We start from the raw sequence: 121,896 nt of genomic DNA, 5'->3' as shown, positions 1-121,896 counted from the left end.
GCCGCCACCACTGTTCCTCCTGCTTCCCTTTGTCTGGCGGCCCCGCGGGATTGGCCAGAGCTGGCGCCGAGGGACTGCAGAGGCCCCCGCGGCTCCTACTGCGCAAGCGTGAAAAAAGCTTGGCGGTTTCGGGGGTAGAGCGTGGGGAGTGGGGGATCTGGTGCAAATTACGGTGCGTGAAAGAAGTCACAAAAAGCGCAGAGGCGGGGCTTCCCGCCCTAATCCGGCCTTTGTCTCCGCCCCTCCGCCTTTGTTTCGGCCCGAAGCGTCTTATTGGTCAGACATCTTCAGCCCCATTGGTCCAAGAGCCAAAGGACAGGGTCTGCCCCGAGCTGTGCCTGCTTCCGGAGCCTCAATAAGAACGGTCAATTGAGATGCGGCTTTCAGGCATTTGTTTAGGACATGCCCATGGCGGTGTAAGGGGGCTTGAACGGCAACTGGAGCAGTTCAGAGTTCAACAACAAGCTTCCAAGATGCCGCCCAAAGGAAAAAGTGGTTCTGGAAAAGCGGGGAAAGGTAGAGCGGCCAGAGCGATCCAGGAGAATGGGGGCGGGTGAGGAGCGAAGGGAGGGAACAGACAGTCCATCTCCGGAGTCCGGGACGAATGCAGCAGGTAGCCAGTGGCCCCACAGTGGCCCCATCGATTCCATGTGTAGGAATACATTGGGCTACAGTTCAGGGAGCGCCCTGATGGGTAATGGAATCTGGTGGGGATAGTTCCTCGGAGGCGATGACTTTAGGGCTGCTATTTTGAGGGGTTATTAGAGCTCTAAAATTGGGTCTTATCAAAAGCCAGTAATAAGAAGTACACATTGATTATGGTCCTTAAAGTTCACTTTAATGCTTACAGAATGACATGCCCTCCATCGGGGAAGGAATCATTCATCCATTGAACAGAAATGTGTCAGGCACAGTGCTAAGCGCTGAGGATATAAAAATAAAGCAGAAGGCTGGGTGCGGTGGCTCACGCCTATAATCCCAGCACTTTGGGAGGCCGAGGGAGGGTGGATCACGAGGTCAGAAGTTCGAGACCAACCTGGCCAACATGGCAAAACCCCGTCTCTACTAAAAATACAAAAATTCGCCAGGCATGGTGGTGCACGCCTGTAATCCCAGCTACTCGGGAGGCTGAGGCAGGAGAATCGCTTCAACCCGGGAGGCAGAAGTTGCAATTGAACCGAGATCGTGCCACTGCACTCCAGCCTGGGCGACAGTGCGAGCCTCTGTCTCAAAAAAAAAAAAAAAAAAAAGATTTTGGCCTTAAGGAACTCCCGAAGATAAAGGTTTAGTGATCATAAAGCACTGTACTAAATGTAGTGTTGAGGGATGTGTATGGGATATAATAGAAATTGAGAGAAGTGCTTCATTTAGCTGGGGAACAGGGCTTCCTGGAGACGAATTAGGCAGAGGTCAAGATGAGCATTGAGGGTAGGTTAAAGCATTCCTAACTTGGGGTCCAGCAGCAAAAGCACTGAGGTGGGAAACAGCATGATGTGAGCAGTGTAGTGTTGCTGGAGCAAAAACTCAAGGCAGAATGGCAAGTGGTGAGAATGAAAACAGAAACAGAGACCAGATCATGGAGAGTGCTATATGTGGTGCTAAGAAGGACTGTTAAGGATCAGAAAGACCTGTAAGGAGATTGTTGTGGTAGTCTTGGTGAGAGATGATGGTGGACTGACCTAAGGGAGTGGCTGTGGGAACTGAGAAAAGAGAAAAGATTCTGTAAACATTAGGATGTGAAATAGTCAAGACTTGGTGATTTATTGGGTTGGGGAGGGGTGGTGAGGAAGGATGAACGATCATTCTGTTTTCTGGATTGGATTTCTAACCTGTTGCAGGTCCTGCAGGCTAACATCAAGGATACATGAGGAGCAGGGATGAGACTGATGAATTCACTTTCAGATAGATTGGCTTTGAGGTGTCTGTGGGACATCTCAGTGGAGATGTAGTCAGGAAGTGGTTGAATATTTGAGTCTGAAGTTTGAGGGAGAGGTCTAGACTGTACATGTAAGTTTTAGGAGTCATTAACTTATAGATGGTAGTTGAGCCCATTAGAGTGTATGCAGTTATCCATGGTGAGTTTATAGAATTAAAAGAGCAGAGAGCAGAGGATGTGATCTAGGACAGGCAGAGAAAGGCAGACAGATAGAGGGAGTGCAGAATGGTGGCCAGAGGCAAGAGAGACCAGAATGTTTTAAAGAGAGAGGGTATAGTCTATCAAGCACAGCAGATTTGGAAATTAGAGGTGGCCTTGGGTAAAAGTGATTTCAGTGAAACAAAAGCCAGATTGCAGTGACTATAGAACTGACTGGGAAGTGGTAATTTGGACTTCTTGAAAAGTTTTAATTGAAAAGCATGGAAATGGGATGGTAGATAGAGGAGGACAGAGGATTAAGAGAAAGTTTTATTTTCTTTGCTTCTTTGGAATGGGGAAAACTTGGGAGTGAAGCTGAAGGATCCAGTAAAGTAAAAGAGGTAAAGGTACAGAGGAGTGAGATTTAGGAGAAAATGGAATCCAGGACCTAGGGGGAGCAGGGACACCTTATGCTTGAGGTCATAGGAAAGGAGATGGAGGGGCAGGGAGTCAGTAGGCATCTTGAGGAGAGTGATAAAGGTCTGGAATATTGTAATGGGAGATGGAATGAAACAAAAGTAAAAGAAGTGTCCTCAGGGCTAGGAGCCTGACTAAGATCAAAGGCCATGAATTTGTAGACTACATAATATTCACAGTCTGATTTACGTGGTACCATGCAACTGGCACAATATAGGATTGAAAAGAGCTAGGTGCAGCCTTAAGCCGTGGTTGAAGTTTTGTTAGGCAGTTATGATAGGAGGATAGCAACACAAGGGAATTACAAGGGCCAGTGGGAATGCAGTTCAGATGAACGAGCATGGGGTCCAGAGTGGGAAGGTGAAAAGAGGTCTGGTGGTCTAGGTGAATGTAGCAGGACAAAGGGACTGGGGTCGAGGGGGAGGTTCTGTGAAGTCAGAGAGCCAGTACTGTGGGAATGAGACATGAGAAAGCTGGAAGGACAGGAGGTTATAGCCAGAGACTGAACTAGTTCTGAGTGGCACAGTTGCATTGTGTGCCCCCGGGGCCGGTAGCTTGGAGTAGAGAGCATGACATTCGGGAAAGAGACCTAGAACTGTGAGATTCCTTAAGATAGATGGTGAGGTCACTCAAGGTAATGGCAGGAGTGAGGGTGGAGAGGAAGCCCAAAGCTGTTGGCAGAGTTCTTAGGAAATCAAAGGCAGTGAGGTGGCAGTCAGAAGATGACAGCATCCAGTGGGGAAGAGGATGGGATAACTGGAAGGCATCATCATTCAAGAGCGGATCTACAGCAAACCCAGTTAGGAGTTTGATTTAATAACACTCGTTTGGCAGTAGCATTTTCTTAGGGTTTTGGTAGTCAGTATTTGGGGATTTCAGTTTAATCAAACATTTATTAAAATACCTTTTGTGTGCCAGGCATTGTGCTAGTCTTGGAGATACTAAGACAAGCAAGATGGAGACTCCTGCTTAAAACTTTTCAATGGCTCCCTATTACGTCTAAGATAAATCCCAAGCTCCTTAATGGGGCCAAAAGGCCTCAATGACCTGACCCTCAGCTACCTCCCTCAGGCAGGCTCATCTGAGTGCACTCCCACCTCAGATTTGGCTTCATCCATACAATTTCTTACACATACCATGTCGTTTCCCCCATTCTGGAGTGTCTCCTCATCCTTTCTTTGGCTAACCAGCTCCTACTCATCCAGGAAACCTTCCTGGCTGGCTCCAGTGTTCCTCTGTGCCTCCACAGCCCCCTGTCCATCACCATCTCTGCATCTCCTGCATTCTCCTGAAATGATCTGTCTTCCTCACTAGAATATGAGTTTTCTGAAGGAAGGTACATGGCTTGTTCATCTTTGTACTCCCAGTGCCTGGAACTCAGTAGTTGTTTAGGAAATGTTTATTGAACTGAACCCTTAATTCAACTGTAATTATTAGGAACATCAGCCTCTAGCAGTACGTAGGCTGCCATTGACACAGAAGTTACCATAGTAGTGAAATGACATACTAGTAAAATGTAAGATGCTGCTAATGGTTCTAGGAAGACATCAGTAGGCAATGTAGTAGACTCTAGAAATTTGGACATGAATGTATTCTTTAGCCAAAAAAGGGTAGTGGGAAATTTGATCTTTTTAAAAAATATATTCTTGGAGATTTTACTTACTGGAATTGTGATGCTTGAACACATAGTTGTGATACTTGATAGAACTCTTACAAGAACTTAAGAGTCTGCCCTCAGAAGGCAGGGTGTTAAATTGCATGCAGAAAATCTGGGCCAGGCTTCCGGAGCTTTCATTTACCTATTAGCACACTCATTTGTGTATCCATTTTCTGTGAAGGGTTTATATAGGGCACAGATTTCCTGTTTGAAGAAAGATGAGCCAGATTAATTTAGCTTGATGTTGTAAAGCAAGCTTGTCCAACCCATGGCCCACGGGCTGCATATGGCCCAGGACAACTTTGAATCAGCCCAACACAAATTCGGAAACTTTCTTAAAACATTATGAGATTTTTTTGTGATTTTTGTTTGTTTGTTTGTTTTAAGCTCGTCAGCTGTCATTAGTGTTAGTGTATTTTGTGTGGCCCAAGATAATTCTTCCATTGTGGCCCAGGGAAGCCAAAAGATTGGATACCCTTGTTGTAAAGTGTCTGGCCGAGTTCCCTTTTGAAGTGTGGCGTTATGATGGAAGTATCCACTCCCGTTGTGTGTTGGACCTGTCCGTAAACATGGAGGTGCAGTTTAAATGAGTACCTGTCATCTCTTCTCTAAAGGGGGAGCAGCCTCTGGGAGTGACAGTGCTGACAAGAAGGCTCAAGGTCCCAAAGGTGGTGGCAATGCAGTAAAGGTGAGTTACTAGTTCCTTTTTTTCCATGTTAAATATAAATTCCATTTATGTGTTAGAACACATAAAAGACGGAATGCTTAACTCATTCTACCAGGCCAGCCTGACACTGGTATAAAATCAAAATAACACAAAATTGGAGCTGGGCGCAGTGGTTCACACCTGTAGTCCCAGCACTTTGGGAGGCCAAGGCGGGAGGATCATTTGAGCCCAGGAGATCGAGACCAGCCTGGGCAACATAGCAAGACCCTGTAACTAAAAAAAAAAAAAAAAAAAAAAATTTGGCCAGACGTGGTGGTGCACACCTGTGGCCCTAGCTACTCAGGAGGCTAAGGTGGGAGGATTCCTTGATCCTAGGAATTCGAGGCTGCAGTGAGCCATGATTGTGCCACTGCACTCATCCTATGCAACAGAGCGAGACCCTGTCTCAAAAATAAATAAATAAAAAGTAAGAGATGATCCTTGTTATCACAGGCTACTCGGGAGCAGTTCGGTAAAGATATATATTTCCTTGCTGTATGATAAGCTTAGCAGTAGAACTGCATCATATAAATGCAGCCATACATGTGTAGCCTAAAAAAGAGAGATCATGTAAATGGTGTGGGCTGTTCTGCCCGCTCTTCTATTCAATGAACCTATGCCCCACAGAGAGAGAGAGAGAGAGAGAGAGAGAGGGAGAGGGAGAGGGAGAGATGAGAGACATGCACCTGCTTTTCTATAGTTGCGCTGAATTCTTGTATGGGCATCCAGTCATGTGAAGTGGGGTTCTGGTATCCAAAGATAAGTTTTCATAAAACATAGCCCCTAAATACAACCCAGTTACTTCAACTGGTGCTCAAGTGAAGAAGTGGTCATTGTTACAAAGTAGAGTGTGTCTGGCTATGTCTGGGCTTAAAGGAGAGCTGACATGCTGGTCTCCCATATGACATCTTCATAAAGGGATATTCTAGGGTAATTTTGGCTATATGCTTTTATAAGCATCTAACCTGAGAAACTGTTGCACTGCATATGGCTTTAGCTACTTTTTTTTTTTTTTTTTTTTTTTTGAGACAGAGTTTCACTCTTGTTGCCCAGGCTGGAGTGCAATGGCACGATCTCGGCTCGCTGCAACCTCCGCCTCCCAGGTTCAAGCGATTGTCCTACCTCAGCCTCCCATGTAGCTGGGATTATAGGTGCCTGCCACCACGCCCAGCTAGTTTTTTGTATTTTTAGTAGAGATGCGGTTTCACCATCTTGGCCAGGCTGGTCTTGAACTCCTGACCTCAGGTGATCCGCCTGCCTCAGCCTCCCAAAGTGCTGGGATTACAGGCATGAGCCACCGTGCCCGGCGGTTTTAGCTAATTTTTTAAAAACTTTGTTTTGTTGTTTTTATCTTTGTAGAGATGGAGTCTCACTGTGTTGCCCAGGCTGTTCTTGAACTCCTGACCTCAAACGATCCTCCCGCCTCAGCTTCCAAAAGTGTTAAGATTATAGGGGCATGAGCCACCACACCTGGTGCATATGGCTTTAAAGAGGTGTCTTACCCTCTCTGGAAAAAATAAGTTCAGTGTGGCCACTCATGAGATATATGGAAAGGAGTGGCACGTTATTCACTAGGAAAGTAGATTAGAGTTAAATTTTTTTTTTATAAAACCTTTTATTTTGAGATAATTACAGATTCGCATGCAGTTGTAAGAAATAATACATCTGGCTGGGCATGGTGGTGTGTGCCTGTAGTCCCAGCTACTTGGGAGGCTGAGGTAGGAGGATTGTTTGAGCCTGGGAGTTCGAGGCGTCAGTGAGTCATGATCACGCCACTGCACTCCATCCTGGGCAACAGAATGAGACCTTGTCTAAAAGAGAAAAAAAGAAAAAGAAATAATATGTGTTCCTTTGTTTCTCCCAATGGTAACACCTAACAAAACTATGGTACAATAGCACAAACAGGATATTGACATTGGTATAGTCAAGATACAGATAATCCTACCACTACAAGGATCCCTCCTGTTGGCCTTTTATAACTATACCCACTTCCCTCCTGCCCCACCTCAGCCCCCTTAACCCATGGCAGCAACTTACCTGTTTTCCATTTGTGTAACTTTATAATGTCAAGAATGTTATATGAATGGAATAATACAGTATGTAACCTTTTGGGATTGGTTTTATTCACCCAGTATAATTTGCTGGAGATTTCATTCAAGTGGTTTTGTTTATCAATAGTTTATTCCTCTGTATTGCTAAATAGTACCGGTTGAGTATCCCTAGTCCAAAAATCCAAAATGCAAAATGCTGTAAAATCTGAAACTTTTTGAGCACTGACATGGCACTCAAAGTAAATGCTCATTATAGCATTTCAGATTTCGAATTTTCAGATTAGGGATGCTCAACTGGTAAGTATAATGCAAATATTCCCAAATCCGAAACACTGTGGTCCCAAGCATTTTGGATAAATGATATTCAACCTGTATCCCATGATGTATGTCTGTAGTATGTTGAACCATTCACCTGTTGAAGGACAGCTGGGTTGTTTCAAGTGTTTTTTGAAGGCGCCAGTCGGTGAGGGACCCCGGGACCCCCCAGCCTTTTAGGGTTCAGCTCCTTTCACATTCTGTCATTCTGCTTCAGACCCCACCCCTGTGCCCACACCCTGCCCTTTCGTCGCTATAAACTGTGCAGATTCTGAGGCCCACCCACTGACCACAGCTTCCCTCCTTCCCCTTCCCTTCCTCACTCCACCAGTCCTGTTCCTCTGTTCTTCTCCTCGCAGACACCCAAGCCCTCAAGCCCACCCTAATCTCCCCACTTTGTCCTAGGCTTCATGTTTGTTTTCCTATCCCCTGCACACTCAAAATGAGGCCTAAGGGCTTGATCATTGGATTGAGGAGGTCCAGTTTCTTTTTCTTTTGACCACCTCCCTGCATCCACCTCCCTGCTACTCAGGATCAATCCAATGGTCTACTTTCTATGCACTTAAAATCAGAACTATAGTTAGAAGAGAAGAATTTGAGTGGTTCTAATATAAAGAAAAGACAAATATTTAAGGGGATGGATATTCCAAGTATACTGATTTGATCTTTACCAATTATATGAATGTATTAGATTATTGCATTACCTTGAAATTGTACATCTACTGTGCATCAATAAAAAAGAAAGAAAGGAAGGAAAAGAAAAGAAAAGATAGATTTCCTTGAAAACGTCTACCTTGGGGCAACTTAAGTATTAATACTTGATTTTTAATAAGTATGTAAATAAAATATTTACTAATAATTCCAATATGAGTATTATATTTGCTCATAGATTAACTTATTTCAGTAGCTTGGCTTAAATTTGAAACAGTTACTTAAGAAAGAAAAATTCAGCCGGTGGCTCACGCCTGTACTCCCGGCACTTTGGAAGGCCAAGGCGCACAGATCACCTGAGGTCAGGAGTTCAAGATCAGCCTGGCCAACATGGTAAAACCCCGCCTCTACTAAAAATACAAAAAATTAGCCTGGTGTGGTGGCGGGCGCCTGTAATCCCAGCTACTCGGGAGGCTGAGGCAGGAGAATTGCTTGAACCTGTGAGACAGAGGTTGCAGTGAGCCGTGATTGCCCCACTGCACTCCAGCCTGGGCAACAGCGTGAGACTCCATCTCAAAAAGGGAAAGAAAGAGAGAGAGAGAGGGAGGGAAGAAGGGAGGGAAGTTCAGTCAGTTAAAAAAAAACAAAAAACAAACAAACAAAAAACTCCCCAGAACTGCTGGGCCCTACTGGAAAGTCTCATAGCCTTGGGGATTGGGACCACTAAAACTTGGTCTCTAACTTTACCTAGGCCCTCAATGCTGCTCAGCAATCCTTTACCACCCACCTGTAGCCATCCACCACCCCACTCCCATCAGTCAACAGAGAACTTGATTCCATGGTTCTCAACACTAGATGTACATCAGATTCACCTAAAAAAATACCAGTGCCTAGGTCTCAGCCCAGACCAACTGCATCAGAATCTCTGGGAGAGGGGCCTGGACTTCGATAACTTTTTTAGAAGGGCTGAGCTCTGTGGCTCATGCCTGTCATCCCAGCACTTTGGGAGGCCGAGGTGGGTGTATCACTTGAGGTCAGGAGTTCAAGACCAGCCTGCCCAACATGGTGACACCTTGTCTCTACTGAAAATACAAAAATCAGTTGGGCACGGTGGTGTGCGCCTGGAATCTCAGCTTCTCAGGAGGCTGAGGCAGGAGAATTGCTTGGACGTGAGAGGTGGAGGTTGCAATGAGCTGAGATTGTGCCACTGCACTCTAACCTGTGCGACAGAGTGAGACTCCATCTCAAAAAAACAAAAACAAAATTTTTTAGAAGCTCTGGAGGTGATTCTAATATGCTGCCAGGGTTAAGAAACGCTCATCTAGTCTCACAGGGTTAGTGTGAGGATTTAATGAGGTAAGTACTCATCAACTTTTAAATGTTTTTATTATTTTAACAAGAAAGTGGAAACCAGCCCTATCGTCAGGGACTCACTGGCTTTCAGCCCCCTGTCAACAAAGTTATCTCCTTACCTTTTTTCCTTTAAGGCTAATTTTTCAAACCGTGTTCTGAATACCAAACCTTGCTCCTTCATTTATCTCTACCCTCTTTTTTGTTCTGTCTTCAATCAGTTTTTTTTTCCTGGGTCTTTCCCTTCATTCTGAAAATATGCCCAGGGACCTTTAAAATTCATGTTGTTTTTTGTTTTGTTTTGTTTTGTTTTGTTTTGTTTTGTTTTCTTTGAGACGGAGTCTCACTCTTGTTGTCCAGGCTGGAGTGCAGTGGTGTGATCTTGGCTCACGGCAACCTCCACCTCCCAGGTTCAAGTGATTCTCCTGCCTCAGCCTCCCGAGTAGCTGGGATTATAGGCATCCGCCACCACTCCCGGCTAATTGTTTGTAGTTTTAGTAGAGATGGGATTTCTCCACGTTGGCCAGGCTGGTCTCCAATTCCCGACCTCAGGTGATCCGCCCGCCTCTGCCTCCCAAAGTGCTGGGATTACAGGCCAGAGCCACCGTGCCCAGCGTAAAATTCATATTTACATGTCTTCCACTTTTTGCCTCTAGCCAGAGCCCTTTCTCCTTTTCAAACAAAATTAGTAGAGAGAGTCTCCCACGTTTACGTTACACATTACCCTCCCACTTGCCATTGTTTCCTCAGTCAGCCTGCTGCATTCTGGCTTCTGCACTTAAACTCTTCTGAAACTCCTTTTTCTGAGATCATTGCTTTATCATTGCATTATTTTACTTAACTTTATTTATTATACTTCTTACTTGATGTCTCTGCAGCACTTAACTCTTGTTGACCATTTCGTCCTTGAAACTCTCTCCTGCCTTGGTTTATTAGCACACCCTTCTCTCCTACCTATATGGCCTTTCCTTTTTATTATGCTTTTTCTTTTTTCTTATTAAGAGACAGGTTCTTGCTCTGTCACACAGAGCAAGGGGTGCATGACATGCAGTGGCATGATCATAACTCACTGCAGTCTTCAATTCCTGGGCTCAAGTGATCCTCCTGCCTCAGCCTCCTGAGTAGCTAAGACTACAGATGTACACCACCATGCCCAGCTAATTTTTTTAAAAGTTTTTGTAGAGGTGGGGGGTCTTGCTATGTTGCCCAGACTGGTCTCAAACTCCCAGCTTCAAGGGATCCTCCCGCCTTGGCCTCCCGAAGTGCTGGGATTATAGGTGTGAACCACTGCGCCCGGCCCCTTTTTATTACACTTTTTGAGTTCTTTACTTGTTGCTTGAACATTAATAGTCTCTAAGGTTATCTTTAGCTTTCTTTTCTCCTCTTCTCATTTTCGTCTGCTTCCTGGTAACCTCATGAATTCCACACTTCAGCTGCCACCTCCATAGTCATCACTCCCAAACTTTCTGTAGCTTGGCTCTCCAAGACACAGATGCACTGTTGCCAGTTGGTTGGTCACACTTGCAGACCCCACAGGAATTACAAACTCTTTGTCGCACTGTCTAAACTAGAATCTAGAATACTCGTTTATTCATTTATAAAATGGTGGATGGTATCCCCTATCTGTGACCATGAATGCAGTGTACATTTTCCCAGGAATTGTAGCAGACAATCACTTTGTGAGTATGGAAGCAGAAACAAGGAGGCGGTCTAGAAGCTGTCTCTTAAAAAAAAATTGTAAAACAGCCTCAGGCAGGTCCTTCAGGAGGTATTCCAGAAGAAGGCATTATCATAGGAGATGACAGTCCCATGCATGTTATTGTCCCTGAAGACCTTTCCTTGGGACAGAACATGGAGGTGGAAAACAGTGATACTGATGATCCTGACCCTGTGTGGGCCTCAGCTAATGTGTGTATTTGTGTCTTAGTCTTTAATAAAGAAGTTTAAAGGTTTAAAAAATTTTTGAGTGGAAAAAAACACCCCATAGTGGCGTTGTTAGCTCCACGCCTATCTGGCACTTGGGAGGCTGAGGCAGAAGTCCACGAGGTCAGGATCAAGACCATCCACCTGGCTAACACAGTGAAACCCAAGTCTCTACTAAAAAATACAAAAATTAGCGAGTGGTGGCGGGCCCCTATAGTCCCAGCTACTCAGGAGCTGAGGTAGGGAGAATGGCATGAAACCGGAGGTGGGGCTTTGCAGTGAGCGAGATCATGCCACTGCACTCCAGCCTGGGTGGGGGTGAGACTCCATCAAAAGCACCGGTGGCCAGGTGTGACTCACGCGCCTGTAATCCCAACACTTTGGGAGGCTGGTGAACCCAGATCACTTGAGGTCAGGAGTTTGAGACCAGCCAGCCAGCATGGGTGGGAAACCCTGTCTTTATAGAAATACAAAATTAGCTGGGCATGGTGACCGCCTGTAATCCCAGCTACTCTAGGAGGCTGAGGCTGGGAATCGCTTGAACCTGGGAGGCGGAGGTTGCAGTGAGCTGAGATCGTGCTACTGCACTCCACCTTGGACGACAGAGCGAGACTTCATCTCAAAAAAAAAAAAAAAGAAAAAAAAGCTTGTAGAATAAGGATATGAAGAAAATATTTTTGTACAGTTGCACAATGTGCTTGTTTTTTAAGCCAAGTGTTATTAAATAGAGTCAAAAAGTTTAAAAATTTTTAAACGTATAAAGTTGAAAAGATACAATAAACTAAGGCTAATTTAATATTGAATAAAGAAAAGTGTTTTATAAATTGTAGCTTACATGTGTAGTGTGTATAAAGTCTACAGTAGGGGTTGGGTGCAGTGGCTCATGCCTGTAATCCCAGCACTTTGGGAGGCTGAGGCGGGTGGATCACCTGAGGTCAGGAGTTCAAGACCAGCCTGATCAACATGGTGAAACCCCGTCTCTACAAAAAATACAAAATTAGGCCGGGTATGGTGACTCATGTCTCTAATCCCAGCACTTTGGGAGGCTAAGGCAAGAGGATCACCCGAGGTCAGGAGTTCGAAGCCAGCCTGGCCAACATGGCAAAACCATCTCTACTAAAAATACAAAACTTATCCAGGTGTGGTGACTTGTGCCTGTAATCCCAGCTACTAGGGAGGCTGAGGCAGTAGAATCACTTGAACCCAGGAGGTAGAGGTTGCAGTGAGCTGAGATCGCATTGCTGCACTCTAAAAAAAAAAAATTAGCTGGCAGCCGGGCATGGTGGCGCATGCCTGTAATCCAAGCTACTCAGGAGGCTGAGGCAGGAGAATCACTTGAGCTAAGGAGGGGGAGGTTTCGGTGAGCCAAGATCGCACCATTGCACTCCAGCCTGGGCAAAAGAGCGAAACTCCATCTCCAAAAAAAAAAAAAAAGTCTACAGTAGTGTATAGTAATGTCCTAGGCCTTCATATTCACTCACCACTCACTGACTCACCCAGAGCAACTTCCAGTCCTGCAAGCTCCATTCATGTAAAGTGTCCTATATAAGTGTACCATTTTTTATCTTTTATACTCTACTTTTACTGTACCTTTTCTATGTTTAGATACCCAAATACTTACCATTGTGTTACAGTTGCCTGTGGTATTCAGTACAGTCATATGCTGTACAGGTTTGTAGCCTAGGAGCAATAGGCTATGCCATATAGCCTAGGTGTGTAGCTGGCCATACCATCTAGGTTTGTGTAATTACAGTGTTATGTTTGCACAACAACAAAATTGCCTAATAACTCATTTCTCATCATGTTTCCCTGTAGTTAAGTGACACATGACTATAAGTGATTCTGTTTCAATGTGAAATGAGAAATCCTGCCAAACAACTATCTTGACAAAATCATTTTTAAGGATAGTAGTGTTTTTATAAATCCATGGCTTTATGTAAATAAACATAGGTCAAATTTGAATAGTAGGGTTGGGTGTTCTTAATATTCAACCTATGATTCCTTTTCAAAGTGTGGAATTGTGGGGAGGCTTATACATTGGGTCTCTTTTAGTAAGAAATACTTCCTGGTCAGGCGCGGTGTGCTCACGCCTGTAATCCCAGCACATTGGGAGGCCGAGGTGGGCAGATCACTTGAGGCCAGGAGTTTGAGATCAGCCTGGCCAACACAGTGAAACCTATCTCTACTAAAAATACAAAAAATTACCTGGGCGTGGTAGTGTCCACCTATAGTCCCAGCTACTTGGGAGGCTGAGGCAGGAGAATCGCTTGAACCCATGGGTGGAGGTTGCAGTGAGCCAAGATCGGGCCACTGCACTCCAGCCTGGGCGACAGAGGGAGACTGTCTCAAAAAAAAAAAGAAAGAAATACTCTCTAGCAGGTTTTTTCTTAGCATCCTCACTCTGATGAAATAATAGCCATTGGTCAATGGTAGCTGCATTATCTCAATCTTCACAATCCTGTCAGAACACATAGGTCCTGTTATCATTGCATCTCGATGTACAAGTGGAGAAACACTTGGAGGTTTAAAAACGTGCCTAAGTTCAGCCGGGCATGGTGGCTCACGCCTGTAATCCCAGCACTTTGGGAGGCCGAGGCGGGCAGATCACTTGAAATCAGGGGTTCGAGACCAGCCTGGCCGACGTGGTGAAACCCCGTCTGTACTAAAAATACAAAAATTAGCTGGGCGTTGTGACGGATGCCTGTAATCCCAGCTACTCGGGAGGCTGAGGCAAGAGAATTGCTTGAACTTGGGAGGCAGAGGTTGCAGTGAGCTGAGAGCACACCACTGCACTCCAGCCTGGGAGATAGAGTGAGACTCTGTCTCTAAATAAATAAATAAATAAATAATGCCTTAGTTCATACAGCAGAGGTGGGATTTGATTCCAGAACCACAGCTCTCAACCTGTATCATGTTTCCTCCTCCTGTTAGCATGGAGGTATATTGTAAACGATGGGAGCTTCCCAGCCATGTGCGGCGGCTCACGCCTGTAATCCCAGCACTTTGGGAGGCCAAGGCAGGTGGATCACGAGGTCAAGAGTTCAAGACCAGCCTGGCCAACATGGCGAAACCTCACCTCTACTAAAAATAGAAAAATTAGCCAGGTGTGATGGCACGTGCCTGTAAACCCAGCTACTCGGGAGGCTGAGACAGAATTGCTTGAACCCGGGAGGCGGAGGTTGCAGTGAGCCGAGATCATGCCACTGCACTCCAGCCTGGGTGACAGGGCAAGACATCTCAAAAAAAAAAAAAAAAAAAAAAAAGATGGGAGCTTCCCACAGCCAGATGCCTATTTTCGATCTAAATCAGGACTCTGAGACATTATCTTAATATGGGGAATGGGATTGTGGTTGTTGTCCTGGGCAAATTTCCAGGATTTTTACTTGCTATGAACTAATGTGTGTGTATGTGTTTTAACTGGTGGGGGTAATCCAACTGTAACCGCTGTACTTTAAGGAGTCATTTGGGTCTCCAAGTATTACATGAATGTACTTTTTTCCTTGCAGGTCAGACACATTCTATGTGAAAAACATGGCAAAATCATGGAAGCCATGGAAAAGTTAAAGTCTGGGATGAGATTCAATGAAGTGGCCTCACAGTATAGTGAAGATAAAGCCAGGCAAGGGGTACGTTGCTCTTATTATTTATAATTTTCTCTCAGGGTAAGAAAGCAAAGTAAAAATGACAAATAATAAAATAAAATAAGATAAAATAAAAGTCTCCATCCTCCACAGAAGAAACACAGAAGTAGGGATCATTCTTTTGTTCAACCATTAGTTGTAGCCATATTTTGGTTTAAAGATCTCAAAAGCAGAAATGTCCAACTTGTGAATAGTAGAATAAGGATCACCTATGTCAAAACCTAGGCATGACCATACTTGCACAGCTAACTTCAAAGTCCAGCAGTGTTGAGAGTACTTATGTGTTCAGTCTAGAGTTAGACTTCTTCTACCTATTTGTCCTTATTGAGCCTATTCCTGTATTGCTCTTAGGAATATACCTCATAACCTTAGCAAAATGTTGGGAAATTCTCTCAAGCTACAGTAGAACTGTTCCCTCTTCAGGGCCACTTGATATCACTTAATCTTTTGGGTTTTTCAGGGCGACTTGGGTTGGATGACCAGAGGGTCCATGGTGGGACCATTTCAAGAAGCAGCATTTGCCTTGCCTGTAAGTGGGATGGATAAGCCTGTGTTTACAGACCCACCGGTTAAGACGAAGTTTGGATATCATATTATTATGGTTGAAGGAAGAAAATAAAATCATATGAAAGACTGAATAAGTTTTATACATTTTGTTTCTTTAAAAGGTATTAGGTATTCCTTTGAGCTGGAGCGGCAAGGAAATATAAAAATTTTTAAAAAGAAAAGATATTGGATGCCCCTTGTATTCTGTGAAGGCTCTCAGTATGAGTTTGTAGGTGTAAGAGAGGGTGGGGCTAAGTGAATGTCAACTGTAGTAGGTATTCAGTCAGTCGTTCTCAAAGAGAAGTCAAGCAGACTCCCTTTAACTTGTATTCCCTTTTCTCCCAGAACTGTATCTCTCAGTCTGTCCCATAAATTAATTCAGAAACCATCTTCAGGGGAAGCAGATATCAACTCACCCTATTCACACAACTGAAAATATTGGGCATCAAATAGATTAGTGTGTGAGAATCATAAAATAAGTTCCTACACAACATTTGTTTTACATGTTAGTCAACTCTGATCTTCCAGGACAGGTATTATTAGCTCCACTGTCTTAACATAGTACGCGGCACGTCATAGTCTTTCAGTGTTAACTCCTTTCTTTTTAAATAAATGTTTATTGGAGGAAAAAAGCACTCAGTTCTTCCATGGGTTGTTTCGTACTAGACTAACCGAGTGCTGGTTAAAGGGAGGGATGTCAGCATAAAAACATCATTCCCTCATCTTCAGTGTATGGGTTACGTTAGGACTGTCCTTTCCAGGGCCAATGTTCTATGCATCTAAATTTTTAAAATTTAAAATACCATATTTATGACATATAAAAAAGGATAAAGATTACTAATATAAATACTATACTGCTTCAAAAATAAAACTTTGCCAGCACAGCTATGTGATTCTTAACAGTGATTAACACACTGCTTTCTCTCCCTCAGCTGCATTTGATATTATACCCATTTATATAATGGCAGCTTTACCTAGATACCTGACTTTCCCACTTGAGAAGAATTTCTGAGCACCTCAGTAGGTTATGCCTCCATGAGATTTTCCCCACGGAGCAGATATGCCAGTGTATACAGAGATGTTCAAATAGATATAAGATGAAACTATGGCTGGGCCCAGTGGTGTACACCTGTAGACCTAGCTGTTTGGGAGGCTGAGGCAGGAGGATCACTGGAGCCCAGGAGTTCTGGGCTGTAGTGTCCTATGCCAATTGGGTATCAGCACTAAGTTCAGCATCAATATGGTGACCTCATCTGGGTACAGTGGCTAATGCCTATAATCCCAGCATTTTAGGAGGCCAAGGTGGGAGGATCACTTGAGCCTCAGAATTCGAGGCTGCAGTGAGCTATGACCATGCCCACTGCACTTCAGACTTCAGCCTGGGCAACAGAGGCCCTGCCTCTTAAAAAAAAAAAAAAAAAAGAAAAGAAAGAAAAACATGGTGTCCTCCTGGGAGTGAAAGACCAGCAGGTTGCCTACAAAGGGGTGAACTGACCCAGGTTGGAAACTGAGCAGGTCAAAACTCCTGTGCTGATTAGTAGTGGGATTGTACCTTTGAATATCCACTGCACTGTAGCCTGGCCAACACAGTGAGACCCCATGTCTAAAAAAAAAAATTAAAGCTGAAACTACATGTTATCGATTTTTTTTTTTTTTTTTTTTAAATGATTTACTGACATGGGGTCTTGTTTGAGACCAGCCTGAGGAACATGGCGAAACCCCGTCTCTACCAAAAATACAAAAAATTAGTTAGGTGTGATGGTGGCACACGCCTATAGTCCCAGCTACTCCTGGCAGGGGCAGGTAGAGCTGAGGTGGGAGGATCGCTTGAGCCCAGGAGGCAGAGGTTGCAGTGAATCAAGATTGTGCCACTGCACTCCCACCTGGGTGACAGAGTAAGACCTCGTCTCAGAAAAAAAAAGTTTGTAATATGTGTATGTGCCTCTTTATTAATGTATTAATACCTGGTAGTAGGTCTAAAAAGCACTGTGACTTTGCAGTAATGAATATCAATGGCATTTTGAGATATCTGCAATAACCCCGAAATCTATGTGATTTCTACTGGTGACAATAACGTGTACTGCTAATACTTCTGCAGTTTATGGCTACATTTGTTAACAGTGGAGGATGTCCAGGTTCTTGGCATCTTGAACAAAGAACAAAACGCACAAAGCAAGGAAGGGACAAAGGGATTTATTGAAAACGAAACTACACTCCACAGCATAGGAGCTCAAAAGACCCTGTTACAGAATTCTGGGGAGTTTAAATACCCCCTAGAGGATGCCATTGGTTACTTGGGGTACGCCCTATGTAAATGGAAAGGATGAAGTGAAGTTACAAAGTCATTTACTTGGCCTACGCCCTGTGGAGAGGATATTTCCTGTCATAGCTTTAGTGTGAATCGGCTTTATGTTCCCTGCCTCCAGACCCTATTTTCCTGCTTCACATTCATGATGGAGGGAAATGCTGTATTTCAGCTACCAGACAGAGAAAAGATAAAACTTTTTTTCCATCCAAATTCGGACAACTGACTTCTTCTACCCATGATGAACCCCAGGTTAAAAATCCCTGCCATGGATACTGTTTGAATGGTTTACCATGAGCATGTATTTTTTTCCCCAGACAACAGAATTTGTCATAGTACACACAAACTTAAACAGAAAGAGCGTTGCTATTTTCAGTGAGAAATATTCCTAGAACTTAAGACGTTTCACTGTTCAGATCAAATGGATATAGGCCGCTAAAGCTTCCTTGAAGGCAAATTGTGTGGATTTTTTGTTTTCTACATCAGGGAAGAAAGAAGTTTATTAGCTGAATTTTCACAAACATTTGTGTGTGTGTGGTGGAAGGGACAGAGAAAGATGTAGGGCACAGCCACTCCCTTCACATCACGGTGGGAAGCACAGGGAAATGGTAAGCTGAACTCAGATGCAGACTGTGAATTGCTAAATCACAGTTACACCAATATTTCAAAAATAATGATATATATTCAATCACATTACCCTAAAATAGTAATAAATTGCTTTTATAAGAACAATATTTTGTTCCATCAACAACCTGAAATTCAGCTTCTCTTTTGAACTTACGTAATTTCTTGCAATACACATGAGATTATTAGTGTGTATATACATATAATTTACAAGTAACTTTTATATGTATGGGATATAATAAAAATAAATATTTGGTCTTTGTCCCTGGTTCCTGGCATATAGTTCCTGAAAGCCTTGAAATCTCAACTGGTGTCTTTTTTATGCTAATGAGATAGCTTGTGGCTGGAGGCCGCTAGTAGCTTCAGAATGGGGGCTGGTCACCAGAAACATCAAGGCATGATCAGAGGGAACATTCAGCCATAACTGCAACCTCTGGAGAGGGGAGAGGGGCTGAAGATGAGTGAATCACCCATGGCCAATTATTTTATCAATCATGCCTCCCTAAGGAAACCTCAAAAACCCTAACAATGGAGTTTGGAGATCCCTGGATTAACATATCAAAATGTTGGGAGGGTGGTGTGCCTGGAGGGCATGGATGCTTAATGCACCACCCCTATACCTTGCCATACACATCTCTTCCATTTGGCTGTTCCTGAGTTGTAGTCTTTATAAGCTGGTAATAGTAAGTAAACGTTTCCTGAGTTTTATAAGCTATTCTAGCAAATTATTAAACCAGGGGGTGGGATGGGGCCGTCATGGGAACCCCTAATTTGTAGCCAAGTCAGACAGAAGTGTGGGTAACATGGAGACCGAATACTTACAACTGACGTCTGAAGTGAGGGCGGTTTGGTGGGACTGAGCATGCTAACCCTGGGTAGTGTCGAATTGTAGGACACCAGTTCAATTTTTAATTGGAGAACTGGAGAATTGCTTGATGTGGAAAACCCCCACATTTGGTGTCAGAAGTGTTGTGAGTAAAAACAGCTCAGTGTATTATAGTGTATTCATTTACACAAGGTTAAAAATCAGTTTCACCCCAACCATGTCACCATGGGGAAGTCATGACCTCACTGAGCCTTTGTTTCCTCAAATGAAAAATGGAAATGCTACTCTCCCTTCACCTCAAAGGATTATGGTAAGGCTGAAATGAGAAACCTGTGTGGAGTGCCCAACACATAGTACTTCATCAAGGATAGTCCACTTCTCTAGTGATAGAGTGCAGCATGCTATACTGCACTTTGTCTTTCTACAAGGGTACCAAACTCCTTTTCAGTCTACAATCCAAGATAGACTGTGATAATATGTGTCAGAATAGATGAGATACCTGGTTTGGCGAAAGGGAGAACACAGTTAATGGTGCATGAAGAATGGCTAAATGGTCAGCAGTGACTCCAGGGCAAGCTACCAGTGATAAAGAATCCCAGCACCAGGTACCTAGCTCAGCTTTCTGCTGTTCCAGTTTAGTACTCTATCCAAAATGCTGGGGACCAGAAGGGTTCTGGATTTTGGAGTATTTCCATATACATAATGACATATTTTGGAGATGGGATCCAAGTCTAAACACGAAATCCATTTATGTTTCATATACACATTATATACATAAGTCTGAAGGTAATTTTATAATTACTTTTAATGATTTTGTGCTTGAAACAAAGTTTGTGTATGTTGAACCATTTTATTGCCCTTTGTAGGCAGGCTTGCATGGGAGAATCTGGGCCTGTGTGGAAAGGATATATAGTAGCTGAAGGGGGCTTACAGAATCTCTTTTCCCTTGGGGATGCTGAGTAAACAGTGTGTTATACACCTTCATTTTGACTGTGACATGTCACATGACATGAGGTATGGAACTTTCCTCACTTGTGGCATCATGTCAGCACTCAGAAAGTTTCCTCATTTTTGGATTAGGGATGCTCCACCTGTATTAAGCTGAAAACATGAAACAGCATGTTCACAAGCATGTCTTCAGATCTGGACTGATAATGACAGGCTTCTGCCAGTATCATCTCAGTGAAGCAAAGTGGATGGAAAACACTTGAGAAAAGTAACTTTAATTTTCTTATCTGAACTGTTATATACAAAGATGATCACTTTCAGAGTAAAATTAAGAATGACCAGAATAATTTTACAAAACTTTCCAAGAAACAACACAGTTAAATTTACAGAATATGCCTAAAATATAAGAATATTCAAGTGAAGAAATATTAAGCTAGTGCTCAGAATACCAGACTATGGAGTGGGGGGCGTTGCAGGGCAGAAGTTGCTTTTTGAGATCTTTCTTGCCTTAAGCCTGAATGCTTCATGTTCCCAAAGAATCCAATTATGGAAACAAAAATTCCCTCATATTCAGTTTCACTTTAAAATACAATAAACAGGTTACATTCTCAATTGTTATTAAGTTGCTTATACAAACTTAAAGTCAAGAGCATAACTTCAGGATCTGCACTTTTTATGTCAAGCGCTTTAACTAAGCAGTTTAGGGCCTCCTGGATTTTTCCACACTCTTTTAGTTCTTTTCCACGCTTTACAAGAGTCTCATAGTCATTCGTAGCCTCTGCTGCCTGGGGAGAACCAACCAACTGTTCACCAGACAAAGGCTCAGGGGCACCAAGAGAGGTCTCTTGAGCTAGAGCACTAGGCTTAGATGTCGTTAACCAGCTGGACTTGTTTTCTGAAGACAGTGTTTCTCCTGAAGGATCCTCTTCTGTATACTTGGAGGCTTCGCCACTGCTTTCCTCTGCCCCTTCTTCTGGATAATCTTCAGCACCCTTTGCTTCACTGCTGTCGTCAAGTCTTTCCTCCATGTCCTCCACGTGGTCTAAAACCATATTAATAAGAGACCTCCTAGAAGCCAGAGATCTTCTAGAGTTCATAGACTTATTTACACTACTGGGTATTTGAGATGAAAAGAACCTTCCCGGTGGACTGATGTCATTTTTGGGAGTTGAAGCGTCAAATTGTTTCACAGATGAGAATTGAAAGAGAGATGTGTTGAATGGATTTGTGCTTGAGGTATCTTTAAAAGAATCATCTTCATCTTCGCCATCTGAAACAATCCTTCTAGCTTTACTTCTGATTTTTGCTTTAACTACTACTTCTTCTGGTTCATCATCTTTCTCAGAAAACTCCCAACTGAGACATGTTTTGCTATGCACAAACCCTGCTCTGGAATTAGGTGCAGAGCCACACAAGCTCTTTTCTTTCTCAACATGTTCTAAAGACTGACCGGAAAAATTTTGTCTGTTGTCTGCTGAGTCTTCCAAGAAAAGATTGAAATCACATGCATACTGTGGTGAAGATGCTAAACGTTCCTCTTCCAACTTGGCCTCACTTGCTTGAGCATCCTGCAGTGCACTATGGGATGCTGAAAGGTCATCAGCTATTTCAATAATGGATACATTTGATTCTGCATTTTGACTTTCATTTGTTATGGAAATAATGGGCCAAGGATTGCAATGATGTAAAATCTCATCATCCTTTAGTTGATCTAAATTTGGCCCAAGATCAGCTTTGGTTGATTTGCTAAGTACATAATTAAAACTTTCCAGAGGATCCTCTTGCAGTGCCTCTTGCTTAGGCCCCTCTTGTAATGTCTCTTTTTGTACAGCTTCATTTTTAGTTGCAAAGCTTTTTTCCATTCCCAATGAAGAGTTAGTACAAAGTTCTTCTACACTTCCAAACCCCTTGGGTAAAGTAGCTATAGAGTCAGCACTACATGTACCTTCATATGGGTGCCTACCATCTTGCAAGGTGGTAACATTCACCTTTATACTGGAGAGATCTTGTTTCTCACCCTCTTCGGGCAGATCATCAATGACTACACTTGCCATTTTGGAACTGATATCTTCTTCCTGAGTATGACGAGTACTTATAAGAGGTGAAGGCTGAGGCTGTGGTTTATTCAATTTAGGGCATTTCTTCTTTGTTGAAGAAGGAAATACAGGTTCTCTTAGCCAAGCCCCCTCATTTCTATTTCTTTGTTGTTCCATCAGGAGCTCTTTATTTTGAGACTCAAATTCAACAAGGAATTGCGCTTTCTGAACCCTTTGTTGAATATAGTGAGATTCTTCTACCACATCAAGTTCTTCTTTAATAGATAGATCACATGTGTACATCAAATCATGGTCTGAGATTCCGGCTATCCCCAAAGACTGCAGATAGGCAATGTGTTCATCTAGTTTTGTATCAGATTTCCTCTGAGCAGCATGCAAAGACTGAAGCTGCAGCTGGGTTACAGAGTTCTGAAGATCCTCGATTGTAAAGAGCTCTCTTAATTCTTGTTTACTAAAATATCGGAAAGGGTTCTTTTTTTCACCAGTAGTTTGTCTTATTAATGAGTCCTTGAAAACCTGTCTTCTGTATATTTTTTCCTCTACAGTCCCACAAGTGATTAGCCTATAAACCACAACATTCTGTTTTTGTCCAATTCGGTAAACTCTATCCACAGCTTGAGCATCAGTTGCAGGATTCCAGCTAGGGTCAAAAATGACCACTCTAGTTGCTGCAGTTAATGTTAAACCGACACCACCTACTTGAGTGGTAAGCAGAAAAACAGAGTAATCTTTATTTTGCTGGAATAAGTTAATTCTTTTTTCTCGTTCCAAAAGATGAGTAATCGTCCCATCGATTCGCAATGTCTTAAAGTGCCTATTCTTTAAGAGGCGTTCAATGATGTTTAGAATTTGCCTCGATTGAGAAAACACCAGAGTTTGATGTCCCTCATCTCGCAGCCTCTTAAGTAAGTCCATTAGGAATATCATTTTTCCAGATTCTTCCATCAATGTGTTATCAGTTATTTGATCAATATGGTCCACATCTGGGGAATCTTCCCCCTCATTTCCATCTTGAGCAGAGAATGTCCCAAGATTTAGCAAACAGCAAGCCCGTGCAGACAGCAGCCTAGGATGATCACACAGCTTCTTTAAGACACCTAGCTCAGCCAGAGGTGAGCGCGTCTCCATTAGCAACTCCTTGATATGATCTAAAGACACAAATTTCCTGTATATTTCTTCTTGTAAAGGCACAAGTCGTATCCAAATAATTAAATCATTTTTCCTGGAAAGGGAAGGCATTTCACAAATGGCATCAACATCTGGATTCTTTTCATTAAGTCTGACCTCTGGGTTGCTTGACTTTTTCTTCTGTACGTCTTCTTTAGTCCTCCTGAGAAAATAGGGTTTTATGATTGCCATTAAGTTTTCAGATATTTTAAATCCCAAGGCTTTTTCTCCTGGGGTAGCATCTTTCTCTCTGGCTCTAGTAATAGGATTTTCATACTCCATTTTAAAAGTTTTTAATGTTCCCAGCAGGGACCCTTGACAAGCAAAATCAAATAGGGACCATAGTTCTTGTAAATTATTCTGGATTGGGGTTCCTGTGAGGAGGAGGCGATTACTTGCAGGAATAGCACGAGCACATATTGCTGACTTAGTAGATGACGTTTTTATTTTATGTGCTTCATCAAGGATGACATAGTCCCACACAAACTCTTGGCCCCTAAAGCTTGAAAGTTGCTGCCAGTTATTGATTAACATTTGATATGTAGTGATAATGACACCATTCCTTTGCTGAATCCGATTGAGGTTTCTGGTCCGTTCATCCTTGCTAGGACCATGAAAGGTTTTGACTCTCATTCCTGGAGTCCACTTGATGAATTCTTTTACCCATGTGTTAATAAGATTGGTTGGCATGATCAGCAGCACATGATTCACAAGTGAAGCATCAAACATACCAGAAAGGAAAGCAATGATTTGAACAGTCTTCCCTAATCCCATATCATCAGCCAATATACCACCTTTTCTTCCATCCCTATACAGCCTATAGAGGAAAGCTATGCCTTCCTTCTGGTGCTCAAAGAGTTGGTCGTGCAGTTCTCGATAAAGCAGCAGGCCAGAGTTGCACACATCTGTAAATTCATCATCTCCCTGTTCTGCCAACTCCTCCAAGGCTTCCTGTATTTTTTGGATTCTGCTCAGCACCTTTTCATTGGGAAAAATGTCCTTTGCCAAATTGAAAAGTTTAAATGCTTCTTCCAGATCTCCATTCTTAGTTGCTTCTTTGGCCTCTTTCACATATCTATAAAAAAGGTAAAAAAAAAAAAAAAAAAGAAGAAGAAGAAGAAGAGAAAGGAAACATTGAACATTCAGTCTAAGAATGCTTTAGAGTTCATTTTAGAATCCAAACTGCAGCTGGACTTTTAATATCCTCAATTCAGGATGGGAAAGATTAGCACAGAAGATGCCAATGAAAGCTGGCATCACTTGAGACACAAACAAATATCCACCAGATGCTGCCAGCAACACCTTCAGGCACTAGTTGTGGAAAATGAATGTGCAAAGATTATTGGTTCCACAGTTTTTTTTTTTTAAGTTGGCACCCATAAGAAGTGTGAAGTGATATTTTTTGTAAAACAAACCTCTATGTGTAGGGGCATGGAAACATGGGAACTTCTCTGGCCTTATTTTACTGGAGCTCCGTGATGCATTTGACACTATTGATCACTCCCTTCCCCTCTTAAAATTCCCTCCTTTCAGATTCCTATAGATTCCTTCTGGTTTTCCTCCTCTTCACTGACCATTTCTTCTGTGTTCTTCCTCCCAGAGGACTCAGTCCTAGGACCTCTTCTCACTCTTTTTAGTCTCTCCTCAAGTTTTCCCAGAGCTTCCACTCCCACCTATGTGCTCATGACTCCCAAATCACTCTCTCCAACCCAGAGCTGTCCCTCAAGCTCTACTCTAGACCCATATTCCAGCTGCCTTCTGGACATCTCCACTTGAAATCAAATTCAATTCATCCCAAACTAAACTCATTATTTGCCCTCTAAAAACGTGCTTCTCCATTTGTGTGCTAGTAAATAACACTACCATCTATTTAGCCATCCAAACTTCAAATCTGAAGAGAATCCTTGACCCCAACCTAAAGAGGAGTCATCCTTGTCCTTTCCTTTCTTTTTATGCCCCACCCCCAGGCCAGGCAGTCCCAAGTCCTACTAACTTTATTTCCCAAGTTATAACCACCTTCTTTCCATCTCTACTACCATTACTGTGGCCCAAGTCACCATCATCTCTGGCCTGGATAATTGCAGCTTCCTACTCACTGCTCTCCCTACATAAACTCTTGCCCCTCCAATACACTCTCTATATAGCAGCCAGCAATACTGTCTTAAAGCGTAAAATAAGTCATGTCACTCCTCTGCTTAAAGTTCTTCAGTGGTTTATGGTCAATTACTTTCAGTAAGGGCGCCAAAATAATTCACTGGGGAAAGAACTCTTTTCAACTGGACATCCATGTGCAAAAGAATGAAATTGGACCCCTACTCATACCGTATACAAAAATTAACTCAAAATGGATCAAAGACCTAAGTCTAAGGGCTAAACCTACAAAATTTAGGAAAAAATATAGGTGTAAAAATCTTCATGACTTGGATTTGGCAGTATCTTAAATATGATGCCAAACACACAAGCAACCAGAGGGGGAAAAAATATATACAGGACTGGGTGCGGTGGCTCATGACTGTGATCCCAGCACTTTGGGGAGGCCAAGGCAGGAGGATTGCTTGGGGTCAGGAGTTTAAGACTAGCTTGAACAACATAGCGAAAACTCTCTTAAAAAATAAATAAAAGGAAAAAAAGATATACAGATGGGCAATAAGCACATGAAAAGACTCTCAACATCATTGGTTGTCAGGGAAAGGCAAACCAAAACCACAAGGAGATACCACTTCCCATTAGGATGGCTATAACCAACAAGTAGGAAAATACAAGTGTTGGCAAGGTGTGAAAAACTCCCACTATTGGTGGGAATTATTAATTATTCAGAGCTGCTTTGGAAAGCAGTCTTGATCTATGTTCTAGAGCTTGAAGGAAAAAATAACAGTTTTAAATTATTAGACTGTTTCCAAGTTCCTGAACTGGTAACCTACCCAGTATCCTGAAACCCCTATGAAACCTGGGGTTCTGTGTAACTCTAGCCAGGCGTCTTCCCCAGAGACTAAAGTGCTGCCCCTGATCCCTAGCTCTGGGCCAGAGTCCCCACTAATCACACACACCAGCCTTTTAAATGGCAACTGTGTGCCTAGACTTCTTAGCACCAGCCTAAAATACTTATTGCTGTGCTCTACCCACCCTCTGGAACCCCCATTTGTCAACCTCTGCCTGAACCACAACCAGAGTTTACAGTATTCCTTGGACATCACTGCTTTCTGGCTGGGTTAAACCGCTGCTGTGAGCCAAGCTGCCTTCCCCAGTCCCTGGTCCACCCTAGTTAGCAGGTCTGTCTAACAACTGCATCTCAGCTATTCCTTTCCCCTCAGTCTATTCCACCAATCAAGTTGGACCTAGGATGGTATTCTTTCCCTACAATGGAATCAGGGGGGAAAAATAAATGCTTTTTATAGCACTGCCCTGGATATCTGATTATTTGCAAGACTAGAATGCTTTTTACAATGCAGTTTGATTTAGCCACTTAGCTTCTAATCACTTCCATTTTTCAGTGCTTGGAGGGAAAACATGTCCTTTTTATTGCTAATGTAATGATTTATCCATCTATAGCACACAGGATCCCTAATGATCTGGATAACTTAGCTAACACTTCATGGGCTCAAATATTTTTCCAGAATTGCTCCCCTGTTTTTCTTGAACATAGGCAGGGAGAAGCTAGGCCTGCTTGGGAGCCAGGAGGACACGGAGGAGTAACCAGTTCAGGACAAAGAACCATACCCCTCAAGCAAGAGAACAAGGAGAAGAATAGTGCTAGAGTATGGGGGGAAATGTCAGTTTTTAATTCCATAGGAAGGGACAATAAAAACAAAAATTTGTGTGTTTAAATGGCTTTACCTGAAATTATATGACTAGAGCATGATTCTCTTTAAGGATTGTTTAAAAGGACATCTAATCACCTCCCAGGAGGTCTCTCCCCCAACACATGAGGATTACAATCTGGATTACAATTCAAGATGAGATTATGGGTGGGGTCACGGCCAAACCCTATCAGTGGCACATGCCTGTAGTCAGTCCAGCTATTCAGGAGGCTGAGGCAAGAGGTTTGCTTCAGCATGGGACGTCTAGGCTGCAGTAAGCCATGATCGCACCACTGCACCCCAGCCTGGGTGACAGAGCAAGACCCATTTAAAATATATATATATATATATAATATACAAACAACTCCTGGAGGAAGGGGATACAACAATTAAACTTGGGCTACAAAGTCCTGTTACCTGGAAAGCTACCCTTTCACTGGCAAAACTGCCTAGCTGCTAACTCCCTGGGTCATAACCCCACCTAAAGGTCTTCTCCATAAGAAGCCCTGCCCAAGTGGCCATTTAAAATCATCTCTGTGGCTGGGCATGGTGGCTTATGCCTGTAATCCCAGCACTTTGGGAGGCTGAGGCAGGTGGATCACCTGAAGTCAGGAATTCGGGACCAGCCAGGCCAACATGGTGAAACCCCGTCTCTAAAAAAATACAAAAAAATTAGCTGGGCGTGGTGGTGGGTGCCTGTAATCCCAGCTACTCGGGAGGCTGAGACATGAGAATCACATGAACCCGGGAGGCGGAGGTTGCAGTGAGCCAAGATCGCACCACTGTACTCCAACCTGTGCACCACGGTGAGACCCCATCTCAAAAAATAAATAAATGAAAAATAAAATCATCTCTGCCCCAAAGCTATTTGCTCAGATGCAAACATCTTCCTTGACCATAGCCAATTAACCTCTCAACATGTAATCCACCTCCCTTTGGAACTGGCTGATACCTTGAGAAACCTTTCTTCTCCACAGAGTCTGCTGGTTCAGATGCTGAAAGTTTTTCTATCTGGAGAAACCAATAAGCCATACTATTATACCTATGCCCCAAAGAGCTAAGCTAAGCTAAACACACAATGTTTGCAAATGAGCAGCTGAAAAGGCACACAAGCTTAAGTCGCAGAAGACACACACTTGATTTTCCTTGTTGTGGAGGGCCCTTTGGAACATTCCCTACAAAGTTATTTTAGAATGTGAAGAGATGGCTGGGAGCGGTGGCTTGAGCCTCTAATCCCAATACTTTGGGAGGCCGAGGCAGGCAGATTGCTTGAGCCCAGGAGTTTGAGACTAGCGTGGGCAACATAGTGAAGCCCTGGTCTCTACAAAAAATAGAAAAAAATTAGACAGGTTTGGTGGCATGTGCCCATAGACCCAGCTACTGGGAGGCTAGGGTTGCAGTGAGCTATGATCGTGTTACCACTGCACTCCAGCCTGGGCTACAGAGCCAGACCCTGTCTCAAAAAAAAAAAAAGAAAAAGAAAAGAATGTGAAGAGACAGAGAACTGAATGCAAAGACCCTAACTCAATAAAACTTTGTTTTCTTCACATGCAAAACAATCAGAAAGGCTTTTTGTTTCGTAATCTGGCCACCAGTCACTAGGCCCATATAGGGTTGGAGGAACCTAGACCTGCTAATCTCGGTGCATGTGAGTGGGGTTATCGCTGTCCTCTCAACAAGAACCCAGTTTTGAGAGACAGGACTAGCTGGATTTCCTAGGCTGACTAAGAATTCCTAAGCCTAGCTGGGGAAGGTGACCGCACCTACCTTTAAACTTGGGGCTTATAAGTCAGCTCACACCTGACCAATCAGGTAGTAAAGAGGGCTCACTAAAATACAAATTAGGCTAAAAGCAGGAGGTAAAGAAATAGTCAAATCATTTATCACCTGAGAGCACAGGGGGAGGGACAATGATCGGGATATAAACAGGCATTCCAGCCGGGAGGGGCAACCTCCTTTGGGTCCCCTCCCATTGTATGGGAGCTCCGTTTTCACTCTATTAAATCTTGCAACTGCACACTCTTCTGGTCTGTGTTTGTTACGGCTCCAGCCGAGCTTTCGCTCACCGTCTACCGCTGCGTTTCTGATACAGCAAGGCGCCCATTGCCGCTCCGGATCAGGCTAAAGGCTTGCCATTGTTCCTGCATGACTAAGTGCCCGGGTTTGTCCTAATCGAGCTGAACACTAGTCACTGGGTTCCACGGTTCTCTTCCATGACCCACAGCTTCTAATAGAGCTATAACACTCACCACATGGCCCAAGGTTCCGTTCCTTGGAATCCGTGAAGCCAAGAACCCCAAGGTCAGAGAACAAAAGGCTTGCCACCATCTTGGGAGCTCTAAGAACAAAGACCTGCCCGTTAACAGTTTCCCTATACTGATCCAGCTCCTGGAGTATCAGCTCCCTGACATGTCTTTATGTCCAGTCCCCTTGTCAAGATGCATGTAGACACATTAGACACAACAGATGTCTTTTGATTCTCCATCAAAATCAATAAAACGTAAAACATTTGGATAACATAAAAATTGCAGGTGACCTGAATGCCAGTATTGAAAACGGCCCATTTAAAGCCCAAGTCATGGCAGAGTAGGCTAGGAAGATTCCTTCCTTTTGGCCTCACTTTCAGGGATGGTCATTTTAATCAATGTGGGGATCATTTTAAAATCACATATAAACACAAACAATATTATTAAATAGTAGTGATTTCTGAGATAAATTAGGGGAGAATATGGTTCACATTTCAGTCAAACAATGTTTAATAATTAGCTTTTCCCTGCTTAGCACCATTTATAAGACAGGCATTTAAGAGTCAAACAAACAAACAAACAATGTTGCTTTACCCCTAATAACCAAAAACTGGAAACAACCCCAGCACTTTGGGAGATTGAGGCGGTTGGATCACCTGAGGTCAGGAGTTTGAGACCAGCCTGGCCAACATGGTGAAACCCATCTCTACTAAAAATACAAAAATTAGCCAGGTGTGGTGGCAGGCACCTGTAATCCCATCTACTCCGGAGACAAAGGCAGGAGAATTATGTGAACCCGGAAGGCGGAAGTTGCAGTGAGCCAAGATTGTGCCACTGCACTCCAGCCTGGGTGACAGAGTGAGACTCCATCTCAAAAAAAAAAAAAAAAGTTTAGGCCGGGCGCAGTGGCTCATGCCTATAATCCTAGCACTTTGGGAGGCCGAGGTGGGCAGATCACTTGAGGTCAGGAGTTCGAGATCAGCCTGGCCATCATGGTGGAACCTCATCTCTACTAAAAATACAAAAATTAGCCAAGTGTGGTGACGGGTCCCTGTAATCCTAGCTACTCGGGAGGCTGAGGCAGGAAAATTGCTTGAACTCGGGAGGCGGAGGTTGCAGTGAGCCAAGATTGAGCCACTGCACTCCAGCCTGGATGAAAAAGCAAGACTCTGACTCAAAACAAACAAACAAACAACACCAATCTGTGGTATATTCATACAAAGGACTCAATAACAGAAAAGAACAAACTACTACATGTATGAATTTATACATGTATGAATCTCAAATACATGCTGAGGAAAAGCCAGGCATAAAAGAGTAGAAACTGTGTGATTTCACTTATATCAAGTTCTAAAATAGGCAAAACTAACATATGGTGGAAAACATCAAGACAGTGGTTGCCTCTGGAGGTGGAAATTGCCTGGGAAAGGGCGTGAGGGAACTTTCTGGGGTGATAATAGTATTCTATATCCTGATAGGAGTTTGGGTTACACAGGTGTATGCATTTGTCAAAATTCACCAAATGTACACTTAAGATTTATATATTACTTTGTATGAAAATTTTACTTTAAAAGAAAAAAACTAAACAAATATTGAAATCCACTTAATAGTTTATATGCTGAAGTGTTTAGGGGTAAGTATCCTGATGTCTGCAATTTACTTTGAAATGTATCCTAAAAAAAGAAGATGGACTGATGGAATAGATATGTTGTAAGAATAGGTATGTGATAAAGCAAGTATAGTAAAACATTAATAACAGAATCTAGGTGGTGGGTGAAAAAGACTAAAAAGACTGCTTTGCCAATAGACTGCTGCCTCTCAATTTGAAGGCATACAAAAGCAAGATTCATAACACGCTGCGATTTGGCTTCTTACCTAGCACTCTAATGTAACTGTTCTCACCAAGGACACCAACCTCCATATTGCCAAACTCCATGGACAGTTCTTAGTCTTTATCTTTCTTGACCTTTCTGCTGTGCTTAAAACCACTGATGACTACATCCCTCCTGAAGTTTTCCCTCCCCCTTGGGTTCAGTGGCATACAACCCTCTCTCCTAGATTTCTTCTACCTCTCTAACCATTCAAGATGCTCAGTCTGCATCTTGAATTCCTCTCCATCCACATATCCCATATAAAATGGTGGCATTTCTGGGGATCTTTTTGTTGTCAATGTCCTTCTGATTCTATGTACATTTCCCAGAAGATTTTATCCATGGCAGTGTCCTGTACTAGGTTAAATAGTCCTCCAAAATTTCATGTCGACCTGGAGCCCGTGAATGTGACCAGGACATTGCAGATGTTATTGATTTAAGATGAGGTCATACTGGATTAGGGTAGGCCCTAACCCCATATGACTAGTGTACTTATGAGAGATAAACTGAGACACTGAGACATAGAGAGGAGAATGCCATATGAAGATGGAGGCAGAGAATGGAGTGATGCATCTATAAGCCAAAAAGCTCCTAGGATTGCCAGTACCATCATAAACTAGGAGAGAGGCTTGGAACAGATTATTTCTCAGACTCCAAAAAGAAACCAACCCTGCTGACACCTTGATTTTAGACTTCCAGTTTCCATAACTGTGACAGAATGTCTAGGTTTAAAAAAAAAAAAAATGTGGTAAAATACATATAACATAAAATTGACATTTTAACCATTTTAAGTGTACAGTGGCATTGATTACATTCACAATGTGTAATCATCACCACTATCTTTCTCATGATACCAAACAGAAACTCTGTACCTATTAAGTTATAACTCCCCATTTCTCCCACCCCTCAGTGACATCTAATCTACTTTTTGTCTCTGTGTATGTGCCTATTCTAGATATTTCGTATAGGTGGAATCATATAGTATTTGTCCTTTTGTGTTTGGCAGTGGTTAACCAGATAACCTTGGACTGGAAGATTAAGGAGCTGGAGGTACTAAAGGTCTATACCCATTGTAAAAGAAATTAACTGTCCCTGGAGAATTTTTAATTTTTAGTTAGACTTTATTCCAAAGGGTCAGTCAGGATGTTAGCCACCAAATACTCCCCAAAATAATAAAACTTCTTTCTGCTGAAGAACATTGGCTGGTAGGATACCCTCTAGATGCCAAAGCACATCTGCTATGCCAGAAAAAAGGATAATTTTGGTTTTGGCATAATTACTGTTATGCTATTTTTTTCCGGAGTGATTAGCCAGCAGGTTCAGCTGCTTCTGAGGGCATGTTGTTAGCATGTAGGAGGATGCTTTCTTCCTGTTTATTCTGGCAGAAGGGTATTTGCCCAGTTCAACCAAAAGCAGCACTAAAATATTCAGGTCTGATTACAAAGGAGGAGTTCAACAACCCTGCCTGCTTTTACTCACTTTGAAATCAGCCTTGCTCTTCCTGCCTGCTTGTATTCTCTTTATGACAGGGTATGAAGGACCTAAAAGAGCAAGAAGAACCTTGGGCCTCTTTTGAGCCATACAGTTTGGTCCAAATAGTTCTTTTCTGAGGAATCCAAAGGCAATAACCAGATAATAAATACTACAGAAAGCCTTACACTATTTTCAGTGATTGCTCTTATAGGTGAAATAAAGTACAGAGCTAACAGTGTCAAGCCCCAAACCAAAACTTGTGTAGTCTCCTATCCTAAGAGGCCCAGGCCACCATTAAATTGAATATTCATGTTTTATACATTTTGTTTATGCATATATTGTGAAATATACGTATCTTATATTTCACAATAAAAGTTTTAAAGAATGTTACTTGCCCACCCTAGTGGCCAGGGGATAAGATCATTACCAGAAGGTGGACATGAAAGCTTATTGAGGAAATTAAAAAAAAAAAAAAAAAAAGAAAGCTTATTGAGTAGAAAAAAAATTAAAAAAACACAAAAAGAACAAAATACAACAGCAACCATAATTCCCTACACCTAAGCAAGTGCCTGAAATATGGGCACTCCATGCTGTTCCAGGAAAGAACAGTGTAGAACTCTTGATTCTATTCAATTGACCTATATCTATACTTATACAAGTACCACACTATCTTGACTACTGTAGCTTTGTTGTAAGTTTTGATTTTAGGAACTATGAGTCCTCTAACTTTGTTCCTTTAAAAATTTTCTTTAAATAATAGAGATGGGGGCCAGGTGCGGTGGCTCACGCCTGTAATCCCAGCACTTTGGGAGGCCGAGGCGGGCAGATCACGAGGTCAGGAGATCCAGACCATCCTGACTACCACGGTGAAACCCTGTCTCTACTATAAATACAAAAAATTAGCCGGGCATGGTGGCGGGCGCCTGTAGTCCCAGCTACTTGGGAGGCTGAGGCAGGAGAATGGCGTGAACCCAGGAGGCGGAGCTTGCAGTGAGTTGAGATGGCACCACTGCACTCCAGCCTGGGCAACAGAGCGAGACTCCGTCTCAAAAAAAAAAAAAAAAAAAATTAATAATAGAGATGGGGTATCACCATGTTGCCCAGCCTGGTCTCAAACTCCTGGCCTCAAGTGATCCTCCTGTCTCAGTCACCTGAGTAGCTGAGATTACAGATGTGAGGCACCATGGCCGGCTAACTTTACTCTTTTTTAAGATTGTTTTGGCTATTCTGGGTCCCCTGCATTTCTATATGGCTTTTATAATACTTTGTCAATTTCTTTCTCTCTCTCTTTTTTTTTTTTTTTTTTTTTTAAACAGAGTCGCTGTGTCACCCAGGCTGGAGTGCAGTGGCACAGTCTCAGTTCACTGCAACCTCTGCCTCCCAGTTTCAAGGGATTCTCCTGCCTCAGCCTCCCGAGTAGCTGGGATTATAGGCGTGCACCACCCCCACCCGGCTAATTTCTATATTTTTACTAGAGACGGGGTTTCACTATGTTAGCCAGGCTGGTAGCTCATCAATTTCTGCAAAAAAGCCAGCTGGGATTTTCTTAGATGTAGCATTAGAATCTGTAGAACACTTTGGGAAGTACTGCCGTTTTAAAGATATTATGTCTTTCGGCCGGGCGCGGTGGCTCAAGCCTGTAATCCCAGCACTTTTGGGAGGCGAGGCGAATTGGATCACGAGGTCAGGAGATCGAGACCATCCTGGCTGCTGGTGAAACCTGTCTCTACTAAAAATACAAAAAACTAGCGAGGCTGAGGTGGCAGAGCCCTGTAGTCCCAGCTACTTTCGGGAAGCTGAGGCAGGAGAATAAGTGAACCGGGCCGGAGCTTGTAGTGAGCTGAGAGATCCATTTTCTACTCCAGCCTGGTGACAGAAATGAGACTCCGTCACAAAAAAAAAAAAAAAAAAGATATTATGTCTTTCAATCCATAAATGCAGGATATCTTTCTTTTATTTAGGCCTTCTTAAATTTCTTTCAACAATGTTTTACAGTTTTCAGTATCCAAGTGTTGCACCTCCTCATATAAATTTACTCCTAAGCATTTATTTTTGTTGCTATTATAAATGGAATTGTTTTGGCTGGGCACGGTGGCCCACGCCTGTGATCCCAGCACTTTAGGAGGCTGAGGTGGACGGATCACCTGAGGTCAGGAGTTCAAGACCTGCCTGGCCAACACAGTGAAACCCCGTCTCTACTAAAAATAAAAAAATTAGCTGGGCATGATGGTGAGCACCTGTAATCCCAGCTACTTGGGAGGCTGAGGCAGGAGAATCGCTTGAACCCAGGAGGCGGAGGTTACAGAGAGCAGAGATCGCACCACTGCACTCCAGCATGGGCAACAGAACGAGACCGTGTCCCAAAATTAAATAAATAAATAAGGCCAGGTGCGGTGGCTCATGCGTGTAATGCCAGCACTTTGTGAGGCCAAGGCAGGAGGATCACCTGAGGTCAGGAGTTTGAGACCAGCCTGGCCAACATGGTGAAACCCCATCTCTACTAAAAATACAAAAATTAGCAGGGCGTGGTGGCCTGCGCCTGAAATCCCAGCTACTCAGGAGGCGGAGGCAGGAGAATCGCTTGAACCTGGGAGACAGAGGTTGCAGTAAGCCGAGATTGAGCCACTGCACTCCAGCCTGGGCAACAGAGACTCTGCCTCAAAAAATATAAATAAATAGGCTAGGCATAATAGCTCACACCTGTAATCCCAGCACTTTGGGAGACCAAGGCGGGCGGATCACCTGAGGTCAGGAGTTCGAGACCAGCCTGACCAACATGAAGAAGCCCCATCTCTACTAAAACTACAAAAATTAGCCAGGCGTGGTGGTGGGCACCTGTAATCCCAGCTACTCAGGAGGCTGAGGCAGGAGAATCGCTTGAAACCAGGAGGCAAAGGTTGCAGTGAGCCAAGATCATGCCAGTGCACTCCAGCCTGGGCAACAGAGCAAGACTCTGTCTCAAAAAAATATATATATATATACACACACACACACACACACACACGTATATGTACATACATATGTATATATACTATATATATTTATATATACAATTATATATTATATATAATTATATAATATATAATTGTATATATAAATATATATTATATATATACACGATTAAATTTTGAATATTGATCTAGTGTCCTGTAACTTTCTGAATTTATCTATTAGCTCTAATAGTTTTTTGTGGATTCATTAGGGTTTTCTATATTAAAGGTCATGTCATCAAGATACTATAAAAAGAAAAGAAAAGAAAAAACTTACAGACCAACATCCCTTATGAATATTAATGTAAAAATCCTCAACAAAATATTAGCAAATCAGATTTGGCAGCATATTAAAAGGACCATGACCAAGTGAGATTTTATTCCTGGAATGCAAGCATGGTTCAACATACGAAAGTTGATCAATGTAATACATCACATTAACCAATGAAGGAAAAAAACATCTTGTGCTTTGGCACCCAGAGAGATCATACCAGGCAATGTTCTTCAGCATGAAAGAAGTTTCATTATCTCAAATGATGCAGAAAAAAGCATTTGACAAAATTTAATACCTTTTCATGATAAAAACACTCAAAAAACAAAACTACCTCAACCTAATGAAAGTCATACATGAAAAACACAATGAACATCATATTCAATGGTGAAAGACTGAAAGCTTTTCCTCTAAGATCAGGAACAAGAAAGAATCCCTGCTTTCACCAATTCTATTCAACACAGTACTGGAAGTTCTAACCAGAGCAATTAGGCAAGAAAAAGAAATAAAAGGGCCGGGTGCAGAGATTCATCCCTGTAATCCCACCACTTTGGGAGGCCAAGGTGGGAGGATCACTTGAGGCAAGGAATTCGAGACCAACCTGGACAACAAAGCAAGACCTCCATCTCTACAAAAAAATTAAAAAACCAGTCAGGCATGATGGCACGTGCCTGTGGTCATAGCTACTCAGGAGGATGAGGCAGGAAGATCACCTGAGCCCAGGAGTTTAAGGCTGCAGCAAGCCATGATCCCAGCACTGCACTCCAGCCTAGGCAACGGAGTGATATGCTGTCTCTAAAAAACAAAAACAAAAACAAAAACAAAAGAAAAGAAAGGAAAGAAAGAAAGAAAGAAAGAAAGAAAGAAAGAAAGAAAGAAAGAAAGAAAAGTCCTCCAAATTAGGAAGGAAGAAGTAAAATTATCTCTGTTCACAGGTGATATGATCTTAGATGTAGAAAACCCTAAAGATTTTTCACAACAAAACTGATAGAACTAATAAACTCAGCAAAGTAACAGGATACAAAGTCAACAACCAAGTATCGGTTGCAATTCTATATACTAACAATGAACAATCTGAAAAGGAAATTACAAAAACAATTCCATTTATAACAGCATCAAAAAGAATAAAACACTTAGGAATTAATTTAACCAAGGAGTAAAAGACTTGTACAATGAAAATTTAAAAACACCACTAAAATAAATTAAGACATAAGTAAATGGAAACACATTCCATGCTCATGGATTAGAATACAGTATTTTTAAGATACCATACTATCCACTGCAATCTACAGATTCAATGCAATCCCTGTCAAACTCCCAGTGATGTGCTTTGAAGAAATAGAAAACCCCTTCCTAAAATTCATGGCCAACCACAGTGGCTCAGTTGAGGTCAGGAGTTTGAGATCAGCCTGGCCAACATGGTGAAACCCCGTTTCTCCTAAAAATACAAAAATTAGCCAGGCGTGGTGGCGTATGTCTGTAATCCCAGCTACTCAGGGGCTGAGGCAGGAGAATTGCTTGAACCCGGGAGGCAAGGCTGCAGTAAGCCAAGATCGCATCACTGCACTCCAGCCTGGGAGGCGATATAGCAAGACTCCATCTCAAAAAAAAAGAAAAAAAAACCCTTCCTAAAATTCATATGAAATCTCAAGGGACCCTGAATAGCCGTGAAAACAATGTTGAGAAAGAACAAACCTAGAGGACTCACTTCCTGATTTCAAAACTAACTACAATACTACAATAATCAAAACACTATGGTACTGGCATAAGGACAGATATGTAGACTCATAGACTAGAACAAACAGCCCAGAAATAAAACCTTGCATATATAGTTGAATGATTTTTTCACAAGACCATTCAATGGGGAAAGGACAGTCTTTTCAATAAGTGGCACTGGGGAAACTGGATATTCACATGCAAAAGAATGAAGTTGGACCCTTACCTCACATCATATGCAAAAATTAACTCAAAATGGATCAAAGTCCTAAAACTATAAAATAATTAGATGAAAACAGGGCAAAAGCTTCACAACATTTGGCTGGGCGGATGGCTCACGCCTGTCATTCTGGTACTTTGAAAGGCTATGGCAGGAGGATCACTTGAAGCCAGAAGTTCAAGACCAGGCCGGGCATGGTAGCTCACACCTATAATCCCTGCACTTTGAGAGACCAAGCCAGGTGGATCACTTGAGGTTAGGAGTTTGAAACTAGCCTGGCCAACATGGTGAAACTCCGTCTCTACTAAAAATACAAAAATTATCCAGGCGTGGTGGCGCATGCCTATAATCCCAGCTACTCAGGAAGCTGAGGCAGGAGGTTTGCTTGAACCCAGGAGGTAGAGGTTGCAGTGAGCTGAGATTGCGCCACTCCAATCCAGCCTGGGAGACAGCAGAGCAAGACTCCATCTCAAAAAAAAAAAGAAAGAAAGAGAAAAAAAAAAGCTTCAAAATATTGGATTTGGCAATAATTTCTTGGACATGACACCAAAGGCACAAACAACTACAAAATAAACCAATTGAACCTCAGGAAAAAATTCAAAATTTGTACATCAAAAGACAATTATCAACAGAGTAAAAAGGCAACCCATAGAATGGGAGAAATATTCGTTAATTATATATCTGATTAATATCCAGAATATATAGAGAACTAAAACTCAACAACAAAGAAACTAAAAACTTAATTCAAAAATGGGCAAAGTACAAAATACAAAAAAATGGGAATAGACAATTCTCCAAAGATATACAAATGGCTAATAAGCACATGAAAAAATGCTTGACATCACTTAATTACTGCAGAAATGCAAATCAAAACTAGAAACGACTACCTCACAGCTATTAAGATGACTATTATCTTAAAAAACAAATTAGCCAGGCATGGCGGTGCATGCCTGTGGTCCCAGCTACTTGGGAGGCTGAAGTGGGAGGATGATTTGAGCCTGGGAGACAGAGGTTGCAGTGAGCAAAGATCACACTACTGCACTCCAGCTTGGGCAACAGAAACAGACCTTATTCCCCGCTCCCCTCTCCCCACCAAAAAAGCAGAAAATAAGTGTTAGGGAGGATGTGGATAAATTGTGAACCCATGTGCACTGTTGATGGAAATGTAAAACGGTATAGTCTCTGTGGAAAACAGTATGGCAGTTTGTATTAGTCTGTTATGCTGCTAATAAAGACATACCCGAGACCGGATAATTTATAAAGGAAAAAGGTTTAATTGACTCACAGTTCCACATGGCTGGGGAGACCTCACAATCATGGTGGAAGAGCAAGGGACGTCTTACATGGTGGCAGGCAAGAGAGCTTGTGCAGGGGAACTCCCATTTATAAAACCATCAGATCTCATGAGACGTATTCATTACCAGGAGAACAATATGGGAGAAACCACCTCCAAGATTCAATTATCTCCACCTGGCCCCACCCTTGACACATGGAGATTATTACAATTCAAGGTGAGATTTGGGTGGGGACACAGCCAAACCATATCACAGTTTCTCAAAAAATTAAAAATATAATTACCATATGATCCAGCAATTCCACTTTTGGGTATATATGCAAAAGAATTGAAAATGGGATCCTGAAGAGATATTTACATACCCATGTTCATACTAGCATTACTCATAATAGCCAAGAGATGGAAGCAATCCAGGTATCCACAGACAGATAAATGAATAAGCAAAATATGGTCTATACACACAATGAAGTGTCATTCAGCTTAAAAAGGAAGAAAATCGCCGGGCGCGGTGGCTCAAGCCTGTAATCCCAGCACTTTGGGAGGCCGAGACGGGCGGATCACGAGGTCAGGAGATCGAGACCATCCTGGCGAACACGGTGAAACCCCGTCTCTACTAGAAAATACAAAAAACTAGCCGGGCGAGATGGCGGGCGCCTGTGGTCCCAGCTACTCGGGAGGCTGAGGCAGGAGGATGGCGTAAGCCCGGGAGGCGGAGCTTGCAGTGAGCCGAGATCGCGCCACTGCACTCCAGCCTGGGCAACAGAGCGAGACTCCGTCTCAAAAAAAAAAAAAAAGGAAGAAAATCCTGTCACATGCTACAGCATAGATGAACCTTGAGGATATTATGGTAAGCAAAATAAGCCAATCACAAAAAGATACATACTGCATGATTCCATTTATGAGGCACCTAGAGTAGTCAAATTCATAGAGGCAGACAGAAATGGGGAGTTACGCTTAATGGTTATAGAATTTCAGTTTTACAAGATGAAAAGAGTTACAGAGATGGATGGTGGTGATGCATGTACAACACTGATATGGTTTGGCTGTGTCCCCACCCAAATCTGAACTTGAACTGTATCTCCCAGAATTCCCAAATGTTGCAGGAGGGATCCAGGAGGAGGTAATTGAATCATGGGGGCCAGTCTTTCCCCTGCTATTCTCATGATAGTGAATAAGCCTCATGAGATCTGATGGGTTTATCAGGGGTTTCCACTTTTGCTTCTTCCTTGTAAGAAGAGTCTTTCACCTCCAGCCATGATTCTGAGGCCTCCCCAGCCATGTGGAACTGTAAGTCCAAATAAACCTCTTTTTCTTCCCAGTCTTGGACATCTTTTTATCAGCAGTGTGAAAATGGACTAATACAGTAAATTGGTACCATGAGAGTGGGGCACCGCTGAAAAGACACCTGAAAATGTGGAAGCGACTTTGGAACTGGGTAACAAGCAGAGGTTGGAACAGTTGACAGGGCTCAGAAGAAGACAGGAAATGGCTCATGCCTGTAATTCCAGCACTTTGGGAGGCCGAGGCAGGCAGATCACGAGGTCAGGAGGTCGAGACCAACCTGGCCAACATGGTCAGGTCAGGTCAAAAAACAAAAAAAAGACAGTAATATGTGGGAACATTTGAAACCTCCTAGAGACTTGTCAAATGGTTTTGAGAAAAATGCTGATAGTGATATGAACAATAAGGTCCAGGTTGAGGTGGTCTCAGATGGAGATGAAGAACTTGTTGGGAACTGGAGCAAAGGTGATTCTGTTTTATCAAAGAGACTGGTGGCATTTTGCCCCTGCCCTAGAGATTTGTGGGACTTTGAACTTGAGAGAGATGATTTTTAGGGTATCTGGTGGAAGAAATTTCTTTTTTCTTTCTTTTTTTTTTTTTTTGAGACGTAGTCTCACTCTGTCGCCCAGGCTGGAGTGCAGTGGCGTGACCTCGGCTCACTGCAACCTCTGCCTCCTGGGTTCAAGCGATTCTCCTGCCTCAGCCTCCTGAGTAGCTGGGATTACAGGCAGGCACCACCACGCCTGGCTAAATTTTTTTTGTATTTTTAGTAGAGATGGGGTTTCACCATGTTGGTCAGACTGGTCTCAAACTCCCGACCTCATGATCCGCCCACCTTGGCCTCCCAAAATGCTGGGATTACAGGAATGGGCCACTGCGCCCAGCCTAGAAATTTCTTTTTTTTTTTTTCTTTTTGAGACAGAGTCTCACTCTGTCACCCAGACTGAAGTGCAGTGGCGCAATCTTGGCTCACTGCAACCTCCACCTCCCGGGTTCAAGGGATTCTCCTGCCTTAGCCTCCTGAGTAGCTGGGACTACAGGCCCACCGTGCCCAGCTAATTTTTGTATTTTTAGTAGAGATGGGGTTTCACCATGTTAGCCAGGATGGTCTTGATATGACCTCGTGAGCCGCCTGCCTTGGCTTCCCAAAGTGCTGGGATTACAGGCATGAGCTACCATGCCCGGCCAAGATGAAAGAAATTTCTAAGCAGCAAAGTATCCAAAACGTGACTTGGGTGCTGTTAAAAGTATTTCATTTTAAATGGGAAACAGAGCATAAAAGTTCCGAAAATTTGCAGCCTAACAATGCAATAGAAAAGAAACAGCATAAAAGTTCTGAAAATTTGCAGCCTAAAAATGCAATAGAAAAGAAAAACCCATTTTCTGAGGAAGAAATTCAAGCAGGCTGCAGAAATTTGCCTAAGTAGCAAGGAGCCTAATGTTAATCCCCAAGACCATGGGGGAAATGTCCCCAAACTATGTCAGAGACCTTCATGGCAGCCCCTCTCATCACAGGCCCAGAGGCCCAGAAGGATAAAATGGTTTCATGGGTCAGGTCCAGGGTCCCCGTGCTGTGTGCAGCCAAGGGACTTAGTGCCCTGTGTCCCAGCTGCTCCAGCTGTGGCTGAAAGGGGCCAATGTGGAGCTCGGGTTGTGCCTTCAGAGGGTGGAAGTCACCAGCCTTGGCAGCTTCCATGTGGTGTTGAGCCTGTGGGTTCACAGAAGTCAAGAACTGAGGTTTGGGAACCTCTGCCTAGATTTCAGAAGTTGTATGGAAATGCCTAGATGCCCAGGCAAAAGTTTGCTGCAGGGGTGGGGCCCTCATGGAAACCTCTGCTAGGGCAGTGTGGAAGGGAAATGTGGGGTCAGAGCCCCCACACAGAGTCCCCACTGGCGCACTGCCTAGTGGAGCTGTGAGAAGAGGGCCACTGTCCTCCAGATGCCAAAATGGTAAATTCACTGACAGCCTGCACCGTGCACCTGGAAAAGTCACAGATACTCAATGCCAGCCCGTGAAAGCAGCCAGGAGGAAGGCTGTACCCTGCAAAGCCATAGGGGCAGAGCCATCCAAGACCATAGGAACCCACCTGTTACATCAGCATGACATGGATGTGAGCCATGGAGTCAAAGGAGATCATTTTGGAGCTTTAAGATTTGACTGCCCCACTGTATTTTGGACTAGCATGAGGCCTGTAGCCTCTTTGCTTTGGCCAATTTCTCCCATTTGGAATGGGTGTATTTACCCATTGTCTGTACTCCCACTGTATCTAGGAAGTAACTAACCTGCTTTTGATTTTACAGGCTCAGAGGTGGAAGGGACTTGCCTTGTCTCAGATGAGACTTTAGACTGTGGACTTTTGAGTTAATGCTGGTTGGGAAGGCATGATTGGTTTTAGAATGTGAGGTCATGAGATTTGGAGGGGCCAGGGGTGGAATGGTATGGTTTGGCTGTGTCCCCACCCAAATCTCAACTTTAATTGTATCTCCCAGAATTCCCATGTGTTGTGGTAGGGACCCAGGGGGAGGTCATTGAATCATGGGGGCTGGTCTTTCCCCTGCTAGTCTTGTGATAGTGAATATATCTCACGAGATTTGTTTGTCAGGGGTTTCTGCTTTTGCTTCTTCCTCCTTTTCTCTTGCTGCCACCATGTAAGACGTGCCTTTCGTCTCCTGCCATGATTCAGAGGCCTCCACAGCCATGTGGAACTGTAAGTCCAATTAAACCTCTTTTTCTTCCCCATCTCGGGTATGCCTTTATCAGCAATGTGAAAACAGACTAATACAAACATTATGAATGTATTTAATGCCAGTAAACCATATACTCAAAATTGGTTAAGATGGTAAATTTTGTTATGCATATTTTAAAACAATAAAAATATTGAAGGGAAAAAAATCACGTCACCTACAAATACAGATAGTTTTACTTCTTCGTTTCCAATCCGTATGCTCTTTTTTTTTTTTCTTTTTTCTTTCCTAATTGCCCTGGCTAGAACCTCTACTATAGGCCGGGCGCAGTGGCTCACGCCTGTAATTCCAGCATTTTGGGAGGCCAAGGTGGGTGGATCACAAGGTCAGGTAATCGAGACCATCCTGGCCAACATGGTGAAACCCTGTCCCTACCAAAAATACAAAAAAAAACAGCGGGCATGGTAGTGCACACCTGTCATCCCAGCTACTCGGGACACTGAAGCAGGAGAATCACTTGAACCCGGGAGGCAGAGATTGCAGTGAGTCAAGGTTGCGCCACTGCACTCCAGCCTGGTGACACAGTGAGACTCCGTTTCAAAAAAAAAAAAAGAACCTCCACTATAATGTTGAATTATAATGTGAATATAAGTTGCAAGAGCAGACAAACATCCTTGCCTTGTTCCTGATATGAGTGTGGAAAGCCTTTAGTCTTTCACCATTAAGTACAATGTTAGCTATGGGATTTTTGTAGATACCTTTGATCAGGTTAGGGAAGTTACCTTTTATTCCTAGTTTGCTGAGTGTTTGTATCATGAAAGGGTGCTAGATTTTGTCAAATGTTTTTTTCTGCACCTATTGAGATAAGAAATGTGGCTTTTGTCCTTTAGTTTTTAGGCATGTTAAATTTGATATATCTATTATCAAGCAGAGACGTCAACCAAGCAATCACATATAGGACTATGGAGTTCAGACGGTCAGGACTAAAGATAAAAAATGTAATAATCATCAAAGAAATGCAAATTAAAACCACAATGAAATATCACCTCATTCCTGTTAGACTTTCTATTATCAAAAAGATGAAAGGTAAGTGTTGACAGAGCAGGAGCATCGGCATCTTGGACAAGCCCCTCATTCAGCAGGAACATCGGCATTTTGGACAAGCCCCTCATTCTAAAGTTCACCTTAATAAAAAACTGCCTAAATCTAAAGGGCATCAGCCCAATGGCTAAGGTCAGCATGACCATAAACCACAAATAACATCTCCAACCAGAAACATTCCAAACTCCTCCCTGACCACAGACATGCTAGCTCCAAGATAACATGCCTCCAGCCAGGAGGATGCCAGCCTTGAGATAACCCCCTCTGACCGGAAAGATGTCTGCCCCAAGATAACCTCCCCTCCTCCCAGAGACATTCCAACCCCACCATAAAACTTCTCCCTCACACAGAAACATTCCAAGCTTGTGATAAGTCCTCTCACCCTAAAACCAATGTATACTCTTAGTCTGTAAGAGAAAGTGCTCCTGACCAAAATTGGCCAGAAACCCCTCTCAGGTTTTATCTAAAGTAAACCTGCCTCTAACTGTCGAACATTTCGTGTTTCTTTCCTCTTTCTTTGACTCTTATATTTGGTGCCGAAATCTGGAACAGGTGCTGGGGGCAGAGGCTCTCTTGCAACCCAGGAAGCAGTGGGCAATGGCAGTTCATTGTAAGTTAATTCCTGGATCCTGAGGGTCTCTGGCCACCCACCCTGTCTTTTCTCTCACTTAATTTTTCAAGTGATTTGCATGAGTAGGACAATTAACCTAAAGGGGACTGCGAGGCTCTGGCCAGGACTACTCCCAGCAAGTTCTTTAAACCTTCAGATCTCAGGAATCCGCCTCCAACGGCCCACAATGGGTATTTTGCTCTCTCCCCTCCTCCTCCCTTCTCTCTCTTTCTCTCTTCCTCATGTGGCTGCAGTCTAAGGGGCCCTTTGCCAATTCCAACCGGAACATCCAACATTGGACACTAGTTCAGCCAACTGCTAAGATCTGCCCTCCCTTGGCTTTCCTACAGTACCAGGAAAAGTCAGGTCTGCCATCCCGGTCCTCAGAGGACCAGCAGCACTAAAAAGCTAGAAGAAATCTTGGGGATGCCCAGAGTTTTCATCTCAGCTTGACCGTCCTCTTTAGAAAGAGGACTCCGTGCCTCTGTCTTTCGTCTGGGAATGCCTAGAACAAAAACAGACACCCTTGGCTTCTTCTCACCAGTCCACATGGGTGCCAAACAATCCCACATTCCTGCATCCTCCCCACTGGGTTGCCTCCTTCACAACCTTGCCAAACTTGGGTTACGGGGAAGCATAAAGCCAAAGCATTTAGTCTTTTATTGCAACATGGTCTGGCCCCAATACACATTAGATAATGACAGACGATGGCCCAAAAATGGCACCTTTTACTTGCAAATTCTTAGCGATCTTGACAACTTTATAACCAGGAATGGCAAATGGCAAGAGGTTCTCTACATTCAGACTTTCTTCTACCTTAGATCCCAACTCTCCCTATGTCAAGCTTGCACCCCTCATGAAGTCCTTCTTCTCAATGAAAACGCTGTCTGGTCTCTTTCTCCTCCAAAAACCCTTCCTCTGAGATCCTTTCCTGCAAAAACCCTTCCTCCAAAACCCCTTCCCTCAAAACCCCTTCCTCTGAAACCCCTTTTCACCCTGCAGATGAACCCCCTCCGTATTCCCATCCCCCTGGTTCTGCTCCTCGTCCCTCCAAACCCTCCACCCCAGGGGGCCCCTCCTGCCCCCAGGCCTCCGGCTCCAAACCCCACTCCTCCTCCTTCTCCACCTGTTACCTGTTCAAAAGCCACCAGTCAAACCACCCCAGCCATTCTCCCTCTCCGGGAAGTATCTGGAGTTGAAGGCATTGCTCACGTTCACATCCCTTTCTCCATTCCTGATTTGTCACAAATCGAATGGCATCCAGGATCCTTCTCTGAAAATCCCTCTCACTATCACAGGGAATTCCTGCACGTAACCCAATCCTTTAATTTAACTTGGCATGATATTTATATAATTTTAACCTCCACCCTCACTCCTGATGAAAAGGAACGCATCTGGCGTTCAGCTGAAGCCCACGCAGATGAACTCCATAACCAAGCCCCTATATAAAATCCAGTGGCCAATGATGCAGTCCCCCATAGAGACCCAGCCTGGACTTACCAACAGGGAAACAATGGTATCAGGCGATGGGACCACATGATTACCTGTCTCCTCACGGGCATGAACAAAAATGCCCATAAGGCAGCTAATTACAAAAAAAATCAGAGAAATTACAAAGGAGCCCCAGGAGAATCCTGCCCTTTTCTTATGACGCCTCACTGAAGCCATGCTAAAATATAACAATCTGGATCCAAAATCTAGAGAAGGGCAAACTTTTCTCCACCTCCAATTTATTTCCCAATCTGCCCCAGATATCCGGAAAATATTATAAAAATCAGAGGAAGTCCCCAAACATTTCAGCAAGATCTCCTAAATGTGGCCTTCAGGCCGGGCGCGGTGGCTCAAGCCTGTAATCCCAGCACTTTGGGAGGCCAAGACGGGCGGATCACGAGGTCAGGAGATCGAGACCATCCTGGCTAACAAGGTGAAACCCCGTCTCTACTGAAAAATACAAAAAACTAGCCGGGCGAAGTGGCGGGCGCCTGTGGTCCCAGCTACTTGGGAGGCTGAGGCAGGAGAATGGCGTGAACCTGGGAGGCGGAGCTTGCAGTGAGCTGAGATCCGGCCACCGCACTCCAGCCTGGGCGACAGAGCCAGACTCAGTCTCAAAAAAAAAAAAAAAAAATGTGGCCTTCTGTGTCTTCTTCTTCTTTTTTTTTTTTTTGCTCTTGTTGCCCAGGCTGGAGTGCAATGGCATGATCTTGGCTCACTGCAACTTCCGCTGCCCAGGTTCAAGGGATTCTCCTGCCTCAGCCTCCCAAGTAGCTGGGATTACAGGCATGCGCCACCCCACCCGGCTAATTTTGTATTTTTAGTAGAGACGGGGTTTCGCCATGTTGGTCAGTCTGGTCTCAAACTCCTGACCTCAGGTGATCCACCCGCCTTGGCCTCCCAAAGTGCTAGTCTTTAACAACAGAGATGAGGAACAAAAAATTCAAAAAGACAAACATCTCCGGTTAAAATACCAGATGCTCGCCTCTGCTGTCCAAAGGTCAGTTATACAAAAGCCTCCTGACAACCCCAAGGGAAACTCCCTCACCTATGTGGAGGTGTCACCCTGAAGTGCCACATCAGGGTTCCAACATGGCAACCCTGGACACTAGGCAAAGGCTTGTCCTAAACCCTGGCCCCCTACCAAACCGTGCCCAACTTGTGGTCTTTGGGGACACTGGAAAATGGACTGCGCCCAATGGGTACACCCTCACTGTTCGAGTGCGGCTCATAATGAGGCTCCCCGACTATCACAGGAGGAAATCTCTTCACTGCTGGCACTGACAACAGAAGATTGAGGGTGCCTGGAATCCTTCGCCCCCACGTCCAGTGAGTCCATGAAACCCAGGGTAATTGGGACGGTATCCAGTAAGATTATTTCCTTTCTCCTGGATACTGGGGCAAGCCTATCAGTATTAACTGAATATCAAGGCCCACTAGAATGTTCATCAGTCTCTGTTGTTGGCATGAAGGACATACAAGAAACTCCATACAAAACACTGCCTCTATACTGCTCATTTTGGGGAGTCACCCTCACTCACTCTTTCTTGGTCATTTCTCATTGTCCCACTCCTTTACTAGGAAGGGACATCCTACACAAACTAGGGGGAATCATTCATTTATCAGCCCTACAGCAAAGCCTAACCCCTTACTTATTATTATATCAAGAACAAAACCCCTCCTCAGACACTCCACATCAAATAGACTTAAAACCCAAATTCCTGGCTCACGCCTGTAATCTCAGCACTTTGGGAGGCCGAGGCGGGTGGATCGCCTGAGGTTGGGAATTTGAGACCAGCCTGACCATGGAGAAACCCCGTCTCTACTAAAAATACAAAATTAGCCGGGCCTGGTGGTGCATGCCTGTAATCCCAGCTACTCGGAGGCTGATGCAGAAGAATCGCTTGAATCCAGGAGGTGGAGGCTGCGGCAAGCCAAGATCATGCTACTGCACTCCAGCCTGAGCAACAAGAGCAAAATTCCGTCTCAAAAAACAAACAAACAAAAAACACTCAAATTCCTCAGCCAGGTAAATCCTACAGTATGGAACGACGACTCCCCCATAATGGCTACCCACCATTCTCTAATTCAAATCTCACTAAGGATCCTAAGCGCTACACAGTGGTCCCACAATATCTCCTCAACCCTAATGGATTACGGGCACTCAAGCCCATCATCTCCTGACTTTTGGCTGCCAATATTTTAATCTCCACCCATTCTCCCCATAATACTCCTATTCTCCCAATCAAAAACCCAGATGGCTCCTATAGACTGGTTCAGGATTTGTGACAAATCAACTCCACTGTTGTTCCTTTTATCCTATTGTTCCCAAAACCCTACACCCTCCTATTGCAAATTCCTCCCAACACTAGCCATTTCTCAGTATTGCACCTCAAGGATGCTTTTTTTTTTTTTAACTATTCCTCTATATCCCTCCTGTCAAAACCTTTTTGCTTTCACTTAGACTGGCCCTGACACAGGCTACTCTCAACAACTCACCTGCACTCTCCTCCCCCAGGGGTTTAGGGGCAGCCCTCACTATTTCGGTCAGGCACTTCAATTAGACCTCTCCCAACTACATCTACAACCTAGCATCTTGCTTCAGTACATGGATGATTTACTTCTTTGCAGCCCCTCTCTAGAACATTGTATTCAACACACCACCAGGCTTTTAAATTCTTTGGCTGAATGCAGGTACCAGGTGTCCAAAAAGAAGGCTCAATTAACCTCTCCAAAAGTCTCATACCTAGGATTAATCGTAACTCGAAATACTCGAGAAATTCCGCCAGCATGAAAGCAAAGCATTCAACAAATCCCATTTCCTAAAACAAAAAGGGACTTATTTTCTTTCCTCGGATTAGTGGGATATTTCTGATTATGGACAGCAAATTTTGCCATTATCACTAAACTCCTTTATGAACACACAAAAGGCAATCTTGACCAACCACTCACTCCCACCCAGCCCTTTATCATGCTTTCTCTCACCTAAAACGTGCCTTATTATAGGCCCCTGCTCCAGGCCTTCCAAACCCCCTGAGATCCTTTCATCTATATTCACACAGTTCTCATAATCAGGCCCTTGGACTATTAGCCCAACCCGTGGGAGACTCCCTCCAACCAGTAGGATATTTTTCAAAACAACTAGACCCCATTTACAAAGGCTGGCCCCTTTGCTTAAAAATTTTGGTCACAGCCTCTCTAATTATCCCTGAGGCACAAAAACTCACATTCTACAAACCCCTTCAGGTATTTTCTTCTCAGTCTGCAAAATATACTCAGCCATAAGGCGCTAAGCTCCATCTCATCCTCCCACATGCAGGCTTTACATTCAACTCTCCTTCAACCCTCTATCTCTCTTCATAGATGCTCCCCGCTTAATCCTGCCACTCTTTTGCCTTCAGCACCAATTTTAGACCCTGACCAACACTCATGCTTTAATTGAAAGTTCTCTTACCATATTTCACCCCCTTACTTCCACTCACATAAAGGAAGCCCCAGATTGGTTTATAGATGGCAGTGCATCAAAAAACCCTTCCCACCAAGCAGGGTATGCCATCATTGAGGGATATCATAATGATACCCACCTAGAAGAATCATAGAAGCTGCCCCCTTGCCTTTGGGCACATCCTCCCAAAAAGCAGAATTAGTTGCCCTAATAAGAGCACTAACCCTAGCAAAAAGTACACAAGTTAATATATACACCAATTCTAAATATGCCTATAACACCATCCATTGCAATGCCCAAATTTGGAGCAAGCGGGGCTATCTCACGGCTACGGGATTTCCTATCATTAATGGAAAACTAATCCATCATTTACTAAAGGCAGCTTTACTTCCAGAAAAGGTTGCAGTTATCCATTGCAAAGGACATCAATCAGATAAAAACCACATTTCAATAGGAAACCGTGAGGCTGACTATTGGGCAAAACAAGCCTCAACCAACCATCCAATCCCCCAATACCTATTTCCCCTCATACAACATATCCCCTTCCTTTTATCCAGAACACCAAATACAGCAACTAATCACGGCGGGGGCACAAGTCAAACCCCCATACTGGTTAAACAAATTAGTCCCACCTGACCTTGAAAAAAACTACTCTTTTATGGGACATTCACAACCTCTTCCATATTAGCCATTCCCCTCGGCAACATTTCTTAAGCTCCCATATACACATAACCCCAGATATAAAGGAAGAGCTAAAGGCCATTTCCCATCAGTGTTCTATTTGCCAAAAGGCTTCATCCCACTCCAACACTAAACCCCTTTCTTTCCCAACCCATCAAGCCAGGGGACACCTTCCAGGACAGGATTGGCAAATTGATTTTACCCATATGCCCCCAGTTAAAAAGGTTCGATTTCTTCTAGTTCTCATCAATACCTTTTCAGGATGGGTTGAGGCTTTTCCCACAACCAACAAACGGGCTTCTACTGTCACCTCCAAATTAATAACGGAAATCATACCCAGGTTCGGGGTGCCTCTCTCTTTTCAATCCGACAATGGTCCTGAATTCATCTCTGAATTACTCAACACTTGCACAATCTCTACAAATCACCTGGAAGCTATATATCCTCTATTGACCTCAATCTTCAGGAGAAGTTGAAAAAATGAATGGTATTCTAAAAACCACCCTCACCAGGTACTCACTCCAAACACATAAAGACTGGGTTACACTTTTACCTTTGGCCCTTCTAAAAATGTGGGTGCTCCCACATAAACCCTTAATGCTCAGCCCCTTTGAACTCATGTATGGGAAACCACTGGCCCCTTTTGTTCCACCTCAGGGTCAAACGACACCTCTACCAACTCCCCTTGTTTCCCCTCTTCTGTATACTATCCGCCGTTTCATTTGGGAATATGCTGACAAACACCTGCCATAACCCATCACTGACTCCTCTAATTCCTTCCTACAGCCAGAAGACTAGGTTCTCATAAAAGATCCCAGTCCTACCCCCAATTCCCCCCTCACACCTAAATGGAAGGTGTAAAAAGTAAAGTAGAGGTTCCTCTTCAAAGACTTTCCTCCCCATCTAATTAGGAATAAATAGTAACTTCTCTTAGGAGCAAAATTTATTCAAAGACCTGTGCTAACATTCTTAAATATTGGCTAGCCGTAATAAAGAAATCAATGTGCTTTATGTTCTTAGCTCCCACAATTTAGCCTAAATATTTGCCCTGGCATGCTTATACTGGTCCAAGCAAGCATTAGGTCACAGCCTGTTCCTCTTCCTTATTTGAAGGTGTTTTTACCTTTCTTAGCATTCCACAAGTTACTTCCTCCTTCCTTTGTTCTCCTCTGCCTTTGCCTCTTCTAAAAAGTTCTAAGTTGCTAGCCAATCGGGACAAATACAGAATGTGAGGTCCCATTCCAGCCAATGGAAACTGGACACAGCAGTAGGGTGGAAGCGTCAGTTTATAAATGACCCTGTCTCCTTTGTTCGGTGTACTCTCATGGCAAAACTGCTGGCGAGTGTGCCCTTTCTGCAGAAAGTAAAAATGGCCTTGCTGAGGAAATTAAATTTATGTTCAAGTACTATTTCTTTATGGCACCAGGGAACAAGCATTTCTAACAAAGGGACCTTACCAAATCATTCTTACCACACCCACAGCAGCAAAACTCCAGGGACTCCCCAACTGGTTTCATTATACTTCTCTCAAGAAAACAGACTTCCCTTTGCCACATACCCAAACAACCAAATCTAAAACCCCTTCAGCCTTCTCTTGTGTCTCCACAGGACCCACTTCCCTTTGCCTCACCTGAATCTCAGATGAAAAGGAAGAGAAATTCACCGCTTATGTCTCTTTCTCTCCTAAACTTTCATTGCTTCCTAATCAACCTTGTTACAGACCTTCAGCGGTACCCCTACGAAACTCCCATTATATATCCTGATCAGCTCTTTACTGTTCTATGGGACCTATGGCTTCAAGGAACTTTCCAGGACTTTACTCTTACCCAAATAACCTTTTTCTCTTTTTGCTTGTTTTTTTTTTTCCAATATAAATACCCTAAGTACATCAACCTCACTAATACAACCACTTCTCACTGCTCTCAAGCTCGAACTATAAACCTTACACAATCCCTCTCGCTGCGAGCTAACTCTTCCTTTGCTCCCAAATGCTGGACGTTCTTATCACTGTCTTCCTCAGCTTACACAGCCCTTCCTGCACCCCTTCATGACCTTTTAGCAGGGAGCATAACCCTAATTTATACACTCCAAAAGGGAGCTTCCTTTCTTGAAAGAGCTGACACCCTGGTCGGCAATTATCCTACTTCCAGGACTAATCAGGCTAACAAATTATTTCAAGCCTATTACAACTCCCTGCAATGCCTCAAGCCCCAAGACTCTCCCATTAAAGGGCCTATAACTAAACACACCCCCTTTTACAACAAGCTTCACTTTGCTTTTCAGCCTCTGAAGGAAATCTCCCTGTAGGATCCTTAACACTTAACCAATGCAACCATATTATCATTATTAAACACCCCGACCATCAAACTAAGAGTTAACTACCCAGTATCACCTGAAGCAAATGGAGCATTTCTGTAACTGGCTCATTTGACAGCCTCTCTCTCAGCCAATGCCTCTGGCCTAACTTGTGCTGTCCCTGGTGCCCACTTTTTTCCATGGCTCAATATAACGATGCAACATCCTATTGCATTAAATGTGTAAAAAGTAACTCTTCCTATATTTCTACTCTAGTAGGTGTCTCCCTGGCCCCCTCCTTGTCCATTTGGAGTAATGAACCACAGGAAAGAAAAAACACCCCATATTTAGTTCACCTATTCTCTTTCTATATCTCTGCCTGTATACACGACAAAGGCCTGTTCTTCTTGTGTGGCACCAACACATACCTTTGTCTCCCTACCAACTGGACTGGAACCTGTACCCTAGTTTATCTATCTCCCTCCATTGGACTTGTTCCTCCTAATCGACCTTTGCCCATCCCATCCATCCAATATGTTAGAAAAGGAAGGGCCATACACTTCATTCCCTTAATAGCCACCTTGGGTATAACCTCTGGACTTGGATTGAGAGCAAGCGGATTAGCCACTTCCATAACATACTTTAAGGCTCTTTCAACAGAACTACAGGACTCGTTAGAAGACACAGCCCAAAGTCTTATAAAAGTCCAAGACCTTGGCCAGGGGCGGTGGCTCACGCTTGTAATCCCAGCACTTCGGGAGGCTGAGGCGGGTGGATCACCTGAGGTCAGGAGTTCGAGACCAGCCATGGCCAACATGGTGAAACCCCGTCTCTACTAAAAATACCAAAAAAATTAGCTGGGCGTGGTGCTGCATGCCTGTAATCCCAGCAACTCGGGACACTGACGCAGAAGAATTGCTTGAATCCAGGAGGTGGAGGTTGCAGTGAGCCGAGATCCGCACCACTGCACTCCAGCCTGGGCAACGGAGCAAGAATCCGTCTCAAAAAAAAAAAAAGTCCAAGACCAACTAGACTCTTTGGCTGGCGTAGTCCTCCAAAACAGACGGGGACTAGATCTTATAATGGCTGAAAAAGAAAGAGGGATTCTGCCTCTCATGAGGTGAGGAATGTTGTTTCTACCTCAACCAATCAGACCTAGTAAGAGACGCTGCTGAAAAACTTAAAGAAAGGGCTAAAACGCTAAGGGAATATCAAAACAACAAAATAGATTCTTAGTTTGGGAACAAAATCATAGCATGGGTCATCCCATTCCTGGGACTAATGTTCCTACCCTGCCTAATTAACCTTTTTCAAAGATTTTTTTTTTTTTTTGAGACGGAGTCTTGCTCTGTCTCCCAGGCTGGAGTGCAGTGGCACCGTAATATTGGCTCACTGCCACCTCCACCTCACGGGTTCAAGCGGTTCTTCTGCCTCAGCCTCCCGATTAGCTGGGATTACAGGCATTCGCCACCATGCCTGGCTAATTTTTGTATTTTTGGTAGAGAAAGGGTTTCACCATGTTGACCAGGCTGGTCTCGAACTCCTGACCTCAGGTGATCTGCCTGCCTTGGCCTCCCAAAGTGCTGGGATTACAGGTGTGAGCCACCACACGTGGCCAAAGATTTTTGACTGACAGGATCATGGCCATTTCACAGACAACTACCCCAAAACATCTACACACAGCAATGCTCCCACAGTCAACCGGAGACCAGAAAACTCTCCGTCCCCTCAACAGCAGGAAGTAGCCAGAAAGAACACACTGTCCCTCCTCCTTTTTATAACTATAGAGTCTGGATTGACAGAGCAGGAGCATCGCCATCTTAGACAAGTCCCTCATTCTAAAGTTCACTTAATAAAAAACCACCTAAATCCAAAGGGCATCAGCCTAATGGCTAAGGTCAGCACGACCATAAACCACAAATAACATCTCCAACCAGAAACATTCTGTCAAAATAAAGCTCAGAGTCTTAAGGAAATTGAGCACTCAAACAAAGGATTTTCAGTAAAGCAATTTTTACTTCTGCACAGAGGGGTGCTTCTCCTTGGCCAGTCACCATGAGAGCACACCAGAACAAAGGGGAACAAGAGCCTTTATTCCTGATGCAAATCCTGCCCCTGTGCCTTTTCCCCATTGACTGGAATCAGGCCACACAATCTAAACTAGCCCCAGTTGGCTAAACATTTGAACTTTCTTTAGATAAGATGGGCACATAGGGAGAGAGGGGAAAGGGGAAAGGGGTGTCTGCAATGAGCTAGAGAGCTAGTCTTCTTTCCAAATAAGGAAAGGAATGTGAGCTGGTACTGTGGCATGTCTGCGCATGTAACAAAGGCAGATAGGAAGGACAGAGGAGAAAAGGGAAGGGCGGGGGGGGGGGGGTGCGGGGTACTATGAATTAAAGAATAAAGGATTGATCAGGCTATTTGAAGAGAAACCTCATCATATCCCACAATTCCAAACTCCTCCCTGACCAGAGACATGATAGCCCCAAGATAACTCCCGTCCGGCCAGGAAGATGCCAGCCTTGAGATAACACCCCTCGGCCGGAAAGATGTCTGCCCCAAGATAACCTCCCCTCCTCCCAGAGACATTCCAACCCTCACACAGAAACTTCTCCCTCACACAGAAACATTCCAAGCTTGTGATAAGCCCCCTCACCCTAAAACCAATATATATTCTTAGTCTGTAAGAGAAAGCGCTTCTGACTAAATAAAAAAAAAAAATCGGCCAGAACCCTTCTCAGGTTTTATCTAAAGTAAACCTGCCTTTAACTGTCAGGCCGCATTTTGTGTTTCTTTCCTCTTTCTTTAACTCTTACAAGTGTGGGCAAGGATGTGGTGAAAAGGGAACACTTGTATACTGTTGGTACTATTATAAATTAGCATGGACATTCTGGGCTGGGCGTGGTGCTTCACGCCTGTAATCCCAGCACTTTGGGAGGCCTAGGGTGGGCAGATCGCTTGAGCTCAGGAGTTCGAAACCAGCCTGGGCAACATGGCAAAACCCCATCTCTACTGAAAATACAAAAAATTAGCCAGGCATGGTGGCACGCACCTGTGGTCCCAGCTACTTGGCAGGCTGAGGTGGGAAGATTGCTTGAACTCAGGAGCCCCAAGCTTCAGTGAGCCGAGATCATGCCACTGCACTCCAGCCTGGGTGACAGAGGGAGACCCTGTCTCTAAATAAATAAATGTGTACATAAGTGTGGCCATTCTGGAAAACAGTGCAGAGGTTCCTCAAAAAACTAAAAATAAAGTTACCATATGATCCAGCAATCTCACTTCTGGGTACTTCCAAAGGAACTGAAATCAGTATATTGAAGAGATACCTACACTCCCATGTTCATTGCAGCATTATTCATAGGAGCCAAGAAAAGGAAACAACCAAAGTAGCCATCAACAGGATGAATGGATTTTTAAAATGTGGTATATACACACAATGAAAAATTCTTCAGCCGTTAAAAGGCAGGAAATTCTGATTTGCAACAACATGAATGAACCTAGAGGACATTTTGCTAGGTGAAATAAACCAGGCATGGAGAGACAAATACTCCATGATCTGGTTTATACATGGAATCTAAAAAAGAAGTAGAGAGTAAAATAGTAGTTACCAGAGGCTGGGGGGATAGGGGTAGATGGGGAAAGGAGAAAGGTTAGTCAATGGTACAAAGTTTCAGTTAAACAGGAGGAATAGGTTCTAGTGATCTACTGCACAGCATGGTGACTATTATTAATCATAATGAATTATATATTTCAAAATAGCTAAAAGAATGAACCTTTTTTTTTTTTTGAGACAGGGTCTCCCTCTGTCACCCAGCCTGCAGTGCAGTGTGCCATGATCTCAGGTCACTGCAGCCTCCACCTCCTGGGTTCATACGATTCTCCTGCCTCAGCCTCTCGAGTAGCTGGGACTATAGATGTGCACCACCACACCCAACTAATTTTTGTGTTTTTAGTAGAGACAGAGTTTTGCCATGTTGGCCAGGCTGAAGAATGGATTTTAAATTTTTTCACCACAAAGAAATGATAAGTATTTGAGGTGATGGATATGTTAATTAGCCTGATTTGATCATTCCACAAGGTATACATGCATTGAAACATCACATTGTACCCCACAAATATATACAATTATTGTTAAAATAATTGTATAATTATTGGTTAAAAATAAAACTGACCAAGTGCAATGGCTCATGCCTGTAATCCCAGCACATTGGGAAGCCAAGGCAGAAAGATCATTTGAGTCCAGGAGTTCAAGATTACAGTGAACTATGATGGCACCACTGTACTCCAGCCTAAGTGACAGAGCAAGACCCTGTCTCCAAAAAAATAGAAATAAAACTGTACCCCATAAACATGTATAATTATGTGTCAATTATAAATAAACCCAAAAACTTTAAAAATAAAACATAAAATAAAATAATGCCAAAGTAAAAGGTTTACTAAAAAAATATGAAAGTTCTCAGCACAGAGATGAGATTTAAAGCCAAGAACCTGGATAAGATCACCCAAGGAAGGAGTACTAAAAAAAAAAAAAAAAAAAAGACAGCTGACATGGTGGCTCATGCCTGTAATCCCAGCACTTTGGGAGGCCAAGGCAGGTGGATCACTTGAGCTCAGGAGTTCGAGACCAGCCTGGGCAACATAGCCAGACCCTGCCTCAAAAAAAAAAAAAAAAGACATGGCATTCCAACATTAAGATCATCTATAGAAGAATTCCAGCTAATGAGTACACAAAGAATGGTGAAACTAGAAAATCACGACTTTGCGGCCAGTCTTGGTGGCTCACGTCTGTAATCCCAGCACTTGGGGAGGCCGAGGCGGGCAGATCACCTGAGGTCAGGAGTTCGAGACCAGCCTGGCTAACATGACGAAACCCCGTTTCTACTAAAAACACAAAAAATTAGCCAGGCATGGTGGCACCCACCTGTAATCCCAGTTACTCGGGAGGCTGAGGTAGGAGAATCACTTGAACCCAGGAGGTGGAGGTTGCAGTGAGCTGAGATCGCGTCATTGTACTCCAGCTTGGGCAACAAAAGCGAAACTCCATCTCAGAAAAGAAAATCACCACTTTGTAATCTCTAATAACTGATTTGACCCTTTGGGAGGCTGAGGCAGGTGGATCACTTGAGACTCGGAGTTCAAGACGAGCCTGGGCAACATAGGGAGACCCCAACTCTTTAAAAAAAAAATGATTTGAGCAATAGTTATCAATGGATTAAAGGCTGATGGGTTGGTTGGGAACGGGATATTCACAGCATGCTAAGATATCCTAAATGTGTTACTTCCTCATAAGGGGGAAATGCAACTTTGCAAAGGAGGGATCAGATTGGAATCACTGAACCCATTGGTCAACCTTAGCATTACTGAAAGTAGGAAAGTCAGACATTATATGCTTCCTGATACGACCCAACATAGGTACACAGCCTTCCCTATAAAGTATTCATGCCAAAAATATTGAAGCTTAATCTTATCAAGCCTTTAGTTTAAATTATAGGAGACAGAACAAACTAATGACACTACAAGGAAGCCATCACGCTGTAATTCAAATCATTGTCATAGAAAATGGAAGGAAGGGGAGAACTGTTCTAGATTAGAAGTTCAAGAAACATAACACCCAAATGAAGTTGTAGACCTTCTTTGGATCCTGATAGACCATTCAAAAAATTTGAGGCTGGGCACGGTGGCTCATGCCTGTAATCACAGCACTTTGGGAAGCCGAGGCGGGCGAATCACTAAGTCAGGAGTTCAGGACCAGCCTGGCCAACATGGTGAAACCCTGTCCCTAGTAAAAATACAAAAAATTAGCTGGGCGTGGTGGCGGGTGCCTGTAATCCCAGCCTGAGGAAAACTGAGGCAGCAGAATGCAGCAAGACAGGAGGCAAAAGTTTACGAAGTGAGCCTAGATTGCGCCACTATGCTCAGCAGAAGAGCACTGCAAGACTCTGTCTCAAAAAAAAAAAAAAAATTGAATATGGACTATGTATTAGATGATATCAACGAATTCATTTATTTTGTTAGGTGTGATATGGCATGGTAGTTTTGTAAGAATATGATTTTTTTTTTTTTTTGACCAGGCAAGGGGGCTCATGCCTGTAATCCCAGCACTTTGGAGGCCGAGGCAGGTGGATCACCTGAAGCCAGGAGTGAGCCAGCCTGGCCAGCATAGTGAAACCCCATACTAAAAATACAAAATTAGCTGGGCATGGTGGCAGGTACCTGTAATCCAGCTACTGAGGCAGGAGGTAAGCGAACCCAGGAGGCAAAGTTTACAGTGAGCTGGGTGCGCCACTGCACTCCAGCCTGGGCGACATTGCAGAACTCTGTCTCAAAAAAAGTGAATATGGACTATGTGTTTTGGAATGATATCAATTCATTTATTTTGTTAGTGTGATATGGCATGGTAGTTTGTAGAATATGATTTTTTTGACTGAGCAGGGGGCTCATGCCTGTAATCCCAGCACTTTGGGAGGCCGAGGCAGGTGGATCACCTGAAGCCAGGAATTCGAGGCCAGCCTGGCCAACATAGTGAAACCCCATACTAAAAATACAAAAATTAGCCGGGCGTGGTGGCAGGTGCCTGTAATCCCAACTACTTGGGGGGCTGAAGCAGAGAATCACTTGAACCCGGGAGGCGGAGGTTGTAGTGAGCTAAGATTGCGCTACTGCACTCCAGCCTGGGCAACAGAGCAAGACTCCGTGTTAAAAAAAAAAAAAAAAAAAAAAAGAATATGTTGTTTTTAAGGAACATATACTTAAGTATTTCAGCGTGAAATGTCATATCTGGGGATTTAAATTACCTTAGAAGATACGAGGAGGAATATCAACAGAATCTGAAGCAGCAGTCAGTGAGGTAGGAAGAAAATACAGAGAGCAAGGGCTCCTTGGAAGACTAATGAATCATGTGTTTCATGGAGAAGTGATCAACTTCGTCAAGTACTAGTGGTCTAGGTTGACGAAGATTGAGAATTGACTGTTGGATTTTGTTATGTGAATGTCATTGGTGACTTTGATAAAAGCAGTTTGAGGAAAGTGATGGGGTGAAAACCTGACTGGGACGAGTTCAACAGAAGTTAGGAGGAAAGAAATAGGAAATGACAAGTGTAGACAATGATACTGACACCTGGAATTTTGCAGTAAAGGAAAGAGAAGAAATGGAGTAATAACTGGAAAGGAAAATAGGATCAAGAGAGGATTTTTTTTTTAACAGTGAAAGAATTGGTGGGGCCGGGCGCGGTGGCTCACATCTGTAATCCCAGCACTTTGGGAGGCCGAGGCGGGTGGATCATGAGGTCAGGAGTTCGAGACCATCCTGGCTAACATGGTGAAACCCCGTCTCTACTAAAATTACAAAAAATTAGCTGGGCGTGGTGGCGTGCGCCTGTAGTCCCAGCTACTTGGGAAGCTGAGGCAGGAGAATGGCGTGAACCCGGGAGGCGGAGCGGAGCTTGCAGTGAGCCGAGATTATGCCACTGCACTCCAGCCTGGGCGACAGAGCGAGACTCCGTCTCAAAAAAAAAAAAAAAAAAAAAAAAGAATTGGTGGGTTGAAGTCCTTATACCAGTGAGTGACAAGGGGATGAGATCTTTTGCACAAATGGAGGGGTTGTGCTAGAAGCAGAGAGTTCATCCATACTAACAGGATAGAAGGCAAAGAACACAGGGGGAATAATGCTGGGAAGTAGGTCGATAAGGGAGAAGCTCCTGGAAACTCTTCTGATTGCTTCTATCAACCCAGTGAAATTGGAAGCAAGAGAGATGAGGGAGAGGTGTTGAGGGTCTGAAAAGCAAGAAGGTGTGAAACAGGCCTCTAGTAGAATGGATGAGTGAATACATTAAAGAAATGTAATATGATTGCCAGGCAACATGAAGGGCCTGCTTGACATTAATATTGACAGATTTCAAGTAAGACCAGTCAGCATGATTGTTTATTCAACCATGTTCATCTCTGAGGGCCAGAGTTGGATTTAGCAAAATGTATTAGTTTCCTATTGCTGCCGTTACAAATCATCACAAATATTAAAACAACACATAGTATTATCTCTTATCTTACAGGTTATATCTTGCAGGTTATATAGGTTAGAAGTCTGACACAGGTCTCACTGGGCTAAAATTAAGGTTGCAGCAGGGCTGTGTTCCTTTCTGGAGGCTCTAGGGGGAGAATGTGCTTCTTGACTTTTCCAGCTTCCAGAGGCCATACACATTCCTTGGCTCATAGCCCCTTCCCCCATCTACCAAGTCAGGTAGAACAGGTTGAGTCCTTTTCACCCTGCATCACTATGACCTCTTCTTCTGCCTCCCTCTTCCACTCTTTTTTTTTTTTTTGAGATGGAGTTTCACTCTTGTAGCCCAGGCTGGAGTGCAACAGCGCAATCTCGGTTCACTGCAACATCCATCTCCTGGGTTGGAGCAATTCTCCCACCTCAGCCTCCTGGGTAGCTGGGATTACAGGCGTGTGCCACCACGCCCAGCTTATTTTTGTATTTTTGTAGAGACAGGGTTTCATCACATTGGCCAGGCTGGTCTCGAACTTCTGACCTCAGGTGATCCACCCACCTTGGCCTCCCCTAGTGCTGGGATTACAGGCATAAGCCACCACACCCAGCCCCTCTTCTACTTTTAAGCACCCTGTGATTACACTGGGCTCACCCAGATATTCCAATTTCCCTATTTTAGGGTCAGCTGGTTAGCGACCTTAATTCCTCTCTACCATATGAGGGTAACATATTTACAGGGTTCAGAAATTAGTATGTGGATATTCTTGGGAGGCCATTACTCTGCTTACCATACGAAGGCTATGGTCTTGCCAAGCCAGTATAATGAAGCGTGAAAGAGAAAAAAAATAAGTTAAAGTTGTATACAAGGAAGCCTCCACAATTATTGACTCTGAACTTCAAACTATGTAAGGAGAGAAGTGAGAACCTGAGGGGTGTGCAACAGTGAAAAAATGGAATCAACGAACTATAGGTCCCAACGATACCAAACAGTTGTTGGAACTGGTGTTCTAGAGGGAGTAAGGTAGAGGATGGAGAGTAGAATGCTTGAACGGTGGTATAATAATGGAAGTGTAATAAAAAGTCTGATTCTGCTGGGCCTGGTGGCTCATACCTGTAATCCCAGTGCTTTGGGAGCCTGAGGTGGGAGGATCACTTGAGCCTAGGAGTTCAAGACCAGCCTGGGCAACACAGTGAGACTCCATCTCTACAAAAATCTTTTTTTTTTTTTTTCTGAGACAGAGTCTTGCTCTGTTGCCCAGGCTGGAGTACTGCCCAGGCTGGAGTGCAGTGGCGCAATCTCGGCTCGCTGCAACCTCCGCCTCCCAGGTTGAAGCAATTCTGCCTCAGCCTCCCAAGTAGCTGGGATTACAGGTGCCTGCCACCACGCCTGACTAATTTTTGTATTTTTAGTAGAGACGGGGCTTCACCATGTTGGCCAGACTGGTCTTGAACTCCTGACCTTGTGATCCACCCACCTCGCCCTCCCAAAGTGATTACAGGCATGAGCCACTGTGCCCAGACTACAGAAATCTTTTAAAAATTAGCCAGGCTTGGTGGCACACACCTCTGGTATATATTTACATGTACAGTAAGTCCTCAGTTAACGTGGTCAGTAAGTTCTTGGCAACTGCAACTTTAAGCAAAATGACGCACAGCAGGTCCTTGAATGACACTGGTTCATTCAATATCATTTTGCTGCAACACTGATGAGAAAAAAATTGGTTTTGCTACGTCATTTCACTTAAAGTCAGTTTCCAAGAACCTATGGACAATGTTAAATGAGGACTTACTGTATATACACGCACACACATCTTTGCCCACTCATGTAAGTGTATCTGTAGAAGAAAATACTACAAGTCCTAGCTTCAAAAGTAAAACTATGTATCTTAACTTTTGAATTGACTCATATAGCTCATCACACACCAGCCTGAGAGAATATAAATAAATGCTTACTCACACTATTGACTTTATTAAAATCTGGCATGGTGTTCTTGAATAGCAATTTTAAATACACATTCCCTAAGATACAGCACTCTGAATTCCAAAGTGTACACTCAGTTATAAAGTGCACAAAAATTCACAAAAAGGCTGCCTATTACAACAAAAGTAAAACGGCAAACAATTGGAAAAATCTAAATGAAAGGCCTGGCATGGTGGCTCACGTCTGTAATCTCAACACTTTGGGAGGCTGAGGCAGGAGGACTGCTTGAACTCTGGAGTTTGAGACCAGCCTGGACAACATGGCAAGACCCTGTCTCTACTAAAAATACGAAAAAATACTTTGGGAGGCCGAGGCAGGTGGATCACGAGGTCAGGAGATCGAGACCATCCTGGCTAACACGGTGAAACCCCATCTCTACTAAAAATACAAAAAATTAGCTGGGCGTGGTGGCGGGCACCTGTAGTATCTGCTACTCGGGAGGCTGAGGCAGGAGAATGGTGTGAACCCAGGAGGCAGAGCTTGCAGTGAGCTGAGATCGTGCCACTGCACTCCAGCCTGGGTGACAGAGCGAGACTCTGTTTCAAAAAAAATAAAATAAAATAGCTGGGTGTGGTGGTGTGCACCTGTGGTCCCAGCTACTATAGATGCTGAGGTGGGAGGATCGCTTGAGCCCTGGGGGATGGAAGTTGCAGTGAACTGAGTTAGAGATCGAGCCACTGCACTCCAGCCTGGGTGACAGAGCCAGACCCTGTCTCTAAAAAAACATATAAAACAACAATAATAAGATAATAAATGGACTGGGCATGGTGGCACCCACCTGAAGTCCCAGCTACTAGGGAGGCTGGGGCAGAAGGACTGCTTGAGCCCAGGAGTTCCAGGCTGCAGTGAACTATGATCAGGCCACAGAATTCCAGTCTAGGCGACAGAGCAAGACCCTGTCTAAAAAAAATTAAAGCAGTAAAATCCACAGAGACAGAATAATGGTTGCTAGGGGCTGAAGGGAGGGGGAAATGGGGAGTTGTTTAATGGGAGTAGTTTCAGTTTTGCCACATGAGAAAAGTTCTGGAGATGACAGACAGTTGCACAACAATATGAATGTAGTCAACACTACTGAACTGTACGTTTAAAAATGGTTAAGATGATAAACTTTATTTTTCATAAAATCCAGTTTCTGCACAAAAAGATAAATTTTATGTTATGCGTACTTTACCACAATTTAAGAAAAAATTTAAATGCTCATCCCAACATTACCACGCCCCCCACCCTTAGCCAACTGGTGAATGCTAACTTATTTTTCAACGCCTAGCTCAAATGTCTCCTCTTGCCATGCCATCCCTTAGCTGACCACCCTTGTAGTTGGCCATCCCCTCTTTTATGCCAACACTATGCCCTGCACATACATTATACCTCTTACAGCACTTATCAAACCTAGTAATTATTGCTTTACAGATCCGTTTCCACTACTAGATTACAAACAACTTGGGGGCGGGGACCTTGTTTTACTCATCTCTGTATCCCCTAGGCTTGGGGCTTGATAAGCTGAAAAGAATCAATAAGGGCTTGATTAATTAAGGTTCTGGCTCTTACGGAGCTCATACTGCAGGGTCATCTGCCCAAAAGAAGAGGCATCGGGGTCTCCTGAGGTTTTAGAAATCTGGTCAAACATCCAGAGCTGACTCCCACACCCTACTGCGAGAAGAGTGCGAGAGCGCGCCTCAAAAGGCTGCGCCTCAACAGTTCGGGTCACCAGGGGGATCTGAGGGCCACCCCCACCTCCACCCTGGGCCAGGTCGGTTAGCTAGACCCGCCCAGCGGTCCAGACATACCTTAGGTAATGAGCAGCCTGCTCTGGGCTCAAGGCCTCGGCTTCCGGAAACCTACGGGACGCCTCCATGACCCTCGGACTGGGTTCCAGTTACCCCGGCGGGAGCTTGGAGCTTGAATTTCGCGCACTCCCGCCCCGCGCATGCTCTGTGCGCCTGTGGCGAGGGACACAGCCAACCGTCGGCCTCGCGGCCGGCCAATCCGCGACCACGCGCTGCGACGCCACCGCCTGAGCCCCGCCCATGAGGGTAGGCGCCTGCGCCTACGCGCGGCTGGAGGTAGGAGGTGACTTCTGCCTTCGAGACACGGAGTGTGCTGCGTCAGTCTGTAGTCCCTTGCGTTTCAACCCAATTCAAACCATGCTGCGGCCAATTCGTTCGCGCATGCGTGTGCTATCATTGTGAGTGGAGGAGACTGCCCGATATGATCCCAGTCGTTGTGGCGACCCTTGGAGATCTCCAACGCCTGCGTCCCCCAGTCAACCCCCGCCCCACATCCAGAGATACCTTCCCTTCCTTGATCGCCAGTACCTGGCACTGAACGTGCTTTGAATCCAAACACCCTGGGAGGCGTAGTCCCTGTGATTTAAACTCACACTGAAGAAGGCGCGGTGGTTCACGCCTGTAATTCCAGCACTTTGGGAGGCCGGGGCGGGCGGATCATTTGAGGTCAGGAATTCAAGACAAACCTAGCTAACATGGTGAAAACCCGTCTCTACTAAAAATACAAAAAATTAGCCAGGCGCGGTGGCAGGCGCCCTCAGTCCCAGTCAGGTGGCTGAGGCACGAGAATCGCTTGGACCCAGTAGGTGGAGGTTGCAGTGAGTCACTGCACTCCAGCCTGAGTGGCAAAGCAAGACTCTGTCTCAAAAATAAAAATAAAAAAATTTTTTAAAGTCTGGGTGCGGTGGCTCACACCTGTAATCCTAGCCTTTGGGGAGGCTAAGGTGGGAGGATCACTTGCACTCAGGAGTTCGAGACCAGCCTGGGCAACATAGTGAGACCCCCCCATCTCTTTTTCAATTTTTTTTTCTTCTCCACAGGGCGTTATGCTGTATTTATTTTTTTAAAAAGAGAGAGAGAAAGAGAGAAGGGTCTTCAAGAATCTCAAACCCGGGAGGTGGAGGCTGCAGTGAGCCAAGATCATGCCACTGCACTCCAGCCTGGGCGACAGCAAGACTCCATCTCACAAAAAAATAAAATAAAATAAAGTTCTTATTTAAGAAATAAGTATTTAGGTTCACATACTTGGTGTAATAAGAAGAGGACAAAAATAATTCAAAAAAAAAAAGAAAGAAGTAGTGCTGTGGTCACCATTTCTTCAGAAGCACCAACTAAGATACAGTCATTTTCAAAGGCAGAGCCTAAAAAAAGGCGGAGCCTAGAGCTTAAGGAAATGTGATTAAGTGACTTGCTTGGGTGACACTAAATAGGAGGTTGTGGGCCAACAAAAATTGTCTTTGTTCATATATCGTTAAGAACACAGACATGATTCCTCAAGACACTAATTTAGCATTCAGTATTGGAAAACTCACCTATTGGCCCAGTCATACATCACATGTACAGAGAATTTTAAGCTTTTTATAAAATTCATAGACCGTTATGAGTTAAAAGGAATGTTGGAGGCCGGGTTCAGTGGCTCACTGAACCTGTAATCTCAGCACTCTGGGAGGCCGAGGTGGGCAGATCACCTGAGGTCAGGAGTTCAAAATCAGCCTGGCCAAATGGTGAAACCCCGTTTCTACAAAAATTAACTGGGCATGATGGCGGGTGCCTGTAATCCCAGCTTCTCGGGAGGCTGGGGCGAAAGAATCACTTGAACCCGGGAGGCAGAGGTTGCAGTGAGCTGAGATCGTGCCATTGCACTCCAGCCTGGGCAACAGAGCAAGACTCCGTCTCAAAAAAAAAAAAAAAAAGGTCGGGGGGAGGTGGGGGATCTTGGAGAACTTGGAGAACATGGGCTATTTTCCTGGTTTGTATGACTTTAAGGCCTTTGTTAAGAGGCCTTTTAAGTATACTATTATCCCCATTTTTCAGATGTGTAAACAGGCTCAGAGAGATAAAGTGACTTCACCTAAGCTTCCTGAGCTAGGAAGCAGCAGAGCCAGAATTCAATACTAGGTCCGTATGGACACAAATCTGTGCTGTTTCACTGTGTCACACTGGAAAGAAGAGGGCAGTGGTGGGAAATGAAGTTGATGAGGCAGTTGAAGGCCAGGTTATGAAGGAACTTGTTTACTCTGCTAAAGTGTTTAAATCACATCTTTTCCTGGAGGCAAGCTTGGATTGGGCTGTGCTATGGTCTGAAGGTCCTTCAAAATTCACGTGTTGAAACTTAATCCCCGCTATGGTGGCACTGAGAGGCGGGGCCTTTTGGGAAGTAATTATGTCATGAGGGATCCTACTTCATGAATGAATTAGTGCCTTATGAAAGGGCTGGAGGGAACTAGTCTATTTAGGCTCTTTTTGCTCTTCTGCTTTTCTACCACGTAAGGACACAGTATTTCTTCACCTCCAGAGGATGCAGCAACAAGGCACCATCTTGGAAGCAGACAGCAGCCCTCAGCAGACACCAATCCTGCTGGCACCTTCATCTTGGACTCTTCAGCCTCCAGAACCATAATAAATACATTTCTATTGTTTATAAATTATGAGTTTGACGGCCAGGCGCGGGGGCTCACGCCTGTAATCCCAGCCCTTTGGGAGGCTGAGGCAGGCGGATCATCTGAGGTCAGGAGTTCGAGACCAGCCTGACAGAGAAACCCTGTCTCTACTAAAAATACAAAATTAGCCGGACATGGTGGCACATGCCTGTAATCCCAGCTACTCGGGAGGCTGAGGCAGGAGAATCGTTTGAATCTGGGAGGCAGAGGTTGTGGTGAGCCGAGATCACGCCATTGGCACTCCAGCCTGGGCAACAAGAGTGAAACTCCGTCTCAAAAAATATATATATATATGAGTTTGAGTCTGTGGCATTTTATTATAGCAGCACAAAGGAGCTAAGGATGAGTCGAGTGTCCAGGCACCCTGGATACCCAAAGGATGAGTAGAATGAGAAGAGCAGAATAGGGGAGAAGATGTAGGAGAGAATTCTGCAGAAAGGAAAAGAGAGATGAGAGCACAAAAATCTTCATCTTGAGTCTGGGGAAGGCCATGTCTAGTTGTGCTTTGGCTAAGGGTCCACCATCATCACTCATATCCTGGGAATTGTTGAGAACTGAAGATGAAGCAAAGCAGGCCCCTGGTGGTTGTTGTAGGCATGCCCCATTGTGGGCTGTGAAGAAAAGCTAAAGAGAACTCCCTCAGGAGCCCTGGCTACCTCCCCCTGCTTCCCAGCTGGCAGTGGTGCCCAAAGGCCCTGATCACTGGGAAGGAAGGACCAACCCTCAGCTTGCCTGCCCTTTGGCTATTGGATTTTCTAAGCCCCATTTTCACACAGCTGTAGGGCTCCTCCTTTAAACTCCCCAGCTCTGGCTGCTCCTCCCCTCCCCTTCAGTCCTGTAGTCTGCTTCCTTTGGGCCCTTCTTGGTGCCTTCTGGAGTCCCAGGTCTCAACCCAGGGCTCTGATGACCCAGGAAACTCCCCAGCCCAGGCTCCTAGTCCTCCTTTATAAATGGTCATCCAGGCTCACAGCCTGAAAATAACAGAGAGATTGGGAGGATTTTGAGTGGGTAAATGGAGAGAATCAAAGAGAATCAAAATAATAGTTACTACTATATCCCTCTTATGTGACAGGCCCCATTCAAAACACTTTACATAGATTAATTCTCTGCTGTTCCTCATTATGCATACCTAATCAAGGCCTCCCATTCCCCCAGCATCTCTCAAGGGAATGGGGTTTATAAAGCTTTCCCAGCCGAGCCTGGTGGCTCACGCCTGTAATCCCAGCACTTGGGGAGGCTGAGGCGGGCGGATCACAAGGTCAGGAGCTCGAGATGAGCCTGACCAACGTGGTGAAATCCCGTCTCTACTAAAAATACAAAAATTAGCTGGGTGTGGTGGCACACGCCTGTAATCCCAGCTATTCGGGAGGCTGAGGCAAGAGAATTGTTTGAACCTGGGAGGCGGAGGTTGCAGTGAGCCAGGATCTCGCCACTGGACTCCAGTCTGGGCGACAGAAGGCGATTCCATCTCAAAAAAAAAAAAAAAAAGAAAAGAAAAGAAAAGAAAAAAGCTCTTCCTAGGCTTGGTGCAGTGAATTACACCTATAATGCCAGCACTTTGGGAGGTTGAGGTGGGTGGAGTTCGAGACCAGCCTGGCCAACATGGTGAAATCCCATCTCTACTAAAATACAAAAATTACCCGGGCATGATGTCAGGCGCCTGTAATTTCAGCTACTCGAGAGGCTGAGGCAGGAAGAATGGCTTGAACCCAGTAGGCGGAGGTTGCAGTGAGCCAAGATCATACCACTGCACTCCAGCCTCTACAAGAGCAAAACTCCATTTCAAAAAAACAAACAAAAAAAGCTCTCCCTAATTATTGTTAATTTTAAAAGGGTGATAATGGTATTGCTGTGTTTTTTTTAAGGTCCTCATCTGTTAGAAATACATGTTGGAGTATTTTCAGACAAAATGATATGACATCTGCGACTTATATTAAAATACTTCAGTACAGAGGGAAAAAAAGGAGAGTATAGATGAACAAAGATTGGCAAAATGTTGATAATTGTTGAAGCTTATTACAGAGGTTCATTATCCTCTTCTCTGCTTCTGTGTATGATTGAACATTTCCATAATAAGAATTCTAAAAAACAAAACTTTTCAACCTAATCTGCAAATTACACTGAGTCATCTGCACTCAGAGGCCGGAAATAAGATAATGAGGCTTTGTGGGAGGGTTCAGAATGCATAAATGGAGAGATGGATGAGGCCGAATAAGAACAATAGCTATTACTTAGATAGCACTGGATTGCCAGGTCTTGGTCTAAGCACTTTACATACGCTGTCTTTTAATCCTTAACAACAACCTTGTTAGACAGTGTATACTATTATCATCCTCCTTTTACAGATGAGGAAACTGAGGCACAGAACGACTGAATAACTTACACAAGTTTACACAGCTTGTGAGTGGTGAAGCAGGACTCCAAACCCAGGCAGTCTGGCTTTCGACTTTTTGCTCTTTAACACGATGCTAGTTAGATATAGAAAGCAGCTGACAGGTGAAGAAAAGGATTAATTCATCCATTTACTTATTCATTTGTTTAGTAAATATGTGTTGAGCCTTTACAAGATGGGCAGGCAAAGATCCAGGTGCTGGGGGTAGAGTGGTGAGCAAAACAGACAAGTCCTTGCTATCAAAGAGCTTAAAGTTCCATGGGGAAGATGGACTTGAAACAATAATCACACAAACACTTGGAAAATTACAAACGTGAAGAGGGCTCAGAAGGAAAACTACAGGCAATTATGACAGCATACCACGAGGTATCTGACCCAATCTGGAGGGCTGGAAAAGGTTCTTCTCAGAAAGTAGCATTTGAGCTAAGAGCTGAAGGATGGGGAGGAGTTAACCAAACAAAAAGGGAAGGGAAGGGCATTTCAGGCAGAGGGAATAGCATGACCAAGGGCCCTGGGGCAGGAGAGGGCTTGATGTGTATGAAAAACTAAAAAGGCTAAGATGGTTGGAGCAAGCCTAGAAGGCCGAGTTGAAATGGTTTTTTGGACTCCAGTCTAATGCCACAGGTAAGGGAACTGCCAGTGGGAAAGAAGGAAGTGACCAGTCCAAGGTCAGACCCTGCACCTATGACAGAAACAGGACTCAAACCTAGGTACCCTCACTCCCAACCCAGCATTTTTTCCAGCACACATCATGGCTTCCCTGCATATGAGGAGGGAGTGCCAGCAAAATGTTGCTCTTGGGGACTGAGAATGGAAGAGTGTTTTTGATAACCAAATGAAGTCTTCGTGGGCAAGGAGATCAAGAGTGGGTTTGGGGCCGAGCGTGGTGGCTCATGCCTGTAATGCCAGCATTTTGGGGGGCCGAGGTGGGAGGATCGCTTGAGCCCAGGAGTTTGAGACCAGCCTGGGCAACATGATGAAACCCCATCTCCACAAAAAACACAGAAATTAGCTGTGTGTGGTGGTGTGTGCTGTAGTCCTAGCTACTCGGGAGGCTGAGATGGGAGAATCTTTTGAACCCAGGAGTTCGAGGCTGCAGTAAGCAGAGTCGTACCATTGCACTCCAATCTCGGTGACAGAGTGAGATCCTGTAAAAAAAAAAAAAAAAAAAAAAGGAGCTGAGAGTGGGTGTGGGGCAGAAAAAAAGATGAAAGTGATTATAAAGAGTGATCATTTATTTACATATTTATTTTTGAGACAGGGTCTCTGTTGCCCAGGCTGCAGTGTAGTGGTGTGATCTTGGCTCACTGTAACCTCAAACTCCTGGGCTCAAGTGATCCTCCAGGCTCCAGTGATCCTCTCACCTCAGCCTCTTTAGCAGCTAGGACTACAGACACCTGCCACCACATCCACCTAATTTTTTTAATAGTTTGTGGAGACAGAGTCTTGCTATGTTGCCCAGGCTGTTCTCCAACTCCTGGGCTCAAGCGATCCTCCTGCCTCAGCCTCTCAAAGTGCTAGGATTACAGGTGTGAACCACCAAGCTCTGCCAACAGTAAGAATTTGTGTTTCCCGGCCGGGCGCGGTGGCTCACGCCTGTAATCCCAGCACTTTGGGAGGCCGAGGCAGGCGGATCACAAGGTCAGGAGATCGAGACCACGGTGAAACCCCGTCTCTACTAAAAATACAAAAAATTAGCCGGGCGCGGTGGCGAGTGCCTGTAGTCCCAGCTACTCAGGAGGCTGAGGCAGGAGAATGGCGTGAACCCGGGAGGCGGAGCTTGCAGTGAGCCGAGATCGCGCCACTGCACTCCAGCCTGGGCGACAGAGCGAGACTTCGTCTCAAAAAAAAAAAAAAAAAAGAATTTGTGTTTCCCAGATACCTAATTAGGCTTCTCCCACCCCATTTCTAGCTAGGGTTCTTATAAAGTAGGTGGGATTTGGGGGTAGGGGATAGAGGATTGAGACCGAGGGTTTAATCTCCCAGGGGAAGCAGGAAGGAGGAGGAAAGCAGTGGGATGGAGGCTGCCCCAGCCAACAGTCATCTGCAGCTCTGCCAGCAGAGGGAGCCAGAAACTGACTTTCCTAAGAATGGCAGCTGGCCTGGCCTCTGGGATGGATAAACACTTATTGGAAATTAATCAAGTCAGTCCAGGATGCTGTGGAAATGACAGGGACTGGGAGGAAGGGAGGGAGCCAAGAGTTAGGATTACCTGCAGGGTCTTTGCCCTAAGTTTCACAGTCTTTGATGAATGCCTTCTAAACCTGCCTTTTCGGGTTTGGGTGAAGTGGGCAACAAAGGGTAGAGAAACCAACAAGGCAGTCCCACTGCACAAAACATGGCATCCTCCACTCCCTTTGGGTTACCTCACTGACTCTCAAGACCCCACAATTCTGTCTCTAGCCTCATCCTCTCTCCTGAGATTTGGACCTAGATGGCAAACTGGCTATAGGACATGTCACCCTGGAAGCTCAAACTCAACATGGCACTGAACTCACTCACTCTCCCCTAGACCTGCTCTCTCAATAGTTCCCATCTCCATGAATGGCACTAGCAACCCCCCAAGTGGTCCAAGTCAGAAACCAGGAGGTGTCTTTGAGGCCTGCCTTATATTTGCCCCGACGTTCAATTCATCAGTGAGTTGTGTTGGCTCTACCTCTAAAATACATTCCAAATCCAATCACTTCTCTCTGTCTCCACTGCCACCATGGTAGTCTCTGCCACCATTGTCTCTCACTTGGACAACTGCACTAGCCTCCTGGCTTGTCTTCCTGCTTCTATTTGTGCCTTTCCCCCACTGTCTGATCTCTACCCAAAAACCAGAATCATCTTTCAAAAACACCAAACTGATCATGACATGGCCCTGTCTAAATCCTTCAAAGCCTCCTCATTTCCCTTAAGATCAAGTCCTGCCTCCTCACCATGGCTTACAAGGCCTTCCTGATCTGGCCTCTGACTACCTCTCTGGCCACATCTTACTTCTTCACAACCCCTACACATACATGCACATGCTCTCTTCTCAAACTGAACAACTTCCAGCTATTCAGATCTTGCCTTCAGGCCTCCTCACATGCAGTTTCCTCTGCTTGGACTCACCCTTTTCACCTCACTATTGTCTGTTCACTCCTCTTGTCTCATCAGGTCTCCCTGCTTCCAGGAACCTTCCCTGATCCTTCTCAACAAGTCATCTTCTGTGATCCCACATCCTGCCTTTACCATTGGGTTTATTCCATGGAATGTAGCTGCCTGGTTACCTGTCTGGCTCCCCCATGATCATGTGAGCTCTGTGAAGAACATTTCTGTCTTTTTCACAGTTACACCCTCACAGAGCTCAGAATGGTCCCTACACATAATGACTGACCAGTAAATAGTTGTTGGATGGATGGATGGATGGGTAGATGATTTGTCAATTCGTAATCCTAAAGGAGAGCACTGGGTGCTCTGTTAGAGAACTAGAATGAGGCCTTGGGTGGGAATGATATATCCAAAGACATAATGGGGACCAGGAACCAGAGAAGTGGGGAGGGCCAAGCATACCCATCCCAGCCACTTCTCTTGCCAGTACTACCCCTGTCTCCCTTTTATACCTGCCTCCAGATGGACCTGGAAATAACACCCAGGAACTAGACAGCCCTCTTCTAGTCCCTTCCCAGATCTTGTGCTAGGACAAAGCCACCCATGCTTGGCTGAGAGAGGAACAGGCTACAGCCAGAGCCCAGTGTCACTGGACTCTCCAGATGCCCTGTACCCACTTGTTCCCCAAGTCAAGGACATTTCTGGAAGCTCCCCATGAGCTCTCCTGTAGCTTCCTTATCCTCTTCCTGCAGCAGCAGAGAAACCCTCCCTACATAGCATGGGTGCCTCTCCCAAAACCTGGGGTCAAAGTTTCTCCCTGGTGCCAGCCCAAGAGGGGACTCCAAGTGGGCATCTAATCCAAATAGGTGTGGCCTTTTTCCCTTCCTCTTTGGCACTAAAAGAGACAGGTAGTAAAAACTACAAGCTCTTGAGGGCAACAGGAGGGAAGTGGGGGCGAAGGTGAAGTTTTTCTATAGCCCTTCGAAGGTCTTGGCCCCCTGCCCAGATCTGAGTCAGGAACTGTATGTTTCAGAGAACTGGCTTCCCAGCCATCTGCTCAGAGCTTAAAGAGCCTAGGGGCCCTCATGGGATGTTCTGTTCAAATTAGCCAAAAAGGGCAGGGTGAAGACAACACAGCAGGAGGGGCCTTGACCAGTCTGAACCTCTGAAGGTATGGAAGGAAAGGGCAGATATATGACACTAGGGCACACTGAGGGCATGGTAAGTCCCAGAACAGAGAGCTCCTCTCACAGCCCAGTTCCACTGATCTTAGAACCATGTCTTCCATCCTTTGTGGGCAACTAATTTATGCCAGGAACTTTCCCCACAACAAACAAGATGTTCTCTTGTACCAGTTGAAGGAACCAAGGATTAGAGAGGTTAATTGCCTTGCACGAGGTCATGCAGCAAGTACACAGCAGAGTCAATGAGACTGGGACCTGTCCTCTAGTGATTGGTTGCCCAGGCTGCTAGAAAATGATTCTCCCCTTCAGTGAGCAGATAGGCAGCCTGAGGCTAACAGCCAGGAGGGGATACAGAAAGTCACACTCCTTTTGCACCTAGGACATAGCTTGTTCCATCCAGGAAAAAACAAAAACAAAAACAAAAACATAAACATATCCTTATTCCTTTGACACACTGTTTCTGGGTTTAGAAATGGGTCAGGCACTAAGGTCAGGTTTTACATGTGGAAAATCTTAGGGTGAAGACAGGAAAAGACTTTCTCACAGTCAGAGTGTAAGAGAACAGTTCAGAAGAATGGAGCTGTCCAAGAAGCCAGGCAGATATGCAAGAGAAAGACTGACAAAGAAACCCTCACTCCTAAAATCTCCCACAGCCATGAACGTTCACATGAATTGAAAAAACATTCCTCAGCCAGGTGCAGTGGCTCACGCCTATAATCCCATCACTTTGGGAGGCCAAGGCTGTGGATCACCTGAGGTCAGGAGTTCGAGACCAGCTGGGCCAACATAGTGAAACCCTGTCTCTACTAAAAATACAAAAATTAGCCAGGTGTGGTGGTGCATACCTTTGATTCCAGCTACTCGGGAGGCTGAGTCAGGAGAATCTCTTGAACCCGGGAGGCAGAGGTTGCAGTGAATCGAGATTGCGCCACTGCACTCCAGCCTGGGTGACAGACTCCATCTCAAAAAAGAAAAAAAAGAAAAGAAAAAGAAAAGAAAACCAATCCTCAGGCAAAATTGCTAGGGGGTAGGTTTGGGGACTTGCAAAAGTAGGGGGCCTTTGGGGCCGATCTTTAGTTCACCAGGGGTTCTCAAGTCTGCATTCATGTGAGACTCACTGGGGATATTTTAAATAATAATTATATTTGTAATATATTTATCTGACAAAAGACTAATATCCAGAATATATAAAGAGCTCCTACAAATCAATAATACAATGACCACCCAAAAATATGAGCAAAAGAGTGGAACAGACACCTCATGAGACAGGATATATGAATGGTCAATAAGCATATGAAAGATGATCAACATAATTTGCCATTAGGAAAATATAATTTAAAACTAAAAGGACATGCCACTGCATACCCATGAGAATGGCTATAATTTAAAAGACAGACAATACCAAGTGTTAGCAAAGATGTGGAACAACTGTAAGTCTCATCTTTTGCTGGTGGGGGTGTAAATTGGTACAGCCACTTTGGAAACCAGCAGTTTCAAATAAAGTTAAACCCAAGAATTCCACTCCAAGAGAAATGAGTACATGTGCTCACAGAGAGACTGTACAAGAATGCTGATAGCAGCTTTGTTCTAATAGCCAAAAACTAGGACCAACACAAATGTCCCTGGATGTCTGAATGGATGAACTTTGGTGTATCCATACAAAGGAATACCACTCAGCCACAAAAAGAAATGAACTACTGATCAGTGCAATTATTTGGATGAACCTCAAGGGCATTATACTGAGAGAAATAAGGCAATCTCAAAATGTTGCATACTGTTTGATTCCATTTCTATGAAGTTCAAGAACAATCAAAATGAATCTATGATAGAAATCAGAACAGTGGGCCGGGCGCGGTGGCTCAAGCCTGTAATCCCAGCACTTTGGGAGGCCGAGACGGGCGGATCACGAGGTCAGGAGATCGAGACCATCCTGGCTAACACGGTGAAACCCCGTCTCTACTAAAAATACAAAAAACTAGCCGGGCGAGGTGGCGGGCGCCTGTAGTCCCAGCTACTCCGGAGGCTACGGCAGGAGAATGGCGTAAACCCGGGAGGCGGAGCTTGCAGTGAGCTGAGATCCGGCCACTGCACTCCAGCCCGGGCTACAGAGCAAGACTCCATCTCAAAAAATAAAATAAAATAAAAAAGGAAGTAAAAAAAGAAATCAGAACAGTGTCTGCCTCTGGCAGGGGTGAAGGACAGTGACTGGAGAGATGGAAATGGTCTATGTTTTAATGGGGCAGTGGTTATGCAAGCACCCACAATATCACAATTCATTGAACTATACACTTAAGGCCTATGCATTTTACTGTGTGTAGATTATGCCTAAATGTTAAGACTTATGCCCAGGCCTCACCCTGAATTAAATCAAAGTATCTAAAGGTGGGGCCTGGGCAAGGGCATTTTCAAAATCTCCCCAGGTGATGCTAATGTGCAGCCGGGGGTGAGAACCTCTAATAACATTACTACCACCTTTCCCTGGCAACAGTCCCTCTCAGCCTCCTATGTTCTGGGGACTTTTCAGAGATGCCCATCAGAAAAAGTCTCTCCCACTATCACAAGCAGAGGTAGGCAAGAGGGGATAGAAGGTGAGTGAGGGTAAGTGTATACCAATATATCTCAAAGGTTGTTTCATATCAAAACATAAAGGCACTGAATTTTACACTTTAAAATAGTTAAAATGGTCAATTTTATGTTGTGTAAATTTCATCTCGATTTTTCAAGTTAAAAAAAAAAATCAGCTGGGCATGGTGGTACATGTCTATAGTCCCAGCTACTCAGGTGGCTAAGGTGAGAGAATCACTTGAGCCCAGGAGTTTGAGACCAGCCTGGGCAACACAGTGAGACCCTATCTCAAAAAACAAAAAAATGACCAAGAACTTCCTTAGTTTTGATGGCTGCACATATTCCATTGTAAAGGTGTACTTTATGTAATCAGTCCTCTATTGAAGGATATTTTTCCCAATCTTTTGCTGTTAAAAACAGTGACAGCTAGGCATGGTAGCTCACACCTGTAATTCCTAGCACTTTGGGAGGCAGAGATGGGAGGATTGCTTGAGCTCTAGAGTTTGAGACCACCCTGGACAACACAGTGAGACCTGTCTCTATGAAAAATAAAAATAAATAAAAACATAGTGACAATGAACATTCTGGTATATGCTTTTTTTTTTTTTTTCTTGAGACGGAGCCTCGCTCTGTTGCCCAGGCTGGAGTGCAGTGGCACGATCTCATCTCACTGCAACCTCCACCTCCAGGGTTCAAGCAATTCTCCTGCCTCAGCCTCCCTAGTAGCTGGAATTACAGGTGCCCACCACCATGCCTGGTTAATTTTTGTATTTTTAGTAGAGATGGGGATTTCGTCATGTTGGCCAGGCTGGTCTTGAACTCCTGACCACAGGTGATCCTCTGCCTCTATCTCCCAAAGTGCTGGGATTACAGGCATGAGCCACCACGCCTGGCCTGGTACATGCATTTAAAAAAAAATATGTGTGAGTGTATCTGTAGGATAATTTCCTAAAATTGGAATTGTTGGGTCAAAGTGTATCTGTGTTTCTTATTTTGCTAGAAACTGCCAAATTGCCCTACATAAGGGATAAATGAATTTACATTCCCATAAACAATATATGAAAGTGTGTGTTTTCCCCACCTTTGCTAACAGTGTTTTCCTACCTTTTGATCTTCACCCCTCTGATTATTAAAAAGTGGTACCTTGTAGTTTTATTTTGTATTTCCCCTGAGAGTAAGTCTTAACTGACTCAGATAAAGGCATTCAAGTGGAGGAGAGGGGTATTGTTTTGGAGGCAGGGAAGAAGGCAGCTGTTTTAGTTCCGGCTGCTATAACAGAATACCATAGACTGAGTGGTTTAAACAACAAACATGGCTGGGTGCAGGAAGCTCACGCCTGTAATCTCAGCACTTTGGGACGCTGAAGTGGGAGGCTGAAGTGGACTCACTTGAGTGCAGAAGTTTGAGGTTGCAATGAGCTATGATTGCACCAGTGTACTCCAGCCTGGGTGACAGTGTGAGACCCTGTCTCTAAAAAAAACCCAATAAATTAAAAAAAAAAAAAAAAAAAAAAGCAAACGAACATTTGTTTCTCACAGTTCTGGAGGCTGGGAAATCCAGGATCAAGGTGCAGGCAAATTCAGTGTCTGGTGAGGCCCTCTTCCTGATATGTAGACATTCACCTTCTTGTTGTACCCCTCACTTGACGGAGAACAGAGAGAAAAAGGAAACAAGCTCTTGGAGTCTTTTCTTTTTAATAAAAATTTTTTTTGAGAGACATGGTCTCGCTCTGTCACCCAGGCTGGAATACAGTGGCACAATCATGGCTCACTGCAGCCTCAACCTTCTGGTCTCAAAGCCTAGCTATTTTTATTTTTAATTTTTTTTGTAGAAGTGGGTTCTTGCCATCTTGCCCAGGCTGGTCTTGAACTCCTGGCCTCAAGTGATCCTCTCATAGGCACGAGCCACTCAGTGCCTGGCCTCCAGGTCTTTTCTTTTCTTTTCTTTTCTTTTTTGAGACAGAGTCTTGCTCTGTCACCCAGGCTGAAGTGCAGTTGTGCTTCAGCTCACTGCAACCCCTGCCTCCTGGGTTCAAGCAATTCTCCTGCCTCAGCCTCCCAAGTAACTGGGATTACAGGCATGCGCCACCACACTCAGCTAATTTTTGTATTTTTAGCAGAGAAAGGGTTTCACCATGTTGGCCAGGCTGGTCTCAAACTCCTGGCCTCAAGTGATCTGCCCGCCTCGGCCTCCCAAAGTACTAGGATTACAGGCGTGAGCCACCGTGCCCAGTCCCTCCACGTCTTTTCTAATAAGACATTAATCCTATTCATGAGGGCTTTACCTTCATGACCTAATCACCTGTCAAAGGCCCCACCTCCTAATACCATCCCATTTCTGGTTAGAATTTCAACATATGCCTTTAGCGGGGACACAAACGTGTGGTTCATAACAGCAGGTATCTTACCATGTTTCTGTTCTAGTTGTGTTAGCTTTGAGCAAGTCACCAAGAATCCAAGGGCTCCTAACTGAATATTAAGGACACCCAAACGTCTTTCTTAGGTCCATACCTCTCACTGGAGTTCCAGACCCCTATATGAAGTCCCCCCGACATCTGACATTTCACACTGAAAACGTCCAAAAGAGAATTATTGGTTCCCAACCCACCCTCAAACTTGATCTGCCCTGGTTTTCCACAGCTCTACAAACGGCACCACTCAGTTGCTCAAGCCAAAAAGCTAGGAACTAGAAACATCATTTCTGTCCCTCATCTAGTTCATCACCAAGCCCTGTTGGCTCTCTCCAAAATACATCCTGAATCTCTCCACCTATCCCCACTCCACTGCAACTACCCAAGCCTAAGTCACCTGGAATTTACCAATGGTTTCCTAACCAGTCTCCCTATTCCCATTCCTGTTCCCCAGTCAATTTTTCTTATTAGAAAATCACGCCGGGCACGGTGGCCCACGCCTGTAATCCCAGCACTTTGGGAGGCTGAGGCAGGTGGATTGCCTGAGGTCAGGAGTTTGAGACCAGCCTGACCAATATGGTGAAACTCCATTTCTACTAAAAATACAAAAATTAACCAGGCGTGGTGGCATGCGCCTGTAATCCCAGCTACTGGGGAGGCTGAGGCAGGAGAATTGCTTGAACCCGGGAGGCAGAGATTGCAGTGAGCCGCGATCACACCACTGCACTCCAGCCTGGGTGACAGAGCAATACTCCATCTCAAAAAAAACAGACTAAAAAAAAAAAAGAAAAGAAAAGAAAAGAAAAGAAAAAAAGAAAAAGAGAAAAGAAAATCACGCGGGGCGTGGTGGCTCATGCTGTAATCCCAGCACTTTGGGAAGCTGAAGTGGGAGGATCGCTTGAGCCCAGGAGTTCAAGACCAGCCTGGGTGACATAGTAAGACACCATCTCTACAAAACAAAAACAAAAACAAAAACAAAACTAGCTGGGCATGGTGGTGCATGCCTGTAGTCCTAGGTACATGGGAGGCTCAGGTGGGAGGATCTCTGGAGCCTGGAAGGTTGAAACTTCAGTGAGCCATGATCATGCCACTGCACTCCAGCCTGAGCAACAGAGTGAAACCCTGTCTTAAAGAAAAAAAGGAAAAGAAAAGAAAAGAAAATCCTTTCATCAAACAGTACCCAATAATCCTTTCAAAAAACACATAAAGCAGATCAGGTCACTCCTTTGCTTAAGACCTTTCATTGAGTTCACAACACACTAGAAATACTATCCAAACTCCTCACTGAGGCCTACAGGTCCCTATGTGATTTCCAAATCTCACCCTCTTTCTTCAGGCACATTGGCCTTCTTTCTGTTCTTTGAACAATCACGCCCATTTCCACCACCAGGTCTTTGCTTTTGCTGTCCCTTGGCCAGGAACACTTTACCCTAAAATCTGAGCATGGCTGGCTCCTTCTCATCACTCAGAAATCAGCCATCTCTCCTGTGAGACCTTCCCTGACCCACCTTCTTTAAAGTAGCTACCCCCACCACTCTAATCCTATTATTTCAGAGTCCTTACCACGATTTAAAAGTATCTGTTTCCCTGTTTACTTTCATGTTGTTTGTTTCTCCTGTAGGTATCAGCTCCATGTCTGTATTTTCAAAAGTCACAATCGTCCTAGCACATAGTAGGTGCTGAAAAAATATTTGGAATTAATGAATAGTTTAACAGTACTTTCTTGTTTTCAAAGCCTTCACCTGGTAAGGATCTCAGATTTGGGGAGAGGAAGGGTTGTTTTTCAAGTCCCTGAAGGAAACAAAACTGATTTTAAAAACTTGAGATCTGTGTCTATCCAAATAATTAGCAAAAAGTCTGATCTATTCACGAACTAAGCTCTCCTTGACCTGCTGAGCTGCCTTTGAAATATCCTGTGTCATTGCAGGCAATAAAACAGCCTTTCTTTGTCAATATTCTCTGCTTCAAATTTCTCACTAATTCCAGCTGGCCTCGTCCCAACCAATCTGAATGACTGAAAGGCAGAGCGAATATAATTTAATCAGCGGCTCTGCCCCTGCAGGATGAGCTTGCGGTGTCTCTGTGGGCCTCGTCTCCAAAAGGTGTCCCAGGGGCTGTGATTTTGCACGGAATAAAGGAGGGCCAGCAGGAACCCCGCTCCGGCGGGGGATTCGGGCAGGCACCGGCTCAGGGCGGGGGTCCGAGGAGGTGGGAGGAGTCGGGTGGCGGCGAGGCGGGTGGGGGCAGAGCCGCAGAAAGGCAGGGAGAAGAGGAAAAGAAGACAATACCAGGAAAAAGAATAGTCGTGGTAATAATAGTCCATTGGAGGATCGCTTGAGCCCAGGAGGTCGAGGCTGCAGTGAGCCATGATCAGGCCACTGAACTCCAGCCTGGGCGACAGAGCAAGACCCCATCTCTAAAAATAATAATAATAATAATAATAATAATAATAATAGTTCATTGTAATGCCAGCTGGCCCTCGTTTTAGTTTACAAACTGTTCAAGCCATTAGCTCGTTTATGCCCCTCAACAGCTTGCTTGCAGGTTCTCATCCCCGTGTCACCGACAGGGAAATCGAGGCTCAGCAGACAGGTGGCGGCTGCGAAGGCTGCGGCTTCCCTGCCGCGTGGTGCCCTCGGCCTTTCCTGCCGCCTTCCCGCCCCTCTCCCCGCCCACGGCGCACCGCTCCCCCGCCTGATCTCCTGCCATCAGTGAGCCCGGCGGCGCCCGGCCGTTGCTATGGCATTTCTGGAGTGTCAGAAGTGCCCAGGAAGCATACAAATCGACCTGCGTGAGACAGCTCTGTGCAAAACAACTTCCAATTTACTCGCAATAATTACCACCCCCAGATAATAGCCTGTACTCAGGCGGGCGAGCAGGGGGCGGATGGGGGAAGGGAGAGAGGACTCTGAGAGGCAGGGAAGGAGGCCGGGCACAGCAGATAAACAGCCAGGCAAGACTGGGGTTTCAGGGAGAGGTGGGGGAAAGCAGAGAGGTGGTGCCCCTGAATTAGGGACTGAAGAAGGCTCAGTCCTCCTAATTTGGTTCTGGAAACTCCAACGTTCTTCTGGATGGATCATATGAAGGCATTTTGTTCGATATTTACTGGGCACCTTTGGAGGTGGGCACTTTGCTGGGCACCGGGAATGCAAAGGCGAGGACTCCAAGTTCTTGTAGTGAAGTGGCTCACAGACTCCTGGGAAAGTCAAACATAAGGGGCTATGATTCATTCAACCAATACTTATTAAACACCTACTATATGTCAGGCATTGTGTTGAGGGAAAACCGGAGAACAAAACACACAAAAATCCTTGCCGTCATGAAGTTTACCTTAGAGTAGAGGCAGACAACACATTTTTAAAAAGTAGCCAAAGTACTGTTAGTTGGTGTGTTCCAGAGAAATGGAACAAACAGGATCTCTAGATTTATACACATATGTAACATACATGTACATATTTACTATAAGGAATCGGCTCACATGATTATGCAGGCTGAGAACAAGTTCTGCAGTTGGCAGGCTGGAGACCCAGGAGAGCCAAGGTATAATTCCAATTTGAAGATGGATGTCCCAGCTCAAAGTCGGCAGAGAGAAAGAATTTCCTTACTCAGCCTTTTATTGTATTCAGGCCTTCAACGAATTGGATGAGGCCCGAGGGCACCCTGCTTTACTCAGTTTACCAATTCAAATGTGAATCTCAACCAGAAACACTCTCACGACCCACCCAGAAATCATGTTGAATCAAATATCTGAAAACCCCACAGTCTAGTCAAGTTGACACATAAAATTAACCATCACAGTTACAAGGGAGAAGAAAAAAAAAAAAACAGGAGAGCAGGAATAACAAGTGTTGGTGGAGCAGGTGTTGCAAATTGAAACAGGATGATGGGGAGAGTTTCACTGAGAAGGTATGTTTTGAATGAAGACCTGAAACAAGTGGGGCAGCAAGCCATGCAGACTTCCAGGAATGTTCCAGGCAGAAGAAACAGTAGGTACAAAGGCCCTCAGGCTCTGGCATGTTGGAAGAATAGCAATGAGTCCAGGGTAGCTGGAACAGAGCAAGGGAGAGAATAGGAAAGAGCTGGGAACAGATCATCTAGGCTATATAGGCTGACATTAAAGACTTAGACTACAAACGTAACAGGAGCCATTGAAGGACTTTGAGGGAGAAGTGACATGATAGCTGGGCGCTGTGGCTCATGCCTGTAATCCCAGCAATTTGGGAGGCTGAGGTGGGTGGATCACGAGGTCAGGAGATCGAGACCATGCTGGCTAAAACCGTGAAACCCCGTCTCTACTAAAAATACAAAAAACTAGCCGGGCGAGGTGGTGGGCGTCTGTAATCCCAGCTACTCTGAAGGCTGAGGCAGGAGAATGGCTTGAACCCAGGAGGCGGAGGTTGCAGTGAGCCGAGATGGTGCCACTGCACTCCAGCCTGGGTGACAGAGCGAGACTCCGTCTCAAAAGAAAAGAAAAGTGACATGATTTGACTTGTGTTGTAACAGAATCCCTCTGGCTTCTGTGTGGTGAATAGACTGTGTGCATGGGAGGGCGTGAGGGGCAGGGGCAAAGTCATTAGGAGCACTGTTAGGAGCAAAGGAGCAGTTAGAGTACCATTGCTGTAATCCAGATGAAAGCTGATTGGAACTTAGACCAGGGTGGCAGCTATGGAGATGATGATAAGTGGTGGATTCTGGATATATTTTGAAGGTGGAGCCAAGAGTATTTGCTGATGGACTGGACATGGGGTGGGATGGAAAACAAAAGGAGTTGAAGATGATCAAGGAGGAAGGTGTCTTGAGGCAGGCAGTGTGGTGTGAAATGGACAGTTCAAGTTCATAGGGATTCGGGAGTTAAGTTGGGCTACACCCCTGCCCTTCTTAGCTCTGTGACCTTGGGCAAGTTGCTTGCCATTTCTGAACCCGAGATTCCTCTTCTGTAGGAGTGCATGGGGCTGTCGTGAAGATTTAATGAAGTGATTATGTAAAACCCCAGTTCCACAGCTGGCACAGACTAGGTGCTTCCTGAGCACTTGCTGCTCCCTTGACCTTCCTTTTCTGAGGAAGCTGGAAAAGCCTTGTAGCGGAGCTGAGGTTGGAGGCAGCTGGGGAGGATGAGTGGGGCTCTGTTAGGCAGAAAAGAGGTGCACAGGGCTCATCCTTCACAACAGGTAGCAGGAAATGAAGCCAATGGCCAGGCAGGCCTTAGTGGAAGTCTCGGGGTTGGGGAAGGCTGCAGGAGGACAGGGTGTGGAGAATGTGGACTGTGTGATGGAAAGAAAGTCCTGTGTAAGGAAAGGGACCCCAACAGGGAGGCGTAAGGGGATGAGAGGTCCACCTTCCGCCTCCCCAGCTCTGCCTTGGACCAGTCCCGGCCCAGAGGACCTTTGAAACCTTCTGAGTTATGGGATGAAGCAGGTCATAACTATGGCACACAAAATTCCCAGCGCGCCGAGGAGTTACTGAGGTTTGTTTGTGTGAATCACACAGCAAACACCTGGCTTGGCCACTGGCCAGAACAGGCCTTCCCCCACAGCCACACACACACTGATTGCAAACATATGGCCCCCAAGGATGAGACTCTCCAAAGGCCTCGCAAACCATCTTTGCATTCTGGCCTGAATCACCCCCAGCCAAGGGCCTGCCACCAGGGGCCCCCTTACTCTCTTACTCCTTGTACAAAAGCATGAATCCCCCTTATATGGGACTGTTAGGCCCACACTGAGGAAACCCTACCCCGCCTCCAGAACCACAAACACTAACCCCTCGCCTCACGAGAGACTCTGACAGACTCTGACATCAGACTGCCTGGGTTCCCATCCAGCTCATCCCTATTAGTTGTGTGAACTTGGACCAGGTTCTTGACCTCTCTGAGTCTCATTTTCCACCTCTGCGAAGAAGGATGTAAATGATACCTCCATCACAGGCTTGATGCAAGGCTCAAATGGGATTATCCGAGACTAAGACTTAGGGGCTCTAAAACATTTGGGTTTTACTTTGTCCCCTGCACCCCCTACTCAATACTCCCATTATCATTATGTGATTCAAAATAAAAATTATACCAAACTGTAGAGGGTAAGAAATGCTCTATAAGTTCCTGCCAGAAAATAAAAAATAATTTTTTTACAAAAGGGAAAGAAAGTCTAACCAAGGTCTGCTTTTTCTTGTGATGACTACTTTGACTGAGTTGTTTGAAATCTCAATTATCATATTATTTTCCAAAACACTTTTGTTGTCATCCCACTTTATAAATGCCCTAAGCATTTTTAGTGAGCAGTTAGGCCCCAGAGAATATGGACTTGGAAACTGTAATTGGAAACAACATTCTTGTTGGCCAGGATCAGCTAACACTCAATAGAGTTTACTAGTTTTTGTTTTTTTTTTTTGAGACGGAGTTTCGCTCTTGTTGCCCAGATTGGAGTGCAATGGCAGGATCTCGGCTCACTGCAACCTCTGCCTCCCAGGTTCAAGTAGTTCTCCTGCCTCAGCCTCCCAAGTAGCTGGAATTACAGATTGCCCACCACGCCAGGCTAATTTTTATATTTTTTAGCGAAGTAAGTGGGGTTTCACCATGTTGGTCAGACTGGTCTCGAACTCCTCACCTCAGGTGATCCACCCGCCCTCAGCCTCCCAGTGCTGGAATTGCAGGCACTTGAGCCACTGCGCCTGGCCTAGAGTTTACTATTTTTTTTTTTTTTTTTTTTTTTTTTTTGAGGCAGTCTTGCTCTATCCTGCCAGGCTGGAGTGCAGTGGCCGGATCTCGGCTCACTGCAAGCTCCCGCCTCCTGGGTTCATGCCATTCTCCTGCCTCAGCCTCCCAGTAGCTGGGACTACAGGCACCAGCCACCTGCGCCCGGCTAGTTTTGTAATTTTTAGTAGAGATGGGGTTTTTCACCCGTGTTAGCCAGGATGGTCTCGATCTCCTGACCTCGTGATCCGCCCGTCTCGACCTCCCAAAGTGCTGGGATTACAGGCGTGAGCCACTCTTGACCTTAGAGTTTACTATTAATAGTTGCCAGGAGTGTTCTAATACAGTTTATCCTCACAACAAACCCTATGAAGTTGGTACGAATTATTATCCCTTTAACAGATGGGAAAGCTGAGAATCAGGGGTGAATTGACTTGCCACTATCACAGCTAGTGAATGGTGGGGGTTTTGAACCTGGGTACTCTGCTTTGGAAGCCATATCCTTTTGTTTGTTTGTTTGTTTTGTTTGTTTTGAGATGGAGTCTAGAGCTCTGTGCCCAGGCTGGAATGCAGTGGTGCAATCTTGGCTCACCGCAGCCTCCTTCCTGGGTTCAAGCCATTCTCCTGCCTCAGCCTCCTGAGTAGCTGGGATTATAGAGTGCTCACCATCACACCTGGCTTTTAGTATAGATGGGGTTTCACCATATTGGCCAGAGCTGGTCTTGAACTCTTGACCTGAAGTGATCCAGCCCGCCTCGGCCTCAAAGTGCTTTAAGGATTACGTAAAAGCGAGCCATAAAAAGCCTGGCCAAGAGGCATTATCCTTAACATGTAGTGTCTCTTCAACAGTTAAAAGATCAAACCATTGCTACACAGATAAGAGCCTTGTATTCCAAAGGGGCTGAGCTGGAGTTAAAGAAGTGGGAAGTTAGTTGTTTGGGTAGCTCTCACCACAGCTAGAGACCAGCTAAGAGTCTTCATCCCACAGCTGCAAGAGGAATACCAGAATGCTCAGAGTGGCGGTGGTGCGCCTGTGTGTCCTTCTGAGGGGAGGCATCTGGAAATGAGATGTTTTAATCAAATGTTTTCAAAGGTCCTTTCAGTTCAAGGAACTGAAGTCTCAACTCTCCCTTAGGCCTGCCAACTATCTTCTTATACTGTAAGAGACAGAAGCAGGCTCTTTTGCAGACCCTTTAGCTCTGTCCTCCCTCAAATAGCTTGGGGTGTACATCAGAGTATCCTCAGCCCTTTACTGCCTTTCTCACTTGGGGACATGGTGCGCCCTGAGGCCACTCATCCTCCAGGGCTCCAGTTACCTTCTTTATCCTGATGCCTGAAGATCAGACCCACTCCTCTGAGGTTGAGGCTCATCTCTCCCAGCAGCTTCCCAGGCCCTCCTCCTTAGTGTCTCCCCACACGTGTGTACCTGCTTCCTCCGCCTGCAGTGTGAGCTCGGTAGGTGTCTTTTCAGGACCTCTTCCTCTTTTCATGTTCTTTTTCTGCAAATGGCTCTGCCACCACCTCATCCCATTTGCTTAAGCCAGAACTCAGGCAGTCATTCTCAGTTTTTCCTTGCTGTCACTCTCCCATCCATCAAATGCCAAGGCCTGTCAATTTACCCCCTACAAATTGCATGAAGCCAATCCTTCTTTCTGTCCCCACGGCTATCTCCTAGGCCAAAAGCCACGCTTTCTTACCTGAGAGATGAAGTAAAAGGCAAAAGCCTTCAGTGGCCCTCTCTGCCTCTATTCTCTGCTTCGCCAGCTGCTTTCACTGGGCAGCCAGAGAGCTTTTAAAAGCAAAATTGTGCCCGAGGCTGGCAGTGGTTTCATGCCTATAATCCCAACACTTTGTGGATCACCCTGAGGTCAGGGGAGTTGAGACTAGCCTGAACATGAGTGAAACTCTGTCTCTACTAAAAATAAAAAGAAAAATCAGCCAGGCGAGTAGTGGCAGGCACCTGCAATCCCAGCTACTTTCGGGAGGCTGAGGCAGGAGAAATTCCTTGAACCGGGCCAGGCGCAGTGAGCCAAGACGTGCTGTGCGCTCCTGACCCAGGTGACGAAGGGAGACTCCATCTCAAAAATTTTCAAAAAGCAAATCAGGTGTGACCCCCTGTCAGGGAACTCATGGATGACTTTATTTCTGTTTAGTTAAGTCCAAATTTTTGTATGTGTAATGAGACCTATTAGGCCGTCATTTTACAGGATGGGTTCTGGAGTCCTATAAACCTCCAGTTCTAATGCCAGGCCAGCCATTTCATGGCAGATGTGACTTTTTGGTATCACTTTTAACATCTCTGAATCTTCAACTTTTCTCATTTGTAAAAAGTGGAAAGTAGTACCTCCCTGATGCGACTGTTGTTGGGTGAGAAGAGGAAGGAAAGTATTGTGTGTAACCTGCTCAGCTTGGTGCCCTGCGTAAGCACTTTAGCTTTCACCTTAATTAGACCTGGTTATTATAAGTTGTCAGTACCAAATAATATGATTTGTATTGATTTAATCAACTAATGATTACTAATTGTGAATTAATATGATGCGTTTATTGCTTATGGGTATTACTGTGAGGTTATGATGATATTAATTTTGGATTTTGTGAGTAATTTTCTCAGCCTGCAAAGCCTCTTACAGCTCCCCTCACCCCTCTTCCCTTGCCTCTACTTGGCCATAAGCGCCTCATCCCAGTTTTCTCATTTTCTGCCATCTCTTCACTGAAAATTCCTTCTCTCCCCAACCTCTGATTCCTCAGCTCCCTTTTGTCTCTCTAAAACCCTTCAATTAATGCTTCTGCAAGTCAGCCTAGGCACCAATTCACTCTATCTGTTATTAAAACCACTCCCCTAGACCCGTGTAGTGTGTCCCTTCTATGGGCCTCAGGCACCTCATTAACAACTATAGACCACCCCATCACAACATATTTGTGATTGTTTACTTGTCACAACCCTGGACAGGTCGTCCAGTTTTGACAAAGAGCTCTATGTCTTACACACTTTGTATTCCAAACTCTTGAATTATACTGGGCATGGTTAGTGGTTCTGATAAATGTTTGCCTGAATGAACAAAGGAGATCAGCCTGACGGCATTCGGTGCCCCACCCCATGACAACCTGTCCTTCCCTTCAAGAGAAGTCTGAGGCCCCCTAAGCCAAACCTCTTCAAACCAAAGCTGTGTCTGCCCTAAGTATTCTGTCCTTGAGTTTCATAACCTTCTCACTTCCTGCTTGGCGGGCTTAGTGAAGATTGTGGACATTTTCTTCACCAGTAAGATGGCAAATAAGCCCAATTTTCAGGAGTCATGAAATTCACTGAAGAGCTTTGTTAAACTGCAGGCTGCATGTAGCACTTAATGATGATCAGATTACAATAAATTTATTGCTCTTTAGCTCAACTCTTGTCAAGACCCCATGCAGACAAGGGCCCTCCTGTTTATACAGCATTATCTCTAGCAATCAGGTTACAATTGAGGGGGTCCAGTAGCATTATCACTTTCTTTATGTTTGGCAGATTCCCAGCCTGCAACTTAACATGCTGGTCTATAGAGACCCTGAGAAGCACCCTCATCTCATTGGTATCATGTTACAAACCAACCTTAAAGTGGATTATTTTGCAGATGGCTGATCTCATCTATTCAGTGTTGATTCTATTAGTTCCAATTTCAGAGAAGGTGACATTTTCTGACTTTGTCACATAAGCACAAGCAAAAACTATGGATTTTGTTTTTGTTTTCAAGAAGAAAGTACAAAGGTGTGCTAGGGAACAACAAGAAACCCAGACAGATGTGGGGGCCCGAGTTTGTAGGGAACTGCTGGATGTACCTCTGATGAGGAATTTGTTCTTTGTTCAGCACCCACAGTGTGCCAGTGAACGAGCCAAGTGCTGGGGAATGAGTGGTGACAAAGATGAGCCTTAGCCACCTCACAATCTCCTGGGGGCAGACAAATAGACAATTTTAATACAATGTAGCCAAATTCTGCATGATGAAAGAAAGAGAAAATGGTGTGCGTGAGGTCCCTCCCTCGCTTTTTCCCAGAAGAGGTTTACCAGGAAACAACGTTTCAGTTGAGACCCTGAAGGATGGATGACAGATCCATGAAAAAGTTAGTGGAGCAAGGGACTAGTAAGTTTGCAGAGTGGAAGAAAAATGTTCTATGAGAAGAGAGCGGTGTCAGAGTCTGAAAAAGGAACAGAATTGAATTTGAGGCCTAAAGAAAATCGGGAGACCATCCAACAGGGGCCTTGCCCAGAAGGAGGGCAAGGTGGCTGTGTGGGCCCTGATGATACTTAAAGAAAAGAGAAGTCGTGGTGAGTAAACAGAGACTTGGGATTGCCAAGCCTACTGTTGTCTTTCTAGTAGAAAAATAGCTGAGCACCACACTGGGAGGCCTTGCAAGGACAGCCCAAAAGGAATCTGAACTTGATTCTATTCTGAGCAGGCGTGATTTTTGAACAAGAGGTTTGAAGAAGAGAAAACGACATATGTCAAACTGAGCTCTAAGTGGAGCAGCAACCTGCTACGAAAGGGACAAACTAGAGTGCCTGAAAGTAACCCGCGGCAGAAGGTAGCAGAAGGAATGGAGGAATTCTGCCCCATGTGTGAGGAGGTACTGAGGTGCTTTGCCCTTGGGAATCAGGCAGCCTGCTGGATCTCATACCGAAAGCTAGGCCGACTCCTACTTCCATTAGAGACCAATTGTTAAATCTTCAGAAATTTTCTCAACATTCATTAAAATGAAAAATCCAATAACCAAAAATATTTTACACTTGAGCATGGTGTCTCAGTGTTTTAATATGTCACAGCTACTCAGAAAGGCTGATGCAAAGAGAAACACTTGAAGGGCTAGGAGTTCAGGACCAGCCTGGGCAGCATAGCACAATCCCCTCTCTTGTTTGTTTTTGCTTTTTAGAGACAGGGGTCTTGGCATGTCACCAGGCTGGAGTGCAGTGGTGCAATCATGGCTCACTGCCACCCTGAACTCCTGGAAATCAAGGGATCACTGTACCATAGCCTCCAAATAGCTGGGAATGAGCTGCCTCACCTTGCCTGGTTATTTTTAAAAACATTTTGGCAAGTGTGGTGTTGCATACCCACCTTAATCCCAACATTTTCAGAAACCACGAGGAATTCAAATGAGCTTAGCGAACTCTAGGGTTGAAGACCAGCCTGCACAACATGTGGCTCCTTGTCTCCACAAAAATACAAAAATTAGCTGGGCATGGTGGCGTGCTTGTACCTGTAGTCCCAGCCTTCTCAGGGGAGACTGAAAAGTGGGAAGAGATTGCTTGAGCCCAGGAGGTCAGGTGCAGTGAAGGGTGCCCGTCATCAGTGCTGTGAGACCTTGTCTCAAGAAAAATTTTTGAGATGAGTCTCCCTCTGTTGCCAGGCACAGGTGCAGAGGTGGCGGTCTCGGCTTCACTGCAGCTCACGCCCTCCCAGGAGTTTGCCTCGTTCTCCTGCCTCAGCCTCCCGAAGTAGCTGGGACATAGATGCTGCCCACACCTCACCGGCCTGATTTTTGTATTTTTAGTAGGGGCGGGTTTTTCATCGTGTGTTAGCTAGAGGATAGTCTTGATCTCCTGACCTGGTGATCGCCCATCTCAGCCTCCAAAGTGCTGGGATTACAGGCTTGAGCAAATGCCCAGCAAAAATTTTTGTGAGTGGTGTCTGCCATCTTGCAGGCTGATTTCAAACTCCAGAGATAAAGCAGTCCTCCTGCCGTAGCCTTTCAAAGTGCTGGAATTACAGGGATAAACCACCATGCCCAGCCAAAAATTAAAAACCACAAAAACATATATATATATTTTGACAGAATTGAGAGACTAATCAAAAAGATAATAAATACTAAAAATCTCATCACTTCTAATTATTTTACATTTTTGCTATTCTCTATGATGCCCTTGAAGTTATTCACGCCTATATTTGTGTCTGCATGGTAGAAATGCTGTAATGGTGTGCTACGTGCATCTCCTCCCAACTCCTTATTCAGTGACATGTTGGTAACCTCAAATCCAGCAATAGGTGTGTCCCTGTGAGTAGCAGGGTGCACTCCTGCCTGGGCAATAGAGACCCTGTCTCTAAAATTAAAAAGTTAAAAATTAAGGAAATATTCTTTCAGTATTCAAGAACTATTCTCAAGTCAGCAAAAAGCTGCCCATGCGACAGGTGAGTTGAAGTTCCAACATATATGTCTTTGTTGTTTCACTTTTGTCTTATTTGTTAATGCAAACAAAAATATCCTTAATTACTCTCATGGGAGCTAACATTCTTTTGTCAGTGCAACCATATAACCATAGGTTGGCTATGGATGAAAGGTTGGCAAAAAGTCAATAGAAGCATTCTGTGAGAATCAGCTGGCTACACTTGGACTTCACAATGGAATTATTTTTAAATTTAATAGTATTTTATTTATTTTTGAGACAGAGTCTGCTTTGTGTCACCCAGGCTGGAGTACAGTGACCGCGATCTTGGCTCACTGCAACGCCTGCCTCCGCCTCCTGGGTTCAGCGATTCTAGCATTGCCTCAGCCTCCCGGTAGCTGGGACCACAGGTGCCAGCCACCCGCGCGCCTGGCTAATTTTTGTATTTTTAGTAGAGATGGGGTTTTGCCATGTTGGCCACGTGATTGCCAACTGACTTCAGGTGATCCGCCCACCTTCCAAAAGTGCTGGGATACAGTTGTGAGCCACCGTGCCCAGACCCGCTTTGGGCTTTAAATTGATATTTGTGTTTGGGAATTTTCCAGGCTAAACAGCCTGGAGCAGATGAGTGGATTTCGATTCAGGAGAAAGTCATACCTGAAAGAACAGCATCACTCTTGGATATCCAGTTTATGTTCAAGGAGACACGGGAATTAACTCCTTGGTGGAGTCCCTCCAGACCGGCCTTGCCACCTTTGGTACCAGGAACCTGAGGTCATGTCTGCGTGCTGCTTTTAAAACCTTTTGATTTTCCATTGACACGGCCCCTCAGGAGATTCCTGAGAACACGGCCCAACTCCCTCCTTTTTTTTTCCCCAGGAGATGCAGTCTTGCTGTCCCCTAGGCTGGAGTCGCGTTGGCACAATCTCGGCTCACTGCACCCTCCACCTCCCAGGTTCAAGATTCTCTTGCCTCCAGTCTTCTGGTAGCTGGGATTACAGTGGCCACGCCACCACACCCGGCTAATTTTTTCTTATTTTTAGTGGAGGCGGGGTTTCTACGTTAGCCAGGCTGGTTTCAAACTCCTGACCTGCAATCTGCCCAGCCTTGGCCTCCCAAAGTGCACAGGATTACAGGTGTGAGACACTGCCAGCCACCCCTTTCTTTTTTTAAAAATTTTGAGGCCAGGGCGGTGGCTCATGCCATAAATGCAGGCACTTCAGGAGGCTTGAAGGCGGATCACCTGAGGTAAGGAGTTGAGACCAGCCTGGCCAACATGGTGAAACAGGTCTGCAAAATACAAAAATTAGCCAGGCGTAGTGGCTCACACCTGCAATCCCAGCCTCCAGGAGGGGCGGCGGAGAATGGCTTCAACCCGGGAGGGGAGGGTTGCAGTGAGTAGAAGGTGCATCATTGCACTCCAGCCTGGGAAACAGCAGCGAAACTTCATCTCAAAACATTTTGGGAGGCGGTCTCACTCTATCACCCAGGCTGGGGATGCAGTGGCATAATCTTAGCTTACTGCAGCCTTCACCTTCTGGGCTGAAGTGATCCTCCCACCTCAGCCTCACACTGTGTGGCTGTACCTAGAGGCCAGTGCTATCACACAGCTAATTTTTGTATTTCTTAGGTTGGTGGAATGCTCCTATGTTGCCCAGGCTTGGTCTGCTTGAACTCCTGGGTAAAGAGGTCATCTCCCTTGGCTTCCCCCCAAATTGCTGGGATTTCAGAGGCATTGAGCCATCCGTGCCTGGCTGCAATTTACTTCGAAGTGTTCAGAAAATAGATGTTTGTGTATATACAGGCATGAAAATAAAGCATATGGCAAAATCTTAGCCATTATTGGATCCAGCTGGTGTCCATATAGGTAATCACTATATTGCTGTCTCAACTCTCCCTGTGTATTTGAGAATGTTCGTAATATAAACTACAGTAGAATCAGTGCAAAGTACTGAGGCAGAATGCCTCTTGTGTTCAAGAAACATCAAAGGAGGCCAGTGTGGCTGAACAGATTGACACCGAGGGAACAGGTAGATGAGGTGAGAAGCCAGACTGTGAGGGCCTCCTGAGTTCTTATGGCTGTGGCTTTTAGTCTGAGTTAGTGGGCTTATTTAGGAGCATGAGTGAGGAGTGACCTGATCTATCTTAAACAGGATCCCCATTCGGCAGCTGGGTTGAGACTGGAGGGTCCCAGAATGGAAGCCAAGAGAGGCCGATGTTATGGGCTGGTGCTATCTATAATCTAGTGTGCAGGCAAGGTTGTTGGTGGTTCTATACCAGGTTGGGCAGGTTATAAGTGGTCTGATATTATCTGGGAGGGAGGGCATACATTGTGCTATTTGTTCCTTTTATATGTGTTTTATTATGAAAAATCTCAAAGATATACAGAAGGTAATGAATCCCTCTACCCATCGTTCACCTTCAACATTATCAATACATGGTCATTTTATTTATTTGATGGGGTCTTGTTTGTTACCCAGGCTGGAGTGCAGTGCAGTCATAGTTCACTGTAGTCTCCAAATTCCTGGGCTCAAGCTATCCTCTCACCTCAGCCTCCCAAGTAGCTTCAATTACAGGTAAGAACCACCAGCAGCTCAATAATTTTAAAATTTTGTAGAGGTGGTAGTGTGTCTCTCTACATTGCCCAGTCTGGTCTTGAATTCCCCAGCCTCAGTGATCTTCCCATCTTGGCCTCCTAAAAGGCTGGGATTACAGGCATGAACCACTGCACCCAGACTTGAAGCAAATTTCGAGATTGCTTCGTCATTTCTTCTACCGGCAAATCCTTCACTATGTATCCTCCAAAGATAAGGACTCATAAAAAGCTGTATGATTGTAGAAACTGAGCAATTATTTCTAAAGTATCACTAAATATGGATTCTGGACATATTTTTGAAGGTAAGTCTAGGATTTTCTGATAAAGGACATGAATCAGGGGATGTGTGCTTTGGCCTGGGTTTGTTGGGACACTATGCACAGACTGATGACAGGCGGGGAGGAGGTATCACTCTTCTCCATCTGGTTTAGGGAAAAAGAATACAGGATTTGGGTATCAAAAATCAAGCAGCTTTGTAAAGCTATTCTATATGTCCTAGCTGTTTGTTATTCTTTATTCAAAGCTGTGCTGCGTTATTGCTGCTCTGACTCAGATGTGAGGCCTAGCCTGGCTGGAGAGCACAGGGATGTAAACTAAGCCTGGTTAAGTTCTGCTGGCTTCAATTTGTTTCATCTCAGGACTTCTGTTTGGCTCACTGCTGAGATGATCTCAAAAGGTTTCTTCAGCTCTAAGAATATGAAGCAAATTGGAAGGCTTTAAAAGCCACAAAGACACAAGCCATTTTATTTGGAGATTTGTAGCTCATTTAGATGATTCCAGGGCCCTTGGAGGCTAGAATCCACCCTGCCTGTTAGAATGGAAATCTTCCAAGTTGCTAAGTTGCTGAGGCGTGAGGAAGAAAAAATAAAATAAAATCCTGGCGGGTGCAGAGTGGCTCATGCTTGTAATCCCAGCACTTTGGAAGGCCAAGGTGGGCAGATCACCTGAGGTCAGGAGTTCAACAGTCCTGACCAACATGGAGAAACCGTCTTTGCTAAAATACAAAATTAGCGGGCATGGTGGCACATGCCTGTAATTCCAACTACTCAGGAGGCTGAGGCAGGAGAAAGCAGCTTGAACCGGGCGGAGGTTGTGGTGAGCTGAGATCATGCCATTGCACGCCAGCCTGGGCAATAAGAGCGACACTCTGTCTCAAAATAAACAAAACAAAACAAAAATCCCTGTGCTAGTTTAACAAATAAATAAAAAACCACAAGTTTAAAATTTTGAAAAGAAATCTCCCGGCTAGGCGCAATGGTTCTCGCTTGTAATCCCAGCAACTTTGAGAGGATCACTCGAGCCCAGGAATTTGAGACCAGCCTGGGCAACATAGCAAGACCCCCACATCTCTACCAAAAAAAAAAAATTAGCCAGGCATGGTGGTGTGCTCCTGTAGTCCCACCTACTCAGGGAGCTGAGGTGGGAGGATCACTTGAGCCTGAGACGTCAAGGCTGCAGTGAGTCATGATATCCTGCCACTGCACTCCAGCCTGGGTGACAAAGTGAGATCCTGTCTCCAAAAATAAAAATTAAACAAAACCCCTATGAGACCACAGCTGAATATACCAATTCTCCAGTTGTGCTAACTGGTTCACCAATTAGCTCTAGGAAACCATGGTATATGTGAAAGGAACTCTGAGGCTTCTCATTTTCCCTATTTGCTTTGGTCCCTTAGCTAAAATTCACATTTCTATCATCTGCTGAGCAGAGACGTTAGTACCTAGAAAGAAGCAAAGTGTAGCCAAGGATGTGTTGAGTAGCGTAGCACCAAGAGCCAGCCTACCAGCATTCAGGATCCTGCATCCAGGTTGCTGGCTGGAGTCCTGCCCTCTGGCCTTTCATAGTCTCACCTGCCTGTTCTTTTTAAGACAGGGTCTCACTCTGTCATCCAGGCTGGAGTACAATAGCACAATCATTGCTCACTACAACCTCCATTCCCCAGGCTCCAGTGATCTTCCCACCTCAGCCTCCTAAATAGCTGGGACCAAAGATGCATGACACCACGCCCAGCCAATGTTTGGTAGACAGGGTTTTGCCATGTTACACAGGCTAGTTTCAAACTCCTGGGCTCAATCGATCCACCTGCTTTGGCCTCTCAAAGTGCTGGGATTATAGGTGTGAGTCACTACACCCGGCCTCACCTGCCTGTTTCTGAAGGGCACCATAAGGTTACTTCTGACCTGGCCTCTCATCACAACTGGCCACCAGGATGAGCTCCATTCTCAGCAAGAGAACCATTCTTTTTTTTTTTTTTCTTTTTGAGACGGAGTCTTGCTCTGTCGCCCAGGCTGGAGTGCAGTGGCCGGATCTCAGCTCACTGCAAGCTCCGCCTCCCAGGTTTACGCCATTCTCCTGCCACAGCCTCCCGAGTAGCTGGGACTACAGGCGCCCGCCACCTCGCCCGGCTAGTTTTTTTAGTAGAGACGGGGTTTCACCGTGTTAGCCAGGATGGTCTTGATCTCCTGACCTGGTGATCCGCCCGTCTCGGCCTCCCAAAGTGCTGGGATTACAGGCTTGAGCCACCGCGCCTGGCCTGAGAACCATTCTTAAAGCAAGATATCTGGCAAGCCCACTTACACACCTTTCCCATCCCTGATTCAGCTGCGCCCAGTCCCTGCAGAAATTCCTTTTCTGGCCCAGGTACAGTGGCTCACACCTGTAATCCCAGCACTTTGGGAGGCCAGGGTGGGAGGACCACTTGAGCCCAGGAATTCAAGACTGGCCTGCCCAATGTAGCAAGACCTTCCCTACAGAAACAAATTAACTTGGCGTCACGGTGCGTGCCTATAGTCCCAGTTACTCAGGAGGCTGCGGCTGGAGGATCTCTTGAGCCCAGGAGTTTGAGGCTGCATTGAGCTATGACTGAACCATTGCACTCCAGCCTGGGTGACGGAGCAAAACCCTGTCTCTTAAAAAAGTTAATGGGACCCCAGCCAGTCATGCTTTGGCATCTGCAATATGAATGGCAGAGAAGCCCTACAGGACCAAATCTGGGCTTCAGGAACCCTGGGCGTGCCTCCTTTAGCTGATTTTCTCTGGCAAGACCAAGTAGTCTGCTGACTCAAAGCCCAGGATGCTGCCAGGGTAGAGACACTGCCCTAAGCCACAGTGCCTCTGCAAGCCTCTTATCCACTGCTAAACCATTATGCCTGGGAAACAGGGACCATTTAACATTCCCAGCTAAATATGCCAAGTGACTTTACATGTTTATTTTATCTTAAAGATGTCCAAAACACAACTGATTTTCTAAAACCTGTGATGGTGGGATGATTAAGCCTCAGTGGTCTACAGCAAGTTAAATGCAGGTGATGTGAGATACAGCATTTACAAGGGAGTACCTCTCAACATAGGGCAACTTCGCTTCCCAGAGGGCATTTGGCAATGTCTGAAGTAATTTTTGTATTATGACTCAGGGGGTGGGGGGCGGATATCTAGTGGATAGAGGATAGGAATATTGTTAAACATCACACAATGAACAGGACAGCTGCCCACAAATTATGTAGCGCCAAACGTTAACAGTAAGCTGAAAAGCCCTGCTATATGTGGCAAGGGAGGTTTTCATTTTTAGCAGGAAGACATGCTTTACAGGGTAACAGGAACAAGAGAGCGGGTTGAGAGAAGGTTGAAATCACAAGGCAGGATAATTGACACTGAGACGGGAGGGACTGGATTGAGGAAAAGGTGTGTGACAGTAGACCCCATGAAGCAGGGGCACATCTTCCTGAGACTGGCAAGCAAACCTGACATGACCTGACACATTTGGGCAAGCAAGAACAGGTTTATGTTCTACATCTCTGTCCTCTGAAAAACAAAGTTGAGGACTGCAGCGGCAGCTGGAGATTAATAAGGGCACTAAGTCCATGGAAGTGCACTGCTTTGCAACATCAACAGCTCATTTACGATGACCTTTAAGGGCAGCTGGAGATTTTCATCCTGCGTTTGGCAAGATGGGCACAGGAATGGGAAAAACAGATGAGCCAGGCTTGTGGATGGGCTAGTGCAATAAAGACTGGAGACGAAAATGAGGGCAGATTTTTAAAAAGCCAAGGGAGCTTAACAGGGCAGAGGGGCCCACTAGGTAGAGAAGTTCTTGGCCAAGTCAAGGGGTGAGATCAATACTCTGGGATTTCTTGGCTGTCTCTACTCCTTGGTTAGTTGCTGTTCCTTTCCCAAGTCTGGTATCTTCTACTTCCCACCACTAAGCCCAGCCAATAACACAGACTGCCTAAGCCTGCCTGAGAATTTAATCACTGTTCATGTTATACAGTAAAATAGCAGGAAACTGAATTTAAAAAAAATAAACCCCCAACAAAACCAAAATGCTATTAATCCTGCCACAATATTTTTAATTACGTACAAAGGTCTGACATGGCACCCAGGGACCCATTTCACCCACTGCTCTGTTTGGCCGCCAGTCTTTTGTCTCTCTCTTCAGCAATGGTGAGGCGGATACCCTTTCCTCGGGGAAGAGAAATCCATGGTTTGTTGCCCTGGAAGAGAAAACAAGGAGAATGAAAACCCACCACACACCAACTCATAGTGGCTTGGCACATGCTACACTTGTCACCTCGTTTAACACAACTGAAGTCTGTTTGTGAGAGCACTTGGCATCAGCTAGGCAGTTTTAAGACACGGATGCTGGTTACCAAAAGTACCCACTGCTTGGGTTTCTGGGGCTGTCCTATGAAACTCACTGTATGCCCTTCATAATTAACATCTTATAAGTTTATTGTGCATAGCAGGTACCCACCATTTATTCAAGGGAGTCAAAGTTTAGTAGTACCTAAGGCTAATCATTATGACTCAGCCCAGCTCTGCGTGAGTCCTATCCAGAGGAGGCTTTGCACTAGGTTCAGCAGAGCCAGCCAGAAGCCTGGATGCTGCAATCCCAGCACCCATCTGCACTGACATACTTCCCCGGACTAGAGAGAGAGAAAACCCAGACTTACCTTGCCAATAACAAAAATGTTGGAAAGTCGAGTGGCAAAGCTGTTGCCATTGGCATCTTTCACGTGAACCACGTCAAAAGATCCAGGATGCCTCTCTCTGTTGGTGATCACACCAATTCTTCCCAGGTTAGCACCTCCAGTCACCATACACAGGTTACCTAGGCAGGAAGAAATCATCTGCTTCAACCCAATATAACAAATGACAAGCAGTTCAGAGATGGGTCCAAAACAAATTTTATTCCTCCTTTCCCCCCTCATTTGCATTTCCTCATACGGAAGTGCTGTCCATGCTAGGACTCCCGGGGCTCACACCTATAATCAGTTCGAGAACCGTCTGGGCAACAGAGTAAGACCCCCCTCTATAAAACACAGTTTAAAAGAAGAAATGAATATTCTGAGCATTTGTGCCTCTGGCTATAAACAAACCTGGGGGATCGGAGCACATGGTTTTTAATAAAAAGATACCCAGACCCTGTGCAATTCATAATGATCTAGGCCTTAAAGAGGGTACCCAGGTAGCACAGAGGATGCTTACCAGTGTCGAACTTGATGAAATCAGTAATCTTGCCAGTCTCCAAATCAATCTGAATGGTATCATTCACCTTGATGAGGGGATCGGGGTAGCGGATGGTACGGGCATCATGAGTCACCAGATGAGGGATTCCTTTTGTGCCCACAAAGATCTTTCTCACTTTGCATAACTTGTACTAGAAAAATACAAGGGTTAACCACATTCAATCCATCTCACATGTACTTTTTAACCCTACACAGGAACCATGGGTTCCCTAACTGCTGCAGAGTAATTGTGGCGCTGACCGTTCTTTCCAACCTCAAGTGTATGTTGCATACAGCCCTTCTCTAGGCTCATCCTCTAACATCCACCATTGCCCTCCACTCCTCCAACATAAATGCCACTCCAGTTTCCCAAGCTCTTTAAGCCTTATGGGGCCCTGGGAATTCTTCCCTTTAACTTGACTTTATCTTAATAGCTCCCTGTACTGAGTTTTGTTTCACCAACAGCAATTGTATTACCAGTTCATCCAATCAACAAATATTTCACATAGCATTTCAATTTTGGATCTCTACTCCCTAATATCAAATCATCACAGATGCCACTGGATGTGCCCTCCAGCCTGCTGATAACAAGGTTGTGCAAAAGGAAATTAGGAGCCACATAAGCCAATTAAATTAACCTTCATTTACAGCCAATAATCCAAACAGCCCTAAACTTTTGTGTAAAACCATCAAAACAAACTGGATTAAATAATCAAAGACTGTAATCTTTTTCTAAACCTCAAGCTAGTGCCTCAAGGACCGTCCATTTCCTCCATGGACACCTTCCCCTCCCCAAAGTAAAGCTACCCCCACAAATGGAGACATGGAAGGGCTCATACTTCAGGTACCCAATAAACAAGTTCCTAGAAATCATTCTCCTTGACTCTTAAGAGACACCAGGAAGTCACGGTTCAATGGAATTCATTTCTACCACAAAAAAAGAAAATCTGCTGAGGAAGTTAACTTCAAACGGGTGTCAATTTTAGGTATCCAGCAATGCTCTACAGCTATCAGCCAGACTTTTAATAAATTTACATGTAAGATAGAATCTCATCAAATTGTTAGCTTGATATTAATAGGTATGAGATTTTAAGTAATCAATACCCACCTCATTGCAAGCAGCACTCGCACTGAACGCAGGCCCTTACAACTAAGTAACTATACTGAGTAAAGACCCAGTTTGCTTGCCACACTCACCTTGGCCTCCTCAGGTGTAATACGATGTACAGCAAAGCGACCCTTGGTGTCATAGATCAGACGGAAATTCTCTCCCGTCTTGTCAATGCTGATGACATCTGAAATCAAGCAGTAACCCGTTACTACATACAGTGATCCCCACTACCTCATGCCAAGCAACCACCATAGCTCTCTAAGACAAAAAAAGAACCCCCATGTGCCTCCCAGTTCTAATCAAACAAGGATTCTAAAGATTAAAGATCATGGCCAGATCTTCAATATTTCAAAATGCCGTTTTTATGACTGCATGTAAAATTTAAAAGTGAATAGAAATTTAGTTTTGAGAAACATTTCATTTTTATTTGCATATTTTTTATTTAAGTAAAAAACAGAGGGAAAGTCAGGCTGTTTCTGAGAGACTTGACAGATTACAAAAGTTAGAGATATGATCAAGCCCTATGGTATTCGGATACCATAGGGCTTCCATCCATATGCATCTCCAGAGTAGTTAAAACTTCTACTTACCCATGAATCCAGCAGGGTAGGTTATATCAGTTCGGACCTTGCCATCGATCTTAATGAACCGCTGCATGCAAATCTTCTTTACTTCATCTCCTGTCAGGGCATACTTAAGTCTGTTCCTTAGGAAGATGATGAGGGGGAGACACTCTCTCAACTTGTGGGGACCGGTGGATGGACGAGGAGCCTGTAACATTAAAAATGATAATCACTGTTGGGATTCACTCAAGCACTCAAACCCACCTCCTAGTCCACTAGATCCGCTAACTGAACACCAAGACTGTCCATTACACCCAACTTGGGCTTTTACACAGGAGGTGTAAAAAGCTTCCAAAACTATTTCATACCTTAAAGTTTTACAGCATCTTCCCTGTCAGAGGACTAGGATCATTAAGAACATGAATCGAGTCCATGTAAATGTACTATATGGTATGTGGAATAAACGAGGTACAAAAATATTAAACAGACTGGAAGTGGGGGACAGCTAGATAGCACAGCTCCTTCAAGAGCAGAGGAAGCCAACAACAGATATTCCTCCCCTAGCCTGGTCCCCAAATGAGTCCTGGTAGGCACTTAAAAACAGTGGCCACGGAAATATTTATATAAGATACTTACAAACACACCGGTCAATTTATCCAGCATCCAATGCTTTGGAGCTGCTACCCGCTTCAGATGCTTCTTGGGACCACGAGCCTGAAAGTTTTAGGTTGCAATGCTGTTAATCAGGTTTCAGAGCAGCTTACAAAACCTAGTGTGTAACTTCTAGAAAGAACTCTGCTTAGTTTCATCTTCAGCAAAATGTGGACAATATTAAAGAAGTGTAGTTCCGATAAAACAGAAGCAGCAAAGTTACCTAGCAAATACCGTGAGATCCATAAGCTGCAACAAGTCTTCTTATTGTAACAGAGAAGATTCTTGGTTACTATGTTTCAGAACGTTTACTGATTACTATCTCTCAGAACCTTGCTAAAGTGTTTCCATGTTACTGTTTGAAACTGTCTGTTTAGAGGTTAGGGTCTTTCCAGGACACCATACTAGTGAAATGGCCAGGGGGACGCACAGCAACAGAAATGAGCCAGGAGTCTGCCTGTGTTTCTAAAGTTTTCACAGTTTATTACCGTCTGTTTTTGACACGTCTGGAACAAGATTATTCTGACACCCGCACACACACATGTGCTGCTCCTTCGTACACTAAAGCCAAAAGCTGACACCAATTTTACTTTGAAAAGAGTAAGGAAGCCTCTTTAATGCTGTGTCCAGATGCTTACTGGCCACACATGGTAAAGTCGGGCCGTGCCAAAAAGACAATGACAAAGAAAACCTTTCTCCGCCGGGCGGACCCAGCGCCCACCCGCCTCGGGCTCGCAGTCTCTGCTCCCGGCCCAGCCGCGGCTCCGGCCGGGGAGGAAAAACAGTTTCTCCCGGAACAGGACGTGTGGCCGGGTCAGAGACAGAGGCCTTCCCAACAGCAGCACCAGATTCGCGCCTCCCCAACGCTAGGCCAGCGTTCGCTCTTCGCCCTGGAGCCCGTCCCGGCCTACCACGGAGGCCGTGATCCCTTCGCCTCTGCCCGGCCATCCCCAGTACGAGTCCCGAGACCTCGGGCAGCCCCGGCCCGGGGAGGATGGAGGTGGATACGTCCTAGGAGCTCGCTAAGTAAACAGCTTACCATGGCTGCGTTAGGCAAGGAAAGAGGACCTCCGTCTTCCGGTGCGCGTAGAAATTGGGCCCGGAGACTGCGCGCGCCGGCTATTGAGATGCTCCGCCCAGTTCAGCCCTTTGCTGGCGCGCTGGGACTCTTTCTTGCCATCTGCTGGTGGGAGGTCGGAAGTCCGGAGCTGGAGAACCACGGCGGAAAGAGGGTGTCTCCTAAGGGCGATTTCCTCCCTCCCCTTTTTCCGCCCTTCCTCCTCCCATATTTGCTGAGCGTCTCCTGTGTGCCTGATTCTGTGCTAGGTGCTGGGAATACAAAGATGAACTACACAACATCCCTGCCCTCAAGGAGAGTTCAAAGTGAGCCTACTTCCAATCTCACGTACAGATGATTATATAATCAATAGAATACATTTTAATAAATATTTAATGTTATTTCTTAAACGTATTTTGTCTGTCCCTTTTTCGTGTTCCCTCGAGCCAGCCAGGCAGCCATACTGAGTTGGGAAGAGCCAACAATGTTTTTAACCCCCTCTTGCTTCTCTGCTTTAACCCTGACATCACCCCCCCCCCTCCGCGCTTGCTTCCTGTACATCGCATTTGGCACTTACAGAAACTCAGGGAGGAGGGAGGATATTAGAGATCGTCTGGTTATATCTAACTAAAATGTAGGTCTGATCCTGCTTCGAAACTGCCCTTGGCCCTCCGTTTCCTGCCCTAAGGGAGCAGGTCCGAACTTTATCTGGCTCCATTGCTCTCTCCCCGCAATCCCAAACTTCAAAGCTCAAGCCCCGCCAAGCTAGTTTGTTCCAAGGGAGTCAGCTCTTTTTGTTTGTTTGTTTGGGAGACAGGGTCTCACTCTGTCACCCAGGCTGGAGTGCATGGCTCATTACAGCCTCCGCAGCCGGGGCTCAAGCGATCCTCTCACTTCAGCCCCCACTGGGTTTGGGACAACAGGCCCACGCCACCGCACCCAACTAATTTTTTGTTTTGTTTTTTTTTTTTTTTTTTTTTTGTAGAGACGGGATTTCGCCATGTTGCCTAGGCTGGTCTCGAACTCCTGGACTCAAGCGATCCGCCCGCCTCGACCTCCCAAAGTGCTGGGCCTGAGCCAGTGGCCAGGGTCAGCTCTTTCAAGACTGCTTGTGGACTTGATTCCTAAGCTTGGAACCACCATGAACAGCCAATCCCCCTTGCTGGGTATCACCTAATCCCACACCTCAGCCTTGGAAATGCACAGTTCATGTCCCTCTGGTTCTGTGAGCTCATGGTCCCCTCAGTCAGGGTAAATCTCTCATTCTTACCCCAGAGGCTTGTGTTTAAACTTGGTGAGGGCACATAGCACATTGGGTAGCAAGGGCAAATTTAGTTACCTGTCCTCCACCAAACTGAGCAGCTCCAGGATGGAGCCTGCCCTAATTCATCTGGGCAACCCCTTTGCCACTGAACAGAGCCTCGGCACTGTGTCCAGCACTTGGTAAATACTTGTTGAATGAATAAACAGAGTCAGCATCCCACTCATTGTGCCAAGTCCTACTGTACTATCCCTGAGAGCATCCAGCCTGTGCCTGAATTCTTCCCACCATGGGATCAAGCTCCTAACTCATGAGGTTCCATTTCACAAGTCTCTATCTCTACCATCCACTTTACCCCTCAGCAGTCTGCAGAGGAGCAAGAGAGGGAAACACTGTTGGCTCCTCTCAAGCAGACAGTATTAACCAAGCAGACAGTATTAACTAGGAGGGCAGGAACTCCTCCTTGTCTAAAATTGGGATACGATCCACAATAAAGCATGTTATAAGAGATTATTGGAAAGGATCGATTAATTGGAGGTGAGGAGTAGAGAGAAGGTGAAGGTGATGAGATAATGGAAGTTGGTTCTGAGGTTTTTAATCTGAGAGCACTGGGAAGATGGTACAATCAACAGAAATGGTGGAGGAGTTGCTGTGGGAGTGGGGGGATAACCATGTGTTTTCCAGCTAAAGAGGATAGGAGAAATGGCTGGTTAGAGCTACAGATCTCACTTAATCAAGATCACACAGCCAGTTTGGGGATGAGGGGGCTTGTCTCTTGCCTCCCAGGTGAATGGTTTGTTTTCATGCCACAGGTTATCAAAGGACTTAAGGAAATCAAAGCATCTTTTTCAGTATATTTCTCTCTCTCAATTTGTATTTATGCACAAACGACATTCTAACAACAATAAAGGGAATTTGGAAAGAGCTAAGTAAATCGCAAACAGTACCTCCCCAAACACCCTAAACACATCATCTGTATTCATTTGTTCCTCTTCCTGTTCTCTTTCTGATCGGTTTGTGTGCATGCATACTTTTACATAATTTTAGTCCTAGCATACAGACCATTTTGTATTCTGTTTTTATTATACTAGAAACACTTTCCAAGTTGCTACATAATCCTCATAATTACTATTTTAACAGCTGTATCATATTCCATTAATGGATGCCCCACAATTAATACAAGTTCTCTGTTGTTGGATATTTAGCTTTCTGTACTTTATTATGCATGTTGCTACAGTGAACAGCTTTTTCCTTCAGTTGAATATTTTCCTTAGAATAAATCTATTCCTTCAACCAACACTTATTGAGTGCTTACTCTGTGTCAAGCTCTGTATTATGAACTGAGGATGCAGAGATGATTAAGATCTAGTTCTTGCTCTCAAGGAACAAATAATAATATGAGAAGCAGGCTGCGGGGGTGGGGAGGGAAAGCTAGGAGAAGCTTATCAGAGAAAAAATGGTGGTGAAGCAGGTTGTAACACAGAGGGCAGCTAAATCTTTAGGATCTTGGACTTTAGCCTGTGGGTAGACAATGGAGAGCTGTTGAAAGATTTTAAGGAGGACAGAATCAGTGTTGTGCTTTAAAAAGATAACCCAAACTCCTCCATGTAGAATGGTTTGAAGGAAATGTGTGTGGCTTGGAGGACATGGGTCAGGTCTCTGTCAACAATACAAGCAAGAAACAGGAGGCTGAGACTTAGATCTGTGACTGTGGGGCTGAGTAGGAGGGGGCTCAAAGACTCAAAAGACATTGCAGATGGAGTATTGGCAGGATCTGACTGGGAAATGATGAATGTGCAGGGGTGAGGGACAAGGAGGTAATTAGGATGACTCCCAGGTTTCTGGCTTGGTGACTCAGTGATGTATTCACCGGAACAAGGAGGAGGCAGAGGAGTGTGCTTGAGGAGAAGATGAGGAGATGAGTCTGAGACACAGGGCTGAGGGTGCGGGGGAACATCAGCCTGGAGATATCTTATAGACCCAGTCCTGAGCTCAGGTGCATGATCTGGGCTGGAGACTCAGATGTGGGAGAAGTGGTGCATCTGTAATTAATTCAGGGGAGTGGTTGGCAGTAACCCTTAGAAAGAGAGCATTATGTCAAAGAGTCTGAATGCTTTTGTAGTAGCGTATGTGTATTGCCAAAAAGCCTTTCTCAGAGGATCCTTGCAATTTTACTACACTTGTGCCATCCTGGTAATCACCTATTTTTAACTTTTGCTAATGTAATTATTTTGACTTGCACTAAAAATCCCCACTAGGCAGGGTGCGGTGGCTCATGCCTATAATCCCAGCACTTTGGGAGGCCGAGGCAGGCAGATCACTTGAGGTCAAAAGTTCAAGACCAGCCTGGCCAACATGGCGAAACCCCATCTCTACTAAAAATACAAAAAATTAGCAAGATGTGGTGGCATGCACCTGTAATCCCAGCTACTCGAGAGGCTGAGGCAGGAGAATCGCTTGAACCCTGGAGGCAGAGGTTGCAGTGAGCTGAGATGGTGCCACTGCACTCCAACCTGGCCGACAGAGTGAAACTCCATCTCAAAAAAAAAAAAAAAAAAAGAAAGCCACTAGTGAGGTTGAATATTTTGCCACATGCTTGTTTACTCATTCCATTTTGTCTTGTGTGAAGTATCTCTGACCATTTATCTTTGGGGACATATTTTTTTGGTAGATTTCCATGAGTGCTTTATAAAATATAGACATTAATCCTTTGTCATACCAATTGGCTATTTTCTTTTTGGTTGTATTTTTCAGTGTACAAACTTTCAGGATTTTATATAGCCAAATCTGTTGATCTTTTCTCTTGTAATTTCTTCTTGTTCCTTCAAAGCTTAGAAAGCTGCTATCAGTTCAAAGATCTATTAGATACTCAATTCTATTTAATAACATATATTTAATTTTGTGTTAACTTGGGGTTGATACAGATAAATAGAATGAATAGAAAAAAAATTATATTCCCCCCCAAATGTTAGCTAACTGATGTTCTTACCATAATATATTGAATGATCTTTCCTCTGTTGTTTTGTAAGAACGGCTTTAGCATATAATAAATGAAATCACAGAGTATATGGTTCTAGTTCTGCAAGTGTGGGAGTGGGAGATGAGTCTATGAAGAGAGAACTGAGACACACGTCCCCAGCATCCGGTCCCAGATTACTAAGGAGGATAGACGTGTATGAACAGTTCATGGTAGTAGTGTTGGAATTACAGGCCTATGCCACCACATCTAGCCTGAAACTTATTTTTAAAACAGCTTTACCAGCCAGGTGCGGTGGCTTACGCCAGTAATCTCAGAACTTTGGGAGGCTGAGGTGGGCAGATCACTTGAGCCCAGGAGTTTGAAACCAGCCTGGGCAACGTGGCAAGACCCCATGTCTACAAATAAAAATAAACAAAATTAGCCAGGCATGGTGGCCCGCACCTGCAGTCCCAGCTACTCTGGAGCCTGAGGTGGGAGGATCAAAAAACAAAACAAACAAACCAAAATGCAAGCTTTACTGAGAAATACTTGACATACAATAAATAGTAAGTGTTTAAAGTACAGAGTTTGACAATTCTCATGCATGTATACACCCAAAGAAACCATCACAACTATGATAGTGAACATGTCTATCATCAACAAAAGTTTCCTCATGTGCCTTTGTAATCCCTCACTCCAGCCCCTCCCATCCCCACTCCTATTCCCAGGCAACTGCTGATCTGCTTTCTCTGACTATTGATTAATTTGCATTTTTTAGATTTTTAAATAATAGAAAGAAATAGAAATCAGACAGTATGTACTCGTTTTGGTCTGGTGTCTTTCACTCGGCATAATTATTTTGAGGCTCATCTATGTTGTTGCGTGTATCAATAGTTTAGCTTCTTCTTTTTATTGCTGAGTAGTACTCCATTGTATGGATAAACATTAATTAGCTTATCCATTTACCCATGATAGACATGTGGGTTGTTTCTAGTTTGGGGCAATTAAAACAAAGCTGCTGTGAATGTTCACATACGAGTATTTTTATGGACAATGTTTTCATTTCTCTTGGGCAAATAACTAAGAGTGGAATGGCTAGGTCATATGGTAGGTGCATATTTAACTTTTATAAAAATTGCCAAAATGTTTTTCGAAGTGGTTTGTGTCATGTTACACTCCCATGAGCAGTGTATGAGAATTTCAGTTGCTCCACATCCTTGCCAACTCATATTTAGGCCCATCTTTAGAAAACATTTGTATTGTGATGAAATATACATAGCATTTTTTTGAGGCCAGGTGCAGTGACTCACGCCTATAAGTCCAGCACTTTGGGAGGCCAAGGCGGGCAGATCACGAGGTCAGGAGTTCGAGACCAGCCGGACCAACTTGGTGAAACCCCGTCTCTACTAAAAATACAAACGTTAGCTAGGCATGGTGGTGTGTGCCTGTAATCCCAGTTACTCAGGAGGCTGAGGCAGGAGAATAACTTGAACCTAGGAGGTGGAGGTTGCAGTGAGCTGAGATCATGCCACTGCACTCCAGCCTGGGCGACAGAGTGAGGTCCCATCTCAAATAAATAAATAAATAAATACATTTATTTACCATTTTTCCATTCTTACATATACAATTCCTTGGCATTAAGTACATTCACAATGCTGTGCAATCATCACCACTAACCAGTTCCAGAATATTTTCATTTTCCCAAGCAGAAACTCAGTACCCATTAAAAAATAACTCCCCATTTCCCATGCCCTTAACCCCTGGTAACCTCTATTCAACTTTCTGTCTCCATGAATCTTCTCATTTTAAGTATCTCATATAGGAGGAATCATAAATATTTGTCCTTTTGTATCTGGGTTACTTCACTTACCATAATATCTTCAAGGTTCATCCACATTTTAGCATGTATCAGAATTTCATTTTTATGCCTGTTAATATTCCATTGTATGCATATGCAACATTTTGTGTATCCATGATCCGCTGATGTACACTAGGGTTGTTTCCATGTTTTGGCTACTGTGTATAATACTGCTATGAACGTTGGTATACAAGTATCCATTTGAATTTCTGCTCTCAATTCTTTTGGATATAAACCCAGAAGTGGAATTGCTGGATCATATGGTAATTGTATGCTTAAGTTTTTGAGGAACTGCCTAACTGTTTCTCACAGTGGCTACATTATTTCACATTTCCACCAGCAATGCACAGGGTTCCAAATTTCTCCACGTTCTCACCAACATTTGTTATTTTCCATTTTTGTTTTTCATAATTGCCATACTAATGGGTATGAAATGGTATTGCATTGTGGTTTTGGTTTGTATTACCCTAATGAATGATGTTGCACATCTTTTCATGTGTTTATTGGCCACTTATATTATACTTTCTTTGGAGAAATATCTATTCAAGTGCTTTGCCCATCTTTAAACTTTTTTTTTTTTTTTAAATTGGTGTTGTTGAGTTTTAAGAGTTCTTTATGTATTCTGGATATTAATCCCTTATCAGATATGATATGGTTTGGCTCTGTGTCCCCACCCAAATCTCATCTTGAATTGTACTCCCATAATTTCCATGTGTTGTGGGAGGGACCCAGTGGGAGATAATTTGAATCATGGGCGCAGATTCCCCCATACTGTTCTCATGGTAGTGAATAAGTCTCACGAGATCTGATGGTTTTTTCAGGGGTTTCCGCTTTTGCATCTTCCTCATTTTGATAATGCCCCTTTTATCTTTTTATCTTTTTATTTTGTTGTCTGTGAAGGTCAGTCTTTGGCAATTCGAATAGATACGTAGTACTATCTTATTGTGGTTTTACTTTACGAAAAATTTCCTTCATGGCTAATGATGCTTAAAATATTTTCATGTGCTTTTTTTCCCCCATGTATCTTCTTTGGGGTGAAATATCTGTTGAAATGATTTGCCCAGTTTTCAAAACTGGGCTGTTTATCTTCTTCTTATTGCATTTGAGAGTTGTTTATATATTCTGGATGCAAATCCTTTTTTTAAAAGGCTAGTCAAGTGAAGCAGTAAGAGTGGAGAAGGAACAAAGGAATCTGTAACTGGTTATGATCAATTAGTTGTGAATACCACTGCACTCAGACTACCATGGAAGCAAATCCTGTATCATGTGATTTGCAAGTATGTTCTTCAAGTCTGTCGTGGTTTGTTTTCATTTTTTAAAGTGTCTTTTTTCTTTTCTTTTTTTTTTTTTGAGACAGAGTCTCACTCTGTCACCCAGGCTGTAGTGCAACGGCACCATGTCAGCTCACTGCAATCTCCACTTCCTAGGTTCAAGTGATTCTTTTGCTTCAGTCTCCCAAGTAGCTGGGATTACACATGTGCACCACCATACCTGGCTAATTTTTGTATTTTTATTTATTTATTTATTTTTTGAGACGGAGTCTGGCTCTGTTGCCCAGGCTGGAGTGCAGTGGCCGGATCTCAGCTCACTGCAAGCCCCGCCTCCCGGGTTCACGCCATTCTCCTGCCTCAGCCTCCCGAGTAGCTGGGAGTACAGGCGCCCGCCACCTCGCCCGGCTAATTTTTTTTGTATTTTAGTAGAGACGGGGTTTCACCGTGTTAGCCAGGATGGTCTCGATCTCCTGAACTCGTGATCCGCCCGTCTCGGCCTCCCAAAGTGCTGGGATTACAGGCTTGAGCCACCGCGCCCGGCCAATTTTTGTATTTTTAGTAGAGATGGGGTTTCACCATGTTGGCCAGGCTGGTCTTGAACTCCTGACCTCAGGTGATCTGCCTGCCTCAGCCTCCCAAAGTGCTGGGATTACGGGCATGAGCCACTGCACCCAGCCTGAAGTGTCTTTCTTTCTTTTTTTTTTTGAGAAGTAGTCTCGCCCTATCGCCCAGGCTGGAGTGCAGTGGCCGGATCTCAGCTCACTGCACGCTCCGCCTCCCGGGTTCACGCCATTCTCCTGTCTCAGCCTCCGGAGTAGCTGGGACTACAGGCGCCCGCCAACTCACCCGGCTAGTTTTTTTGTTTGTTTGTTTGTTTTTTGTATTTTTTAGTAGAGACGGGGTTTCACCATGTTAGCCAGGATGGTCTCTATCTCCTGACCTCGTGATCCGCCCGTCTCGGCCTCCCAAAGTGCTGGGATTACAGGCTTGAGCCACCGCGCCCGGCTGTGAAGTGTCTTTCAAAGAGCAGAAGTACTTAATTATGATGAAGTCCAATTTATCCATTTTTTCTAGTATTGATTTTGCTTTTGGTATGGTATGGAAGAAATCTTTGTATAATCTAAGGTCACAGAGATCTCCTATAATTTCTTCTGGAAATTTAATAATTCTAGATTTTACATTTAGGTCTATGATCCATTTTTGTGTTGACTTTTGTATATAATGCAAGGTGTGGATAGAGGTTTGTTTTATTATTTATGGATAACAAATTGTTTTAGAATCATTGTTGAAAAGACAGTTCACTTCTGACCATTTAATGATACTTCCTTATTATATGAAAAATTCATTTTAATCGCATAAGTTGGAGATCAATATGTTCTTGTAAAATATAAAATCATTTTTGACCACTTTCACAGCCAATCATGCATTCTCCTACACTTCCTATCAGGTAACAACTCTAACAACATTCCTATGAGGTGAATCTTTCCAGATCTTTTTCTTTTTTTTTTTTTTTTTTGAGACGGAGTCTCGCTCTGTCGCCCAGGCTGGAGTGCAGTGGCCGGATCTCAGCTCACTGCAAGCTCCGCCTCCTGGGTTCACGCCATTCTCCCGCCTCAGCCTCCCGAGTAGCTGGGACCACAGGCGCCCACCACCTCGCCCGGCTAATTTTTTGTATTTTTTAGTAGAGACGGGGTTTCACCGTGTTAGCCAGCATGGTCTCGATCTCCTGACCTCGTGATCCGCCCGTCTCGGCCTCCCAAAGTGCTGGGATTACAGGCTTGAGCCACCGCGCCCGGCCTCTTTCCAGATCTTTTTCTATGCATGGATATATGTATCCATATATATAATATTGTACATTTCCTTTTGTTTAGATAGGATCACCCCATATGTATTATTCTGAAACTATGTTTTTGTTACATAATAACACCTCTCAGAGATCTTTCCATGTCAAAACATAGAGATCTACTTAATTCTGTTTAGCTGTTTTGTAGTACTGTATTCCATAGTACCACTATATCTTACTTTGTTTTACCGTCTCCTTTTTAAAAACATTTTTATTTTTTTTGAGACGGAGTCTTGCTCTGTCACCTAGGCTGGAGTGCAGTGGCGCAATCTTGGCTCATGGCAAACTCTGCCTCCCGGGTTCAAGCGATTCTCCTGCCTCAGCCTCTCGAGTAGCTCCCAGCTAGTTTTTGTGTTTTAGTAGAGATGGGGTTTCACCATGTTGCCCAGGCTGGTCTTGAACTCCTGAGTTCAGGCAACCCACATGCTTTGGACTCCCAGTGTTAGGATTACAGATGTGAGCCACCGCTCCTGGCCCCATCTCCTTATTGATGGATATCTAGGTTATTTCCATTTTTTTCTACTATTATAAACAATGATGAACATCTCTGAGTCTACTTTTGGTGTACATGTGCAGGTGTTTCTCTAGGTAGATACTGAAAAGTGAGATTTATACAGCAAACACATTTATAACATTTTTATGCTAAGTGCTGCTTCTAAATGTTTTACATCTGTTCATTCATTTAATCTTCACAGCAACTTCATGGTTTTGTCCTTGAGGACAGATGAGCAAACTGAGGCACAGAGAAGTTAAGCAACTTGTCAGAGGTCACACAGCCAGTCAATAGCAAGGTCAGGATTTGAACCCAGATAGACAGGCTCTAGAGTGAAGTCTGCTGGGTTATAGGGCATAGGCATTTTAGTTTTTTTTTTTTTTTTTTTTTTTTTTGAGACCGGGTATTGCTCTGTTGCCTAAGCTGGAGTGCAGTGGCGTGATCTCAGATCACTGCAACCTCCACCTCCCGGGTTCAAGCAATTCTCGTGCCTCAGTCTCCTGAGTAGTTGGGATTACAGGCATGCACCCCATGCCTGGCTAATTTTTGTATTTTTAGTAGAGACGAGGTTTTGCCATGTTGGCCAGACTGATCTCGAACTCCTGACCACAAGTGATCCACCTGTCTCTCTTCCCAAAGTGCTGGGATTACAGGTGTGAGCCACCGCGTCCAGCTGGCATTTTTAATTTAAAGGGACCTGCCAAATTGACCTCTAAAGAGGCTGTAATAAGTTGCACTGCTACGAGCGGTATATGAGAGTATTCATTTCCCTTCACCCTCTCCAACAATTTAATCTTTTAAAACAGCATTTTTTTGTGGTTATTTATAACAATGTGTAATGACACTAATATTTTTGTACTTTATCTTAGCCAAAAGGCCAAGAAATGATACACTAATATTTTTGAACTCTTACTACATCCTAACTAAACAGTTTCTATGCTTTCTCATTCACCTCACTTTTCTTTACTTTTTCTCATACTACAATCTCTGCTGATATATGTTAAATTCTATCTTTGTTTATTGCCTCTCTTACCCATTAGAATGTCAGCTCTATGAGAGCAAAGATTTTGTACCAGGCACAAGGACTCACATCTGTAATCCAGCACTTTGGGAGGCTGAGGCAGGAGGATTGTTTGAGTTCAGGAGTTCAAGACCAGCCTTGGCAACATGGTGAAACCTCATGTCCACTAAAAATACAAAAAATTAACCAGGCATGGCAATGTGTGCCTGTAGTCCCTGCTACATTGGAGGCTGAAGTGAGAGGATCCCTTGAGCCTGGGAGGTTGTGGTTGTAGTGAGCCATGATTGCTCCAGCCTGGGTGACAGAGCAAGACCCTATTTCAAAAAAAAAAAAAAAAAAGATTTTGTCTGTCTTGTTCACTGCTATCCTCGGCACCTGGAACTAAATGTTTATTGACTGACTGGATAAATGAATTTGAAAACCATTTTACACATGAGGAAATCAAGGCTCAGAGAGATTAAGCAACTCACCCAAAGTCACACTAGCTCATGGTGGAGCTGAGTTTAGAAGCCAATCTAGTTCCAGGGCTTATTTGTGCTCTTAACCATTTAGTCTTCCGTTGATATGGTTCGGCTGTGTCCCCACCCAAATCTCAACTTTAATTGTATCTTCCAGAATTCTCACATGTTGTGGGAGGAACCCTGGAGGAGGTGACTGAATCATGGGGGCCAGTCTTTCCTGTGCTATTCTGGTGATAGTGGGTAAGTCTCAGGAGATCTGATGGGTTTATCAGGGGTTTCTGCTTTTGCTTCTTCCTCATTTTCTCTTGCTGCCGCCATGTAAGAAGTGCCTTTTGCCTCCTGCCATGAATCTGAGGCCTCCCCAGCCATGTGTAACTGTAAGTCCAATTAAACCTCTTTTTCTTCCCAGTCCTGGGTATGCCTTTATTAGTAGCGTGAAAACGATCTAATAGGCCGGGCGCGGTGGCTCACGCCTGTAATCCCAGCACTTTGGAAGGCCGAGACGGGCGAATCACGAGGTCAGGAGCTCGAGACCATCCTGGCTAACATGGTGAAACCCCGTCTCTACTAAAAATACAAAAAAATCAGCCGGGTGTGGTGGTGGGTGCCTGTAGTCCCAGCTACTCGGGAGGCTGAGGCAGGAGAATGGCATGAACACGGAAGGCAGAGCTTGCAGTGAGCCGAGATCGCACCATTGCACTCCAGCCTGGGCGAGAGTGCAACTCCATCTCAAAAAAAAAAAAAAAAAAAAGGAGACGAACTAATACACCTGTGATCTGTTTTCCACTCCTATAATTATGCTATTTCATGAATGTTATATAAATAAAGTCATAAAATATGTTTCCTTTAGATTTTGGCTGGTTTTCACTCAGTATAATTTCCTTTATGTTAATTCTTTTTTTTTTTTTTTTAATCACTGAATAGTATTCCATGGTATGGATGTACCACCATTTGTGTGACCCATGGAAGCATATCTGGGTGGTCGCCAGTTTGGGACTCTTAGGAATAAAGATGCTAGGAACATTTGTGTACAGATTTTTGTGTGGACATAAGTTTTTATTTCACTGAGGTCAATGTCCAAGTGTAATCTCTGGATTGTATGGTAAGTGCATGTTTAGTTTTATAAACAACTGCCAAATTCTATGCCACAGTGGCTGTACCACTTCACATTCCTACTGGTAATGTACAGGTCATCCAATTTCTCTGCATCCTTGTCAGCATTTGGTGTTGTCAGTACTTTTTATTTTAGCCATTCTGATCGGTGTGTAGTGATATATTATTGTGGTTTTAGTTTACATTTCCCTAATAGCTAAATGGTGTTGAACACCTTTTCATATACTTATTTGCTATCTGTATATCCTCTTCAGTTAAATGTCTGTGCATGTGTTTTGCCCATTTTCTAAATGGAATTTTTTTTCTTTTTCTTTTTTTTTTTGAGACAGGGTCTTGCTGTGTTCCCCAGGCTGGAGTGCAGTGGTGCAATTATGGCTCACTGCAGTCTCAAACTCCTGGGCTCAATCAGTCCTCCTATCTCAGCTAGAACTACAGGTGCACGCCACCATGCCTGTCTAATTGTTTTTATTTTAAAAAATTTTTGTAGGGACAGAGTCTTGCTATGTTGTGCAGGCTGGTCTGGAGCTCCTGGCCTCAAGCAATCCTCCTGCCTTGGCCTCCCAAAGTGCTAGGATTATAGGCATTCTCAGCCCCCTCCTCCTTTAAATTGCTTTTGCATCTTTGTCAAAAATCATTTAGTTATACTTATGTGAGTCTATTTCTGGGTTCTCTATTCTGTTCCATTGAACTATGTCTCTCCTTCCACCAGTATCACATTTATTGTAGCTACATAGTAAGCCTGAACATCGACTAGAGTGATTCCTCCCACTTTATTCTTCTCTAACAAAATTGTCTTAGCCACTCTAGTTCCTTTGCCTTTCCATAGAAATTCTAGAATAAGCTTATGTATGTCTACAAAGAACCTTGCTGAGAGTCTAATAGAAATTGCATTAAACCTATGGATCATTTCAGGTGTTCTCTGATTTTTTTTTCTTCGGCATTTTATAATTTTCAGCAAACAGACCCTGACTAGGTTTTATACATAAGTATACATGTACTTTTAGTGATGGTGAATGGTGTCATATTTTTATTTTTTTATTTTTATTTTTTTATTATACTTTAAGTTCTAGGGTACATGTGCACAATGTGCAGGTTTGTTACATATGTATACATGTGCCATGTTGGTGTGCTGCACCCATTAACTTGTCATTTACATTAGGTATATCTCCTAATGCTATCCGTCCCCCCTACCCCCTACCCCCTCCCCACAATAGGACCCGGTGTGTGATGCTCCCCTTCCTGTGTCCAAGTGATCTCATTGTTCAATTCCCACCTATGAGTGAGAACATGCGGTATTTGGTTTTCTGTTCTTGCGATAGTTTGCTGAGAATGATGGTTTCCAGCTGCATCCATGTCCCTACAAAGGACACGAACTCATCCTTTTTTATGGCCGCATAGTATTCCATGGTGTGTATGTGCCACATTTTCTTAATCCAGTCTGTCACTGATGGACATTTGGGTTGATTCCAGGTCTTTGCTATTGTGAATAGTGCCACAATAAACATAAGTGTGCATGTGTCTTTATAGCAGCATGACTTATAATCCTTTGGGTATATCCCCAGTAATGGGATGGCTGGGTCGAATGGTATTTCTAGTTCTAGATCCTTGAGGAATCGCCACACTGTTTTCCACAATGGTTGAACTAGTTTACAGTCTGACCAACAGTGTAAAAGTGTTTCTATTTCTCTACATCCTCTCCAGCACCTGTTGTTTCCTGATTTTTTAATGATCGCCATTCTAACTGGTGTGAGATGGTATCTAATTGCGGTTTTGATTTGCATTTCTCTGATGGCGAGAGATGGTGACATGAAGTCCTTGCCCATGCCTGTGTCCTGAATGGTATTACCTAGGTTTTCTTCTAGGGTTTTTATGGTTTTAGGTCTAACGTTTAAGTCTCTAATCCATCTTGAATTAATTTTCGTATAAGGAGTAAGGAAAGGATCCAGTTTATTTTGGTTTTTATGTGTTCACTGCTAGTAGAGGAATATAGAAATGTGATTGCTTTTTGTGTGTTGATCTTGTATCTTTTGACCTTGCTGAACTCACTTATTAGTTCTAAGAGTGTTTTTGTAGATTCCTTGGGATTTTCTACATAGAGCATCATGTCTATCTGCAAATAGAGAAAATTTTCTTTCTGATCTGTATAACTTTTATTTCCTTTTTTTTTTTTTTTCCTTACTGCAGCAGCTGGGACTTCTAGTAGTAGGCTGAATAAGAATGATGAGAGTGTATGTCCTTATCTTGTTCCCAGTCTTGGAGGAAAAGCATTTTGTTTTTCTTCATTAAGTCTGATGCTGCCTGTGGGGTTTTTTTGTTTGTTTGTTTGTTCATTTTTGGAGATGGTCTTTATGAGACTGAAGAAATTCCCCTCTATTGCTAGTGTATTGAGAGGCGTTTTGGGTTTTTTTTTTTTTTTTTTTTGAGACAGAGTCTCACGTTGTCGCCCAGGCTAGAGTGCAGGTGCAGTGGCGCGATTTCAGTTCATTGCAACCTCCGCCTCCCAGGTTCAAGCGATTCTCCTGCCTCAGCCACCTGAGTAACAGGGATTACAGGTGCCCACCACCATGCCCGGCTAATTTTTATATTTTTAGTAGAGACAGGGTTTCACTATGTTGGCCAGGCTGGTCTCAAACTCTGGACCTCAAGTGATCCACCCACCTCGGCCTCCCAAAGTGCTGGGATTACAGGAAAAGCCACTGTGCCTGGCCTATATTGAGAGTTTTTTTTGTTTTTTTTGTTTTTTTTGAGATGGAGTCTCGCCTCACTCCATCTGGAGTGCAGTGAGTGGCCTGATCTCGGCTCACTGCAACCTCCACCTCCTGGGTTCAGGTGATTCTTCTGCCTCTGCCTCCCGAGTAGCTGGGATTATAGGCGTGCATGCCACCACTTCCTGCTAATTTTTGTATTTTTGGTAGAGACGGGGTTTCACCATGTTGGCCAGACTGGTCTCGAACTCCTGACCTCAAGTTATCCACCCGCCTCAGCCTTCCAAAGTGCTGGGATTACAGGTGTGAGCCACCACACCCGGCCTATTGAGAGTTTTAATCATGATTTGGTGTTGAATTTTGTCAAATGCTTTTTCTGCATTACTTGATATAATCGTGTGGTTTCTTTTCTTTAGCCTGTTGATATGGTAAATTATTTCCATTGAGTTTTGAAATTTTTTTTTTCTGAGACAGGGTCTCACCTCTGGTGCCCAGGCTGGAGTGCAATGATGCAACCGCAGCTTTCTGCAGCCTCAAAATCTTGGGCTCAAGTGATCCTCCCGTCTCAGCCTCCCAAGTAGCTGGGACTACAGGCACCAGACCACCAAGACTGGCTAATTTTTCTGATTTGTTATAGAGACGAGGTCTCACCATGTTCCCCAGGCTGGTCTCAAACTCCTGGCCTCAAGTGATCTTCTGGTCTTAGCGTCCTAAAATGCTGGGATTACAGGCATGAGCTACCATGTCTGGCCTCGTTTTGAATGTTGAACCAATCCTGCATATGTAGAATAAACCCCACCTGGTCATGGTACATTATTCTTTTTATATATTGTTGGATTGGAATTGATCAAATTTTGCTTAGAATTTTTGCATCTAAATTCAGGAGAGAGAGTGGACTGTAGTTGTCTTCTTTTGTATGTTGTTTTTGTCTGGTTTTGATATCAGGGTACTACTTGGGAAGCATTCCTTCTTCTTTTGTGTAAAATTGGTGCTAATCCTTCTTAGAATATTTCATAAAATTCCCCAGTGAAAAAATTTTGGCCTAGAGATTTCTTTTCTGAAAACTCTTTAATTATACAAATCCAATTTATTTAATGGTTGTAGAATTATTCAGATTATCTATTTCATCTTGGTAGAGTTTTGGATTTTGAGGAATTGATTCATTTCTTTTAAGTTGTTGAATTTATTAACACAGGGATGTTTGTGGCATTTCCTTATGATTTCTTTGATAGCTATAGGATCTGTAGTGATAGCCTCTCTTTCATTTCTGATGTTGGTAATATGTATTTTCTCTTTTTATTTCTGTCAGTCTTGCTAGAAGTTTGTCAGTTTTATTGACTTTTCTTCTGAAGAACCAGCTTTTTGCTTCATTGATTTTCTTTACTGTTTTCCTGCTTTCAATTTCATTTATTTCTGCTCTTATCTTTATTGTTTCCCCCTTTTCTACTTGGTTTTGGTTTATTTTGCACTTTTTTTCTTGTTTTTTGACATAATAATTTAGATAATTGATTGGACTTTTCTGGTTTTTGTTTTCTTTTTGTTTTTTTGTAGAGATGGGGTCTCGATATGTTGCCTAGGCTTGTCTCGAACTCCTGGGCTCAAGTGATCCTCCTGTCTTTGAGTCCCAAAGTGCTGGGATTACAGGGGTGAGCCATTGCTCCTGGTCCCTTTTCTGTTTTCTAAATGTAAGCATTTGGTGCTATAAACTTCTCTGCTTTACCCGTATTCCACAAGTTTTGATACGTCATATTTTCATTCTCATTCAGTTCAATATATTTTTTAGAAATTTCCTTTGAGACTTCCTTTTTGATCCATGGATTATTTGGAAATATGCTCTTCCGTTTTCAAGTTTTTAAAGACTTTTTTGTTATCTTTGTTATTGATTTCTAGTTTGATTCCATTATAGTCAGATAATACATTCTGTATGATTTCACTTCTTTTAAATGTATTAAGATTTGCTTTTGAACCTGTGTATGATCCATCTTGGTCAGTGCTCCATGAATACTTGGAAAGAACGTGTATTTTCTGTTGCTGGATGTATTCTATAAATGTCAATTAGATCCTTTTGGTTGATGGTTTTGTTGAATTCTTCTGTATCCCTGCTGAATTTGTCTAGTCATTTTACCAATTGCTGAGAGAGGATGTTGAGCTCTCCAACTCTAATTGTGGATCTATTTATTTTGTTGTTCAGCTCTCTTAGTTTTTGCTTAATGTATTTTGAAGCTCTGTTGTTTGATGCAAACACACTTAGGATTGCTATGTCTTTTTGGTGGATTGATCCTTTAAACATGTCCCTTTTGTCTTTAGTAACTTTCTTTGCTCTGAAGTCTACTTTATCTGATATTAATGTAACCCTTTCTGCTTTTTAAAATTAATGTTTGTATGATATATCATTTTTCCATCCTTGTGCTTTCAACCTACCTATGTTGGTATGTTTGAAGTGAGTTTTCTGTAGACAGCATATAGTTGAGTTGTGCTCTTTAGATTTTTTTTTTTTCAGAGATGGTGTCTCACTATGTTGCCTAAGCTAGGCTTGAACTCCTCCTTCCTCAGCTGGAATTACAGATGCATACCACCACACCCAGCTGGGTTGTGCCGACGCTTTTTTTTTTTTTTTTTTGGAGACACTCTCACTTTGTCACCCAGGCTGGAGTGCAGTGCTGCGGTCTTGGCTCACTGCAACCTCAGCCTTCTGGGTTCAAGTGATTCTCCTGCCTCAGGCACTCGAGTAGCTGGTAATACAGGTGTGTGCAACCACGCCCAGATAATTTTTGTATTTTTAGTAGAGACGGGGTTTTGCCATGTTGGGCAGGCTGGTCTCAAACTCCTGGCCTCATGTGATCCACCCCTCTCGACCTCCCAAAGTGCTGAGATTACAGGTGTGAGCCAGCATGCCCGGCCAGGGTTATGCTTTTTTTAAATTGACTCTGTGCCAGGTGCAGTAGCTCATGCCTATAATCCCAGCACTTTGGGAGGCTGAGGTGGGTGGATTACCTGAGGTCAGGAGTTCAAGACCAGCCTGACCAATATAGTGAAACCCTGTCTCTACTAAAAATACAAAAATTAGCCAGGCATGGTGGCATGCATCTGTAGTCCCAGCTACTTGGGAGGCTGAGACAGGAGAATTGCTTGAATCCGGGAGGCGGAGGTTGCAGTGAGCCGAGATCATGCCACTGCACTCCAGCCTGGGCGACAGAGCATGATTCCATCTCAAAAAAAAAATTCACTCTGCTTATCTCTTTCTTTTAATTGGTATATTTAGTCCATTAACATTGAAGGTAATTTTTAATATATGAGGGATTCAGTCTGCCATTTTATTATTTGCTTTTTGTTTGTTCTGTTTTTTCATTCTTCTGCTCATTTTTGCTTGCCTTCCTATAATATATTTTAGAATTTCATTTGGATTTATTTATACTGATTCTGAATATATTACTTCATATAGTTTTCCTAGTGGTTGCTATAGGTATTATCATATATATAAGTATACACCACACACACACACAATTTATCATAGCCAAGTGGTGTTCAAATGAGTTCAGATTGAGTAAATTCTATTGATCTGTCTTCAAGTTTACAGAATCTATCCTCTGTCATCTCCATTCTGTTATTGAGTCCATCCAGTGAGTTTTAAAATTTCAGTTATTTTTTTCATTCTATTATTCTTTTAGTTTTTTTTTTTGTTTGTTTTTTGTTTTGTTTTGTTTGAGAGAGAGAGGGTCTCACTCTGTCACCCAGGCTGTAGTGCCGTGGGGTGATATCGGTTCATGGCAACCTCCACCTCC

General features: G+C 44.3%; 3 protein-coding genes across 4 annotated transcripts; 1 reads left to right on the top strand and 2 right to left on the bottom strand.

The window, feature by feature from the left end:
• The first annotated feature begins 372 nt into the window (after positions 1-372).
• Positions 373-16,023, top strand: PIN4 (peptidylprolyl cis/trans isomerase, NIMA-interacting 4). Of its 2 annotated transcripts, none has more exons than XM_021933114.2 (4): positions 373-516; positions 4,823-4,896; positions 14,711-14,830; positions 15,306-16,023. In XM_021933114.2, the coding sequence occupies exons 1-4, from the start codon at positions 375-377 to the stop codon at positions 15,462-15,464; spliced, it is 495 nt and encodes a 164-aa protein (XP_021788806.2). In that variant the 5' UTR covers positions 373-374; the 3' UTR covers positions 15,465-16,023. The 2 variants fall into 2 exon arrangements, with proteins under 2 accessions (XP_021788806.2, XP_031516318.1); XM_031660458.1 differs by having other exon boundaries at positions 486-613.
• Positions 16,024-17,564: 1,541 nt separating this feature from the next.
• Positions 17,565-64,883, bottom strand: ERCC6L (ERCC excision repair 6 like, spindle assembly checkpoint helicase). Its single transcript, XM_009197805.4, has 2 exons — positions 64,544-64,883; positions 17,565-24,393 (listed from the first exon to the last, which is right to left on the bottom strand). The coding sequence occupies exons 1-2, from the start codon at positions 64,609-64,611 to the stop codon at positions 20,703-20,705; spliced, it is 3,759 nt and encodes a 1,252-aa protein (XP_009196069.2). The 5' UTR covers positions 64,612-64,883; the 3' UTR covers positions 17,565-20,702.
• Positions 64,884-98,563: 33,680 nt separating this feature from the next.
• Positions 98,564-103,234, bottom strand: RPS4X (ribosomal protein S4 X-linked). Its single transcript, XM_009197806.2, has 7 exons — positions 103,112-103,234; positions 102,058-102,135; positions 101,449-101,629; positions 100,945-101,042; positions 99,728-99,899; positions 99,193-99,350; positions 98,564-98,733 (listed from the first exon to the last, which is right to left on the bottom strand). The coding sequence occupies exons 1-7, from the start codon at positions 103,112-103,114 to the stop codon at positions 98,632-98,634; spliced, it is 792 nt and encodes a 263-aa protein (XP_009196070.1). The 5' UTR covers positions 103,115-103,234; the 3' UTR covers positions 98,564-98,631.
• Between the last annotated feature and the right edge of the window lie 18,662 nt (positions 103,235-121,896).

Source organism: Papio anubis, chromosome X (assembly GCF_008728515.1).
Source record: "Papio anubis isolate 15944 chromosome X, Panubis1.0, whole genome shotgun sequence".
Lineage (NCBI taxonomy): Eukaryota > Metazoa > Chordata > Mammalia > Primates > Cercopithecidae > Papio > Papio anubis.
The sequence above is the reverse complement of the archived record's forward strand: the minus strand, read 5'-3'. Positions and strand labels throughout refer to the sequence as shown.

Bases quoted from the DNA above. Each gene is read 5' to 3' on its own strand.
- PIN4 (XM_021933114.2), top strand. From the start codon at position 375: ATGCGGCTTTCAGGCATTTGTTTAGGACATGCCCATGGCGGTGTAAGG. The intron at 517-4,822 runs GTAGAGCGGCCA...TCTTCTCTAAAG, and splicing joins TTCTGGAAAAGCGGGGAAAG to GGGGAGCAGCCTCTGGGAGT. The intron at 14,831-15,305 runs GTACGTTGCTCT...TGGGTTTTTCAG, and splicing joins AAGATAAAGCCAGGCAAGGG to GGCGACTTGGGTTGGATGAC.
- ERCC6L (XM_009197805.4), bottom strand. From the start codon at position 64,611: ATGGAGGCGTCCCGTAGGTTTCCGGAAGCCGAGGCCTTGAGCCCAGAG. The intron at 24,394-64,543 runs GTATGTCTGGAC...CCTTTTTTATAG, and splicing joins CAGGCTGCTCATTACCTAAG to ATATGTGAAAGAGGCCAAAG.
- RPS4X (XM_009197806.2), bottom strand. The intron at 101,630-102,057 runs GTAAGTATCTTA...TTAATGTTACAG, and splicing joins ATAAATTGACCGGTGTGTTT to GCTCCTCGTCCATCCACCGG. The intron at 99,900-100,944 runs GTGAGTGTGGCA...GTATTTTTCTAG, and splicing joins TTACACCTGAGGAGGCCAAG to TACAAGTTATGCAAAGTGAG.